Source organism: Malus domestica, chromosome 07 (assembly GCF_042453785.1).
Source record: "Malus domestica chromosome 07, GDT2T_hap1".
Taxonomy (NCBI): Eukaryota; Viridiplantae; Streptophyta; class Magnoliopsida; order Rosales; family Rosaceae; genus Malus; species Malus domestica.
Genome location: NC_091667.1, coordinates 25,348,250 through 25,492,428, shown reverse-complemented (window position 1 = coordinate 25,492,428; position 144,179 = coordinate 25,348,250). Strand labels below are relative to the sequence as shown.

General features: G+C 38.4%; 6 protein-coding genes and 3 long non-coding RNA genes across 11 annotated transcripts; 3 read left to right on the top strand and 6 right to left on the bottom strand.

The window, feature by feature from the left end:
- Positions 1-50,512: 50,512 nt before the first annotated feature.
- On the bottom strand, positions 50,513-57,258 carry LOC103440665 (patatin-like protein 6). The gene is made up of 3 exons (XM_008379356.4): positions 55,621-57,258; positions 53,611-53,890; positions 50,513-51,372 (listed from the first exon to the last, which is right to left on the bottom strand). The coding sequence occupies exons 1-2, from the start codon at positions 56,782-56,784 to the stop codon at positions 53,621-53,623; spliced, it is 1,434 nt and encodes a 477-aa protein (XP_008377578.1). The 5' UTR covers positions 56,785-57,258; the 3' UTR covers positions 50,513-51,372; positions 53,611-53,620.
- Positions 57,259-58,485: 1,227 nt separating this feature from the next.
- Positions 58,486-61,094, top strand: LOC139197438 (uncharacterized). The gene is made up of 5 exons (XR_011582857.1): positions 58,486-58,698; positions 58,782-58,941; positions 59,047-59,115; positions 59,814-59,872; positions 60,865-61,094. It is a non-coding gene; the product is annotated as an uncharacterized lncRNA (long non-coding RNA).
- Positions 61,095-65,313: 4,219 nt separating this feature from the next.
- On the top strand, positions 65,314-67,882 carry LOC139197437 (uncharacterized). The gene is made up of 5 exons (XR_011582856.1): positions 65,314-65,526; positions 65,610-65,769; positions 65,875-65,943; positions 66,642-66,700; positions 67,693-67,882. It is a non-coding gene; the product is annotated as an uncharacterized lncRNA (long non-coding RNA).
- A 7,220-nt stretch (positions 67,883-75,102) lies between these two features.
- On the top strand, positions 75,103-77,957 carry LOC103440827 (uncharacterized). Of its 2 annotated transcripts, none has more exons than XM_017333617.3 (8): positions 75,103-75,380; positions 75,466-75,712; positions 75,901-76,294; positions 76,389-76,526; positions 76,619-76,778; positions 76,859-77,012; positions 77,113-77,253; positions 77,362-77,957. In XM_017333617.3, exons 1-8 carry the CDS (start codon positions 75,280-75,282, stop codon positions 77,554-77,556), a joined length of 1,530 nt encoding a protein of 509 aa, XP_017189106.2. In that variant the 5' UTR covers positions 75,103-75,279; the 3' UTR covers positions 77,557-77,957. The 2 variants fall into 2 exon arrangements, with proteins under 2 accessions (XP_017189106.2, XP_008377757.2); XM_008379535.4 differs by having other exon boundaries at positions 75,183-75,380; positions 75,451-75,712.
- Positions 77,958-79,668: 1,711 nt separating this feature from the next.
- LOC103440664 (WPP domain-associated protein) lies at positions 79,669-83,881 on the bottom strand. Its single transcript, XM_008379355.4, has 4 exons — positions 81,209-83,881; positions 80,983-81,109; positions 80,778-80,879; positions 79,669-80,629 (listed from the first exon to the last, which is right to left on the bottom strand). Exons 1-4 carry the CDS (start codon positions 83,779-83,781, stop codon positions 80,564-80,566), a joined length of 2,868 nt encoding a protein of 955 aa, XP_008377577.4. The 5' UTR covers positions 83,782-83,881; the 3' UTR covers positions 79,669-80,563.
- A 604-nt stretch (positions 83,882-84,485) lies between these two features.
- Positions 84,486-85,912, bottom strand: LOC103410575 (caffeoylshikimate esterase-like). The gene has a single exon (XM_008349259.4). It carries the CDS (start codon positions 85,710-85,712, stop codon positions 84,720-84,722), a length of 993 nt encoding a protein of 330 aa, XP_008347481.1. The 5' UTR covers positions 85,713-85,912; the 3' UTR covers positions 84,486-84,719.
- A 17,900-nt stretch (positions 85,913-103,812) lies between these two features.
- On the bottom strand, positions 103,813-104,560 carry LOC114825794 (uncharacterized). The gene is made up of 2 exons (XR_003774587.2): positions 104,268-104,560; positions 103,813-104,180 (listed from the first exon to the last, which is right to left on the bottom strand). It is a non-coding gene; the product is annotated as an uncharacterized lncRNA (long non-coding RNA).
- Positions 104,561-120,349: 15,789 nt separating this feature from the next.
- Positions 120,350-124,249, bottom strand: LOC103428693 (probable aquaporin PIP2-5). The gene is made up of 4 exons (XM_008366817.4): positions 123,547-124,249; positions 122,914-123,209; positions 120,866-121,006; positions 120,350-120,745 (listed from the first exon to the last, which is right to left on the bottom strand). Exons 1-4 carry the CDS (start codon positions 123,851-123,853, stop codon positions 120,626-120,628), a joined length of 864 nt encoding a protein of 287 aa, XP_008365039.3. The 5' UTR covers positions 123,854-124,249; the 3' UTR covers positions 120,350-120,625.
- A 14,240-nt stretch (positions 124,250-138,489) lies between these two features.
- LOC103440663 (mRNA-decapping enzyme subunit 2-like) lies at positions 138,490-143,321 on the bottom strand. 2 transcript variants are annotated; one of them, XM_008379353.4, is made up of 9 exons: positions 143,172-143,321; positions 142,286-142,395; positions 141,841-141,992; positions 140,954-141,081; positions 140,602-140,697; positions 139,810-139,962; positions 139,412-139,515; positions 139,257-139,324; positions 138,490-138,932 (listed from the first exon to the last, which is right to left on the bottom strand). In XM_008379353.4, the coding sequence occupies exons 2-9, from the start codon at positions 142,363-142,365 to the stop codon at positions 138,739-138,741; spliced, it is 975 nt and encodes a 324-aa protein (XP_008377575.1). In that variant the 5' UTR covers positions 142,366-142,395; positions 143,172-143,321; the 3' UTR covers positions 138,490-138,738. The 2 variants fall into 2 exon arrangements, with proteins under 2 accessions (XP_008377575.1, XP_008377576.3); XM_008379354.4 differs by having other exon boundaries at positions 141,714-141,992; positions 143,172-143,304.
- Positions 143,322-144,179: the final 858 nt, after the last annotated feature.

Here is a 144,179-nt window from a genome sequence, read left to right as displayed (position 1 = left end):
GCCTGAAAGCCAAAAGCAAATTCGTTTACAAAGTTTGGCCATCCAAAAATTGTTGAAGAACAGAGACTTTAGTTTTGTGACACATAAAACAGGCGACCAAACATTGTATATGACAGGAGAAGTGATGACATTAGGCAAGATAATATTTCACATTTGACAAAACAATACATATAGGGGTGTTTTCGGAAGGATTGGATCGGAAACCACGTTTTCAATTTTCGATCCGAAATTTCAGAATCAGATCGGAACACAATTTTTATATTCAGAATTTTTGAAAATTTTTGAATCAGAAGAATATCTGAAATTGTAGAACACAATTTGAAATTTCATATATTTTACTAGTATGGTTATCCATTTTTTTGTTTTTTTTTTAACAAACGATATTAAATATAAAAGTAATAAATACATAATTTGAGTAAATAACTATAAGAAATCAGAATATTTCGGAAAACTTTTTTTGAAATAAGTTTGGAACACTAGAAAATTCGGATTGAAAATTCATAATTATCGGAATTGCTAAATACATTCTGATTTTCTTTCCAAATTTTCAAAAAATATTCGAATATTGAGTTCAGATTCAAAAATATTACTGTCGAAGACCACCGACAGATACTCAGGTGATATCAAATATGCAGATCATTTTGGAAAAGGAGATGCCTTATTTCTTTGAAAAAATAGTTATCTGTATTTTGTTTGACATGACCACCGACAGATAATTCAGGTGATATCAAATATGTAGATCATTCTGGTAAAAAGAGATTGAGCTGCTTTAGCTCTCTTATGGTGGAGTGCGACTGCTACATGTGGTAATATCCCTTTCAACCAAGCATAATGTGGTTAGGGTTTTATGGAGTGACTAGTGCTCCATTTTTTAATAGTCTGATTCGAAAATAGGATTTCGAGTGCAGGATAAAATATATCACTTAAAGTATAGGATTTTTAATTCTAAGTGCCACCTAATACTATAATCTGGTATTCCTCATTACTTGTAAGTGAGAGGTCTTAAATTCGATTTTCGCTAAAAGCGAATTTGAACCACATTATTACTAGTTCATTGTGAAACTAAACCCACATCTCCCTTTAGCGTAGATAATATCGTTTGTTCAAAGAAAACTCTAAATGCAAAGTGTAAATTGGTAATTTCACATAAATATTAGGTAAATTATGGGAAGGAGATTGAAGGGCACAATACTCTTTTCAGTTAAGTGCAGTTTGGTTTCAATTGAGTATGAGATCGTATGGAATTAAATAAGAAAATATTCATTTAGTTTGCCATTATCTTGTTGGCACTTTTGCAGTTTATTCACTTACATGATGTGTTTGGTAAACGGAAACAAATTCATACGCAATAGTTTTTCGTATTTTTCTTAAAGGGCAAAATGTGGCGCAACATAAAGGTTGTTCATTTATGACTGTGCACTAAATGATGGGAAAAGAGGGGAAAAAAGCAAACCCTCCATCCTCCATAAGTTTGGTTTTCCCATTTTTTTTGTCCCAACATCCATTACATTTTTTTTCCCACAACACAAACTCAAAATCTGGATTTACCAAGCATGGGAAAGGAAATAATTTCTCATCCCCAAGTCTCATTTCCACATACCAAACACAACCACACAGGTTTGAGATTAATATTAGGATAATGCTTGTGACCACCTTTATTTACTATAACGAACTTTTACCGTATGAACATCATAATTGGAACTGTTCAATCTCTTTATCATCATCTAAAAATCATATATGCTAACAATTATTCAACTTGGAGATCTTTTAGTTAGTCATATGCATCAAATAAATGGGCGATTCGTCATGAGAATACTACTTGTTACCAAAACCGTTGATTGTTTTAACACAAACAGATGATTAAACGATCTTCAAATTGAATGATTTTTTGCGTATATAATTTTTAGATGATGATAAAGAGAATAAACTATTGTGGTTATGATATTTGGATGGTAAATGTTCTATTAATCATAAGTGATGGACAAGTAGGTCTCCCATGAAGAGACACAAGCACTATCCTTAAATATTATGGGAAAAAGATATGAAATCCAACCACGATGTTATTTATTTCATTTTGCTGCACATGCACGTTTCTATTCATATATATCAAATAACTAATAAACTTAAATGTGTTTGGTGGCGTTTGGTTTGGATGATTACCCCTCTAATTCCTTCAAAAAATACAAATGCATCATGCGTTGCATTTCAAATTCTACACAAATGGTTTTAAAAGGTTGTTGGAGTCCAAAAATGTTGCACACCAATCCAACCAACTCTCAAGGCTCAATTGTCATGCAAAGTCTACATTCAAGCCCAAATACATGCCAAGGCACGGGATCGATGAGGAGTATATTTACAAACATGCCATGCCATGGTAATTAAGCTAGATATTCACGCCATGCTTGAGCCTATTCACCACACCATGCTTCTTTAGCCACAATTCATGCTAAGCTCAAGTCACATATTTGGGGCTTGCCAAGTGGATTGTGGTGTGGATGGTTACGGAAAGTTATCAGGCCTATGTGAAATCGGGGTCATGGAGGACTATGGACTGCTTGGGAGCCCAAAGATCCAAGCCCATACCCTTTGTATTTCATACAGGCATCATTGAGAGAGAATTAGCTTAGTTTATCCTTTTCCCTAGTAGGCAAACTCTCTTAGTTAGGATTAAACTAGATTCTTGCATTAAATGCATGATAAGCCCAGCAAGTCAGGCATTTAATGCTGACTTTCCCTTCCCAGCCTGGACAGACAGCCAACTCGCAAAAGCCGTGAAGCGCGCTACCAAATTTAATACATGTGGAAGGCTGCCTCGGGAAAGCTGTGTCTTGGGAAGAAGCAATCTGCAGGTCTCAACAGTGCATCTAATTTACACCAAAAAAGGAATAATAGGATAGCTAGGGAGAAATTGAGTGAAGACCAAGCCACATAGGGATATTCCCTTGAAATCTAGAGAAGAACCCTTCACCTACATAATGAGGGGGAGAAGCCATTAAAAAGGGGGATTCAGAAAAACACAGAGCTAATAGACAAAATGTGGTGAGAGGGACTTACCTAGGAAAAAGCCCATACATTTCCATTTAGTCCAGAAGTGTACTCCAAGCCTCAAACATCACCTTCCATGCAACCTTAATAATTCCTACAGCCTTCCATCAAACATCTCAACCATTAAAAGCCTTACTATCACCCTAGGAAAACCCAAATCATGTAGCTAAGAATGCCATGCAACCATGGGAACCTTCTCTCTCATAATCTTCTAACTTCCACACCACGCTTCACTTGAGCAAGTCATTATCTTGATCTTTCACACCATTTTCAACCCGTTGATGTTACCGAGATATTTCTTAAGACAAGCTATCTTTTCGAAATATCTTGGGACTTGTTGCAAACTCGGACCAAGGGAGACAAAAAGACTTTCTTAAAGCCCAAGTCCACCTCGACCTAAAAGTCCCCCAACATAAATTAGCGACTCTGCTAGGGACAGGTCGCAATCTTCAATCAATGGCTCCCATGTCCAGAAGAACAGACGCAGGTGAGGCTACTTCCCGACTTGACAAGTCTCAATGTGAAGGCTAACGCCAAGAAAGCCAGGAGAATCTGGACGAATATGACATGTCGGGCATCATCGCATCCATTCATGCCTTGGGTGAAGCCCAAAAAGAAATTGCTGCATCAATGAAAGAGTTGAAAAACTCAATCCCAAAGCTAAGTAAGAAGGCCAGTGACAAGGACTACATGCCCATGAAAAGGGCTTCTCAAGAGAAGTTAGCTGCTGCTGCTAGCAAGGATCCTGAGAAAACACCATCCTTTGTCACTCAGGAAAACGTCATAGCCATGCTAAAAAATGAGCTACATAGTAGCTCGGATGACTGGAAATATGTTCCTGAGCTACCATATCTAACTAGCATTCTACATATGCCATATCCTAAGGGATACAAGACCCTCAACCTTGTTTCTTTGACGGGATGAATGGTAGCCCTAAGGAACATATAAGCCGTTTAATTGACGTTTTGGGTCTTTATGTCGGCGACTGCAACCTACCTCTCAGGGAGTTCTCGAAAAGCCTAACTGATCGTGCCTATACTTTGTACATCACCCTTTCACTAGGTTCCATCTGGACCTAGAAAGAGCTAGCAGACAAGTTCTGTAAGAAGTACTTCTAGCATAAGGAAAGGGTCACAACTAGGCCTGGCATTTTGGACCCAACCCGTTAACCCGACCCGACCCGTTAATATTTGTATTTGGGTGGATGCTTAACGGGCCGGGTCGCTAACGGGTGAACCCATTAACAACCCGTTAAATAACGGGTCACTTTGGGTCAACCCGTTAGACCCGTTAGGACCCGTTAACACCCGTTAGCACCCGTTAGTTGAGGATATTTTAGTAATTTTAGTAAAATCTTAATAACAAAAAATAAACTTTATGCAAAAAAAAAATAATAATAATTGTTAACGGGTGTTAACGGGTGAAACGGGTGATCCGTTAGCTTAACGGGTCGGGTTCGGGTGACCCGTTAGCTTAACGGGTTGGGTTCGGATGACCCGTTAACTTAACGGGTCGGGTTGAACCCGACCCAAACCCAATAAACCCGACCCGTTTACAGGTCTAGTCACAACAACTCAGCTCAACAATACGTGTCAAAGGCATGGGGAAAATATGGTGACTTTTGTCAAACGTTTTTTAGACCTCACCTTTGACTGCTATGATGAGAATGACAAGGAAGCTCTTATGGAGATCTGCATCAGCAACATTATAGCTGACTATAGGGTGTATTTGGAGAACATCGGTTTCAACTAGTTCTCGAGGCTCTTGTAAGCAGTAAGGAATACCAACTTGCTAGTCAAGCCTTCCATAGGGAGATCCTGAAAATTTGACAAAAATGAAGCTCATCATGCCCTAGCCGTGGATGACAGATCTGACTACAACCTATGAAAAAGGAAAGAAAATGGGAGCGATAGGGAAACTTATCCTCCACTAGCATGCAGCGATGAGGAATTCCAAGCCATCATTGATACCATGCTCGCAGATGGGGCCATCAAGCTACCTCGGTACTATCGCTACCATCAGTATGTGGCACATCCCACTATTATATGCCAAACTTTACAAAACATTCTCCATGCAAAAATCCGTGAAGGCACGCCAGAGCTGATATGCAAGACACAAGCCATAAACATTGATCATTTGCCGAAGCGTTGAGGGAAATAGATTGGCAGCTATCATCACATGCTCCAGAGATGATGATGACTACCACATGTGGATCAACGACCCTAAGCCACCGGAAGCCATTTGGGAACCTTATGGGGAACATGGAGAAGCCAAACTAGTGCAAATACTCCAAGCCATAGAGCTATGATACTCCGTTGCCTTAAGCTGAAGGATGGGAAGATGAGGATGCAAATCTCATGGATTTTTCCCCAACCTTAAGTGACGAAGTTTTCACCATCAATATGTTAGAAGAACACAACGAGGAAGCCTTAGAATGACAACTGTTCAACCAAGAAATGATGGCTGTGACTTTGTACAACCTTCCCGACATGGAAGCTAACGTGTTTGAGCATTACCTTTACCAAAGGCAAGGGCATACTGCAGCGCGGGTCTTACAGGAAAACTTTAAGTTCAAATCCCACTTCGACCAGCTTGAATACGGCCCGGAAGCGAGGACTGCTATTGCTGAAGCTCTCATGCATGTTTCCGAAGACTATGGCCCTTAATGCTAGGTTGCCCAACCGTAGAGGGCCTTCATTGAGAACAACAACGCTATCATTTTCACTGACGAAGAAATGGAAATGGCTTTCCTTGACCATCGAATGTACTGTACTCGGAAGGACATATCAATGATGTCTTTATCAAGTAAGCTTTGGTTGACACTGGTTATTCAGTCAACATTTTGCCTTTGGCAGTGCTTACGGCAACAGGCGTCCCAAAGTCAAAGGTGGTAAGGTCTCAAATCTCTATCAATGGGTTTAGGAATAGCAACGAGGAAACTATTGGATATATTGAGATCGACTTGAAGATTGGCCCTATCAAGTCCTTTATTAAGTTTTATGTGATGGGCATCAATGTGGTTTACCACGCTCTACTTGAAAGGTTATATATAAACAAGCATAGACTCGTAGTCTCCACCTACGACTAGTGCATCAAGGGAAGGATTGGTCTAAGGCCTATTCGTGTCCCATGAAACCAGATGTTATTCATCTTAGATGAAATTCACTATTCCGATACTGAGTTCTACAATGATTTCTTAAGTACCGGATGTGAGATATCACAGACCTGAGAGATACCTTTACCCCATTGGGAAGAAGTTTGAAATCTCAGTGACCATGAATTCCTATCAAAAGGAAAACGCATACAGCCATAGGCTAATGTTATTGCCTACACTTCACCTCAATACTCCAAGTCGTGCTTCCCGACGTCCACGTCGTCTACTATTTATGACGGGTTTGGGGGTTTGACCACATTGTGTGGAAAAGCCCTGAGTATAGAGGCGTTGCATGCCAAGCAAGTGAAATTCCACAGGAAACTGAAGACACACATGCACTTGCTGTTGAGGATGAATCTCTACAAAAAATCATGCATGCACCAAAAAGCATGCATGATAGATCCACTGTGTTGATGCACAAAATCAGTGGGGACTTTGGTACAGCAGAAAATGTTAAGTTTGTGACTTTCACTAGATTGCTTCGGTCACTAGTGTGGATAAGTATGTAAATGGATAGGGACAGGGAAGCAAACACAAGATGTAAGTGGTTCACCCAGATTGGCTACGTCCACGGATAGAGGAGTTCTCATTAATTGTGAAGGGTTTACACAAGTAAATAGGTTCAAGCTCTCCTTTAGTAAGTACTAGTGAATGATTTAGTACAAATGACATTCAGAAATATTGTGGGACAATGATCTCCTTTTATAAAAGAGAGTTTCTAGCTTTGTTTTGACATTGACACGTGTCGTGTTGTGATTGACTTCTGATGTTTAAAAAGTGGCCTGTGGTATCTGGAAAGTTGATGTTGCGTGTGAAGATTACAGACAAGCTTTATCCAAGGAAATCTAGCTCTCGAAGTTCGAAAAACAGTGTCTCTTCGATTTTCGAACAAGCAATCCTGTCGGGGATCTGGCTCTTGAGATTTAGAGAATGGTGCCTCTTCGATTTTTGAGAAAGCAATCCTGTTGGGAGTCTGGCTCTTAAGATTCAGATAACGGTGTCTCTTCAATTTTTTGAGCAAGTAATCCTGTTAAGAGTCTGGCTCTCGAGATTTAGAAAGATATGCCTCTTTAATTTTTGAGCAAGTAATCCTATTGGGAGTCTGGCTCTAGAGATTCGGAGGGCGGTGCCTCTTCGATTTTTAAGCAAGTAATCCTGTTGGGAGTCTGGCTCTCGAGATTCGGAAAGTTATGCCTCTTCGATTTTTAAGCAAGCAATCTTATTGGGAGTGTTTTCTCGAATGTGAGTAAAGGTTGGGCATTTTTGCTAGTCTGCCTTGCCACGGAACACGGAGGTTGACACACATAAGGACTTTCCAGTTATCAAGCAGTAGTGCTGTTCCTTTACCCTTGTGGGTAATAATATGGTAGTTGGACCTTCAAAATTTATATGTCTAAACTTTGTCAGAGATCTTTGACAAAGTTATCTGTGGTACCCGAGGAGCTGATGTTGCGTGTGGAAAGTGATGCCTCTTCGGAATCTAGAGAGTGGTGCCTCTTCGATTTTTGAACCAACGACCCTGTTGCCCTTTCTTTTATAAGGGCACCAATTGTGTGCAAGAAGTACATTCAAAGAGTTATTGCTTGTAGGAATTTTCCCCTTACTTCAGAGATTTATTGCACCTCATTTCTCCTTCATCATTTCTGAGAATGTCTGACCCATCCGACCGTCGTTTTGACTTGAACTTTGGTGAAGAGGCAGCCATGCCTTTTCAAGACAATATATGATGCCCATCCTTCTTATCCTCTACTGGTCTTCTTACCATTGGGGACTCTGTGATGAAGAATGATATGACTACTACGGTGGTGGCCATGAACCTTCTCACTCCCAAAGATAACAGGCTACTTTCCAAATGGTCTGATGAGTTGGCTGTTAAGGATTCTCTAGCTCTCAGTGTTCAATGTGCAAGTTTTGTGTCTAATATGGCCCAACGCCTATTTGCTCAAACCCGCCAAGTTGAATCATTGGTGACTGAAGTGATAAGTTTCAAACAGGAGATCATAGGGCTCAAGCATGAGAATAAACAGTTGCACAGGCTCGCACATGACTATGCTACAAACATGAAGAGGAAGCTCGACCAGCTGCAAGAATCTGATGGTCAGATTTTACTTGATCATCAAAGGTTTGTGGGTTTGTTCCAAAGGCATTTATTGCCTTCGTCTTTTGGGGCTGTACCACGTATTGAAGCTCCAAATGATCAACCTTCGGTGCCTCCTCCTTCTGAGGTTCTGCCTAGCATTGAGGCTCCGAATAGTCACCCTCTGGTGCCTCCTCTTTCTAGGGTTCTACCGACTGCTGAGACTTCTCCTGAGCAACCTTTGTGAAGGCTCCCTCTTGTTGGTTTATTTTGATTCATGTATATGTACATATTTGTAACTTATCGGAGATATCAATAAACAAACTTTGCTTCATTTCAACGTATTGTGTTAAATACACTAAGGCCTTCTTCACTAAGTTCTTTGAATTTTTCCTTTTGTTAAAGATTGTATGTTGAAGCTTTGTGAGTGAAGCATATAGGTTGAGGTAGGGCTCCCTTAATTTCCCGAGTGAGGAAAACTTCTATGTTCGAGAGTTGAAAAAATCCAAGTCATTGAGTGGTCGTGAGACTTCCGAGTATCAAGATGCAGTAGCATATGGTAGAAGTCACCCAAATCTCCAATCAAGGGAGTTGACGAAAGAGGTGTCTTGCTAGTAGCCAATTTTCCAAAGTAACAAAACTTCACCATTTTCCTTGCAAAGTGGTAGCCCAAAACTCCTCTTTCATATATATTTGTTATGAAAGTTATTAGGCCTAAAAAAGATGAGGCCTAGGCACTTTTTTTTTTTTAATTTTGGAATTTTGGAATTTTCGAATTTTTGAATTTTCGAATTTCCGAAAAAAAAAAAATATATATATATATATATATATTTTTTTAAGCTTTGTAGGTGAAGCTTTGGTGTTGAAGCTTTGTAGGTGAAGCTTTGTAGGTGAAGTTTTTGTAGGTGAAGCTTTTGTGGTAGGTGAAGCTTTTGTGGGTGAAGCTTTTATGGGTGAAGCTTTTGTGGTGGGTGAAGCTTTTGTGGGTGAAGCTTTTATGGTGGGTGAAGTTTTTGTGGGTGAAACTTTTGTGGGTGAAACTTTTATTGGTGAAGCTTTTATGGATGAAGCTATTGTGAGTGAAACTTTTGTGGGTGAAACTTTTGTTGGTGAAGCTTTTATGGATGAAGCTATTGTGAGTGAAGCTATTGTGTTGATGCTTTGTAGGTGAAGCTTTGGAGTTGAAGCTTTGTAGGTGAAGCTTTTGTGTTTAAGCTTTTGTAGGTGAAGCTTTAGAGTTGAGGCTTTGTAGGTGAAGCTTTGGAGTTTAAGCTTTTGTTGGGTACCATGAATTGATTTTGCTTCACACTATCTTGATCAAGATAGTGTGAAGCTTTTGAGAATTTGTAGTTGTCCTCCATTGATGAAGCTTTTGTTGGTGAAGCTTTGTTGGGTACCATGAATTGATTTTGTTTCACACTATCTTGATCAAGATAATGTGAAGCTTTTGAGAATTTGTAGTTGTCCTCCATTGATGAAGCTTTGTTGAATTTCCCTTTTTTTTTTTTTTTTTTTTGGAAACTAGAAATTTGAAAATGTGGGAGAGACAACATATTCACATTTTACTTCCACACTGTTGAGCAAGAGATTGTGATGCAAGCCACACCTTGTAGTAGTCGAAGGTTTGGATGAACCATATACATTGAATTTGCTTCGAACTGTCTTGATCAAGAGTGTGTGAAGCTTTTGAGAATTGTGGTTGCCCTCCATTGATGAAGCTTTTATTGGCACCATAAATTGGTTTTGCTTCACACTGTCTTGATCAAGAGTGTGTGAAGCTTTTGAGAATTATGGTTAAACTCCATTGATGAAGCTCTTGTTAGCACCATGAATTGGTTTTGCTTCACACTACCTTGATCAAAAGTGTGTGAAGCTTTTAAGAATGTGGTTGCCCTCCATTGATGAAGCTCTTGTTGGCACCATAAATTGGTTTTGCTTCACACTGTCTTGATCAAAAGTGTGTGAAGCTTTTGAGAATTGTGGTTGAACTCCTTTGATGAAGCTCTTGAAGCTCTTATTGGCATCATAAATTGGTTTTGCTTCACACTGTCTTGATCAAGAATGTGTGAAACTTTTAAGAATTGTGGTTGCACTCCATTGATGAAGCTCTTGTTGGCACCATAAATTAGTTTTGCTTCACATTGTCTTGATCAAGAATGTGTGAAGCTTTTGAGAATTGTGGTTGAACTCCTTTGATGAAGCTCTTGTTGGCACCATAAATTGGTTTTACTTCACACTGTCTTAATCAAGAATGTGTGAAGCTTTCTACGAGTTGTAGTGTTTGCATTGTTACAGAGGGGAAATGTCTGAAGCAGATGCAAGAGGGTTGCATAGCTTGATCTTCATATGCCATACATTGAAGTTGTTGTTGGCTTGCAATAAGACTTTGTTGGTGACTATAACTCTTGGTGGGCATAAGTGCTTCCTAGTTGAGTTGTTAAGCTTGAGGGTTTTTGATTATTTGTGAATGCTAGAAGTTCACATGTATAAGTTGTACCACTCGTCTTCTGGTAGGTGGAATGAATGGTAAGTTGCTTTCATCACTTGGTTGGTGGTACGAAGGTGAGTTCCTTCATCACCTTTCATCACATTTCATCACCTAGTTGGTGGCAAGAGGATGAGTTTCTTCTTCACCTGGTTGGTGGCATGAATGGTAAGTTGCCAAATGATATTAGAGTACGGGTTGTACATTTCATCACTTGGTTGATGACATGAAGGAGAGTACGGGTTGTACATTTAATCACCTGGTTGGTGGCATGAAGATGAGTTCATTCTTCACCTAGTTGGTGGCATGAGTGGCAAGTTGCCAAATGATATTAGAGTACGGGTTGTACATTTCATCACCTAGTTAGTGGCATGAAGGAGAGTACGGGTTGTACATTTCATCACCTGGTTGGTGGCATGAAGATGAGTTTCTTCTTCACATTTCATCACCTGGTTGGTGAGAATAAGGACAAGGTGTCAAAACACATTTTAGCAAGTGTCAAATGACACAAAGTATGTTGAACCCTTTCGAAGCACAGTTGGCTTATGTATGAATGTGTTGGAATGTAAGATTGAACGAATATACTATGAAGTTGTTCGTTTATTTGTATAGTCTTGTTGATATATACTTAGACTTTGTTTCATGTTGGAAGCATTCATGTTGAAGCTTTGAACCCGAGTGTTTCATTGCTAGGAATGTAAGAGGATTAGGACCGAGTTGTCTACATCACCTCTTTATTAAATTCATGCCAAATAGTCTTCGTTACATAGGATGCCGAACGACTGAAACGTAACACTTGTACAATGTGAGTTTACTTGTAATAGTACTTCAAGTGATCAGCGTTCCATGGATGGCCAAAGGTCTTGCCATCGGAGCTTCTAAGCTTATAAGAGCCAGGGTGACTGATGCCAATAACTTCAAATGGTCCATCCTAGTTTGGACTAAGTGTTCCTTCACTCGGGACTCTATTGCAGAGTAATCTTTTCTTCAATACCCAGTCCCTCACTTTGAATGAACGAGGTTTGATCCTTGAATCATAGTAGTTGGAGATGCATTGCTTGTAGGCGACATTCCTCAAGTGAGCCTGATTTCTATGTTCCTTGACTAGATCTAAGTTGAGGGTAAGTTGTTTACCATTTTCGCTTTGCACGTAGTTCTGGACTCGGAACGTTGTTTGCTCAAGCTCAACTAGAACAACTGCCTCTGTACCAAAGGCAAGTGAGAATGGGGTTTCTCCTGTTGATGTCCGATATGAAGTGCGGTATAACCAAAGAACTTGGGGTACAAATTCTGGCTAACAACCTTTAACCTTGTCCAAGCTGGTTTTCAAAGTTCGCTTGATTATTTTGTTGATGGCTTCAACTTGTCCATTAGACTGGGGATAAGCTGGGGAGGCAAAACATAAGTTGATGTTGAATCTAGAGCAGAACATCCTGAACTTATTATTGCCGAACTGTCGCCCGTTATCAGTGACTATCGCATTGGGAATGCCTAATCTGCAAATGATGTTCTTCCATACGAAGTCTTCTATATTTACCTCAGTAATGGTTGCTAAGGGTTCTACTTTAGCCCACTTTGTGAAGTAGTCAATTGCAATGATTGCATAGGGGACCTTGCTCTTCCCTGCAGGCATTGGGCCGATCAAATCAAGTCCCTATTGGGCCAAGGGCCAAGGGGTGATCATAGGAGTAAGCGGCTCGGGAGGGAAGTGAGGAATAGTTGCGTAGCGTTGACACTTATCACATGAGCGGGATATTTTGATGGCATCTTGGTGGAGTGTTGGCCAGTAATATCCTTGGCGAAAAGCCTTGTGTGCTAGGGATAGAGATCCAGCATGATTTCCGCAAACTCTTTCATGTATTTCCCGAATAACAGTTTCTGCCTCTGCGGGCATAAGGCATCTTAGGTATGGTAGGTTAAAACCCCGCTTTTAGAGTTGGTCATTAATGATCAAGTAACGTGTAGCCTTGTATCGAATCTGCTTAGCTTGGACTTTGTCATTTGGAAGGGTGCCATGAGTAAGGAATCTATAAATTGGGGTAATCCAACTATCCCCCTGTTGTAAGTAGCACGCTTCCGTAGCCATGGTGTTTGGTGCTGCCAACAATTCGACCTGAATTTTTCTCCCAATCTTGTCTTTCACCGCTGAGGCGAGGTGAGCCAAAGCATCTGCATGATCGTTTGCCGCTTGAGGAATTTAGGTGATCTGGTAATGGAAGTGCTTGAGCAACAATTGTGTTTGTGCCAGATATGCTGCCATGGATCTATCCTTAGCGTCAAAGTTGTTGGTGACCTGGTTAACCACCAATTGGGAGTCACTGAAGATATCAATTCATTTAACCCCAAGATGTTTGGCCAAACGTAAGCCTGCTATGAGGGCTTCATATTCGGCCTCATTGTTCGACGCCTTGAATTTGAAACGAAAAGCATAGTCCATCACCACTTTGTCAGAGGTCGTAAGGACTAGTCTTGCTCTACAACCCTATTGGTTGAACGAGCCATCAACATATAGACTCCATGCTGGGGCTGTTGGTTATATTTTCTAAGCTTCCGAAGGTAATGAAACCATTTCTTTAGGCGTAGAAACAATATCAACAGGATATGTGAAGTCGGCGATGAAGTCTGCCACTGCTTGGCCCTTCTCAGCTGGCTTTGGTTGGTAGGAGATGTCAAACTCACCCAATGCTATCGCCCATTGGATCATTCACCCCGAAATGTCAAGACTTTGGAGTATCTATCGAAGATGATGATTGGTAAGCACGATGATGGAGTGTGCTTGGAAGTAAGAGCGCAGTTTTTTAGCAAAAATGACCAATGCTAGAGCCAATTTCTCAATGTTGGAGTATCGTGTCTCTGCATCTTGTAAGGCCTTGCTAGCGTAGTAGACAGGTCGTTCGACATTACCATCCTTTTGAATAAGAATGGAACTTACTGCTGAGCCGATACTGACAGATAGATAATGAGAGTGTCACCAACCTCAGGTTTGGAGAGCAGATGGGGTTTGCTCATGTTGTCTTTGAGGTTCTTGAATGCCTCAACACATTTATCAGTCCATGTAATGTACTTCTTACTTCCCTTAAGTGCTTTGAAGAAAGAAGCACATATGTCTGTGGCCTTAGAGATGAACCTAGTTAAGGCTGCCACCTTGCCATTAAGGTTCTGGATGTCTTTTGAAGTTACCGGTTCCTTCATGTCGATAATTGCTTTGATTTTCTCGGGATTAGCCTCAATGCCTCGTTGGCTTATCATGAAGCCTAAGAATTTGCCAGAGCCTACGCCGAATGCACATTTGTTGGGGTTCAACCTCATTCGATACCTCTTCAGAATGGTGAAAGTTTCAGATAGGTTGGTGATGTGTTGGTCAGCATGTTTTCTCTTGACTAGCATATCATCAACGTAAACTTCCATGGTCTTCCCAATCTGTTCGGCGAACATTGAATTGACTAGTCTCTGATAAGTCATTCCTGCATTCTTTAGGCCGAAGGGCATGACTTTATAGTAATATAGTCCCCTGTTAGTAGTGAAGGTTATGTGTTCTTGGTCCGGATGGTTCATGAGGATTTGGTTGTATCCTGAGTAAGCATCCATACAGCTCAAGAGTTCACACTCTGCCGTAGAGTCTATAAGTCTGTCTATAAGAGGACGAGGAAAGCTATCATTCGGGCATCCTTTGTTTAGGTTGGTGTAATCGACACACATTCTCCACAAGACCTTTTGGAGTAGGAGACTTTCCTTAGTCGGATTCTTCTTAACAAGGACAACATTTGCTACCCACGTTGGATAATTGACTTCACGGACGAAGCCTATGCCTTTGAGTTTTTCAACTTCTGCCTTCATTGCCTCGTACATTTCAGCGTCATAAGATCTTCGCTTCTGTCTTACTGGCATGGTCTTGGGGTCAATACTTAAGCGATGACATATGATATCAGGAGAGATGCCTGGCATGCCCTCATATGACCAGGTGAAGACCTCAGTGTTCTCTTGCAAAAAAAGAGATCAATGCCAACCGAATGGGTGGTGACAAGGTGGTGCCAATCTTCACCATGCGATTTGGATAATATTTTGAGATAGAAACCTTCTCCAACTCTTCAGCGGGTTATGTTTGTTGGGTGAAAGAGTCATCTCGAGAATCGTCGGGTTGAATGTTGTCACTGTGAAGATCCAAGCTAGCTTTGTTCGGGTTGGTCTTTATGACTTGGTCATGTATAGAAAGGGTTTCCTTGGGCACAGGCAGATGTTGTTTCTTGACTGAAGTATTGTAACATGACCGTGCACTAAGTTGATCTCCTCTAATGTAACCATTGCAATAAGGGGTTGGAAATTTCATCAACAACATATATGTGGATACCATGGCCTTGAGATCATTGATGCATGTGCGGTCCAAAGATGACATTGTATGCCATTGGGCAATCAACCACCAGGAAGTTAGTGGTAATGGAAGCTGTGTAAGGGCCTGAACCAATGGTGAAAGGTAGGTGTATGCTCCCTAAAGGTTGCACGATATCACCGGAGAAGCTTATCAAAGGAGAAATCAAACGATCGAGCAAGTGTTCAACTACATTAAGTGCCCTGAAAGCTTCAGCAAACATGATATTGACCGAAGCCCCCGTGTCTACCAGGATTCATCATACTTCAAAGTTGGCTATGTGAGCTTCCACAATCAGTGGGTCATTGTGAGGGTAGATGATACCTCTTTCTTCCTCAGGGTAGAAACATATTGGATCCCAGTTAGGCTTTTGATACTTGCCTCCCCTGATGTCTTCCACGTGAAACACTTGGTGACCAGGCCTTAAAGCTCGTTCGATGTGTTTCATGGCTCTATTGGAAGATTCAGATATGGGTGTGCCGCCACTTATGGAATAAATCACATTCACTTGGCGTTGGTTATGGTTATCCCTTGAAGGATGAATGACGAATTGATCAATTTTTCCTTCATGCGCCAAAGCTTCAATATGATCACGAAGGGCGATACACTGCTCGCCATCATGGCCGTTATGCTCGTGGTAACAACAAAACGTGCCCGTGTTCTTCATGGGCTTGTAACCCGACTGCCTCGGCATTGGCTTCGGTATCAGGTGTGCTATGCTGGGGTAAATGGCCACGCATGTGGCGTTCAAAGGTGTGTATGTCTCATACCTCGGCGTAGGGCCTATCCTGACACGTGCTTGGCCCACTGTGTTGACTGCCTAGGGGCGGGCATTATCGTGATGATACCCTTGATTATTACGATAGTGTCCCTTACTCCTTTTACTAAAATGAGACTGGTGAGGATGGAAATCTTTCCTTTTGCCCTGAGGTTGATATGTCTGTTGACTTGGCGAAGTATTAAGTAAGGCGAAATGAGGTACCGCTGTTGTTTGGAAGGTCGAGGTCTTCTCATTTGGTTGGATCTGGCTTCCACTCCCTACTTGCTGATAAGGGGTGGCCGTGGGGGGTTTCCCTTGATATGTCTTTGCCTCGGCAGAGGCATGGTTGTAAGCTTGTGCCATCACCTTATAGTAAGTCTTCCAAGTGTTGGCATTGATCATGTACTTAAAGAAAAAGTCACGTAGTCCTGCCGTGAAGGCTTTAAAGGCAGTCTTATCGTCTGCCTCGGCACAATGGGAATACTCATGACTGAAGCGGCCAACATACATACGTAATGACTCGTCTGGCTTCTAGTGAATAGTGTACAAGTCATCCGCAGAGTGCAAGCGATCGGTCTGGAAAATGTGTTGAGAAACAAACAGTTTCCTCAATTCCTCAAATGAGTCTACCGTCTCAAGTGGAAGACGGCAATACCAGTTTAGAGCTCCGCCAGAGAGGGTGGAGGGGAAAAGAATACATCGCTCTTCGTCAGTGTGCATCCGGTATGTCATGGTGGACTCAAAGAGGTTAAGGTGTTCAATCGAGTCATCTTTTCCAGTATAGAGTTGCAAGCCAAGCTTCTGCTTTGTCTTTGCTTTGAGGGGGATGTCGATGATCCTCCTTGTAAGAAGGCCAGGCCTAGGTTGGTTCCAATCAGGTATCGCAGCTTATTGTTCGACCTTCAACTTGTTTACTTCCTTAAGGAGTTGTAGGATAAGAGGATCCTAAGTGGAGTCATGTACCATTGGAACGTTCTTTCGTAAATCTCCATCTCCTCTTGGAAGTAAGAAGGTTTGATCAAGAGCATGTGATTTTTCCCTGGACTCGTCTTACTGACTTCCAAGGTATGTCTGTTGGAACATCTCTGAGTCCCTTATACCTTCGTGTTTCTCTAGGACTTGTTGCCCTTTCCCCAAATTGGTAGCCAGCCTGGGACATGAGAGGGGACCGAGTCTTTCAGAGACCCTTGGGTCATTAATCTTCGAGCTTACATGGATGGGATTGTCTCGACATTACTTTAGGAAATCTCAACAGTCATGAAAGACGGCTTTCGATCCTTTCACTCCTTCTGTAAGGAAGTGTCTTCCTCCACTTCTCCTGCTTCGGGTCGAAGCAGCTAGGTTGAGAAAAGTCTCATGCTAATCAATGTTTTAATGATTAGCTCGCTCCTTATCAAGGATACCAATGTCGAAGGAAGGTGACCCTCTGTGTTGAGGGGCACCCAGATGATGGTTGATGTCCACAGGGGTAACGAGCTCGTGCGTTTGAGTACGCTTAGTTTCGTGGAGCGTCTCAAAGAGCTTCTCATACTGCTCTTGGAGGACCTCATTTTTCATCGCTATCTTGTTATTCTGAGCCTTCAACTCATCAACTTTAGCCTGAAGAGCAAACATCTTTTGTTCCTTCTTTTGTTGTTTCGCACCAGGTGTAAGAGGGGTGTCATTTTGTGTGATGTGGCTTCCTTCGCTCCCCATGTTGGAAAGGGATGCCTGGTCAAAAGAGAGTGTACGAATGGTGGAAACCAGCTTAACAAAGCTGAAGAGAGTGGGAATAAGTGTCGTTCCCACAGACGGCACCAAATGTTAATGCACAAAATCAGTAAGGATTTTGATACAACTATAAAGTTTAAGTTTGTGACCTTCGCTAGATTGCTTCGGTCACTAGTGTGGATAAGTATGTAAATGGATAGGGATCGGGAAGTAAACATGAGATGTACGTGGTTCACCCAGATTGGCTACATTCACATAGTAGAGGAGTTCTCATTAATTGTGAAGGGTTTACACAAGTACATAGGTTCAAGCTCTCCTTTAGTGAGTACTAGTGAATGATTTAGTACAAATGACATTCGAAAATATTATGGGAGAATGATCTCTTTTTATAGAAGAGAGTTTCTAGCTTTGTTTTGACATTGACACATGTCGTGTTGTGATTGGCTTCTGATGTTGACATGTGTCGCGCTATGATTGGCTTCTGATGTCGACACGTGTCGCGTTGTGATTGGCCTCCTGGTTGGAGGGAAACTCTTCTGGGTCCTTGACGGTATAACGTTGACCGGTGCTCAGTAGTTTCGGGATTGGTCAAGTATGGTACAAACACACTGCAGTGGCGAAAAAGCTTGAAGAGGTAAACTTAAGTGATGATCCCTCTGTGCAAAAATTGATTTCTATTAGTGTTTACTTAACTGTTGAGGAAAAGAAAGAACTAGTCAACCTGCTAAAAGAGTTCAAAGACGTTTTTGACTGGAGCTATGAAGAAATGTCAGGCCTTGACCCAAATTTAGTGTGCCACATGCTAAATACACAACCTGGGATCAAACCTATCGTGCAGCAAATGAGGAATTTCCACCTGGAAATAGAAGCTAAAATCAAAGGTGAAGTAGAAAACCTAGCCTTATTTATCAAGCCTATCAAGCACCACATTTGGCTAGCAAACATTGTCCCAGTAAAGAAGAAGAACACTGTCCAAATTTGGATATACATCGACTACTGAGATCTCAATGCAGCATGCCCAAAAGATGAGTTCCTATTACCTAACATGGACATCATGATGGATTTAACCTCAGGGCAAGGCCTGATGTCATTCATGGATGGCTTTAGTGAGTATAATCAAATCAAGATGTCTGCCAAAGATGCTGAGAAGATGGCTTTCTACACGCCATTTGGAAACTTTTGATACACCGTTATGCATTTGGACCCAAAAACACTGGTGCCACCTATCAACGAGCAATGACGGCAGTCTTTCATGACATGATAGAGAAGAAAATGGAAGACTATGTAGACAATCTCGTCGTGAAATCCAAGAACAAGGAAGGGCACTAGGAAGTGTTAAAGAAAGTATTAGAAAGTTACTGAACATATGGGTTGAAGATGAACCCCAAGAAATGCGCCTTCGGTGTTTCCTCAGGCAAGTTCATAGGCTTCCTGGTGCATCAGCATGACATCAATGTAGATCCATACAGGGTATGCACCATTGAAACTTTCATGCCCCCAACAAACGCAAAGGAGCTGAAAAGCTTGATGGGGAAGTTGTCCTACATTTGACACTTCATCCCAGGATTAGTAGCAATAATAAGAGCTCTGCCCCACTAATTAGGAAATTGAAGGAATTCGTATGGACTAAGGAATGTAGAGAAGCTTATTAACAGGTCCAACATTTAGTCACCAACCACTGCCGTAAGAGCCCTGCTTGCCCAAGACAATCCAGCCGAGGAAGAAGCACCAATTTACTATGTCAGCCAACAGCTAAGAGGCATTGAAACCCGCTATGAGAAGATGGAATGCTTCTGCCTAGCTCTAGTCTACGTATCACAGCGGCTGCGCCATTATTTCCTAGCCCACATGCTGCACCTTATGGTAAAGTATGATCTGGCCGTTTGGCTCATTGGTAGCTCAAACTTTTTGAATTTGATATTATATGTATGATGCCTAAGGCTATCAAAGGCCAAGCAATGATAGACATGCTAGCATTATTCCCCGAAGAAAAAAAGGCCACCATCTCTAAGGAAGTCTTTAGTGCACTGCTAGAGATAGATGTTGACGTTGTGGAAGATGAGCTATAAGTCATGCATTTCGATGGTTCTTCTACAACCACAAGAGGAGGAGTTGGTGTTGTACTCGTCAACCCAGAGGGCCAAGCTACTGCCCTAGCCTTCAAGCTAAAGCTTTCCATGCACAAACAATGTAACTGAGTATGAAACTTTCATCATAGGCATTTCCACAGCCAAGGAAATGGGCGCATGGAAGATACAAGTCGTAAGGGACTCGAATTTAGTCTTGAGCCAGGTCTAGGGAAGCTTTGCAGTGAATCAAGTAACCTTGGCACTATACCGCATTATGGCCAAGAAACTCATGACAAGCTTCAAGTAAGTGGTGTTGGAACATATTCCTGGCACAACCAACAAGTATGCAGATACCCTGGCCATATTTGGCTCCAAGCTTACCTTGGTCGAAGAATAACCCAACATTGCTGTAATCAGAAGAGAGGCCTCAGCCATTGACGCACCCTTCCCAGAAGAAGCTCTAGAAGGTGACGACTGAAGGGAAACTGTCAGAATGGAGCTTTCCAAGCCAAGCAGAGAACTCAGCGTCAAATACCTTAAAGAGTACATTGGTGTTATTGGGACACTCTACAATAACCTATCCAGATGAATGCTAACCTAATGCCTCTAACCAAAAGAAACACATAAATGGCTACATGAGATCTATTTGATTACATGCGGAGTCGACCAAGTTGTGAGCCTCTATCGCTGACTACAAAGAAATGGGTACATCTGGCCTGAGAGAAAGCAACAAAACACATGCATCCAAGCTGATTGTTTATAATGCAGCAAAACGCTTTCCCTAGAAGAGGCATTTGCAGTTTCCAACACTAATGATTGGAGGTCCTCATACCTGACCTTCTTTATTGATGGAACACTGCCAAGCAATGTTAGGAACCCACACAAGTTGAAAGGGACATCCAAAAGGTACTTCATGGATATGGCAACTCTATACCAAAAAGGATTCAATGGCGAACCAATGAGATGCCTTGGGCTATCCGAGTCCTTACAAGTCATACAAGAAGTACATGCTGGAGAATACGGCGAGTACCATGAAAGAAAAAAATTACATACACAGTTACTGAGCCTAGGATACTATTGGCCAACCATGAGGGAAGACATGCACAACATGGTCAAGTGATGCCATGCATACCAAGTTCATAGAAACTTAATCCACAAGCCTTCAATTCTACTGCAAGACATGCGCACTCTATGGTCATTTCGTACTTGGGGGCTTGATTTGATAGGAACAAGCAATCTAGCTTTCGAATGCCACATATGGATCCTAGTAGCCATTGAGTACTTCACGAAGTGGGGAGAATCAATCCCTCTCAAGAAAGCAACGGGAGTAGCAGTATCCAATTTCATCAGGGAATGCATCGTTTGCTGATTTGGGATACCTTACAAGATAGTGAGCGACAAGACACTACTACGAATCATAAGCAAGATGGTACACAATTACGCTGGGGAGGCAGGAGCACTCATTTTCCAAACATCCTATGGGTTTATCGCACATCTCTAAGGAACACTACGGGTTTCTCTCCCTACTCCTTGGTGTATGGGTCTGAAGCTATTTCCCTTGTGGAAATGATGATGCCCACGGTAAGAGTTTCAACATTCAACGAGGTGGAATGGAATGTTGCAGCATGCGCAAACAGAAGGTGGAAAGACCTTAAGCTACTAGAGGAAAATAGGGCAGAAGCAGTTGGGAAAGCAGTCATAAACCACCAATAAGTTACCAAAGCCTACAACCGCACAATCAAGCCACACAACTTTAAGGAATGAGATCTCATCCTTAAGATAGCCGAGCACATAAGAAAACAGATCTATGGACCTTCAAAGTTTGCCCCACACTAGGAAGGACGTTTTGTGATCAAGAAAGCCTATCAGAGTGGCTACTACTACTTGACCTCGGTCAAGGAAGGTACGCTAACAGAGCCTGTCAATGCAAAATGGCTAAAGTCGTATTACTGCTAAAACGTTTATGCTTAGTTTAGAAGAACAAGCTCCTTCTATGCAATGATCATTTTGCTTACTCTATAAGGCCTTTGTAAAGCCATGCAATGATTGATGTACCCCAAATTTTAATGAAATGAATAAGCATTTTGTCAAAATATTAGGTACATTCATTTCTTTACATTGGCAAAGGTAACTAGAATGATTTCTTCTAAACAAGCTATAGCAGTAACCATGCCAAGGCTATAATAAAAGCTCATGCGAAGCCTATCAATGCCATGCAAGCTACTTAATGGCTCAATGCTTATACAACATGCCAAGCTAACACGCCATGCAAAACCATTAAGTCAAACATCTTAAGTTTTTCCTAAAGCTATACTTATGCAACATGCCAAGCCTATCAACGCCATGCAAGCTACTTAATGGTTTAATGCTCAAGCAACATGCCAAGCCAACACGCCATGCAAAACCATTGAGTCAAGTAACTAAAGCTTTTTCAAAAGTTATACTTATACAATGTGCCAAAGCCTATCAATGCAACGTAAGTTACTCAATGGTTCAATGCTTATACAATATGCCAAGCCAACACGCCATGCAAAACCATTGAGTCAAGCAACTAAAGCTTTTCCAAAAACTATACTTATGCAATATGCCAACGCCCATTAATGAAATCGATTCCAAGTCTGTCGATGCAAATCAATGTTAAGCCTATCGATGCAAATCAATGTTAAGCCTAAGCCTACCAATGCAAATCAATGCTTAGCAAGTCAAGCTTTCATGACATACTCTGCTTCCCTACGGAAGCTGCGACATCTTTTCCATCTTTCCTCAGGGAAACTCACTAGCAAAGTGCCAAGCAACAGGATCAACTGTTTCCCCAAGGAAAACAAGGAGAAGCTCAAGCCTGTGTTTTAAAGCCTAAACAGAATTTCATCCAGCAAATTTTCATGCACTCAAAGTAAGAAAAAGCCAATATCATTGCAAGATTAAAGACATCGTAAACATTATGCTAAGTTCAATATTAGCATCCAAAGTCAAAGGCAAATAAGCAAAATGGCCCCATGGCCATTAACACACCCCGTCCCGAAGGAGGGCATGCTGGCCGTCACGTGAGAGTGACGTAACCATTTGCACAGTACGGAAGCTTTAAGATACAATTTATAAGTTGATGCACCCGAAGGTGAGTCCTAATTTTGTCCAATCTGTCAGAACACCGTCGAATTCCTCGTAGTCACCACACCTTTGTGATTCCTGAACCTGGAGGGGCGCAAAACCAAAATTGAGTGGGTCAGTAAAACAATTCTTTTCCAAATCCAAACATTTCTCAAAACGTTGTAACCCCTCTCCGTAAAACCTGTATACTTTCCCAGAAATGTAAAATATAAATATACATATATATTCTCAAACTTCATTTTTTACTATCTCAACATTTTTCTTTATCAATCATGCCATGCCATGTCTAATTCAACAGTTAAGTATGGATGCATCAACAATAATCATATCAGGTGCAAGAAAGTAATCAACCGAAGGCCCTCTAATAGCCCTGCACGGTTGAACCTAGAGCTCAAAATCTATCACTCTCACACTCTACCGGAGTCACTCCGCGTGACCTGTCCGGCCTTCTGCACACAAGTTACGCTCTAGTGCTTTCTCATCAATCATCTGTGCACATAATCTAAGGTCACCCACCAGTCGAAATCTCACTAACACTCTTCGACTGGCCCATCGCACCCACTCCGCGTGTACTGTGCGACCAGCATCTACTTGGATCCAAGGCGAGCGTGCGATGCGGTGAATACTATAAGCACTAAACCATGGTGCAGGATTTGAGCTCAATATACATCAACATCATCATAACAGAAATAAATACTCACATGTGCGTCCACCGCACCATTTCATACATATGCATCATAAATCAATTCTTACCCGTGCGTCCACCGCACCATTTCATACATATGCATCATAAATCAATTCTTACCCGTGCGTCCACCGCACCAATTCATGCATATGCATCATAAATCAATTCTTACCTGTGCGTCCACCGCACTAATTCATACATATGCATCATATATTAATTCATGCATGGCATTTCAACTCACATTTCTATATACTTTTCATATCAATTCTATGCATGGTATTTCATTTCCCGTTTTTCCACATAACTCATATGCATTTCATTTTAAACATATTTTCATTTCAATTCAATTTCTGGGAAACGTCAAGTATATATATATATACGGAAAACAAAACTGCCCACTCACAGAATACATCGACGTCTCGTAAGTCCCTGAGCATCCCTTGGCCATGCCCGATGCCCGCATAAACCTCACCTATACAAAAGTAACCAATTTGACGTTATTTAACGCCTAACCCAAAACTTAGTTAATAAATCCTCATATATTGCTCAAATTGGGTATATGAATATACCATCGTGACCTACACAACCTCAGGATCATCCCCATTTTTTTAAAATAATTTTTGGAGTCCTCACGCGCCCCCACGCGCCTGACGTGGCACGGACCTACGCGCCCCCCACGCGCGGCCACGTGCCAAGCACACTGACGGTGTCAATTGACGCCGTCAGGAATATTCCGTTAAAACCCCGGAATATTCCGTTAACTTAACCTTTTTCCGTTACTGCCGTTAGGAATATTCCGTTAAATATAACGGATTATTCCTTCTTCTTCTCCGGTCGTCCCTCGCCGGACTCCGGTCACCGGAAACTGGGGAATATTTCAAATCCACTATTCTCCTTCGTTTTTCATCCAAATTTCTCGAATTTTACACCAATTTGAAGCCCTAAACATCTACTTTCACGTTGGACTAGTTTTAGGGCCTAAAAACTACGAGATCAAACTTTTCAAAAATTCAAGAAATCGGCCAAACTTACAACTCGTGATCCCGACGTCCAATCCATGCCAACGAAGCACTCCGAGCTTCCTTGTGACTTCCTAAAGCTCACTGTGAGTTTGGTTTCACCTAAAACAAAGCCAATTCGAAGTTCATGAACAGTGCAATATCACGGGGTCCTTGAAAACTAGGGTTTTCCGAAGTAGAACTTACCTGAAATGGATACCATCGTGCTCGTGAAGTCTTCAGGGTTCCAATGGTGGTCTTAGATTCGTCGTTGGTATAGATTTAGGGTGGTTTTGTGGTTGGTCCGTGAGTTCAAAGGAGAGGGAGAGAGAACTGAGAGTTTCGTGAGGGAGGAGAGAGAGAGACAGTATGCAGAAAATAGGGAGAGGATTGAGGGATGTGGGGATCCCTCGTGGTCCTTTTCCAATCCCCAACTCCAAACCACAAAATTTTAACCTAAAAATCTAAGTTCCATCCTTAATAAATTCCATTTTATTTTCAAAACTTAGGAACCTAGATAATTAACAACTTGAGCTTCACATACTTAGTATTTCTTAAGGGTAATTTCGTCCATTCACAGCCACGAATGTAATATTTTGGAACGGGCTGTGACAATCTCCCCTCCTTATAGAATTTCGTCCCCGAAATTCCAGCAACCAACTAAAACAACCATACTCCAACAATCGCTTCGGGTAAATCTCTCTCATCCGATTCTCTTTCTCCAACATAATTTTCTACTGAATGATTTCCTTCACAAAGCTTTTACCACTTACTCTGTCTTACTTTTCAGGACCTTCTTTTTCCAATCCAAAGTCGTCCTTGGTTCCTTATCAAGTCGAATCCAATTTAATTCTCAATAGTTGCACCAGAATCTCATGTGACGAATCTGCCATCTAGTGACAACGTATCGAACCCAAAATACATTATGTGCCTTAGCCAATTCTGAAGGCATCACAAACTTGTATGCAACTTCGTCGATTCCCTTAGTGATCAAAATGGACCGTTGTGTTTAAGTCTTATCTTATCTTCCTTTCTGAATCTTACTATTTCTTTTCAGGGTGAAATTTCCAAAAGTATAAAATCATCTACGTTATACACTCGATTAGTGGTATATCCATCTGTTAATCTCTTTTGCCATTCCTGGCTACTTTCAGGTTAACTTACTCACCTGAATATTCTTAGAAGAGACTCATCCAAAATTTCGGGCCCACTAAAATTCTTTTGTGATCGAATCTTTCTCTACCCAGAAGCATTCCATCCACAATTCAGCAAAAATCGACACACTTCATGGACATTATGGCGTTACTTTGAAAACTGGCGAAACCAACATACTTAAGAAACTCAGCAGTTCCGTAAACCAATTCTCCTATCCATAAAACAATTAAGTGCTGTTGCACTGTCTGGGAAAGGTTGTTACTCAACACTGGAGTAAATGTACTAACTTGTTACGTTAACCAACTATTACTTTAAATTCGACCATAACCATCTGGTGTACAAGGAAGCTTGTACACATAATCCAAAGTAATATCTTTCCATTTCCACTGCGAAACAGAAAATAGTTATCTCAATCCAAAGGTTTATCTCTTTCTGCCTCGATCTGCTGACCAAATAAAACTGTCGAATGGTATGATAAACCTTATTACTTTCGGAATATTGCAGAAGCTGAACAGTGTACTTCGTCCAAAATTACTTACTTTAAATCCTTAGCATTAGGCACATACTTTTTGTTTTCTTGTATCCACATACCATTTGATTCACGAATCATGTACTCATTCTTTTTCCTTTCTTTCTCTGCCTTGGTTAATTCTTAAATTTCTTCGTTAACCATTTGAGTCTCGAGTACGGCCTTACCAAACAGGCCTAACTTGAAAATTAACAAGTATAACTTCTTCTCGATCTTCCATTCTTAATTTTTCTTCCGTTGGTTTTCAATCCACAAGATGATACTCTTGGCAACGTGCCAGACATTAATCTTACTGCAATCTTTTCACCAAGTGTCTCAGCTAGAACAATTTTACGATCACCCTGATCGTACAATCATATACATTAAACAATTCAATTTACCTTCGCTACCTCAGATCAAATCCTTCCGAGTAATAGATATTGAAGACTTTTTGGATTCGTAAAAAATCTTGCATTCTTACCAAATATAATGCCTTCATAACTTCACAGCAAGAATGGTAATCATGACTTCCAAGTCACTCGTAGGGTAATTCATCTCATGAGGTTCCATTTATCGTGAAATGTATGCAATCACCCTAACATTTGCATCAACATGCCTCCAATACCATTCAAGAAACATCACTAAAAATTTATGATTACCACAATTCTTTGGGAATACCAAAATACGTGCATGAGTGAGGAAATACTTCAGTTGTTGAATCCTTTGCTCACAATTTCCTTCCCACTCATACATAACCTCTTTTCTCAACAGTCTCGTCAATGACAAAGCAATGACTAAAAAATCTTTCACAACCATCCAAAATAGCCTGGTAAGTTAAGAAATTCCGAATCTCAATTACAGCTCGTGGTTGTTCCAATTCCTCAATTTCTGCTATCTTTTAAGGATTCACTTGAATACCTTAAGAATATATAACAAATCTCAGAATGCCACCTGATTCATCTAACTTTAGCATTTGCTACTTAGCATACAACCGACGTTCTCTCAATCTTTGCTTCACCAACTTAATATGTTTACATGCTCTGCTCTGGCTCAGAATATGCCAGAATATCTTCAATGAAAATGATATCAATTTATCAAGGCATTATTGGAATACTTCATCCATCAACTCATAAAACAGCATGAGTATCCATATAGCATCACCAAACTTCATAAAGACTATAACGAGTCCAGAAAACCATCTTATGATCAACGTCACTTATAATATTCAATTGGTAGTAACCAGATCTCAATTCAATCTTTGAATCTTCGCAATTACTTCTGAGCTGGTTAAATAAACATCAGTACATCACCATGGATAACGGTTCTCAATCGTTACCCGACTCCATTGTCTATAATCAATGAACAGTCTCAAGATCCATTTTCTTCCTCACCAACAAACTGGGCTCCTCAAAAGTGTTGTACTCGGTTGAATAAAACTTTTATCAACCAATTCTTTAACATAAATTTATACCTGGCAACAATTCAATAGTGAACCTCATATCTCTGCCTGAAGGCAATCCAGGTATACTTTCAAGGAAGACATCAAGAAAAGTCTAACTCTTTCGACATTATTCACACTACTCCAAACAACATCATTTAGCACCACATGAGCTAAGTATTTTTGACAGCCTTTCGAAAACAATCTCTTTGCTTTCACAGCATAAATAATGGCTGAACTCACTTCACTTTGCATGCCCACTCATTAAGGTAACCTCTGATCATCCAGATCGATGGAAAGTGACTGGTTTCCTGTAACAATCCATCTAGTCACAATTATAATCAACCAATCTAATGGAACAGAATTAACTGATACAATATATATTCTATTATTATTAAGTATTCTAAATAAGTACAATACTAACATAAAATAATCTACCGGGTTGCTTGCTTAACGAATCCACGAATGAGTTATTAATATTACGGTCTGCAGCCCGCAATACTGATAAATCATCGTTGTCTCGATAAGTAGGCAACCACTCTCAAAGATATAATAATACTATTTTGCCACTCAATGCAAAATACATACACTCGTCTCACCCGCATTTATTTACTACTTTCTAGGCAATATCAATCATAATAATAAAAATATATATATATCAGCCGGAGTCAACTAAAATGACCAATACGGCTGATTCAACTCTCATCTCAATAATACGTCGGCCGGATCCACTCCGCGTGGTCGGTACGGCCGAGCCTATAACTCACCAATTTCTCATGCGTCAGCCAGATCCACCTCTCATGGTCTGTACGGCTGAACATATAACTCATCAAATCTCTCTGTACCCACGGTCAATCCGACCAAACTACTAAGTTCATAAACTTGCTGAATCGACACTACGATGTCATAGAAAACTGTTGGGTACAACTGATTCTAGGGACGATTCACAATTCTGTGTCCCCTCTGTTCACATAAACACATTCATTTCTTATTCTTCTTTATTCTCGTTGCTCATGTTCTCAGAGTCCTCAAGACTCAACAGCATCTCGTATATTCCTGGTAAAAAGTACAATGGATAGTGGTCACCCAAAATACCACTTCCCTTTTTCCACCCAGCTTAAAACAACATAACACCTCAACCAAATTAACAGTAATATCTGGATGGAAACGAGGCAAGTCTGAAAACTTTCTATAATATTCATTTATCGTCAACTTCCTTGATTCACATTTGCAAACTCTTGTTTACTACCATCGATAAATGCCGGAGGGATAAACTTTTCCTTAAACAAGTCCTTAAACAATTTTAAATCGGCTGATTCCTCTGGTGACAACAATTAACAATCCTGTTTCCACCAGGATACAAATTCATACCCAAAACCAGGTAGTCATCTCGACCCCTTGTCAGAAGGAAGATTCCTTTGACTTGCATAATCCGAAACATCTTTTCCAAATGGTTAAACCGTTACTTCGCTCCCTCAGGTTCATCATTTCTCTTAAGTGATTCAAATTCAACTCATAACCCATCTTAAAATGTCCCTTTAGACAATAGACTGAATCACCATAGTAATAGTTTCCCCCTAAACCGCTAAATCAGGGAGACTAAATTCCTCTAACTACGTGGTTTGCTACGAGGCGGTGTAGTTCTGACAGAATTCACTAGAAACTTCTCAAGATGTCCAAGATTGCAACCATGCTCTGATACCAACTAACACACCCCGTCCCGAAGGAGGGCATGCTGGGCGTCACGTGAGAGTGACGTAACCATTTGCACAGTACGGAAGCTTTAAGATACAATTTATAAGTTGATGCACCCGAAGGTGAGTCCTAATTTTGTCCAATCTGTCAGAACACCGTCGAATTCCTCGTAGTCACCACACCTTTGTGATTCCTGAACCTGGAGGGGCGCAAAACCAAAATCGAGTGGGTCAGTAAAACAATTCTTTTCCAAATCCAAACATTTCTCAAAACGTTGTAACCCCTCTCCGTAAAACCTGTATACTTTCCCAGAAATGTAAAATATAAATATACATATATATTCTCAAACTTCATTTTTTACTATCTCAACATTTTTCTTTATCAATCATGCCATGCCATGTCTAATTCAACAGTTAAGTATGGATGCATCAACAATAATCATATCAGGTGCAAGAAAGTAATCAACCGGAGGCCCTCTAATAGCCCTGCACGGTTGAACCTAGAGCTCAAAATCTATCACTCTCACACTCTGCCGGAGTCACTCCGCGTGACCTGTCCGGCCTTCTGCACACAAGTTACGCTCTAGTGCTTTCTCATCAATCATCTGTGCACATAATCTAAGGTCACCCACCAGTCGAAATCTCACTAACACTCTTCGACTGGCCCGTCGCACCCACTCCGCGTGTACTGTGCGACCAGCATCTACTTGGATCCAAGGCGAGCGTGCGATGCGGTGAATACTATAAGCACTAAACCATGGTGCAGGATTTGAGCTCAATATACATCAACATCATCATAACAGAAATAAATACTCACATGTGCGTCCACCGCACCATTTCATACATATGCATCATAAATCAATTCTTACCCGTGCGTCCACCGCACCATTTCATACATATGCATCATAAATCAATTCTTACCCGTGCGTCCACCGCACCAATTCATGCATATGCATCATAAATCAATTCTTACCTGTGCGTCCACCGCACTAATTCATACATATGCATCATATATTAATTCATGCATGGCATTTCAACTCACATTTCTATATACTTTTCATATCAATTCTATGCATGGTATTTCATTTCCCGTTTTTCCACATAACTCATATGCATTTCATTTTAAACATATTTTCATTTCAATTCAATTTCTGGGAAACGTCAAGTATATATATATATACGGAAAACAAAACTGCCCACTCACAGAATACATCGACGTCTCGTAAGTCCCTAAGCATCCCTTGGCCATGCCCGATGCCCGCATAAACCTCACCTATACAAAAGTAACCAATTTGACGTTATTTAACGCCTAACCCAAAACTTAGTTAATAAATCCTCATATATTGCTCAAATTGGGTATATGAATATACCATCGTGACCTACACAACCTCAGGATCATCCCCATTTTTTTAAAATAATTTTTGGAGTCCTCACGCGCCCCCACGCGCCTGACGTGGCACGGACCTACGCGCCCCCCACGCGCGGCCACGTGCCAAGCACACTGACGGTGTCAATTGACGCCGTCAGGAATATTCCGTTAAAACCCCGGAATATTCCGTTAACTTAACCTTTTTCCGTTACTGCCGTTAGGAATATTCCGTTAAATATAACGGATTATTCCTTCTTCTTCTCCGGTCGTCCCTCGCCGGACTCTGGTCACCGGAAACTGGGGAATATTTCAAATCCACTATTCTCCTTCGTTTTTCATCCAAATTTCTCGAATTTTACACCAATTTGAAGCCCTAAACATCTACTTTCACGTTGGACTAGTTTTAGGGCCTAAAAACTACGAGATCAAACTTTTCAAAAATTCAAGAAATCGGCCAAACTTACAACTCGTGATCCCGACGTCCAATCCATGCCAACGAAGCACTCCGAGCTTCCTTGTGACTTCCTAAAGCTCACTGTGAGTTTGGTTTCACCTAAAACAAAGCCAATTCGAAGTTCATGAACAGTGCAATATCACGGGGTCCTTGAAAACTAGGGTTTTCCGAAGTAGAACTTACCTGAAATGGATACCATCGTGCTCGTGAAGTCTTCAGGGTTCCAATGGTGGTCTTAGATTCGTCGTTGGTATAGATTTAGGGTGGTTTTGTGGTTGGTCCGTGAGTTCAAAGGAGAGGGAGAGAGAACTGAGAGTTTCGTGAGGGAGGAGTGAGAGAGACAGTATGCAGAAAATAGGGGGAGGATTGAGGGATGTGGGGATCCCTCGTGGTCCTTTTCCAATCCCCAACTCCAAACCACAAAATTTTAACCTAAAAATCTAAGTTCCATCCTTAATAAATTCCATTTTATTTTCAAAACTTAGGAACCTAGATAATTAACAACTTGAGCTTCACATACTTAGTATTTCTTAAGGGTAATTTCGTCTATTCACAGCCACGAATGTAATATTTTGGAACGGGCTGTGACAGCCATTGTTCAAAAAGCAATAAACTAGCTGTCCAAATGGAAATTACAAATAAAAGTAAGGGTAGGAAAGCAATCTTCTTCATGGTTCGCTACTTTAATCTCAAGGTTCGCTCTACCAAGAAAAAGAAGTTGATGGTTAGAAAAGTGCAAACAGTCATGCAAAGCACGCAGCTAAGGAAAGGTGAAGAGTTAAGCTCAAAACACCACATCTCGGATGAAATGCTAGAGGTGCCGACATTCAACTGATCCGCTACAAGTTGAAGGCACGCCATTATTTCCTTGGAGCTTTCGCGGACCAACTTCTTCAACTTGAGCTTCTCGACCTCTAATTCTTTACCCTGTAGTTCGTCACACATCAACTTGTTGACTTTGATGAATTGATCCAAGACACCCTTCTCCTTTTCAAGCTGAAGTCCAAACATGGTATCACGCAACACTCCCAGCCTCTTAACTAGAGAACCTACTGGCACACCCAAAGCAGCTACATCGCTGATCATATCTCGCCAACATAACAATCTGTGCTTGGTGAGTTCTAACAGGGAAGTGTGCTCCATACCATAAAACAGAAGCCCAAGTTCTTTGAAAATCATCACACGCATGAAGAGAGATAAGCCTACCAAACTCACATTTGCATCGTCAGCACGCTTAAAGAACTTACCCAACACCTTAGCTAGTCTGGAACGAACCTTCACTCCCCTAAAGTTAACCCGAGAAAAAAAGGCATCGCCGAAAGAATTCAATTCCTTAATTAAACTTAACACCCTGGCTTCATTGGCAATACTATGCTTGAGCTTCTCGGGGGCTTTATGCCACGATGCCCATTCTTCAATCGAAGCCCACTCCTCAGGGGAAAGAACCTCTTTAGGAAAAATTGTAGGCTCAAGAAGAAAGCAACTAGGGGCTTGAACATCTTCTGTAGCCTATGCATCACCATTTTCACCTATAAGGAAAGCAAAGAAAACACGCACAAGTAAGGAAACATATCAATAAGCAGAGACGCAAAGTAGCACATGATGCGAAAATTAACTTAACACACAAATTAAACCCTCTTTTGACAGTTGTAGTATATGTATAAGTAGGGATCGTTCTAGACCAAGGATTAGGAGGGATTTCCAATCTAATTGAAACTGACTTAAAAACACAAAAATAAACTTAAAAACACTTAACAAGACTCACAAGACTCAAAACAAACTTAAAAGACTCAAAACAGCACAAAACAACCAAATAGACTCAAAACTGACTCTAAGGAGTTATTTGGACGAAAATTGGTTTAAACTTGACTTAAGACACTTAAAAACACAAACCAAAACAGATTTTAACTAATCTAACACTTCAAAGTAAAGGGGGATTGGGTTTTGGACGAAAATAAAGTAAAACAAACAAATTAAAGACTAAAACAGATTTTGGACGAAATTGGGAAATTGGATGGGTGATGCTCTAGCTAGAAGGTCCTTCTCCACACATGACACACTTGCGTACAAATCAATCTCCAATTGCTTTTCAATAAACCATGAATCTCAACGCCCCAAATTAACCGTGAATTGCACTAATTAACCCTCAGATTTTCCTAATTTCATTGAATTGGATGATTGCATACAACAATCCAAAGCATTCCCCACAAGTTCCCTACATGAATTGCATAATAGAGATACAAGCAAAGATCATTAAGTTCTATGAAAATCATAAGCATTGACGAGGCACTTGTAACTATGAATTGCATGAAACTTATGCCAAGAATTCACTAAACACGATCGTGACAAGTAACCTTCACTACTTGTGAATATAAGTTCATATCGATTAGGTGAAAATCCCTTATATTCTAGCATCAAATTCATGCATGCAAACTAAGTTGGCCACCTTAATCAACATACAAGAATAAGTTTTGAATAAAACAGTTAAGCAAATTGCATTCAGAATTTATCAAATCACAATTGAAAGTAATCAATTCATATTGCAAGTATAATCATGGTTTCGAATTCCCCTCTAACTATAAAGAAATTAGTTCCTCATGTTCGCAATTAGACAAAGATAACTTGAATTAAACATTGAAAACAAATATAGAATACACCTAGAAACACTCCAGATGGCTCCTTCTTCTCCTTCCTTAGCTGCGGCACAAGAGGATTGTGGTGGATGGTGTGGTGGATGGATGTAGGTGATTTTTGGTAGAGGATGGTGGATTAATTGCTGCACAAAGGTTTGTATTTATAGGGCTAGGGAAACCCACGAATTTCTGAAGGAAAGGAATGTGTATTTGGCATAATTCATGAAGGAAAAGGACTAGGGTTCACCAAAATCTGAAGGGAAAAGGATTGCACAATCCTAAGGGAAAAGGATTGCAGGTTCTAGGGCTTCTAGAAAGGGTCTAGGCGCCAGATTTTTAGGTGCTTCTAGAAAAGATGTTTTAGCACCAATTTAGGGGTTCTAGAAGGATAAAGGTTCTAGAATCTGAAATATATAGTTTAAATGCATAATTATCCCTTAGAAATAGCTGGAATTAAGGCACAAATTGATTTGGATAAGATAGGATAAGATAAGGTTAGGTTAGGCAAGGATAAGATAAGATAAGGTTGGATAAGGTTTTGGATAATGTTCCTTCTTTTGAGCTGATTTCTTATCTTCCTTGACTTGGATTTATTTCTTCACTCTTTTCAGCACATTCCTAGCCTCTTGAACTTCAAATTCGTCCATCCATCTTGCTCCATTCATAAGCTATCCATTTGGTGCCCAAAATTGCCTAAAAATGCTCCAAAATGCACTTTCTTGCCAACTTTGTCATATGGACCTACAAACACACGAAAATAGCTTAAAACACTATAATAAACACAAACAAACTATGAAAATACAAGAAAACAAACTAACTAAGTCGCATAAATCTGCTCCTATCAACACAGCTCACAAAAGCTATCCAAGGCCGAATTCCAATAGATCAACATGATTATACATACACATGCAAAAATACGAAGCAAACATGCTAGAAGAAGTTTAGTTACTTCCTACACGCACATGCAAGCTTAAGCAAAATTTTCAAATGCTTAAAAGGAAATATGACAGTAGCAAATTCATGCAAAGGCAAGCATCAACAAAGAATAAGGAAGCATACCTTTGTATCTTCCGCTTCCACTAAAACATCTTCATTTAAAACCCGTCCACTTCATTGAGATCAACATCCTCTGCTGCCTTGCTGCTTAGTTCTTTGCTGCTGTTTTCGTCATTCCCTAAGGAAGCCTAAGGATGTTCCCCATTCCCAAGGTCAAACTCGGTACTTGTATTGCTATTTTCTTTGGCGGCCAAACCCTCTCTAGCTGCCTCATTGCCTTCAGTTTCCCCAGCGCTCCGCTTTTCCTTATTTACCTCAGTAATATCAAGGAACTTAGGAGGCTTAGGAGTGCCGGAAGAGGCATATTGTAATACCTTGAAATTTTTAAAATATGTGATTATGTGGATTTTTTTTTTTTTTTTTGATAAGTGGAAATGACGAAAATTCCCTAGTTGGGTAATGTAATTATATGAAGATGTATTTATATCCTCACATATTTTATCTGATTTCTTGGTATATTTGGATAGAGCCCAATCCCACGAACGCATAAGCGCAAACCGTTTGTGAAACGGAGTTATAACGAATAAGTTATGAACAAGCAAAGTTTGGGGTAAAATGGTAATTTGACCATAACATAGAAGGCTCCAGAAAATCTAGAGCAAGGAGATGATGCCACGTGTATGGCTGTAAGGGAAGGAAGAGGAAAAAAAGGAGGTGGTTGCAACCAATCGGAAAAGGGAAGAGAAGAGAGGGACCAATTAGAAAGAAAAGCATGAAGGGAAATGAAGGAGGAGAGAGAACCGGATCCTTATGACCCGCTGACCCGACCCGACTGGATTCTCCGATTCTGACCACCGTTGACAACAAGGTAGGTGTCAAATTACTCATCTCTTCGAACCCTATTGATCATTCCATCAATTACACCAAAAAACTTATAGGTTTTGGCCTTTCTTTACTATGAAACCCTCGATGCCGCCGAGGTTCATTGACGGCGATCCACCAATTTGAATGAAATCCCATCGAACTCCACCACCATTAGACTTCCCTTGAGCTCAGGAACAAAGCCCAAGCATTGGTTAGGAAGTCGGAATGGTTTTGGAGTCGGATCGAGAACACCTTTTTCTAGGGTTTCCGGCGGTTCGAGGCTGATTTGAGGTGCTCCCGGCCAAATTGGACTTTAGCCTAGGTATGAAAGTTGTTCCTCTCATTGAACTCTACAACCCTGTAAATTTTGGTAATTTTTGGAGTTTATCGAAAAACTGGGTTTCTATTCGCCGGACACCGCCACGCGCGGCAAAAGAGTGAACGTATATACTATGAATCTCACACTGGAAATTTTTGGAGTTCAAAGATTATGAACGTATATACTATAAATTTTGGTAATTTTTGGAGTTCATTGGAAAGTTGTTCCTATGATTAATGTGGGGCATTAATGAGAAATATACATGTATTATGAATCTCGCACTGGCAAGAAAGTGAACGTATATACTCTGTGTTTTGATGATGTGAAATATGATTGCAGTGATATTGCAATATTTCATCAATTTATGCATCATGAGGCATTTATGTGAATTATGATATGCATTGTGGTTGCATAATTTCATAATCTTTGAAAACAAGTGACATTTATGGGATATATATATATATGTTATACTTATATGATTTGAATTGTGATTGTGGTGTAATTTCCATGGTGATTATGGAATTCCGTTAGTGGAAATTATGATTTGCATTGTGGCTACAATATTTCATAATTTCTATGAATATGTGAGATACATATATGTATTGTGGATTATATATATATATATATATATATATATATATATATATATATATATATGTGAGATACATATATGTATTGTGGATTACTCACATGTGTGGTTGTGAGTACATGTTTCTATGAATTGTGGATCCAGGTTCCATAGATGATTTTGATGACCTAGAGTGAAAGGGACTGTAAGGTTCCCTTAGGTTTCGATACCCTAAACCTTCAGAGGGTGTTAAACGGTCGGGCTACTCCTGCAGGATAGTCTATGATGTATGGCCGTTGGAAACGAACACTCCTAGATTGAGAGTTATTAAGAGTGAGGGGCACCACGCGTTGCCTTGGGTTTCAATCCCCTAAACCTCTGGAGGCCTACATGGCCATACATGTATCATGTTCCGTGAGGAGGGTACTTGGTTCTGGGGTGTAGGATTAAATGGACACTCTTGTTACCCTACTTCGTGCTGTTGTGGTTAGATTGAAGTGAGGGTAATCGGCCATAGGATCGGTCATCAGATTGGATTATGTTGGCACACGAATTCTGGGAGTGAATCGTGGTGATGGCTGTGTATAGCCAATAATTGTAAGTGATTGTGATTTGAAATTCCAATGATTTGGCTGGAATTTCTTATATTTGAATTGCCAATTCAAATGGTTTGGTTTGAAATTGTGATTTTTGCCTAGCCACTAATGATTATGGCTTGGTATTTTGGTATCTATTTGGCCGATGATCGTTATGGTTTGAACTTACGATATTTGTTTTGTCACGGATGAAAATGGCAATAATGGTAAGTGGTTTCACCAATAGTAGATATGGCTTGAAATTTTGATATTTATTTGGTCGATGATATTTATGGCTGGGAATTTATGATAATTGTTTTGCCAATGATGAATAAGGCAATGATGGTAAGTAGTTTACCAATGATTGTGATTATGATACTAGTATTTATCTAACCAACAGTAGATGTGATTGATAATCTAGTATTTATTTAGGCCTGAGGATTATAGCTTGATGATTGGTATTATTTTTGCCAATGTGTATGGCTAGAATTTTCGATATTTATTCTACCAATGAGCGTGGTAGGAAACTTGAGTATAAATGATTACTTCGTGGAAGTATTTATTTCTGGGGGCTTGAATAAAATCGTAGCCTAAGGTTATGATTTTATTCACTATAAATGGAATGGTGGAATTAGCTCTAATTCCTTTTTTGTTATTCGAGGGTAGAAATCTCGTGGACGAGATTTATTTTAATGGGGGTCGAATGTAATACCTTGAAATTTTTAAAATATGTGATTATGTGGATTTTTTTTTTTTTTTGATAAGTGGAAATGACGAAAATGCCCTAGTTGGGAATGTAATTATATGAGGATGTATTTATATCCTAGTATATTTTATCGGATTTCTTGGCATATTTGGATAGAACCCAATCCCACGAACGCATAGGCATAAACCGTTCGTGAAACGGAGTTATAATGAATAAGTTATGAACGAGCAAAGTTTAGGGTAAAATGGTAATTTGACCATAACCTAGAAGGCTTCAGAACATCTGGAGCAAGGAGATGATGCCACATGTGTGGCTGTAAGAGAAGGAAGAGGAAAGAAATAAGGGGTTTGTAGCCAATCAAATGAGGGAGGAGAAGAGAGAGACCAATTAGAAGGAAGAACAAGGAGGGAAATAAGGAATGAGAGAGAACCGGATCCCCACGACCAACCGACCCGACCCGGTCGGATTCTCCGATTCCAGCCATTGTTGATGACAAGCTTAGTGTCAAATTACTCATCTCTTCGAACCCTGTTGATCCCTCCATCAATTACACCCAAAAACTTATAGGTTTTGGCCCCTCTGTACTATGAAACCCTCGATGTCGCCGGGGTTCATTGACGGCGATCCGCCATTTTTGAATGAAATCCTGTTCAACTCCACCACCATTAGACTTCCCTTGAGCCCAGGGACAAATCCTAAGCATTGGTTGGGACGTCGAAACGGTTTTGGAGTCAGATCGAGAACACCTTTTTCTAGGGTTTCCGATGGTTCGAGGCCAATTTAGGGTGTTTCCCGGTCTAATTGGACTTTGGCCCAGGTATGAAAGTTGTTCCTCTCATTGAATTTTACAACACTTTAAATTTTGGTAATTTTTGGAGTTCATCGAAAAACTGGGTTTCCGTTCGTCGGAAACCACCACGCGAGGCTGCATATGGCCAGAGGGCCGATGCTACCTTTTAAAACTAATTTCGATATTTTGAATCCATATTTGAAATGTATTGGGTGTGATTCACTTGTTTGAACCTAGTTAGTGATTGTTACTCACTTGAATGATTTTCGAAAATGAATTAGAAATTGGAATTGTGAACTACGAATTGCTTGATCCCTTCGTAGGGTACGTAGGCAGTCTAATGAGGAGGTTAGATGCAACCATAATATGATCAAATTTAATTTATGGTCGGTAATAGTATATTGATTAACCATGATAAATTTCAGGCTAACCTTAGTAATTAGCTTCCGAATTAGAAATTTCGGGACGTTACACAGATACTCGGGCACTCCTGGTCCTACGTGCAGGGCCAGCGAGGGCTACTCCCTTGGTAGGAGTTTTGACGATAACAAAATTTATAATCAGCACACAACCACAAAGCAATAGAAGCAAGAAACAAGAGAATATGACTCATTACTAAGCTTTGGCTTCCCCAAGGAACTTTCACTCTTTGATTTCTTTGGAGTAGGGGAAGCATTAGGCTTACTGCTGAGAGGGTTGTCCTTTACCACATGAGGCTTGAAGTGTTTCACTACATCATCTGAGGTATAACATATAAAACACTTAGGAAAAACATGCAACGGCAAGATTAGCAAGAGAAGTCAACCTAAGAAATATACCTGAACCTGCTTTCTTCCTTTGACTTGCAGACTTTCCTTCACCAATACCTGACGACCTACTCTTTTTAGTGCTTTGAGAAAAGTCACACAAAGCATTGCTTTCCTCTGCTATAGTAGGGCACCGGCGCTTCGAACCAGAAGCAGCAGTCATAGGCTCTAACACTAGCCAGAGATGGCTGACAACGCTGGAAGACAACCGTGGCTACTTATCACCATGAAACTTGGCGATAACAGAGAAACACTTAAACCAATAAGCAGTATAGCCTTTAGAGATGCCACATACTTGAGTCTGGTTGGTAATATACTCCAAAAGGCCAAAACATTCCGAAGGTGCGTACACAAAACTCCAAAACAGATTGTTGAAAGAGGTATCAGCTTCAGTGGGGAAAGACATTGGTACACCTTGGTCAAAGCCCACTTGCCGTCGCATCCGGAAATGAGAGTAAATTGCACTTTTTTCCTCATTTTCTTCCCCCTGGAAAGGGATGGAATGAGCCAGCATAGTCAACGATTTTGCAGTAAGTGAAGGGAAATCCAGATTCTCGGAGAGAGGAATTAATGTCACACTTGGATCATCATCACAAGCAACATCGGTAAAGAACATTATGGAGGTAAAACCTTTGGGGACTAACACATATAGACGGAAAACAAAGCTGATCACATCATTTAAAAGCTCCAAAAAGTCATGCTTCTTTGCTGGAATCTTTCCAAACCAACGACAAGCCAGAAAGAGCTTCTCAGACAAATAAGATGAAGAGTCAATAACATAACGGCTATTCACCGCGCTAGAAGGGTAAAGAGTTATCTTCAAATCTTTGATGCGCTCTCATAAGAAAATTTGCAGGAAGCTAGCAGAGAGAAAAATTTTCAATGAGCCACTACCCGTGACTTGCTCCTCCAGAGTTTGAAGCTGGTCCAGTTCATGGTAGAAAAGCCCGAGAAACAATGAAGCCAGCGGAACCACTTAGCTGCGTGCAATTGCCATGGCCTAAGGAATCACTTGACGACTGAAGGTATCCTTACTATCATAGAAGACCAAATGGCCTAGCCACAAACATAAAATAGCCTCGAACCTGCAGCTTAGCTCTTGTTTGTTTTGCCAAAAGTGTTTGATCTATTCGTTGAAGTGAAAAAGCCTTACTCAGAGAGGTAGGAACACCCTTCTTCAACACATCAAAAATGTTGGTGTCTGTAGAAGGAATGACGTAACGGAAGGGATCCACTTTACCCCTAATTGGAAGATGCATAATATTGGCAACATTTTCCAAAGTAAGGGTAAATTCTCCCCAAGCACAAACAAAAGTATGGGCCTTTATACTCCACTGCATAACCATGTGGCGAAGAAATTCGAGCTCGAGACATACAACCTGCTTCTTGGTCATAAAGACTGCGTCCAAAATCTTGGCCCGTGTCAAGGTCACTCACTAGTTCGCAAACATAAGCTCGGTATCCACCCAATTTGCCCAACCAATGACTGCACCACAGGAGAACTCGAAGTGGATCAGCATGACGGGAAACAACCCACTCTTGATACAGCAACAAGAAATATGTATGGGACCAATAGGAGGGACCAAATCTAAGCAAGGCTCTTCCCCCTTGAAAGCCTTGCTTTGAGAACCAAGAAAATACGGTGGCTTGCCTCGTCGAAGTCGGTCCTTAGTAGTGAATGACCCATCAACTGCAGTTAGGCACTTTGGTGACTCCACATCCATAATGCACCTATGGAAAGCAAGCTTCAAACCAGAGCAACATGCAAGAAGAAATGTGTAAGTATACAAGGCAAAACACGATAAGGAATCTACCCTGGGAAAGCAAAAGGGTACATGCATAAAATCAAATCCCTTCATGCAAAAGTCTAGGACTTTAATATGAGACTATTTTCCCTACATGCTATCACACAAAGCACATGCATCTTTCCCTACACATGCCATGCTATCAAAGTCCTAAAAGATGTTGCAAAGGAAAGTGTGCCATACGTGCAACCAAGCAAAATACAATTTATATATGCAGTCAAGCTAATCATGCCAAGCAGATCAATGTAATTGATCAATCAATCCTGCTTAAGTGCCCACCAACATGCAAAAAGGAAAGGCTAAATGACAGCTGCACAACATACATGAAAAGCAAGAGAGAAATCGCAGAAGGCAAACACATATAATTTTGAAGCAGCAAGGCTACCCAAGAAGTAGAGTTCGATTTCTCGAAGGAAAGATCTAGACCCCTTACGCGTCCATGGTGAAACCCTAGAATCTTTGAAACACACAATCAAAAGAGGAAAGATGCATGCCTAATTTCATCACATGGCAAACGCATAAGGCAAAAATGAGAAGAAAAATCCGAAATGGGGTCAAGGGAAGAATTTCCTTAACTGGATAAAGCCTTGTTGCATAACTTGAAGGAATATGAACGGGAGGACACAACCCAATGCAGAAAGCAGAGAAGAATTTGGAAAAAAAAATAAGTAGTTATGAAAATTTGAAGAAGGAAGGAGAATTAAAGGAGGAGATGAAGTGAAAGGACAAATTAAATACTTGTCCTAGAGAGAAGAGCAATTTGTAACGGATACCAAGTGGAGGCAGGGGAATACCCAGAGTTTTTCTGTATGATTGGACATACACGGGAAGTAAAGGAGCACAACGACAGAAAGTGATCAACTGCCACGCGGGAAGAGGAAGAGTCTCATCATTAAGCCCACATTCAAAAAGGGAATCCCTTGGGCATGGGGTTAATTACCCATTCAAAGTATCTCATAGCCCAAATAATCAAGGGGGCTAATGTTGGGGCCCAAAAATGTCACACACCAATCCAACCAAGTCTCAAGGTCCAATTGTCATACAAAGTCTACATTCAAGCCCAAACACATGCCAAGGCACTACAAGGAATATATTTACAAACATGCCATGCCACGGTAATTAAGCCAAATATTCACGCCCTGCTCGAGCCTATTCACCACGCCATCCTTCCTTAGCCACAATTCATGCTAAGCCCAAGTCACATATTAGGGCTTGCCAAGTGGATTGTGGTGTGGATGGTTATGGAAGGTTATTGGGCTTATGTGAAATCGGGGTCATGGAAGACTTTAGGCTACTTGGGAGCCCAAATATCTAAGCCCATACCCTTTGTATTTCATACAGGCATCATTGAGAAAGAATTAGCTTAGTTTATCCCTTTCCCTAGCAGGCTAACTCCCTTAGTTAGGATTAAATTAGATTCTTGCATTAAATGCATGATAAGCCCAGCAAGCCAGGCATTTAATGTTGACTTTCCCTTCCCAACCTGCACAGATAGCCAACGCGCAAAAGTTGTGAAGCACGTTACCAAATTTAGCGCCTACAGAAAGTCACCACGGGAAAGTCTCGTCTCGGGAAGAAGCAATATGCAGGTCTCAACAGTGCATCTAGTTTACATGAAAAGGGGAATAATATGATTGCTAAGGAAAAGAGAGGGAAGACCAAGCCACAAAGGGATATTCCCTTGAAATCTAGAGAATAACTCTTCACCTACATAAGGAGAGGGAGAAGCCATTAGAGAGAGGAATTCAAAAAAACATAGAGGGAGAGATAGAGAAAATGTGATGAGAGGGAACCACCCAGGAAGAAGCCCATAGAGTTCCATTTAGTCCAGAAGTATACTCCAAGCCTCAAGCATCACCTTTCATGCAACCTTAGTAATTCCTACAGTCTTCCATCAAACATCTCAACCATTAAAAGCCTTACTATCACCCTAGGAAAGCCCAAATCATGCAGCTAAGAATGCCATGCAACCAAGCGAACCTTCTCTCTCATGTAAATTGATAATCTTTTAGCTTCCACACCGCGCTTCACTTGAGCAAGTCATAATCTTGATCTTTCATGCCATCTTCGAGCTGTTGATGTTACCAGCATATTTCATAAGACAAGCTATCTCTTTCGAGATATCCCATGACTTGTTGCGAACCCGCACCAAGGGAGACAAGTGGACGTTCTCCAAGCCCAAGTCTATCTCAACCTAAAAGTCCCCCAACAAAGGTACTCAATTTTTCTTAGATGCAAAGATGAAGACTCTTATTAACTATTTAAACTGCAAACTTCTTAATTTTATTTTAGTATTTCATTGTTAATTAGAACAACCAAAGAACAGTATGAAATAAATTAATTGTGTAAAGATTGTAGAATTTCGTGTTGGGTGGTGCTATCTACACACTCTTTTTACCTTTGATACAACATTTGTTAATTTTTGTCGTTTGATCATCTTCAAGTCATTCGTTTCGACGACTGAAATTAAAAAAGTGTAAATAAAAGATAAAAAATATGTGAATAGCATCATCCTTCGTGTATATATACTTGAAATGAGAAAAATGCTTAATATATGTGAAAGCATGCATGTATATTTTTAGAAATAATTGTGGTATCTATCGTGTTATCTTCATTTACTTAATTATCTTATCTCCAATAATACATAAGGTCAAGTCTATTATAAGCTTCCTTTTCATAATTAATCCGATCGATATTAGTCCTTTAATTATCAGTGAACTGACGTATATGCTTAACGGATAATTATTTTTAATTAGCGACCCTGACATATGCATGCACCGATAGCTACACTGTACATAAATATACTTATATTAATTTGGATGCATTGGAGTTCTACATGCTTCTTGATTGATCGATCTTGACCCTTATTGATCGTTGCATGAGACGTATACCTAATTAGGAGGAACACATAACCAACTCGATAGTAGACGCATGCAGTCTAAAACCAATTCAATCGAAAATCATTTATTTTATAAGTTTCGATTCATAAATTATCTTTATAAAAATTTAATTCAATACAATCTAAAACTATTTGCCTATTTAATTATCAATATCAAATTTCATTGTTTCTTACATAACAAAGTATTCGTTCATTTCTTTGAACTCAATTAGATGTCTTAAATATTTCCGATTTGGCTAATATTTTGTAAGGATGATCTATGAAGTATAACTTGAAAAATAAACGGTTTGGATCGTTAAAATTCAATGTGGTGTGAACACCACAAATAATCCCTATTTTTATAAAAAAAAAAATGAAAATCTCTTCCTTTAAAGGCTTCATCTACACACACACACATATATTATAATGTGTATTATGTGTGTGTGTGTAAATGTCCCACGATATTATGCTTTTTTATTTTTAATTAATTGATTTTTCGCTGTTCACTAAACAGAAGTAGGTCTAGGATATAAAATGAGGATTTAGGTCTGCTAAGGTATTAATTAAGGATGATAATTATATATAAAGTGAAGGAAATTGAGGTTTCATCATAAAATTAATTAGTAATATGTAGAGTAACTGAACTTAGTTATAAAGCTTATGCAAGGTCTTTTCTCTTATCAATGTGGGATTTGTCTCAACATGCATCTTCATGTGCGGCAAATTTTCAAGCCAAACACACGGACAACACAACCGAGGTGATGTGGAGCACGTTTGGCCGTTAGGCTTTACACATGGGATAACCTGCTCTAATACCATGAAGGAAATTGAGATTCTACTGTAAATTCAATTGGCAATATAAGAAGTAACCCAATTTACTTAATTACAAACTCATGTAAAATCTCTCATCTCATCAATATGTGATTCATCTCAACATACAGCAGGCGTTCATAATCATCGATAATCCTAGACCGCATCACATCATGATCTCATGTTGAATTATGTATGATTTGTGTAGCTAACAAACCCTCTAGTTTAAACTAATTATATATGGTAATGTGTGGATTGGGGATGATAAGATCATACTCCAATAATTGATGTCAACTTTTTTTTATTTTTTTTTGTAAAAAAATAATTGATGTCAATTAGAAAGCTTATATACGATCTTTTTCGTCCACTAACGTTTATATTATACGAGAGAGAAAGAGAGGTCTGTGTCATGTCATGGGATAGTGACGACATAACGTTTATAAACACTACTTGGCAAAAAAGGGAAGAGCCGAGCACCATGCATTGCTCTAGATGGAGCTAGAGATGGGTTACCAACCAACCCGAAAAATAAAAGCCAAAACAATACAAATATAAAAAGATGAGAAGAAGGTGACAAAATGGAAACATATTCTGTACCCTTGCTTTTGTCTTGAATATGGACTTGGCACCAAATTAAGAAACGACTTTCATACAATGACGTGCCATTTTCCCACTCCATCGTAACAAATAATGCATGCTCCATGCTGCTACGTCATCACCAAATAGGGGAATTTCTTCGAGTTTGTAGTTTAGGCTCCTCTTTTACTTCATGATCTATATAAATATAAGGGTTTTTATCACAAATGGTCCCTGAAATTGACTCATCCCATCAAGATGGTCCTTAAAATTGAAGATCAATCAATGTAGTCCCTGAAATTGGGTGTCGCAAATCAATGTAGTCCTTCCGTCTTAACTCCGTTAAAAATTCTGTTATGTGCTGATGTGGTAAGTGGCGTGGCACACTTTATATTAAAAATTAATAAAATATTATTAAAAACTAAAAAAAAATCATTTAATATTTTTTAGATGTTAAAATAATAATTAATTATTAAAAAAAAAAGCCCATCTTTTCTAACCCCCTTCTCCCCCACCCCTTGCAACCCGAAGAAGAAGAAGAAAGGAAAAAAAAAACCCCAATTTCGTCTTCCCCCCCACCCCCTGCAACCCACAAAGAAAGGAAGAAGAAGAAAAAAAAACCACCAAGTTCGCAGCAACCCAGAAAGAAGAAGAAGAAGAAGAAAAAAAAACACCAAGTTCGCAGCAATCCAGAAAGAAGAAGAGAAGAAGAAGAAGAAGAAAGAAAAAAAAAACACCAAGTTCGCAGCAACCTAGAAAGAAGAAGAAGAAGAAGAAGAAGAAGAAAGAAAGAAAGAAGAAGAAGAAAATTTATTAAATGATTTTTTTTTAGGTTTTAATAATATTTTTTTAGTTTTTAATATAAAGTGTGCCACGTCACTTGCCACATCAGCACATAACAGAATTTTTAACGGAGTCAAGACGGAATGACTACATTGATTTGCGACACCCAATTTCAGGGACTACATTGATTGATTTTCAATTTCAGGGACCATCTTGATGGGGTGGGTCAATTTCAGGGACCATTTTTGATAAAAACCCTAAATATAATTTCGGAAAGAATGACGCTAAGATCATACGCTGACACGAAAAATTATATAACTTTAACAAAGTGGTTTACATATTATATACATCAAGGTTGGTTTAGAGATTTTTGAGGTCTGAGGAGACCCCACAAAATGTTCCCTTATTATATATAAGAAAATTATTTGTTTTCACATGTAAGATATCGATAAAATTATACTTAGAAAAATACTTCAAACTTAATAATTTAGAAATACGGAAAAACTAATTTATTTTGTATCATGAGAAGGAAACAAAAAAACTTCGAGTTTACAAGTAGATAGATATGAGTTTTGTTTTCCATCTGAACTTTTAAAGTGTTTTTGTATGAATCGTGAGGTGTTTGTTCTTATTTACTAACCTTGTCAATATGGGACTAAAAAAATAATGATGTTTTTGAGTCTTTAATTGATATGTATAAGTAATAAATGGGTACTAAATTAAACTTTTTGATGACACATCATATGATTTGCAAATTTGATCTAAAAAATTGATCAACGCATTACTCTTTGTTGAAGATTAGACTTGAATTGGAACAAATGTACTAATTAAAAATAAATTAACAACCAAACAAAAATTCGTAAAAATTGTAAAAATTGAAAAGTAAATAAGCACACATGGTGTTTTGAACCCAATACCTCCTCATTAATTTCAAACAACAAAACCACAAGTTCTAGTTAAATTTCTTTGTCATTGAACCAAATTTTATAAATTTATACTCTTATGAAAACATATATAAATATACCACCCTAATAATTTTGGTGCCCCCAATTATTTTGGACCCCAGACGGTTGCCCTGCCTGCACTGGGCCTTGGCCAGCTTTGATATACATCAAGCTACACGTGAAAAGAGTGACAAAGCCAAATTACAATGGTGATTAGGGTTTGATGATTGATCGTTGATGCAGCTGAAGCCTTGGCCCTTCTCAAAGGATGTGAATTTGGTATGGCTTTGGGGCTTTGAATGGTTATTGTTGAATCTGATTCCTACGAATCCATTTCCTCTCTTTCGGATTCGCTGGAAAATGGCAGATGGGAGGCCTACCCTACCTTAGTGAAAGTTAAAAGGCTAGGGTGTCTTTTCAGGACTATCGTTGGTCTTAGACTCCAAGAGATCAACCAACATGGCGGCAGACTCGTTGGCATCGTAGAGAAGTTCGAAGATGTGTGATGTTACCTGGATCAACAGACCCCCCATCTTCATTAGTTCATGTGCTTCACAATGATGGTTTACCTTGTCCTCCTTAATGTTGTGAGGGCAGTGGAGGGGGCGACGTGTTAGCTTGGCTAATGCGTCTTCATTGTAACTCCCTCCACTGCTTGATATATTTCTTTCACTTTGTTGTTTGCTTGCCTTGTTGTAGGCTCTCCATGTTATGTTTGGCATCTTTGCCCGGGTAATGAATCTCCTAGTTTCCAAAAAAAAAAAAAAGGAAGGTTATGGGGAGGGGTTAAAAGGGAGGGATTTGGATCCTCGCCGGATCGCCTCCCTGGGGATCCTAGGGATCAACAAACATGGACCGTTGATCAAAAATCGTGTGGCCACAATTTTTTTTTCTTTTTTATATATTTTTCACACAAAATGATGTTGTTTTACTTTTAAAAATATAAAAAGCATTTAATTGGGACCTCACGATTTTTTATCAACGGTCTGTGTTCGTTGATCCTAGGAATGAATCCGACGAGGATCCAAATCCAAAAGGGACGATTCACTTTTCTTTTCTTTTCATAAATAGGCCGGAAAAGTTGTTAAGCATAGGGTAATAGCTAGGGATTAGACTTTGAATATTTACTTAAAATGCAAAAGGGCAGGCACTGCCAACCTCGCAATATACTTTTGGTTGAACAAGATTTAGGTGCATCCTTGAGTGCAATTTCTTGTGTATGACTAACAAACTCTAGTCATACGTGTAATTAGAACTGTTCATATATTTGATCATCATTTAACAATCATCTTTTTAAAGAAATCAATTGAATTAGAGATCGTTCAGTGACTTATATAAACAAGCAAATCAATGGTTTGTATGTCAATTAAGGTACTCATGGTGAATCGTCCCTTTATTTAATACATATGGATTGCTATACAAATGTCAATTTGAGTTTTTTTTTAAAGATAATCTTAAAAGGTAATCATTAAATGATTCTGGTTATGACATTAGGACAACGAGAATTTGTCAATTGCAAATAGGTAGACAAGGAGGTATACCCGACAACGCACCAATTCGATTTGGTGGGTCAATGATTGGTTAAAATTTCACTAAAGCCAATTTATGCGGAGTAATATCGGTCTAATCAACCCTTTTGGCTTCAACTTCTTGTACTAATTGTGTTTAAAGTTGGGTAAACTGGATGCTTGCTTGATCATAAGTCCTTGGCAAATTGCTTGCCATGCATGTAGTAGTAATCAAGTGGGGAAGTTTGGGAAGCAAAAGTTGCAAAATAATTATGGCCACAGTGATAAGATGCCCACACTGAAGAGGCAATTTCAAAGAGGGCAGAAGGTACCTACAAAAGTTAGATTACCACAAGTAACTAATTACAAACAAGTAGTCATGGTTTGCATGAGGTCCCAAAAGTTGCATTTTTCCTTCTTTTTTTTTTGGGGAATTTTATTGGACATCTTTCTTTGATCTTGAAAGATTTAGAGTAACACGTTTTGGATTCCTTGGTCATGAGATAAAGTGGCATGGATGAAAAACAAGTTACATTTTGCTATATATACACTTTTTCTCAATGTTTGCTTTTGGCCTTTTGTTCGATCAAACAACCGGTTCCTCCCCAAACTTAATGGTTGGTCTGAACACTAAGGATAGGGATCGAAAATATGTGGTGTATGTACTCGGTGACACAACAAAACTTCTTCGTTAAGATAAGATGAATATTGCATATAATATAAACAGTTGTGAAAACTATTTATAAGCTTTATAATTTCCATCATTCACAAATTATTAGACAAATATATATACTGAGGAATGAATGGATGCAATACGCTTGAGGGAACCTTCAAATGATACCTTGAAAGGTGCCACTTGTGAGTCGTAGCAAAGTCAACATGGGATCATTGGTTGTCTATGACCCCAACAACTTAAACAACCCATGTATATTTGTATGTCTTGCATTTGATCCTATAAACAGTTAGGACAAACTAAATTACAACCTCCTAGTCCTACTTCTTATATATATTTTTTTTTCTATCATCCATGTTCCTTTTTTCTCTTCATGTGTGTGACTATATTGTGTGCACTAGATGCTTGATGAAATACCTCAGTTGACAACCCTTTGTAGTCTTCAACATTACTTTATAATTTCATATGACAAGCCTTTACATATCATATAGTAGTTGGCATAAAGCCTTCAACGTATCTTGCAAGGATCAACATGCCTCCTATCAGGTGCTTAAGGAACGGTCCAATGAAGTTCTGTGGGTTGAAATAATAACTCTATTATTTGAAAATTCAGGCTCCGCTACTATTTATAAGTCCTTAATTTAGTGTCTTTGCAGTCCATTTGTAGTGTTTTAATAGTACCTTTGTACTAACTAATTGATTGGTCGAGTTCTTATTGTAAAAATGGAGTCCAAAATTTTTTAGAACTTTAAAGTCTCCAAACTTAGAAAAAGAGAACTCGATGTATGAACCGAAAATATGATACAAATATATAAATGTTCACAGTAGTGGATTCTGATGTGGACTGTAATTGCGAGTGAATATTTGGGTCTGAATAGAATCTTCACTTTCATTCTATTAAAAGTAGCGAAAGAATGTGTTCATAGCAGCCACGCTGACCCTTCTCCATGAAGAATACACAAAAGTAAGTCATGCGCAGATGCATCATGACTAAAACGTTTCAAACCCGCCAACCCTCTCCATCTATTCTTTAAAGTCAATAATGCCACAAAACTTTATATGGTGCGGATATACCGTCAATATAGCGTCCCATGTCAATCAAATAACGTATTCATTCCATATACGTCTTTCCCAAAAAACCGAAAGTCAAAAGCATGAACGCTAACTCAAGAAAAAGTGAAGAACTCCACAGCCACCAGAACAAAACAACCAAACCAAACACTTGTTTAAATTATAAAAATGTACACGGCTAAGAGAAGAACAAAAGTTGAAATTGCTTTCTTTAAACAATTCTGCGACTTCAAATATTATACACTTGAACATGCAGGAAAAACCAAAGAATACTACTTTTCTCCCCTAACCCTAGAAAGCTCCAACAACTAGAAAGCCCCCCACCCCACCCAGGAGAGAAAGATATGGTCAGTTGCTTCAAAATTATAACCCACACCACACCTGAAAAACTACTTTTCCCACCCCACCACTATATCTATATATTCAATGAGAAAATAAAAACAAAAAGCCAAAGGCAGACAAATAGCTTTGACTATGTATTCAATTCTGGGTTTTCATCGTAGGGTAGCTAGCCCACCACCACCGGCCACCACCAACCACCACCCCTCAAGTTTCTTGAGACAAGGATGAAAAGACAGGAAATGGAAAAACATCTGGGGGGGGAAAGTGAAAAACATAAGAAAGAAAAGGGTATGGGAAGAAATAACAAACATGGAAGCAGATTTTCCCACCCATGATGAGTACTCAATTTTTGAAACTGAATATATGATACCTGATTCTTTTTTGTCTGCTTAACCTCTCAAAAGCTTTTGAAGCTCTCTCACTTTGGTCCCTTGACAATTGACATTGAAAAAGGTTGAGAGTGGGAAGCCACAAATGCATGTCCTCTGGCAGGCAAAGAAATCCCCCTCAGATCTCTCCCCTCCCCCCACCCCTTTTTACAAACTGGCTACTTGTCCTATTCACCTTACAAAAAAGTAAAAGCTGTTTGTGACAATTTACTTTTCTCCTCCTGTTTTTTCTTCCTTCCCTTGATGATGTCTCTCTATCTCCTGCAATATTTGGGACAAAATATTTACTGTCATGATTCACTTCTACAGGTAAAAACATACATTTGAATTGCATAAAGATAGATGATTTGCAATTGCCAAAGGGCTTCAATTTTTCGAAGTCGGGGTTAATATCAAAAGTATACTGTTCAAACTAAATGAAATTAAGGTTCCGTGGTAAAATCAATTGGTAATAGCAAGAATGATTCAACATCTTATAAACCGCTACCAGATTTCTTAACTTTCTTATGCGTGACATTTCTTCTACATACTTGTACAAACTTCCAAGTATGACTTGGAAAAGTATAGGAAACAGATAGAACAGTTCGAACAAAAAAGAGGATTGATGAAGCAACAGTGTAAAACTTTAGAAATTTGACCAATTTGGCTTTTTTTTCCCCCACAAGTCTGTTAAAAGTTAGTTGGGAAGTGTACCAACCCCAACACTTATACCCCACAGGTTTATCAAATGTAATTAGTCCATGTGATTTTCCGTACAACTATTTATTACATAAGACTACTCGGACACAACAATTTAAGACCGTTAAAGCATTCTAGACAATTGCTGGTCCTAATCCTCTAGGCTCTACCTAACATATAGGTCTTAAAAATTATTGATGAAAAATTCTAAAGAGACTCAAAATTCAAACTCTTTTTAGCACAATGTTATATAATACTGATACAGAAATTAACGTTACAGTATGAAATGGCAGAGCTTCTATATAGAATCTCACTTTGAGATAGTTTTCTTGGCATTTCTCATGATTGATTAAACAATGCCTCAAGCATATGGCCCCAGTGATTTGTACACGAAATAAACATTTCTGTCCGTCAATGTTGGAATACGGCTCCCATCGAGCATTATAAAAGGTCATGGACCGCAAAGCACTACGTGTACACAATCTACAGACATTGATGCATCGGTGAAACAATAAACCAGACTCGGTAACTATTTCGTGGAAAATATTTGCTTATTTAGTGCGCGGCATTTAAGTAATTTTAAGAAGTTGAATGTTTGAGTTCTAAATTGGCTAGTAGGATGAGGCCTTCGCCCAAATAGGCATGGTGTGATTGGGTAGGGCAACGACATTTGCAACACAGCAACCAAAACATTCACACTAAACATTTGCATGGCAGCATGGCTCACAAGGAGGAGGGAAAAGAACCAACCTTTTTTCCGGACTACGGAAATTGCCTTTAGAAATTAGGACCACAAAGATTTGATTCCCTATCAAATGACCACAGCACCCTCCCCTCCCATGCCTTTCCCAATTTGTGGATGAAATTATCCAAAATGTCCCTTAAAATTTTAGTCAAAAACTCAAGTGTCGGTAGGCCGACAGCAGATGGGGCTCTAAGCATTCATTTTTTTTTTTTTACCCTTGTTTTTTGTTTTGGTGTCTTGTCTATACATAAACATATATCACAACAACATACAGATTGTCGTAAAGGAGGAAGACCATGACAAGTCCAGGCCACAGAAATACAGAAGAAATTTTTCATTGTGTCCGGAACATGGGTGGTACAACACGTGTTATAATATAAGATGTGGGAATTTTTATTTTTTTAAGTTGTTAATTTTTTAACACAAGTATCTCACCGCTTATATAGTGACACGTGATGCACCACCCGTATACCGAACACAACAAAAAATCTAGAAGTTTGAGAATTTTCAATGCATACTCATGACAAAGTTTCATTGCACCTAACATGCACCAGATAAATGATAAGATGGCATGTATGTAAACATTATTAGTGGAACCCATAATCTTTTTATTAATTAAGTTTACTAATAATAATTATAATATGAATCCCACCAACATTTTTTTTTAAATTTGTACATACAATGCACGCCTATCATGATAAGATACAAGCAATTAGTGCCTAAGACTTTCTCCCACTCCAACAGTGTCACAACTACAGAAGGTACTTGTTCTAATAATATTCTGACAACCAATCCTATATATAGCAGATCTACCTAGATTTGATGATTTTACAAGCTTCAAAAATGACATAAAATGCACGAGTTGTTTAGTCAGCATGCGTCAAACTCAAATGCTGAACATGAGTCCTACTCAATTCAAAACGTAAAATTAGTATACTTTTTAACCGTTAGATCCTTGATCCGAGAATAAAATAATCTTGAGCACCATAGAGTTTTCGTTTATCACGAGATAAGTTCCTATTTGTGCACAACATAAAGATTAATGAAAATTTGTAAACAGAACAAAAAGCACATACCTTTTGAGTTCTAAGTAGTTTTGGCAGCAGCTTGCTTGAAGGCAACAGTGGGAGCTATTCTGCAACTCCTCCTCTGATGCTCGAGCACCAGTTCTCCGGCAAACCAATCAAGCTTCTCGAAATTGCTCTGTTCGCCGATCCTCTTACCGCCAAAGAGCACCGATTCAACATTCTTTTGTTTCAGCATTTCCTCTGCCACTCCTACCAGCTTCTTAACGTTGTTAGGACTTGGGTCTGTATCTACATTTGGCCCGCAACGTCCCAAACTTGTCCCATTTGCCTAACATATTACAATTTAAACATCCAATTATTAGCCATGTTTTAAGAAACTAATTTCTAGATTGATCCAGACTCAGAAATTTAAGAAACTAATTCCAAACAAAATAAACAAGAATTTTGTAAAAACATGCATTGTCACTTGTAACATTAAAAACCAAGCAATGCACAACTTTGGAAAGATCCAAATTGATGGGATGTATTGCTAATACAAAATGTACCTAACAGTGGAAAACAATTTGGATTTGGGTGGCAGCTCCAAATTCTAATATAGGACCACCTCATAGATAAAATATGCCATGATGGAAAAACAGAATATTAGGAAAAAGTTGTGGGTCAATGATAATAGCTTTTTGGCCTTTTAGTCAAAATAATCTTTAAGATTTTCATAACATCTCGCTTTGGTCCCATAAATTTAAAATGGATAGAAGTAGTACCTTAGATTGTCCACTGTCAATCATTTTGGTTCTTTTGTTAAAAATCTTAGTTAAATTGAAGAAACCACTTGTTCAAGTAAAGGGGTTGAATTGACAAAAAAATGTCCTCAATTAAATAGAAATTATTCACGGAATGACTAAAATGATTGACGGTAGACAATTTACGGACCACTTATATCGATTTTAAATCTCAAGGATCAAAGTGAAAGTTATGCCAAACTTAGAAACCGTTTAGCTAAAAAGTCTTTAAAAAAAAAAATTACGATTAAGGCCATTTCATTTTCTAAATGGAGGGAAGTGACCGGAAGGGAAGCCCCACATATCTCTTTCTACAGTAATAAGATTAATATGTAGTGCAACTTAAATAGTCTGAGTATATATGGTTTAGAGATAATTACAGACTGGATGTCAATTAAGATTTAAGTAAATTGTGATCCCATCTCTCCACCCATTTCTATCTACTTACTAGTTACTACTTACTGAAATAATACAGGTTCAGAAATCCACAGTAACCCAGGTCAAGATTTTTCCAACTTTCCACAGCAGGGCAAAACAAAGGTAAAAGAAAAGGAAAAATAAAGTAAAAACATTATGGAGACTGCCCTAAGAGGCAAGCTTCAGAGGTAATAAAATTTATCTCTTTAATTTTCTCAGGGAAATTCAATAGGATGCAATTGCAGTGGGACCAAAGTTGAAAAAAGCAAAAAGTTTTAAGAACCAAGTCAATTTCATTTACTGAGACAACGATTTCTAGGACAACCCGTCAACTCTAGGCTTCAAGCCTAGTTGTAATTGGTCTACCAACACAGAAAGTCCTAGTCACCAAACCGACGCCGGACCAACCAAAACCCCTTCCCTCTCGGTCCTAAAATTTGATTGAAAAAACAAAACCAGACCCCTCTCAAGCTCGCAAGGGCATTCAACCAAGCAAACAAAAACAAAAGGTCCTCTAATTTTGCTCCAATCTGTGCACTTCCAGCATAGCAAAACTTTGGAATTGCAGCGCCCCCCCACACGAGGCCAAAGGTTTTACGTACAAAACACCCGCATTTATTTGCATGAAAGCGAAACACATACCCCCGGCGCAAGTTAGCACTCTCTACACGCAAGTTAACATTACCCAGCCTGGCTAAGAGTGTCGTCTCGTAGTCAGTGGCAACAGAAACAGCAAAAGAAACAACCCACCCACCCCCCCCCCCCCCCCCCGAAAATTTAATTCCGTGACAAAAAAATAGAATTAAGATTGGAATTAAATGCGCGCAGTGCTCACGTTAGCAAAGGTGTGGCGGTTTCGTACCTGAATGCGCACGTAGTTACTGCTCCCGGACTGACCAAACGCCATGGCGACGGACTGGTCCACCAGGTCGGCTGACCCGTCGCCGGCGATTCGGGCCATGGGCCGAGCCCATTCCTTTGCACGCCACTTCTTCACTTGCTCGTACTCGTACCTCGCTTCTTCCAGAAATTGACCGCTCCCTATTGAAAGGACCATTATGTCCTCGACCCCTCGCACGAACGGGAACTCCTGCTTGTTGTGCAGCACGTGCGTGATCGCCGCCGCCGTCGGGTTACTCATGGCCAAGCCGCCGTCCACGGCCAGGCACTTTGTCTGGTTGTTGACGGACTGCATTTGGACCGGTTCGAAGATTACCGGCTCGGCTGACGTGGCGCGGCAGACCTCCCAGAGGCGGAAGTCGTAACTGTCGGTCTCGAGCGCGTCGGCCCTGGAAAACAGAAACGGCGCCCTACTGGAAAGGTCGTAGCACGGAATTAAAACCGGCTTGAGCGTGTCTTTCAACGTCAGCGTCCTGTCGTCGTCGGCGAACGCCTCTTTCATTACTTTTTCCAAACCGGCCGTGGCGGACCCCGTTGAACCCGAGCCCGAACCGGAACTTCGAAAGAGGCGACGCAGAAAACCGGGGGAGGAGGCGGAGGAGGAGGACCGGTTGTTGTTGAACAAGCTCTTGCCGTGATCGGAGAGGAAGCGCCACGTGTCGTCAGCCTTAAAAATCGGGCGGGCGTGGTCTCTGGTGGCGAAGAGCATGGCCGCGAATATACCTCCGACGCCGGCTCCGGTGGCGACGTCGAAGTAATCGGCGATTCTGGCGTCCGGATTCCCCGATTTCTGCTTCAACGCTTGCTCGAGATACGCCAGGGCCTTTCCGGAGAGAATCCCTCTCATTCCTCCGCCGCCGTCGATGCTGAGAATGCAGATTTTGCCCCTCTGGTTTTTGATCGCCCCGACGCCGTTTTCAGATTGGGGCTGAACGCCCACAAGCTGGACCGGGTCAGGTTTGGAGTCGGAAACCGGCGTGGGGGACGGAGATACCTGTTTGGGAACCCAGAGCTTCTGATCGTCGTAGCCAAACAGGAACTTGCTCTCCAGTATCGAGAATATCTCGTAGCTCAGCTTATCGGTGTCGATGCTCGGCTCCTGCATTTCGGTCTGAGTTGAATTCATAATCGCCGCCGTCCTCCCCCAAAAAATCTCGGATGATTAAAATTCGGGCAACCAAAAATCTCGGATGATTAAAATTTTGAGGCAGAAGGAATAAATTGCCTTCCCATTTTATCGAAGTCTCCGAGAAGGAAAATAAAAGAGGGAAAGAAGGGACGAAACGAGGTCGTTCTGGGGTAAGTTCGGGTGCTTTTACAGAGCACGCCAACAAAGCAGCATGAAAAACCAGAACCCGAGAAAAAAGCCAATGAATTGCAGAGCAAGAAGAAGAGAAGAGGAGCAAAGCACAGAGAGAGCTCTGCAGAGCATGTCTGTTTTTTATATACCCCTTCAATTTTTTTATTAAATTAAATATGTATCAACTGACAAACGACGTCGTGGTAGGCTTTTACCCTGGCGGGTGGTTATTTTAATATTTATTTAGACTGTTACCATTGGGACGGGGACGGTTGAGCCCGTTGGTTTGACTCGTCTCGTTTGATCCGACGGTATAGAATCAAAGGACTTCTGTTCGTCCGTGATCAACGGTCTGTTGGGGGCTAAAAAGAAAATTTCCATCTTTCGCGCCCTTGTCGTTACCGCGTGGGGCCCGGCGCGCCACGTCCGTCTCGGTGAGAGAATGGACGCGCACTACTGCTGCCACTGCTGATTCTCGCCTCCCGTTTCTATTTTCCATTTGGGTCTAAATTTATTTTTCTATGACAAATTTGACCCTGATTGGACTAGATACGGCTGGGGTTGTGGGGGCCAGTCGTGTCTTACGTGCTGACGTGTAGGGCGGGTTCCGTTTGTCGGGTCAATGGAGATTCTTTTTTACCTTAATACGACGGTAAATAGTAAATACCGCTAGTCGATATTGAATATTAATTTATGAATTTAAAAGATATTGCCGGAAAAAAGATATATGAACTTTTTTTTTTAGTATAATTATATATTTTATAGGGTAAATCTCAGTTTACTACCCTCAAGTTTCATGGTTTTCAATATTTAGTAGATGAAGTTTTTTTTTCGTCCCAAAGTCATACCTAAAGTCTTTTTAGTATAACTGTTAATATCTCTTTAAATCCAAATTTATTACCTAAATCATCCTCACAAGCCCAGTTCAATATGTTTACATTTATCATTACACCCAATAGATTAAAAGACCAAAACCAGAAAGTATGTTAGATTTCTTGTCAAGAGTGAACCATTTCATTAAAAAAAATTGATAATTTGGATGCGATCCTTAATCCTTAACATTTTTTTGACTAAAGCCTTAATGATATTCAAAGTTTGATCAAAATTCCTTAACTTTGTACACCTCATTATATGACAATTAATATATATATTTTTTATACTTTTGATATTAATTGTTTGATATTTTATGAGATTTATAATCCTATAAATTTAAAATCCATCATTATAATACTATTAGAAATGGTTACAATAAAAAATTCAAACATTTTGATTGAATAAATGGATAAAAACTATGTAAAAATAAGAAATAATAAATGGCATAAGTGTCACAGCCCGTTCCAAAATATTACATTCGTGGCTGTGAATGGACGAAATTGCCCTTAAGAAATACTAAGTATGTGAAGCTCAAGTTGATAATTATCTAAGTTCCTAAGTTTTGAAAATAAAATGGAATTTAATAAGGATGGAACTTAGATTTTTAGGTTAAAATTTTGTGGTTTAGAGTTGGGGATTGGAAAAGGACCACGTGGGATCCCCATTCCTTATTTCCCTCCCCATTTCCCGTATACTGTCCTTCACACTCTCTCTCTCTCCTCCCTCACGATTACTCTCAGTTCTCTCTCCCTCTCCTTCGAACTCACACGGACCACCACAAAACCACCTAAAACCTATACCAACGACGAATCTAACACCACCATTGGAACCCTGAAGACTTCACGATCACGATGGTATCCATTTCAAGTAAGTTTTGCTTCGGAAAACCCTAGTTTCAAAGTTCCCGTGAAATGGTACTGTTCATGATCTTTTAAATGGTTACGATTTAGGCTAAAACAAGATCACAGCGAGCTTGGTGAGGTCCCAAGGAAGCTCGGAGTGCTTCGTTGGAAGTTTTTGGACGTAAGAATACGGAGATCGACAAGTTCAAAGTTTGGCCGGAGCTTTCGAGGCTTTTTCCGGCGAATCCCCGGCTAGTTAGGAGTCGAGGTAGGTATCAATCTCTTCGTCTCGTCAAGTACTACAACTTTCCTTTTTGTTTCACTCAATTTAGTTGAGTATTGAAGAAGTTATACTCATTTGAAAAATACCCAGTTTCCGGCGACCTCCGAGGCTTTCGAGGCAGTTTCCGGCCAAACCACGGCGAACTAGGTGTTTTGAAAGGTACCATTCTCTTTGTATATTCAAGGGCTACAACTTTCGTTTTTGAATCACTTGATTTCGTTGAGAAATGACAAAGTTATGGCAATTTGAAAAACTGCCCAGAAAACGGCCGCCGGAAAAACCAGTCCGGCGACCCAAGGAAGAAGAAGGTGCTACAGTAAAAATAAAAAATAAAAATAAAATTATTTTAAAAATATTTCGACGTCCGTGACGTCGAGTAGATCACTGTGGTATATTCATATACCTAAATTGAACACCGTATGAGAAAGTTATTGAGGATTGTTGGTTAGGTGTTCAAATAACGTTTTATAGTTTTCACATTTAGGTGAAAATGTGAATTGATGATCCGACCGTTGGATCGTTACCAAACTTTGATACGTTGTAATTCGTAATATTTGAGGATTATTGGAACTTACGGATTGGGAATCCGAGTTACGGATCTTCCGGAATTGGAATTGTAAGTCCATAATATAAAATGTTAACCGTCACTTAGTTTTGGAAATTGACGGAGATCCGACCGTTGGATGGTAATGAAATTTTAGGATGTTGTCCTAGAGGTATAATGTGGACCTCTGGAAGTTATGGATTTAAAATCTGAGTGGCAGATCTTCCGGATCGATCAACGTAGTGACATATTTTATATAAGTTATGTATTCTATCGATATGAATTCTGAGGTTGGATTTGATTACTATTCTAGGCGGCGATCGTCATGACGCCTTGATGTGTGGTGCTAGGGAGTTGTTGGACGAACTCCAGGTGAGTGGGCAGTTTTGTTTTCCGTATATATATATATACTTAACGTTTTCCCAGAAATTGAAAATGCATGAAATTATGTTTAAAATGAAATGCATATGAGTTATGTGGAAAAACGGGAAGTGAAATACCATGCATAGAATTGATATGAAAAGTATATAGAAATGTGAGTTGAAATGCCATGCATGAATTAATATATGATGCATATGTATGAATTGGTGCGGTGGACGCACATGTAAGAATTGATTTATGATGCATATGTATGAATTGGTGCGGTGGACGCACAGGTAAGAATTGATTTATGATGCATATGTATGAAATGGTGCGGTGGACGCACAGATGAGTATTTAATTACTGTTATGATGATGATGATATATATTGAGCTCAAATCCTGCACCATGGTTTAGTGCTTATAGTATTCACCGCATCGCACGCTCGCCTTGGATCCAAGTAGATGCTAGTCGTACAGTCCACGCGGAGTGGGTACGACAGACCAGTCGCGAGAGTGTTAGTGAGATTCCGACTGGTGGGTGACCTTAGATTATGTGCACAGATGATTTATGAGAAGCACTAGAGCGTAACTTGTGTGCAGAAGGCCGGACGGGTCACAGAGGTGACTCCGGTAGAGTGATAATGATAGATTTTGAGCTCTAGGTTCAACCGTATAGGGCTATTAGAGGGCCTACGGTTGATTACTTTCTTGCACCTGATATGATTATGTTGATGCATTCATACCTTATTACTGTTGAGATGATGTGGCATGGCATAATTAATATGAGAAATGTTGAGATGACATGGCATGGCATGATTGATAAAGAGATAATGTTGAGATAGTAAAAATGAAGTTTTGAGAATATATATGTATATTTATATTTTACATTTCTGGGAAAGTATACAGGTTTTACGGAGAGGGGTTACAACGTTTTGAGAAATGTTTGGATTTGGAAAAGAATTGTTTTACTGACCCACTCAATTTTGGTTTTGCGCCCCTCCAGGTTCAGGAATCACAAAGGTGTGGTGACTACGAGGAATTCGACGGTGTTCTGACAGATTGGACAAAATTAGGACTCACCTTCGGGTGTATCAACTTATAAATTGTATCTTAAAGCTTCCGTACTGTGCAAATGGTTACGTCACTCTCACGTGACGGCCAGCATGCCCTCCTTCGGGACGGGGTGTGTCAGTTGGTATCAGAGCATGGTTGCAATCTTGGACATTTTGAGAAGTTCTAGTGAATTCTGTCAGAACTACACCGCCTCGTAGCAAACCACGTAGTTAGAGGAACTTAGTCTCCCTGATTTAGCGGGTTGGGGGAAACTATTCTTATGGTGATTCAGTATATTAGAAAAATGGACATTTTAAGACGGGTTATGAGTTGAATTTGAATCACTTAAGAGAAATGATGAACCTGAGGGAACAAAGTGACGGATTAACCAATTGGAAAAGATGTTTCGGAATATGCAAGTCAAAGGAATCTTCCTTCTGACAAGGGGTCGAGACGACTACCTGGTTTTGGTTATGAATTTGTATCCTGGTGGAAACAGGAGTATGAATTGTTGTCACCAGAGGAATCAGTCGATTGAGAATAGTTTAAGGACTTGTTTAAAGGAAAAGTTTATCCCTCCGGCATTTATCGATGGTAGTAAACAAGAGTTTACAAATATGAGACAAGGAAGGTGATGATCGAGGGATATTATAGAAAGTTTTCAGACTTGCCTCGTTCCATCCAGATATTGTTGTTAATTTGGTGAAGGTGTTATGTTGTTTTAAGCTGGGTGGCAAAAAGGGAAGTGGTATTTGGGGTGACCACTATCCATTGTAGTTCTTATCAGGAGTATGCTAGATGTTGTTGAATCTTGAGGACTCTGAGAACATGAGCAACGAGAATAAAGAAGAATAAGAAATGAATGGGAATTAAAAGAAGACGATAAAGTTAATGATTCGTCATATCAAGGATATAGAAAGATTCAGAGCTTCGAAAGAAGTGAAGCTAGAGTTAATTCTTCCAGCTGAGGTTTTAATGTCGCTGGTCAGAATAAAAGTGATGGATATACTGGTAATCCCAGATATTTGAGACAAGGTGTCTCGAGTAAAGGAAATGTACCTTGTGCTGCAGGTACAAAAAAATTAACACTTTGGAAAGTGTGAAATTAATGAATGTGTTTATGTGAACAGAGGGGACACAGAATTGTGAATCGTCCCTAGAATCAGTTGTACCCAACAGTTTTCTATGACATCGTAGTGTCGATTCAGAAGAGTTATAAACTTAGTAGTTTGGTCGGATTGACTGTGAGTACAGAGAGATTTGATGAGTTATATGTTCAGCCGTACAGGCCACGAGAAGTGGATTCGATTGACACATGCGAAATTGGTGAGTTATAGGCTCGGCCGTACCGACCACGCGGAGTGGATCCGGCCGACGTATTATTGAGATAAGAGTTGAATCAGCCGTATTGGTCATTCTAGTTGACTTCGGCTGATATATTTCTTATGATGTATGTTATTACCTAGAGAGTAGTAAATAAATGTAGTTGAGACGAGTGTATGTATTTTGCATTGAGTGACAAAATAGTAATGTTATATCTTTGTGAGTGGTTGCCTACTTATCGAGACAACGATGATTTATCAGTATTGCGGGCTGCAGACCGTAATATTAATAACTCATTCGTGGATTCGTTAAGTAAGTAAACCGGTAGATTATTTTGTACTTATTCAGAATGCTTAGTAGTAATAGAATATATATTGTATCAGTTAATTCTGTTCCATTAGATTGGTTGGTTATAATTGTGACAAGACGAAATGTTATGGGAAACCAGTACTTTCCATCGATCTGGATGAACAGAGATTACTTTTGTAAGTATGCAAAATGGATTGAGTCAGGCTGTTATTTATGCTGTGAGAGCAAAGAGATTGTTTTCGAAAGGCTGTAAAAAATACTTAGCTCATGTGGTGCTAAATGATGTTGTTTGGAGTAGTGTGAATAATGTCGAAAGAGTTAGACTTTTCTTGATGTCTTCCTTGAAAGTATACCTGGATTGCCTTCAGGCAGAGATATGAGGTTCATTATTGATTTGTTGCCAGGTATAAATTTATATTGGAGATTGGTTCATGATGAGTTAAGGGAATTGGAAATTCAGTTGAGGGAATTGGTTGATAAAAGTTTTATTCAACCTAGTACAACATTTTTGAGGAGCCCCAGTTTGTTGGTGAGGAAGAAAATGGATCTTGAGACTGTTCATTGATTATAGACAATGGAGTCGGGTAACGATTGAGAACCGTTATCCATGGTGATGTACTGATGTTTATTTAACCAGCTCAGAAGTAATTGCGAAGATTCAAAGATTGAATTGAGATCTGGTTACTACCAATTGAATATTATAAGTGACATTGATCATAAGATGGTTTTCTGGACTCGTTATAGTCTTTATGAAGTTTGGTGATGCTATATGGATACTCATGCTGTTTTATGAGTTATTGGATGAAGTATTCCAATAATGCCTTGATAAATAGATATCATTTTCATTGAAGATATTCTGGTATACTCTAAGCCTAGAGCAGAGCATGTAAACGTATTAAGTCGGTGAAGCAAAGATTAAGAGAACGTTGGTTGTATGCTAAGTTTAGCAAATGCGAATGTTGGATGAATCAAGCAGCATTTCTGGGATATGTTATATATTCTTAAGGTATTCAAGTGAATCCTTAAAAGGTAACAGAAATTAAAATTTGGAACAACCACGAGTCGTAATTGAGATTTGGAATTTCTTAGCTTACCAGGCTATCTTGGATGGTTGTGAAAGATTTTTCAGTCATTGCTTTGTCATTGACGAGACTGTTGAGAAAAGAGGTTAGGTATGAGTGGGAAGTAATTGTAAGCAAAGGATTCAACAACTGAAGTATTTCCTCACTCATGCACGTATTTTGGTATTCCCAGAGAATAGTGGTAATCATAAATTTTTAGTGATGTTTCTTGAATGGTATTGGAGGCATGTTGATGCAAATGTTAGGGTGATTGCATACGTTTCACGATAAATGGAATCTCATAAGATGAATTACCCTACTGGTGATTTGGAAGTCACGATTACCATTCTTGCTGTGAAGTTATGGAGACATTATATTTTAGTGGGAATGCAAGATTTTTTTTTACGAATCCAAAAAGTCTTCAATATCCATTACTTGGAAGGATTTTGATATGAGGCAGCGAAAGTGAATTGTATTGCTTAATGAACATGATTGTACGATCAGGGTGATCGTAAAGTTTGTTCTAGCTGAAGCACTTGGTGAGAAGACTACAGTAAGATTAATATCTGGCACGTTTGCCAAGAGTATCATTTTGTGGATTGAAAACCAACGGAAGAAAAATTAAGAATGGAAGATCGAGAAGAAGTTATACTTGTTAAGTAACAAGTTAGTACATTTACTCCAGTGTTGAGTAACAACCTTTCCCAGACAGTGCAACACTACTTATTTGTTTTATGGAAAAGAGAATTGGATTACGGAACTGCTAAGTTTCTTAAGTATGTTGGTTGTGCAGTTTCCGAAGTAACGCCATAAGGACCATGAAATGTGTCACGTGAGTCGGTTTTTGATGACTTGTGAATGGAATGTTTCTGGGTAGAGAAAGATTCGATCAAGAAAGAGTTTTAGTAGACCCTGAGACTATGGATGAGTCTCCTCAAAGTATTCAGGTGATTAAGTTAACCTGAAGTAACCAGGAATGGCAAAAGAGATCAACAGATGGATATGCCACTAATCGAGTGTGTAAGGTAAATGGTTTGATATTTTTGGAAAATTCACCACGAACAGAAATGACGAGAATTGGAAAAGAGACAAGATAAGATTTAGACACATCAGACCATTTTTTTTATCACTAAAGGAATCAATAAAGTTGCATACAAGTTTGTGATGCCTTCAGAATTGGCTAAGGCACATAATGTATTTTGTGTTTGATGCGTTGTCACTAGGTGGCAGATTTGTCACATGGGATTATGGTGTAACTATTGAGAATTAAATTGGATTCGACTTGATAAGGAACCAAGGACGACTTTGGATTGGAAAAAGAAGGTCCTGAGAATTAAGACAGAGTAAGTAGTAAAAGCTTTGTGAAGGAAATCATTCAGTAGAAAAGTATGTGGGAGAAAGAGAATCGGATGAGAGAGATTTACCCGAAGCTATTGTTGGAGTATGGTTGATTTAGTTGGTTGCTGGAATTTCGGGGACGAAATTCTATAAGGAGGGGAGATTGTCACAGCCCGTTCCAAAATATTACATTCGTGGCTGTGAATGGACGAAATTGCCCTTAAGAAATACTAAGTATGTGAAGCTCAAGTTGATAATTATCTAAGTTCCTAAGTTTTGAAAATAAAATGGAATTTAATAAGGATGGAACTTAGATTTTTAGGTTAAAATTTTGTGGTTTAGAGTTGGGGATTGGAAAAGGACCACGTGGGATCCCCATTCCTTATTTCCCTCCCCATTTCCCGTATACTGTCCTTCACACTCTCTCTCTCTCCTCCCTCACGATTACTCTCAGTTCTCTCTCCCTCTCCTTCGAACTCACACGGACCACCACAAAACCACCTAAAACCTATACCAACGACGAATCTAACACCACCATTGGAACCCTGAAGACTTCACGATCACGATGGTATCCATTTCAAGTAAGTTTTGCTTCGGAAAACCCTAGTTTCAAAGTTCCCGTGAAATGGTACTGTTCATGATCTTTTAAATGGTTACGATTTAGGCTAAAACAAGATCACAGCGAGCTTGGTGAGGTCCCAAGGAAGCTCGGAGTGCTTCGTTGGAAGTTTTTGGACGTAAGAATACGGAGATCGACAAGTTCAAAGTTTGGCCGGAGCTTTCGAGGCTTTTTCCGGCGAATCCCCGGCTAGTTAGGAGTCGAGGTAGGTATCAATCTCTTCGTCTCGTCAAGTACTACAACTTTCCTTTTTGTTTCACTCAATTTAGTTGAGTATTGAAGAAGTTATACTCATTTGAAAAATACCCAGTTTCCGGCGACCTCCGAGGCTTTCGAGGCAGTTTCCGGCCAAACCACGGCGAACTAGGTGTTTTGAAAGGTACCATTCTCTTTGTATATTCAAGGGCTACAACTTTCGTTTTTGAATCACTTGATTTCGTTGAGAAATGACAAAGTTATGGCAATTTGAAAAACTGCCCAGAAAACGGCCGCCGGAAAAACCAGTCCGGCGACCCAAGGAAGAAGAAGGTGCTACAGTAAAAATAAAAAATAAAAATAAAATTATTTTAAAAATATTTCGACGTCCGTGACGTCGAGTAGATCACTGTGGTATATTCATATACCTAAATTGAACACCGTATGAGAAAGTTATTGAGGATTGTTGGTTAGGTGTTCAAATAACGTTTTATAGTTTTCACATTTAGGTGAAAATGTGAATTGATGATCCGACCGTTGGATCGTTACCAAACTTTGATACGTTGTAATTCGTAATATTTGAGGATTATTGGAACTTACGGATTGGGAATCCGAGTTACGGATCTTCCGGAATTGGAATTGTAAGTCCATAATATAAAATGTTAACCGTCACTTAGTTTTGGAAATTGACGGAGATCCGACCGTTGGATGGTAATGAAATTTTAGGATGTTGTCCTAGAGGTATAATGTGGACCTCTGGAAGTTATGGATTTAAAATCTGAGTGGCAGATCTTCCGGATCGATCAACGTAGTGACATATTTTATATAAGTTATGTATTCTATCGATATGAATTCTGAGGTTGGATTTGATTACTATTCTAGGCGGCGATCGTCATGACGCCTTGATGTGTGGTGCTAGGGAGTTGTTGGACGAACTCCAGGTGAGTGGGCAGTTTTGTTTTCCGTATATATATATATACTTAACGTTTTCCCAGAAATTGAAAATGCATGAAATTATGTTTAAAATGAAATGCATATGAGTTATGTGGAAAAACGGGAAGTGAAATACCATGCATAGAATTGATATGAAAAGTATATAGAAATGTGAGTTGAAATGCCATGCATGAATTAATATATGATGCATATGTATGAATTGGTGCGGTGGACGCACATGTAAGAATTGATTTATGATGCATATGTATGAATTGGTGCGGTGGACGCACAGGTAAGAATTGATTTATGATGCATATGTATGAAATGGTGCGGTGGACGCACAGATGAGTATTTAATTACTGTTATGATGATGATGATATATATTGAGCTCAAATCCTGCACCATGGTTTAGTGCTTATAGTATTCACCGCATCGCACGCTCGCCTTGGATCCAAGTAGATGCTAGTCGTACAGTCCACGCGGAGTGGGTACGACAGACCAGTCGCGAGAGTGTTAGTGAGATTCCGACTGGTGGGTGACCTTAGATTATGTGCACAGATGATTTATGAGAAGCACTAGAGCGTAACTTGTGTGCAGAAGGCCGGACGGGTCACAGAGGTGACTCCGGTAGAGTGATAATGATAGATTTTGAGCTCTAGGTTCAACCGTATAGGGCTATTAGAGGGCCTACGGTTGATTACTTTCTTGCACCTGATATGATTATGTTGATGCATTCATACCTTATTACTGTTGAGATGATGTGGCATGGCATAATTAATATGAGAAATGTTGAGATGACATGGCATGGCATGATTGATAAAGAGATAATGTTGAGATAGTAAAAATGAAGTTTTGAGAATATATATGTATATTTATATTTTACATTTCTGGGAAAGTATACAGGTTTTACGGAGAGGGGTTACAACGTTTTGAGAAATGTTTGGATTTGGAAAAGAATTGTTTTACTGACCCACTCAATTTTGGTTTTGCGCCCCTCCAGGTTCAGGAATCACAAAGGTGTGGTGACTACGAGGAATTCGACGGTGTTCTGACAGATTGGACAAAATTAGGACTCACCTTCGGGTGTATCAACTTATAAATTGTATCTTAAAGCTTCCGTACTGTGCAAATGGTTACGTCACTCTCACGTGACGGCCAGCATGCCCTCCTTCGGGACGGGGTGTGTCAATAAGAATGTATCCATAGTGTTAAAAAAACTGGTAGATTTTACAAAAAAAAATTGGTACATTTCACATAAGAATGAGTACATTATAAATAAATTAGGGTACAGATAAAAGATTAAAAAATTATGAGTACAAATGAATTTTTAAAAAATATAGGCGCTAAAAGAAATTAATACATGGGTACAAAATAAAACTAAAAAGAAAATACTACAAATTTAAAAAAAATGTTGCAAATTAAAAGTGGGTACAAACTCAAAATATAAATATATGATACAAAGTTTAGGCATAAAACATAAATATACCATATGTAATTTTTCTATCATTGATTAAATATACAATGTCACATGACGGTATACATATGGGTACAAACACAAATAAAACTTTAAAAAATATGGGCACAAAAAGAAACTAATATATGGGTATAAATTAAAAATGAAAAAAAAATTGGTACAAATTAAAAAGAGGTACAAACCAAAAATAAAAATATATGATAAAAAATTTAGCCATAAATATAAATATGTTAATTGTAACATTTTTAACACTAAAGGAATATATTTAAAAATAAAAATATTTTATTATTCAAATAATTAATGATGTTATTAATATCCAAGGACCTTGATCAAAAATTGAAAATGAATAGGATTTTAATTAATGGAGTAGTAAAAAGAAGAATGTGAACCTAATTTTTCCTTCAAATAAAGACAAAACTTTAAAACCAAAAACAAAGATTTTGATTCTGTCACCCACAAACTTTGAATAATGCTTTGTCCATCACTCTTGGAATGGTCAATATGATTCTTGAGTACACATCAAGAACTTTGTGCAATCGTAAGATTGATCGAGAAGATCATTGTCGTGGTGCCACCACAGCTGCCATGAGGGCTTTAAATCTTGCATCATGCGTTGCGGCTCTCCGATTGAAAAAACAGCGCTTGCAGATAAACTAGCACTGACTGGACTGGCCAAACGTATCACAAGTTTGTCCAACCCTCCTATGAATCTGAGCTTGGGAAGAGAGATATTGGTTTAAGTCAATTCTTAACTGCATTGAATTTGTTATCGTTTCACCACAAAAAAAAAAAAAAAAAAAAAAGGTGTTATGGGTAATGAGGGTAGAGTTCGTAACAGCTAGGCTGTTGAGATCGAACTAAGTCATCTGCATGTTGCTGGTAACCAGCTCGCGTCGAATGACATAAGAAAAGTCTCCCTTCAGTTCTTCAGATGTTCTTTTGGTCTTGATACATGGGCTACCAATGCAATTTCAGGTTTGATGGGTGTGTTGGTGGTGGAGAGCAGTGCAGACAATACCCTTATCTATGATAGCATCTTAGGCTTTAGCCGTCATGAATACCTTTAGCGCCTTAAAGTTCTAAATATTTCTTAGAACATAGAGTGTAAATCAAACCCATGTGCCTAGGTGATGGGTGTGGGTTTATTGATAAATTTTAGTTTTATTGTTAATTTCATCATGTACTTGATAGTAATCATGCAATAAGGTAAAAAAGACAATTCACATTTAAAATTTAAGTTAGGTATAAAGAGAGGTTATATGGTTTCAAATAAATGTTCCCATATTAATTTATGAATTTAAAAGATATTGCCGGAAAAAAGATATATGAACTTTCTTTTTAGTATAATTGTATATTTTATATTAAGAGGAAGGGAAGTTCGGCTAAGTCACGGCATAGACAACTTAATTTGGCATCGAGTTCTCTATCTAAGATATTCGAACCTAAGACCTCTCACTTACAAGTAAAGATGAATACTACTAAACTGTAGTACTAAATGACAAAAGATATATGAATTTGAAACATAATGTTAATGCAAGTCGTGGATTGGTGTCATTCAGTACTACAGTTTAGTACTATTCATATATCTTGGATAGAGTCAGTTGACCTACGAGTAATCACAGTTTAGTACTGAATGACAAAAGATAGAGTCAGTTTAGTACTCGGTCAACTGACTCAACTCCCTTAACTCCCTCCGAGTAATCAGCCGGACCATGTTTGGGTTGCCACTCCAGTTACGCCAGATTTCACAAACCCCTTGGGTTTTTTATTTCACAATAATGACTCGTTAAAATTTACAAATTAATCAAATTTATTACCAATAATAAAGGTCAATTTTGAAATTTTAAAAATAAGTGAGCGCATAATGAGGAGAAAAATGTCCATTTCAATTCCCAACAATCTGGAATTCAAATACCATCAAATTGCAGAGAATCCAATTCTTCCAAATTTTGGAGTTGGATTCTAAAATTTGTGTAGGGCCCACTAGATATTTCTTTTTCTTTTTTATTCCGATTACCCTTGCTTTAACGTGTCATAAATCTGTATAAACGCTATAATTAAAATCCTTGCATAGCCAGCCTTCCACCCAAAAAAACATGCAGAGGATCCTGGTTTATTTATCTCTAACTTGAATAAATTAATGACTTTTTTTCATTGGAGAGGAACAAAAATTAATATTTACTTACGGATAATGATAGGTATACTAATTTTTTAGAGCAAATTTACAATCAATAATTAAAAAAAACACATTAATAAAACCTTAAGTAATAATTCAATAATCAATACCCATATTATTTAATTTACAAAATATAATTTAAATAGATGGTCTTCTTCGCACTGTCTTTACTTATTTAAGATAGTCATTGCTTGTAAACCTTAAAGCTGGTGAATCAAATTCAACGCAGAAAACTGTGGGGGTAATTGATTATAATTACGTGTAATGGAATTTTTACCCCAAAAGCCTGAATTAGAGATTGACTAGCTTAGTTAGGCAGAGCTCCTTTATGTCTCGGGAGTTGACAATTTTTTATCTAATTAGGTTTATTCATTATTTAGTTGCTGATTAGGTTCCATTGTGTATTATCCACAAAAATATCTGTGATTAATTTTTGTTCCTACTAGGTGACCAAATAGGATGAAACTAATCCAAACACGTTAATGTAATACTTTGAAATACAAAGCAAACGTCGCGTGTACGCAGAAAGCCAAGTTTTACTTTATTTTATAAAACTACAAAGTTCTGTCAACTTGAATAAATCAATGGAATTGGATCCGTTCCGGACCTTAGTGTTCGGAGTTTAGAAATCAAATCATCTAGACTGTTGATTGATGTGTAAAAGAAATAAGAGCCGTTGGTTTTGTGTGTAGGTCAGGAAAATGAGTTAATGGTGACCGTTGGATTGAATTTGTGAGGCCCAGATGAATTGATCCCTAGGCTCCCGACACTAAGGTCCGGAGCGGATCTAATTCCTAAATCAATGACTTTCTAATAGGATAGGAACAAAAATTAATATTTACTTATAGATAATGCTAGGTACACTAGTTTTTTAGAGAATTAACTTGGCTGCTGAACAATTCAGCAGTCACTCCTGCTTACATTCAATCTTAAGTGGACACGTGTCCAAGTTTTAATTAAAAAAAATCAAAACTTGGACACGTGTCTATCAAGAATTGGGTGTAAGCAGAAGTGGCTGCTGAATTTTCAGCAGCCAAGTCTTGTTCCATTTTTAAAAGCAAATTTACAATCAATAATATGATTATAAATACGTTAATTAATATTTAAATAATAATTCAATTATTAAAACCACGTTATTTGATATACAAAATATAATTTAAATAGTGATTGCTTGGAAACGTTGAAGCTGCTGCTGACTGTTGAAGGACGGCCAATCAAATTCAACGGAAAAAAATTGTGGGGGCTAATTGATTATAATTTTGCGTAATGGGGGTGGAAAAGTCTTCGAAAACAGTCATTTGTTTATGGAATTTTAAATAACAGACAGAATTTGATCATCCGTAATATCAAATCCCCACCGTTGAATAGGATTTAGGGTTTTGCTGTTTCAGTCCCTAACTCCCCACCATTGATTATAATTGTGTAATGGGGAAAAAAGTCTTTGAAAACAGTAATTTGTTTATGGAATTCTTGCCCCAAAAACCCGAATTAAAGATTGATTAGCTGCAAGTGGTCATTTACTACAGTGGTGAAAAAATGTTATGTCCTTACATAACTGTGTAGACTCGAATTTCGTCGGTGACTAATCTAACATTTAACTTATTAACACTATTACTTGACTAAAAAAAAGATTGATTTGCTTAGTTAGGCAGAGTTCCCTTATGTCTCGGGGAGTTTATAATTTTTTTTATCTAATTAGGTTAATTGATTTGTTAGTTGTTGATTAGACAGTTCCATTACGTATTATCCACAAAAATATTAGTGATTTGTTTAGGATAAGTAAGGGAAGGACATAGTTGCAGTGTTCCACTAATATTCACAAACATCGTTTTAGTGTTCCACTTGGGCTTTATTGCTTTTGCTTAGTGCTTGTAAACTACTACCACCATGTCTTTCACGAAGCATGACATACAAGTCCTGATCAAAGTATTCTATCGAATTTCAAGCCCCTATGAGCAAGATGGGTAGATGATTGTCAGTGTGATGGAATGAACATCATTATCGGTCATTCATGTTGATCAATAGTCGATGATAATCGTCAACAAAAGCAAGCCATGGTTGCTTTAAATCATTCCCCTCCATTTACAACTGACAATCCGACATGAAGTGAAATTGAATGATGATCATATGAGTTGAGCAGATACATTAAACGTTGATAATTGCGTAACTTGAAGTAATTGACGGTTATCAATTTTCACTATATCTTTTAAGCCCTAATTGTGTCTTCACTTAAGGATTATATTATATTTGCCTAGGCAAGACATGCAATGTGTATTTTTTCCTCGATAACAATATCAGAAACATGTTAAAACAGACTTAAATTTTCCCCACATTGAACCCTTTCCTCTTGTTGTTTATATTTTTTTTTAACAAACAATAATATCTATACTAAGATGGTGGAGGAGTAGGTTACCATAATAATGTGGTTCAACTTCACATTTGGTGAGAAACGAACCTAAAACCTCTCATTTACAAGAGGAATACTTAGACCGTAGTACTAAGTGACTTCTCTTGTTGACTGTGACAACCCCTCTCATATTGCTACCCATAACCCATAACGCCCAGGTCCTTTTCACATTTATCTCTAACACATCCCTCCCTATTAGTTATAAATAGGGATGTAGTTTTCGCCTATACTTTTAACTTCTCGCACACTTCTCACTATTTCTTACTATCCGATTGAATAAATCAAACGAAAACAAAGAGGGGGGAGCGTTCAAACATAATTTAGGATGGGGGAAGTTTTGAACCTGAGACCCATGGGTGGAAACCCAACACATTATCCACTAGGATATTAGACCATATTAAGTTAATAAAGCCAGAGAACTGTTAATGAGACTCTCTCAAAAGTGAGACTTTACATAAACTTTCTGCTACTTTATGTTTTTTGCATAATATTTGATGATGTTAACACAAGAATTAACATAAAACTATGAGATAATCGAAAATCTATATTTTTAAAGGAGTCCCCTTAACATTCATCTGCGAGCCATGCAATGTGATACATTTAAATGATATTTTGCCCCCATAAGTTTCACGAAGTACTAGTAGCTAGACAACAGTTAGGACGACCTCTTGCTTCTAAGCAGATAGGGATTCATGTGATTTGGGTTTTGTTTTCCCTTTTGGGCCATTGTCCTAGTTTATTGGACTTGTCATGCTACTTTACGAAACTTCACTTAACTAGAAATAAAAGCAAGGAACTTAAAGCTCCAAATATTGTTCAGTTTAACGAAAAATTACATTTTTACACTAAAAAGTCAATCCTGGTACTATTTACTTTACCCATTATTTTGTCCTTATCGTTAAAACTCAAAGTTTTCAAGCTCTTTTCATTAGTTTTCCTTAAAAGAGTAATGAGTTGTGCAAGTAAAAAACATGGGAGAAAAAGAATGGGTGTGGAAACTACATTCATTAGTCAATCTATTTTCAGGTATTGAATTATGAAATTAAATTGTGAACCACAATTTTTTTTTTCCGTATAACTTTAAACACATATAAAATCATAGTCAAAATAATTTCGATGCCCATTTCAAATACACATGGGGTGATGCTTTACAATATTATTAAGTGCAATCGTCATATCAGGACGAAATGACGACCCAAAACTAAAAGATTGGAAGAAATTATTTATCCCAATGAGTTGGGTTATACATGTCTAATAGGCCCAATGTAAATTTTTGTAATTTGCATGAACCTAAAGCTCATGCCATTTACACAACTTTTAAAACAAAAGTGAGAGATGTATCCAACACAACTAAGAGATGCATCCAATCATTGGTCGGTACTGGGGACAAGTCCTCTTCAAACAGAAGTGACATATATTTGACGAAGTACGGGACTCGTTGCTTTGGTTGGCACCTTCTCTGGCCGAGATTGTGAAACTGAAAAACGATGAAGCTACCCTATATATGTAGCTAGTTAACTATAATTTAACAGCTGATTGTGGTTTATAGTGACCGAAAACATTGTTGGAAAAAACTTTCTGAAACATGTGGGTATGATTATGTAGAGGACGAAAGATTGCTTTAAGACACATATAAATACGTTATCTTTCAGACTTCATTTGCCCACACATCTAGTGTGCAAAACGAGATATGCAGATAAGCTGTGTAGATACAATGAAGCCTGACCTTACGGCTATAGTTTGTCAAAGTTTTGCCAAACCTCAAATACACTAAGATAACAAGGGACACTGAAGTTTAGACCAAGAACATAATCTGCAGAAAATTGCCATTAGTAGCCTCCTAATGTTTGTATGAAATTTTGTAGTGTTGTTTTCCATCACACTTTGTTCCAGAATTCGTCCTCTGTATATGCAGATATTCTTGTCCCTTTCTGCCATGGTTTAGCAACCATTCAAATCCATACATCACTTGGATTGTGATTGTGTTAGTATACAACTATTGAATGCTAACCAATATTAGGGTTGTATCCGTGGGCATGTATGATATTTAGTATGTTACTACTATGTTGATGGAGGTATTAAGATAAAGGAATTGTTTTTAGCACAAGAAAAAATTTCATCATCCGCTCCGTATTTATTTACTCAACAGGGAGGAGTACAAGATGATTTTTTAGCGTCGATAGAATTTCCTTAAAATGAAGCTTTTAAGCATCGAGTTTTTAGAAAAGTTTCGAAAACTAGTATTGACACTTAAAAAATGTCATCATTGATTCCAACGTTATAAAATACGAAAAATTCGTATGAGTATAACAGTATTGAAATGCCAATAGTAGCAGCCACACATGATGTATTTGCGACCCTCGTAGAATCTAGAGCAAAATATCTTCACCTGGACCCCTCCCTTTGTTTTTCCTTATGATATATGGAGTGACGCCAACCGTTTTTCTACTAGGGTCCACCTCCAAGATTACTGGGAAATTGCTTAAACCTCAATCTACAGTCCATCTATCATCCCTAACAACGCACACATATGGAATCAAAACTCTTGTTTTCATCGACATCAACTACCTCCTTCCATCACAAAAGAAGAGTTCACCAAAACAGCCCAAGTATTTGCATAAAACTCAACATGTATGAAATTATGCATCTGAATTAATTTTCTGCTTTCTCTTCGCTTCAAATTTGACATACATATATATAGTACTGTTCCTCTCAGAAGTAGCAGCTTCAGCTACAATGCTTGTTCCTGCCACCAGCTGCTGCTCCAGCAGCAGCAGAATAAGTACTCATCATTTACTCCGAAGGCTTCTGCAAAGAAGGCACAGACAGGTTCTACACAGTTGGCACTAAACCCTACCAAGGAGCCCAAGAAGAAAGGAACTATCGCTGGCGCAGTTGCTTTGATCATCGGTACTAGTATAGGCTCGGGGATCCTTGCACTCCCGGAGAAAGCATCTCCAGCAGTAATTCTTAAACTCCCTCTCATCTTGTTTTAATTCTTAAACTCCTTAAAGTGTTTCTGACCAAATTAGTGCAATCCTTTTTTTTTTTACTGACATAGAGGATTAGGCGAGATTAGCTCCTTGCAAGATGCAAACCCTTTTTGGTTGTTTGGTGATTTGTAATTACAAATTTTTTACAAATATGGTAGGGATTGCTTCCAAGTTCAATATCCATGGTGGTATGTTGGGGGTTTCTCCTGATTGAGGCGCTTTTGCTTGTCGAGATCAATGTAAGTATGAGGAGGAAGAAGCGAATCGAAGACAATGCTGAAAATGAACTGGAGGTGATTTCTATTAGGACTATGGCCCAGGAGACTCTAGGAGACTTCGGTGGAACTCTAGTCACTCTGATTTATATTTTCTTAGGCTACACTTCAGTCATTGCTTACAGTTCCAAGTCTGGAGATATCCTCTTCCATTTGATCAATCTTCCGGCTCCAGTTTCCGGCTTCTTTTTTACCATGTTTTTTACACTGCTCATCGCCATAGGTGGGACTCGAGCCACTGATCAAGTTAACCAACTCCTCACTGCTTCCATGATAGGTGGTGCCATCTAAACTAATTTCTAGATTTTGTTGTCGTTCTGCAGAACATGTTTGATATTCAGACATCACATTTGTTCACATTTGATTTCCAGGTTTATTACTAGCAATAGAGGTGCTAGCCATTGTGTTTGGAGGGTGGTCAGGAGCAGAGGGAAATGGAGATTGGGGGAAAGTCCCCGCTACAGTACCTGTGATTATCTTTTCTCTGGTGTATCATGACCTAGCACCCGGTAAAGGAGTCCATCCTCTGATGAATAGAACTTGTTCTTGTTGTGAAAAGTTGACCCTTTCTATGCCATATAATATTTGAATCTGTTTGCAGTTCTTTGTGCTTATTTGGGAAGTGATCTCGCACGCCTAAGGATTTCGGTATTTCTTGGTAGTCTTGTTCCATTGTCAGTATTGCTCGTTTGGGATGCAATTGCGCTTGGCCTCTCTGCGCAGGCTGATCAAGTTGTTGACCCTGTTGAGTTGCTTATGAGGTAAATCCAATATCATACACTATGTTAATTGCATTAAGTTGACATAATTTGATAATCCCATATTTTTTAACTTGGTGTAGGGTGCAATGGAGTGGGGTTTCATATATGGTGGAAGCTTTCTCACTCCTTGCAATTGGAACATCACTAATTGGTACTCTTCTTGGCTTCTCTGAGTTTTTCAAAGAACAACTTAACAACCTCTCGTCGATATCTTCCCCCACGCAAACACTCGAGGTAGCTTTGAAGTTGCTCTCCCTAATAAAATGTTGCAAAGAATTCTCTAATTCACAGATCAAAGCATGTAGAGCACTAACATACTGCTTAACTAGAGCAGCAACCGGACATCACATTCGAGCTGAGAAAATGGTGGGGAAGAAATCAAATTAGCCTTGCAGCAGTGGCAATGGTTGTTGGTCCATCTCTTATCGTGTCGACTAGTATTCCAGATGCATTCTCTACTGCCACAGACATTGCTGTAAGTATAAGAAAGAGCGGAATAACTGTATCAACTACAAAGATATTAACATTAAAAATATAGGAAAACAAGCAAAACTTAAAGACTTTTGACTGACTCTTTGTGCAGGGAGGGTATGGTATGACAATGCTATATGGAGTTCTACCGCCGGCAATGGCGTGGGCGATGCACAACAAAGAATGTGGAAATGAGGAGCGAAAAACTTTATCAAGAGCAAGGCCTGTACTAGTTGGGGCAGGACTCTTTGCTTGTGCAATAGTGGGAGAGCAAATCGTGCAGGATATCCTCGCATTTCATTCCTAGCAGGGACAAAAACGAGGTACCAGACTCGGAAATTAAACTAAACAACATGATTCTTTAGATCAACGAGGCCTTATGGATTCTCTGCTTTAGGTAATTTAGTGTTACAGATAGCTTTGCAGCAATCAGTATTAGAACACCTTGTTCTCATTTCTCAGCCATTTGAGCATCGATAAAATGGTCGAGAGAATACAAGCATGACTGTTACCAAGCAGAAATTCTCTTCCGATTGGGAAAACAGGGAAAGAAACATAAGAAGGCAAAAGGGTATTTAAGTGTGGCCGTCAAGCTTTTGCATGATTATAGTTGTAAGTTGTTCACGTTCGTCGAGTAGTTCATAAGCATACGCACAATGTCATGCGATACTCTTGCAGCCTCACTTTCAACTGATGAATCTTTGCCTCCGTTTCTTGTTCAAGGCGCTTCACATTAGCACCCGAGTTTCCACTTCCCTGTATGATGATGCACAAAAATTCTGATTACCTTGTAAAACACGTATAAATCGTGGCACTCGTAATGACCAAAAGACAGACTTCAAAGTTCAAACTCCAAAACTAATTCCATCCATTCATAGTTAACAAACCAGCATACCACCTATCTTCCTAAAATTCAGAATTTGTGTCGATTTCCATAGACAGCTCAGAGTAAATGAAAGCGGTAGCTTCTGGTGACTCGTATTAATTCCATCCATTCATAGTAACATAATGTGTTGGTGAATTAGACCAACTTGGAGAAGTCCTGCCCTAAAAAGATTCTGAGAACTAATCGTTTCTTGATGAAGAAAAACGTGATATTTGTGGTTTAGTAGAAGAAAGCTAATACCTTAATCATTTAACCGAATCGGTCAAGTGATGGAAGTTGAGGTTCCACCCAAAACCAATTGATAATATAGGGAGAGAGACACCGAAGATCATTTAAATTATTAAACGAGACTTCAATTTCCCGACGGGGATTCACACTCTCAACATCAAGATATAAATTCTGATCCTAGATTCTTCACCTGACTCTCCAACTATATCAAACCAATTTCAGAACAAAACTATGCACAATTTCGTGACAATTGTGAAAACTGTGACAAATTTTAATTGGTTTAAAAAAAACAAGATAGATGACTACATGTACATATTCATGAAACATTAGATCCGATCAAGCAATTTCATCATCAAATCTTGGTCCATGAAAATTAGATCATACCTGAGTAACCACAGATTGGCAAGTGTTCGGCAGCACTTCTACGCTGGAACTTGGTAAATCTTTTACAACAAACAAAAAGAACACCGCCATTTAATCAGAGAAATTTCGTTTTTTTTTTTTTTTTTTTTTTAACAAACGATATTATCTATATTAAGAGGAAGGGGTAGGCTTAGTCTCACAATGTGCTAGTAAAAATGTGGTTCAAATTCGCCATTGGCAAGAATTGAACTAGAAATGTGGTTCAAATTCGCCATTAGCAAGAATCGAATATAAAACCTCTCATTTACAAGTGAAAAAGAATACCACTAGATCATAATACTAAGTGGCAATTTCCTTTGAAATAGTAAAAATAACATAAAATCTCGGGGAGTTAGTTGTACTTATAAAAAAAAAATATGATTAGGCAACGTTTTGCAAGTACCACTTGGATTTTAGGCATTGATTCATTATATGTTGAGGTCATATTAAGTACGCTAGCCCTCAAGTTAGTAATGCAAGTACCTTTGATAGGGTGTGTAACAAATCATAACTTTTCGTTTCTCACTTAATTAGGAAAAACATAAAATTGAATCAATACGTCACCTTAATTAAGATGTTGTTGTAATGCGTCACCCATGATTAACTACATCCATTTACAGACCAAAAACACCCTTCTAACAAAGTTGTACTGATATTTCAAAACACCAAAATACTCTTGAAAAAGGAGAAGTAATGTGGAAATCACACACAACTTTTGGATGAAAAAGTAGACGGAATTATTAATTATTACTTTCTATCATTGCAGTAAAACATCATTTACTCAAACTTTTCTTGGTTTGTAAATAACAAATTGCAACACGTCCATATTTCATGCTACATTAGTCCAATTTTCTCACATAATTACAAATAAACTTTCAAGAAAACAAAAAAAAGATTATGATATGAAGAAGTCGTACGACATTTTCAAATTTTATTGGAAATGCAAGTTTTTCAATATTAAGGAAGAACAATAAAATCAATTAACAAGTATTCGTTGATGTTGGTCTCTTCTACTCCCTCCTCTCTCCCTCTAATTAACAAGACGTGTAAAAATAACTAAAACTCAAAGATAGCTTCTCCTGGCTGCAACTCCATAGCGCCCTCGTCTAATGTTAGCTCGACGTATCTTGTACACGTAGCCACCAAACCAGATCAGTCCTACCCCAATCAGCACTCCAAACACTACCCCTGCCTTCTGTCCACCACTCACTCCTCCTGAAGACCCTTTGCTATTTGTAGGCGGTGGAGGTAGTCCAGATTCTGGTGATGGCGGTGTTGGTGATGGCGGTGATGGTGATGGCGATGGCGATGGCGCTGGCGATGGCGATGTCGTTGGCCCTCCACTGGGCGCAGGCCCTGGTGCGCCCACTCCAAATTGGTTGAAGGAAGTCACAAGGTTAACATAGAGAACCAAAACTAGGACACAATAGGAGCATAAATGTAGCAGCTTGGCCATGGGAGAGCTTTTGGTTTGGACTGATGTATAGAAAACAATCGAGAACTTGAAATGCAGGTTCATATATTCACAAACTGGAGCTGATTATCCTTCACTGAACCAGAAAAGGACAAGAAATAGATGGCGAAAAAATCTGTTATGGAAGTATCAAGGTAAAACGAAGGATGAGAGCTAATTGCCAGCTTGGTTTTGTCTTGCTGTTTGGTCTTCTCATAACATAACATAGTGTAGTTCGCCGGCCTATTCAGAAATGTTGTATTTTGTTTTCCTTGTTGGTTTCTTACTGTATTTTCCGGCAGCATAGTGTTTCTGTTTGTATTATTTTCCATGGACATGGACATGTCAATTTTTCGATGCGTTGACAACTCTATTTAGTTCCTTCTTGATCAATCTTAAGATGTCCGAGACCTGCAGGAAATTTAAGTGAGAATAAACCAAGATAAACGATTCACGTTTCCAGTGTAAAACAGAAGTTTATGTATTATAGAAAGGATTAATTAAGCATCAACGCAGAACCTTGCGGCACAAGAAATGGGGAAACGAAAACGTGGATTACCTCGAAAAACTGCTGCAGGACTGGTGAATGATGATGCAGTGTTGTGTATGTTTTCTCAAGAAGGCCTACAAGAACATCCACTTGATCACCAAGAAGATCAACCTATATATGACACACATCAAAATTTCCAACCAATATTAAACTTAAAATGATTTATTCACAAACAAATCAAAACCAAAAATATTAATTTACTGCAGCTGAGAACCTCAGTTTCAGCCTTCCAGAGATTATGACATCTCCTAGTAAAAGCGTCCTGATAAACTGATTCCTTTTTTCTCAAGGAGGAAACAAGCTTGACAAGTGTATCTAAACGATCCTTCATCTTGTCCAATCTGTAAAGGAGTAGGATTGCAATCTGCTTAGTCTACCAGAAGAACACTAGAAGTACAATGAAAGCTTTACTGAGGAATGACTTGTACATAGAACAATACCTCAAACAGTTCATTTCTAACTTTTCGTTTGTCCTGTGCTCAAAATCTGCCAACTCTAGTGAAATTCTGAGGGCAGGTGCAGACATAGAACCAGATGAGTTTAATCGAATCTCTTCATTTGCTTCCGATTGGCAATGAAAAGGCTCTCGGTAATCTGCAGAAACTACTGCAGGACTCACTCGATTATATATCTTTTCTGAACCGTCAACTGAGGTGCCTAAACTAGACCCCAACTGACTTCCTCGAGCCTTAATAGCTAGTTTGCTGCTGACTAAGCCGAAAGTATGCCCTTTCGTTATTAACTCTTCGGAACTAGCACTCAGCACCAGATTGTCCTCCACATCTATCTTTTCATTCAAATTCTCCTCTGCATTGACATTTGTACCTTTCCGTAGCTTGTTAGCGGAGAGCATACGATTTGAGATTTTTTCTTGATTCCCAGGCTCAGCTTCACTGAAGAGGACACATGCATCTTTAAATGCCTCAACAGTGACAAATTGATATATTTCCTCCCTAACGAGACTCTCCATCTTCAAAGCATTTATATCCATCTTCCATTGCTTCATAGTTTCTCTGATGAAAACCGTATAGACATCCTCCCTGATAAAACTTTCGGCACTCTGAAGAAACTTCGTGGTTACGGAATCTCGACACTGATCCAATTGATCACTGGCAGTTTTAACTACATCTTTTACAGTCTCAGAAATAGTAAGCCAGTCTATCTCTTGTCTGAAAACGCTTTCGGTTTCATGACCATCTATGCATTCATTCCACTCCTTGAACATTTCCTGCAAAAGGGTCCAGCATACATCCTCTCTTATTGTGCCTTCTAGGAAAGTACTATTTTCGGCCCTCAAATCCTGACACTTAACTAATCCAATCTTACCATTTGAGCCATAATCCTTGATTGCCTCCCGAATGACGGTGCAATATATCTCTTCTCTATATCGAGATTCAATGTTGTTACCATCACTGTTTTCCTTCCATTGATTAACCATTTCCGCAAGAAGAACCTTGCATATGTCATTCGAAATCGTGTTCTCTAACTCATAATCATGTAACTCGGTGCAATTTTCTTCTAGCATACCTTCAAGAAGAGTAACATAGGTCTTGTCCATTATCATGGCTCTCAAAACTTCTTCTTCTTGTTCTTGCTTTGCTCTCGTCCCCTCATTTTGTAGTTCATTTACTGCATAAGGTAATTTTTCCATCTTCTCCCATACATCTTCCAAAGTATCAAGTTCCAAGTTCTCTTCGCGACTTGCATCAGATTTCAGGAACCTATTCTCCGAGAGAGTTTCTTCCTCGTGATGGAACTTGCAGTTATTGAAAGTTTCACCCAGTTTAGCATCCCAATCTCTCAATTTGTCCAGTGTCAAAATAATTTCTTGGACCTTTCTTTTCAAGCTATTTTCTTGCATCCCCATCTCTTCTCTCCTGCTGGACAAATTCAATTTTTGTCGAAGAATCTCTCGCTTGAGCAAATTCAGCTCTTCTGCCTCTGCACTCTTCATCCGGATGATGGACTCGTGATTCTTTATCATCTTTGAAACATAGTGCCCTTCCTCCTCTTCCGTTTTCTCTTCACGGAGTCCCTGCATTAAATCTTCAGCCTTTAAAGACCGCTGCTTTTTTAAAGACCACTGCTTTTCCGGCTTTCCATGACTAAAATCTTCTGGTGAATGCTTTTTCCCTCCAATACTCATCCAATCAACACATTTTGCTTCCACCTCATTCTGACCTACGAATGACTCTAAGTCGCAGCGCAAGTTTGCAACCTCGTTCATCAAATCAGACCAATACTCCTTCAAGCCTAGAGAAACCTGATTCTCTTTTTCTTGAAAATCCGTCATACATCCTTTGAGCAAAATTGACATTGTATCTTTCTCAACAGTGCATCTCCATTGCTGCTCGATTGGCCCAACATCAAACTTGAAAATGGCATTCTGCATTTTCCCGAAAGCAAGATCCAAAGTCTTCTTCAAGATCCACATGTCCGAACCCATCTGCTCAATCCTCTTGTTGTTCACACCTTCTACCACTTCCGGATTTCCTTCCTTGTCCTTGTAATCCGGCTCGAGCTTCTGCCTGATATTCGAAACCTGTTGATCCACTGAATTCTTCAACTCACTGAAAAATTCGTTATCTCTATCATCACCACCATCACCATCATCTTCGTCATCATCCCCACTTAATCTATTATTAAGAATGCACTCCTCAATCGGCTCACTTCTTGTTCGTCTTTCGATCTTGACATTGGTGCTACTGGAACGCAGCAGCGAAGCCAACTCCAAATCCTTAGCCTTGATTGCCATCTCAGACTCCTTGAGACGCCTCTGAAGGCGCGTTCGAATCTCGGACAAGTCTTCCAACAGCTGCTCATAGCTGCTCTCGAGAGTGTAGCTGTCCGTTTCTTGTCGAACAAACTTCAGGCATCCTTCCAGCTGCATTGCAGCCAATTCATAAAATCTCGATATCCCATTCAAGCGCTCGAGAACACCTTCTTTCGACTGCATTTTTTCGTGCGCGTTGTTCATTGCTTGGTGCACAATCCACATCATGGTCGAATCCATTCTTCTTGATTGTTGTTATACTAAAAATCAACATAAGAAAATTAAAAAATTATAAGGAAAACTCATCGTCTATGGTAGAACACAAAGAATGTGGTAAATTGTTTGCAGTAAAATAAAATGGATCTGGAATTTCTCATATTTGCCCAAGAAACGTGGGTTTGTATGACCTATTCTAAGGTATCATCTCTCATTAATTCAAATCAATTATATTCTCATAATACCTCGGATGCAGGGATACATGCATGTAACATGCCCGCATTACAAGCCCGTATTTTTTTTTCTCGAGGCTTCGCCAAAACAGTTCACCTTTTTGGAGCCAGAAAGACTCATGACACTTTAGCCTCCCTTCGTCACTATCGTGTGATTCATCAGCAAGAATCAAACCCACCAACATTGATTCACCAGTAGGAATCGAACCCCATCAACACCAGAAATTGAACCCAAAACGTGTCATGTGAAATACAGACCAGAAATTCATCATTTATCACTAGATCATTCCGCGTATTTACAAGCCCATATTTGGATACCTAAGGTTGGATTTTATTTTATTTTATATTTTTGTTACAAAAGATTAACAAGCACATACTTGGTTTGGGAATTTGGGCATACCCTATATTTTAATTAGAGTAATATCATGTAGACTAAATTTGTTAAAAAACATAATATGTCATCAATTATAAATAAGCATATTAATCAACACTTAATTAATAATTCAATCATTAACTTTCATATCATTTAATTTATTAAATTTAACCTACAGTTTTAATTTCCCTATCATTTCTCTTTTAATTAATTAATATATTTTATTTAAATTATAAGTGACATGGCATGCTTCCATTGGCAGCTTATGTTTCTTCTTCCTGACTCCAAGCTTAACCTTACACAGTGATTATCAGCAAAACCCCACTAAACTCAGGACAAAGCCCTGGAGTTCTAGACTAAGCACCATCGCTGCCACCATTCGAGACGGCGGCGCGTTCAGCTCGAGTGCGAAGCCACTCCACCATTTCTCCGAACACCAAGTCCACATTCTCCTGGGACTCGCCAATCAGCTGGTGCCACAATCCCTCGTGGATCCTGATCGTCTTGTCCTTGCTCGACGCGCGCCTGTACAGCTCTTCCACGCACGCCGGGTCGCAAAGGACGTCGTCGCCGCCGTGAACTATCAGCACCGGCACCTCCATCTCCTCGAATCTCCCCTGCAGCTCCTTACACACTCTCAGCAGCTCAAGAGCCGTCGATGCGCGAGGCCTCGCCACCGGCCTCCTCGGGTTCGCCAGCGCCAGCTTCCGCTTCCACTCCTCCTTGAACGACACGTCCGTAATCGATCCGCGGGTGGGGACAACCCGCCACGTCGGTATCACCGCGGCGACGAGAAATAGCAGGTGCTCGAGCGGCCACGGCGGCTTAAACTTGGGGCTGATCCCGCACATGGCACCATTGAGGATGAGGCCATCCCACGCGCCGCTTCCCTGCCGGAAAGTCATGAGGAGTGCGATGGCGCCACCGAGGGACTCGGCGTAGAGGAACGAGGGGCGGTTCTTCGGCGCGTGATTGGCTCGGAATGAGTCGAAGAAGGAGATGCAGTCGTCCACGACGGGGTTGATGTCGGGGATGTGGGCGGCGAGGCCATCGGAGAAGCCGTGACCCTGATGATCAATGGCGCAGACGACGAAGCCAGACTTGGCGAAGTGGACGGCGGTAAGCTGGACGAACCAGCTGGTCTCGCCGGTGAAGCCGTGGACGATGGCGAGGGTTCCTACAATCTCGGTCGGAGGGAGCGGGGTCCACCACTGGGTGAAGCGCTTGAGGCCTCTAGGGTTTGTGAAGTACTCGGAGGCGTGAGAGACGTTGTGGCGGGAATAGAATGCCTCTGGGGTCAACGCGCCGAAGGGGCTTTGTTCGTTCGCCTCCGCAATCGGGTGCGCCATTTAGGCCTTGGGGTTGCTAAAATGCGCTGGGGGTGGGTTACTTATTGTTGGTGCTAGGTTTGGTGGTTGGGCAGTGTTTGGTTGAAGTTGGGTTTTGATGGGAGGTGTGCGGTGCGACAATATTAATGGTGAATGGGATGCCTTGCAATGCATTTGGACTCTAATGGTGTTTGTTGGTTAATATCAATGTACAATTGAGTTGTGTTAGTGTCCCTTGCTTGTGGCACCGTCAAAGTCGCTAGCTAGCAGCTGCGAAATTTAAAGAGTTATGCTGGCGATTAGGCGTGGGTTCGGTTCGTTCGGTTCGGTTTTTTGCCAAAACCGGAAACTGAACCGAAATTACTATTCGGTTCAGTTCGGTTCGGTTTTCTATCGGTTTGTGTTTGGTTCGGTTTCGGCCCGGTTCGGTTTTTCTCCTCTTTTTTTTTTTTTTTTTTTTTTTTTGGGAATTTTGATTTTTCTTTCAATTGAGCCTTGCTGCAAAGAGCAGTGCAACAATGGTCCAAACAATCACAGAGAGCAAACATTCAAACAACCACAGAGAGCAAACATTCAAACCAAACCTCTAAAACTGTAAGTATAACAGAAAATTAAACGAGAGTATAGGTTCGTCGCTGGGCATAAACACCTTGTTCCTCACCTGCTATTTGCACCAATTTTCAGTTCAATTTTAACCCCAAAAATAACTGACAATCAACAGAATGTCATGGCTGGAAAAGGTAGGAAATTTTCTAGTTAGTATTCAAACTTAATTCCATAGCTAAACAACAACAAAAAGTAAATGAAATTATCATCAGTTTCATGGCGGGAAAAGATTGGATTCGTCTCTAATTAATCAAATCTTGAGAGTTTCATTTGATACATGAATTCTAATCCAACAATTCTGATTCTGAACAAAATTACTTGGTGGTGTAAATGTACCTTTTTCAAATCATTCCCAACATTGGGAAATTCGATGAACAATTCTCGTAAAACGGGTTGCAGATCGAGCCGACTCCGACCTGGCTCTGAATCATCAACACTCCTCCCAGAACCGGACTCATCGCCGTCATCAACACCATAAGCCCTCTTCTTCTTTGATTTCCTTCTCTTCGTCTCTCTCTTGCTTCTCTGTTTCTCTCTCCGTTCCTTTTCTCTTCTCGAACCATCGTCATCTTTTCTGCGATGGTGCCTTTTCGAAGAGCACTCGGATTCCTTGGAGCTGAGGAAGGCGATGAATATGAATTGTCGTCGGTTGAGTCCTCCAATTGCTTTTGCTTCTGATTTGGATTAGGGATTAGGGATTTAGGGTTTGGGGTTTGCGATCAAAAATGCAGAAGCAACAATCGATTGAATTTCAGGGAATCTCGAGGGCTGGGGCCCACTCGTCCTTGAACCAAGAGCCGGACGACTTGAGCACCTTCCAGTACGACTCGAGAAGCTTCTCAAAGAGTCGGAGCCGAAGGCGTCGCGCTTAGAGCCAGAAAAGAAGAGGATTTGGAGGGGGCGGTGCCGTCGAGGAAGTGGAAGACGCAGATGCGGATGAAGGAGGGGCGGGCGGAGATGACGATGCTGAAGAGGTTGGAGTGGGAGTGGGCGAATTTGGGGGAGAAGTGGAGTTTGTGGGCTGCTGCGCGAACTGGGAAGTGGGAAAACAGGCGAGACCGAGAGATGAGGGTTAGGGACCTAGGTTTAGGTTACATTTCGGGGTGAAAACGGTGCCGTTTTAGAATTAGGATTATTAATTAATAAATTAACTTCGGTTTGGTTTGGTTTGGTTTGGTTCGGTTCAACAGATTCGGTTCGGTTTTTTTTTTCGGCCTCGATTCGGTTTTCGGTCCGGTTTTTTTTCGGTTTTTCCAACGCACCCCTACTGGCGATAGTCGCGTGTGATGCTATCATAATTGGTAAGAGTGAAATCTAGGTGTTATGCTAGCTTCACCTGCACATGACACCATCATACCAAGGAGTTGTGCTACTCACCTATAATGTTATCACAAACGTTGGCGGGTGTGAATTGTGAAACCAAAAAATTTATGCTGATGTGATACGTGAGTTGTGCTAACATTGGTCACGCATAAATTTAATGATTCGATTCGATCCCATTTCATTGGTAAGGGGTGTAACCATATATATGCCAAACCAACCCTACTACCACTCTAGTGTTTATCGCCCATTTAGAATCCAGTGTGGGCGATAATACCTTATGTATGATGGCTGAGCTTCATAGAGCAATTTAGTGTACATTTTGCTTGTCATAAACTTGAAACTATACTTTTATACATAGAATGTGAATTACAGATTATAATGTGAGATTGACGTATTAGCATCCAACATTGTAGCGTCGTATTAGCTCAAGCAATATATAAGTCCGCTAATCAACACTTAATTAATAATTCAATCATCAACATTACAGATTGTAATGTGAATTATAGATATCCTGCTCCATAATTGAAACAAGAATTAAAATTTACCTTGTATCATCTTCTCTCGTCGACAAATACCCCGAGTGAAGACTCTACATATTAGACCAAACCTAAAAAAGACTGTACATTATTCTTATCGTCAAAAGACAGGACCAGCCTCTTCGTCTGCGCAAGCTGAAAGAAGAAAACTCTCATACCAGATGACCAAATCTTCTAGATCAAGTCATTACTCGATATAGAGAACCAAGAACATATAACTTAGGAGTGTTTGTTGTCAGATAAAGAAACATACATGGGCAAACTGAATATCATTAGCGTATGGTATGACAAACGACTGGCAACTCCTCGCAACAAAAATGGACATCACCAATCTGAAGAGACCATCTCAGCTAGGTAAATGAGAACAAATTTCCTAAATATAGAAATAGCATCCTTAATCAGCATCAAATCGGTTACTCTAATCACTGGCTCGTAGTCAAAATTCAGCCTATAGTACTATGTTATCTTCACAGAACACACAACTTACAAGGCAGCATTTCCATGACATGCAAACTTAGAGAAGCAAGCATATTATCCTCTTACCACTTCATGTAATTAGGCAGAGGAAGATGCCATTCTTACTGCTTTCCAACTGCACCAAAAACATAGCACCACATAGCCCGTTCAAATTAGAGACGACTTTGGAATCGGGAGTGAATTCCAAAGTCGTCTCTAAGCACAATAATAAGTTCATAAGCAAAAAAAGCCCGTTCAAACATAGCACCACATAGCCCGTTCAAATTAGAGACGACTTTGGAATATCGGGATAAGTCCATAAGCACACTAATAAGTTTGAGAACATATTATTAAAAAGAAAGAATATTAAAATAGTATATTGCAAGGCTATGGAAATAGATAGGCTGAATTCTTTTCGTATATCTCATTGCCCAAGTAAGAGTACAATATATATACACAATTAAGTCAACTAATCTACAATACTGCCTAGGAAATTGCATCCCTCTTTTAATGGGATTTCACATCAACTACTTTGGGTAAACATATACATTACACAATCCTTTCTTAATACTTCCCTTCAAGTTGGAGAGTGAATATCATGAAGTTCCAACTTGTCTCACAATTTCACAAATTGATCTTTCCCTTAAGCCTTTGTGAATAAATTTGCTAACTGGAAACGTGTAGGTATATGTGAAGGACTAATCATTCCAGCTTGCAATTTTTCTCGAACGATGTGACAATCAATTTCAATATGTTTTGTTCGCTCATGAAAAATCGGATTAGCTGCAATATATAGAGCGGCTTGATTGTCACAAAATAATGGTGCGGGACCCTTTTGCGGAACCTTTAAATCTTGCAATATATAGCGCAACCATGTTAACTCTAGGCATGTGTTGGCCATAGCTCGATATTCAACTTCTGCAGATGATCGAGAAACATTGTCTTGTTTCTTGGATTTCCATGAGATGAGGAAATTTCCAAGAAAGACATAATACCCAGTAACTGACCTTCTTGTGGCACGACAACCTCCCCAATTGGAATCACAAAAAAGCCTTTAATTCAATATTGTCGGAGACAGGAAATAACAAACCTTGACCAAAAGTACCTTTGAAGTACTTGAGAATTCGTAAAGCTGCATCCCAGTGAGGTTTGCAAGGCTCGTACATGAATTGACTTAATGTGCGAACTGAAAAGACTATGTCAAGCCTGGTGATAGTAAGATAAATCAATCGTCCGACTAGTCTTATGTACTTGGTGGGATCATCTAACAATGCTCCATCGGTGGGAGTGATTTTCAAATTTTGTTCCATTGGAAACTTGTCTGGGCATGCCCCTGTAAAACCAGAATCCTGCAAAACATCTAGTGCAAATTTCCGCTGAGACATGAAAATGCCTTTCTTGGAATGAGAAAATTCAATGCCCAAAAAATATTTTAAATCACCAAGATCTTTGATGTGGAAGCATGTGAGAAGAAGTGTTTTGAGACGTTCCATCTCTTTAAGATCATTTCCTGTAAAAAGTAAGTCGTCTACATAGATAAGGACTGCAGTGAATGAGGTACCTTAGGCCTTTGTAAAAAGGGAATAATCAGCTTTTGACTGTTGATAACCAGCTTTTTGAATGGTGATTGAAAAAGTGGAAAACCAGTTTCTGGAGGCCTGTTTAAGTCCATATAGAGATTTGTTAAGCTGACATACAATGTTCTCCCCTTGTCGGTGAAAACCAGGAAGAGGTTCCATGAAAACAACCTCATGTAGATCATCATGAAGAAAAACGTTCTGAATATCCAATTGATGAGTGAACCAATGACGGGCACTAGCAACGGCAATAAGGCAACGAAGAGTGGTGAGTTTAGCACTAGGAGAAAAAGTTTCCTAATAATCGATGCCCTCAATTTGAGTGTAGCCTATAGCAATGAGACGAGCCTTGTATCGCTCAATTGTGCCATCAGAGTTGTACTTAATTTTATAGACCCATTTGCAACCAATGGGTTTGTGACCAACAGGCAAGGGAACTATGGTCCATGAATTGTTGTGCTGCAAAGCCGTTAATTCTGCATGCATGGCAGTTCGCCATTTTGGATCAAGGATAGCTTGAACATAGGATGTGGGTTCGGCAGGACCTGTAATGTTAGCTAGAAAAACACAATGGGCAGAAGAAAGGCGTGAATATGAAATAAAATCAGAAAGGGGATACCGAGTACCTGAGGAAGGACGAGGCGCCGGGGTATATTGACTAACTTGGTTGGTCACATGGTAGTCTTTATGCCATATCGGAGGTTGCTTTGGACTTGACGTGGGAATGAGGGGGGGAGGGCGTGGGGTCGGGTTGATGGTAGAGATCAGGTTAATGGGCTGGCGTGTCAATGGATGGTGTAAGATGAGAAATGATATGTGGTGGGGGGTCTAATGGGGGAAGGGAAATTAATATGGGGTGATATGATGGTAATAGGATTAGGGTGAGGTGGTAGGGACCGCGGGCTAGTGGGTTGGGTTGGGGAAATGGGGTCACGACTGATGGATGGTATGTCAAGACTGAGTGATAGGATATCACGACTAATTGATGAGAGTGGTGGTAAGGAGTTGTTGTAAGGGTCGGTTATAGAAGGGTGGGTTGGTGAATGGAATGGAAAAATTGTTTCGTTAAATTTAACATCCCGACTAACAAAAAATTTGTTTGTTTCTAGATCATATAGGGTGTAGCCTTTTTGATCAGTGGGGTATCCAACAAATACACAACGTCTAGCACGAGTGTCAAATTTGTGTGTAGAGTGAACAACAGTGGCAAAACACAAACAGCCAAGAACTTTTAAATGATCAAATGATGGTGAACGTTGGTATAATAACTCAAAAGGAGATTTGTTGGACAACAAAAGAGATGGTAAATGATTAATTAGTGATGTGAAAAATAAGTTAACACACAAATTAAACCCTCTTTTTGACAATTGTAGTATAGATGTAAGTAGGGTATCGTTCTAAGCCGGGGATTAGGAGGGATTGCTAATCTATTCTAAATTAATTTAAAAATATTAAACAAGACTCAAGGACACAAAACTAGGCTAAAAACTCTAATAACTCGAAACACACTTAGAATGACTCAAAATAATGAAAACAATCAAATTAGACACTAGGAACTGAAATGGACGGAAATTGAATTAAAAGACTAACAACAATGAAAACTAACTAAATAATATAATTTAATAATGGGGGGTTTGGTTTTGACGAGAAGTAAATTAAACTTAAATAAATTACAGAATTGACAAAAGCATGAAATTAAGGTGAAAGGATAGGTGACGGACTAGCTAGAGGGTTCTTCTCCACACATGACACATATGCAACCTAAATTGATTTTCAGTTGTTCTTTCAATAAATTGTGAATGACAATGTTCCAAGTTAATTAGGTCCGCTTAAATTAACTCTTAGATTTCCCTAGATTCATTGGATTGAATGGAATACGCATTACAACCAAATTATTCCTCATCAAAGTCCCTAACTATGGAATACGCATGATAGAGACATTCAACAAAGATCATTAAGTTCAACGGAAATCATAAACATTGACTAGGCATTCATAACTATGGAATACGCATGTTAATCCAGCCTAGAATTCACTTAACACGATTGTGGATAACAACCTTCACTACTTGTGAATATAAGTTCATAACGATTAGGTGAAATTCACTTATATTCTAGCATCAAATTCATGCATGTAAATTAAGTATGCATTCTTAATCGACATACAAAAATAAGTTATCAATCAAGCAGTTAAGCAAATTAAATCACAACTGAAGGTAATCAATTCATATTACAAATATATTCATGGCTTTGAATTAACCTCTAGCCAAAATAAAATTAGTTACACATTATTATCAAATTAAACCAAAAGTAAAACGTGGGGTTGAGAAGATAAAACCAAGAAAATAGATTGAAGTCTTGCTCTCTGCCGCGCTCCTCTCTTTCCGCTCGTTTTCTGCTCTGCGCAGTCCTCCTTTCTTATTCTGCCCGTCCGTTTCCACCTCTCTGACCTACTCTATATTTTTATTTCTTTTTCTTCCGCCCCCCCAAGGCTCATGCTGCAAGCCAGCTTTTATTCTCTCTGCAAAACACTTCTTTCTCCCCACTGTCTCCTTCAGTGTTTCTCCCACTTGTCCCCTTTATTTCTATTTTTTTATTTTCTTTTCAAACCACCCTCCACTGCTTCTTATCCCGCACTCTTCTCTTTTTCTTTATTTTCTTATTCTATTTCCTCCTTCCACCAGTCTGCCCGTGTCCTCCTCTTATTCTTCTTTTAATTTTTTTATTCCTTCTTTTCTTTTTTTTATTGCCGTCCAACACTCTCCTATATTTCCCTTTTGTTATTCTTCTCCATCATTCCATGTCTCCCACTTCTTTGTCATCTTTTTCTTTTTTTTTTTCAATTCCAATCTGCAAGTTGTCGTCAGCTAGACCTTCCCTTACTCAAATGCCTATAACTTCTTCTAGAAAAATGATATTAATAATCCGAGAAATGTTCTAGAAAATAGACATCTGTAGCTTTCCAAGCATATAAGGCTCATTCTCTAATTCATTCTGAGCTGTTTGCAACTTGCTCCCAAAGTCAGCTGATCTACACAGGCAGTTTTGACGAATTTATTACTTAAAATTTCACTTGTTCTATTTTTATTTTCTTTGCTAGACAAATCCTATAATATGCAAAAACAAAGTAAATAACTCAAAAATATAATGAACTAACTAAGAAAAGACGAGTGAATTCGAAGTAAAAATATATATAAATATGATCCGATCAATTAGGTAGACAGCGGTTGACATATTCGCCCCAAAATGAAAAGGGTACCTGAGATTGGAAACGTAAACTACGTGCCACGGTGAGAATGTGACGATGTTTACGTTCGACAACACCATTTTGTTGTGGAGTGTAGACACATGTACGTTGGTATTCAATGCCATTGGTTTGGAAAAAATCTTTCATGGACAAAAACTTAGACCCATTATCAACCCTGATTGCTTTAATTTGTGCATGAAATTGTGTATGGGTAAAAGTAACAAAAGATTTTAAAAGGTGTTGAGTTTCAGATTTATGTTGCATCAAGAAAACCCATGTGCACCTAGTAAAATCATCGACAATAGTGAGAAAAAAATCAAGCACCTAAATGCATGGGAACTTTGTGAGGACCCCAAATATCACAATGTAATCAATCAAATGGCGCATGAGTTTATATAGAGCTTAAAGGAAATGGAAGTCTGGTTTGTTTGGCTATAGGACAAATGGTACAAATATTATTGGTAGACAATGAGGGAAATACTAATTTAAGGCGGGTTGGAGAAGGACGTCCAAGTCGCATATGCCATAAATTGGAGGAATGAGAAACTTGACAAGAGACAGGCGTCCGCTGCAATGGTGACATGTAATAAAGACCACCACGTTGCGTACCTGATCCAATCATCCTCCTAGTATCCAAGTCCTGCAAGACACAGGAAGTGGGAAACAAAATGGCGCAACAATTTAGGGAGTCAGTGACTTGACTAGCAGACATGAGATTTAAGTGAAAAGAAGAAACGCATAAAACATTGTCTAATGTAATGTCTGAATTGAATGGTATGGTGCCAGTGGAAGTAACTGTGGCTGAAGAACCGGTGGGTAATTTAACAGTGGATATTGGTGAAGATTTAGTTTTGGTAAAAAGTAAAGAATCTGATGTGATGTGATTGATAGCCCCACTATCCAAAATCCAAGGTTGAGTAAATACAGAATTAACGGAGGCAACAGTAAAAGATGATAGACCTGCAACATTCGCATAAACATTGTTATTACCAGAAGGATGATTTAAATTCATCAGGGACACAACATGGGCTAATTGTTGAAGCTGTTTCGTTGAAAGGCCTTGCAATGGGTTCGATGGAGGTTGCTGGGCACCTTGTCTGTACGCCAGATTGCATGGGACAACGGATGCAGCTATTGCATTTACAGCAGAATAAAAACCACTAGTTGCTACGTGGGCAGCATGGAAACCATGGAAATTTTGAGATGCATCACGTGGATTGTTGTTGCCTTGGGACCCATGTGGAATTGATTTGTTGTTGCCTTGATTTCCTTCGCTTGTTCCATTTTAAATCTACATCTATCTTCAGTGTGGCCTCGCTTATCACAGAACTTGCAATGGTACCTTTAAGTCCTACAATTGTCAATTGTATGACCGTCTTTATCACAGTATTCACAGTGAGGATTTTTAGAATTGTTGGAAAAATGGTTTGGTCGATTTTGAACAGCAGCAGCAATTGAGAAATTTTCGGTCGACCCCGATAACATTTGTCGTTGTGTTTCATCCTGAATAATAAGTGAGTAGGCTTGACGAACTTTGGGCAGTGGTGTCATCATTAGAATATTACTGCGAAATCCACAGTAGACATCGTTTAGACCCATAAGAAATTGCATCATCTTATCTTCTTCTATTTGTTCATTATGTGCCTTTGTTTGGTCGCAGATGAGAAGATGCCGATATGTCTCTAATTCGTCCTAAAGGCTTTTAAGCTTTGTAAAATAGGCTGAGACTGTCATGGAGCCCTGTGTGAGATATGCGATGGACTTTTGGATTTGATAAATTGTTGGTGCATTCTTTTGTGAGAACTGATATCTGAAATCTTCCCATACTTGTTGGGCGCTTTTGGCATGAACAACTTTTTTGGAAAGATCACCTCTACAGATTGAGCGAACCATGATAAAATCATACTATTGCATTGATTCCAGAGAGCATATTCTTTTGGTTGATCTGTTGGTGACGAAGGCTGAATGGAGCCATCAACAAAACCAATTTTTTTTTTGGCGATGAGAGCATGAATCATGGAATTACTCCAAGATGGATAGTTGGATCCATTTAATTTTTCTGAAACTAGCATATGACTAAGATTGTCTGAATGATGAACATAGTATGGGTTTGATGAGACCTCTTGGTTTAAAGGATTCACAACCCCGAGATAGGAAAACAGTATAAACTAGTGACCCTAGTCTGACTTCGACCATCTCTCGCTCATCTGCTCCAATGCATGAGGTTATTCTAGATTACGGTGATGTCTTAGATGAGACAACCCAACCTCCCAAGAATCGTGAGATTTCGGTCCACTAAGTAGTATTGGATGAGGTTTGGAGTTAGAATGAGATGATCGTCGATGATGCATTTGGGTACACAGTAGCTACTGACATCATACTTAGTGATGACATTGAACCACTTTCCGTTGATGAATGCCGACGTAGAACCGATTGGTCAAACTGAAAATAAGCAATCCAGGTTGAACTCACTTCGCTTGCGAAATGTAAGGTGTTTGGACCTATAGCTCATACCCCACCACATGTGAAGCCCGTGGGCTACAAATGGGTTTTCTTAAGGAAGCGTAATTAGAAGAATGAAATAGTGTGATACAAAGCACGCCTTGTAGTGCAAGGCTTCTCTCAGTGCTCTGGGATTGATTACAAGGAGATGTATTCCCCCGTAATGGCAGTCATAATGTTCCGCTACCTTATCAGTTTGGTAGTTTCTGAAAAACTGAATATGCAGCTTATGGACGTTGTAACCACGTATCTCTATGAGGATCTAGATATGGAAATCTACATGAAATTTCTAGAAGAACTTCCATTGACTGGTTCAAATAGTTCTAGACCATGGAACACTATCTTTATTAGATTGAGGAGATCATTTTACGAATTGAAATAATCCGGACGAATGTGGTATAACCGTCTGAGTGAATATTTGACAAGTCAGGGTTATGTGAACAACGAATTATGCCCATGCGTGTTCATAAAGAAGTCACATTCCAGATTTGTGATCGTTGCAATTTATATCGACAACATGAACCTCATCGGAACTTCCGCAGAGCTTAAGGAAATTACCATTTACTTGAAATCGAAATTTGAGATGAAAGATCTTGGGAAAACTTGATATTGTCTCGGCCTGGAGATTGAGCACTCCTCGGATAGAATTCTAATACATCAATTGAACTACACCCAAAAGGTGTTGCGATGTTTTAATGAGGATAAAGCGAAGCCTTCGAGTACTTCTATGGTTGTTTAAATTGTACTTGCTAAACGAGATCCTTTCCGTCCAAATGAGGATGAGGAAGAGCTTTAGAGCCTGAAATTCCATACCTAATTACAATTGGGGCTTTATTGTACTTGGCTCAATGCACTAGACTCGATATCTCATTCGTTGTTAATCTTTTGGCTAGATACAGCAATGCGCCCACATGTAGACACTGGAATGGTGTTAAAGACATTTTTCACGACCTCAAGGGTAGGACAGAAAACCGCCAACCCTTTTGGTTCTCGGGTTGATTCATGCCTTGTTGGTTACGCAGATGCTGGATATCTGTCTGACCCACATAGGGCACATTCTCAAACGCGCTATATCTTTAACGTTGGAGACACCGCTATATCTTAGAGGTCTACCAAGCAAACGCTAGTTGCGACTTCTTTAAACCATGCTGAGATTATCACCTTGCATGAAGCATCGCATGAGTGCTTTTGGTTGAGAGTAGTCATGGAACATATTCGAAGCACTAATAGTTTTACTACCAACATTGACCTTCTTACGACAATCTTTGAAGACAATGCTAAATGTATTGAGCAGTTAAAGAAGGGATACATCAAGGGAGACAACACTAAGCACAGTGCACTGAAGTTTTTTTATTTTCACCAACAACAACAGTATCAGAACATTGAAGTCAAAAATCCGTTCCCAAGACAACCTGGCCGATCTCTTTACCAAGTCATTGCCCAAGTCTACTTTTCAGAAGCTCATCCAAGGAATCGGTATGCGTAAATTATCTGAGTTGAATTACTTATAGTTCTCTTATTTGGAAATTATGTCTAACTCAGGGGGAGTATCCTGAAGCATACTCACTTGATCTTAATGTACTCTTTTTCCCACGATTATGAGCATTTTTCCCACTGATTTTTTTCTACCTAACGAGGTTTTGATGAGACACCCATCTTGGGATGATCATACTCATTGAGTTCACTACTTTCGTCCTGTTTGATGTTTGTTTTTGACATTATGCATATTTCTCACTTTTCTTTTTAGGTTATGGGTTTTCACTTGCCTTAGGTTTTACCATAGGGAGGTTTTGTGAGTTTTACTACCAATGCATACTTTCTTTAAATTTGAGACTTGCATTCGCCCATTGTGCCGCCGACTTCATCAACTGTTCTACCTTATCTGTTGAAGATCTAATGCAATGTTTTGTTTGAGTATTTACACACTCAAGGGGAGTGTTGCAGTCATATTTAGATTATGAATGTGATTGTGTAAATCCTAGTGTAACTAGGGATATATTTGAATATTTCTTTTAGTAGTTAATATCCTATTAGAGTTGTAATCCTAAAAGGGTAAAGATTTAACCTATCATACTACTATAAATAAAGGCACAATGGGGTGATACAACACACACCTCATAATTAAATCTCTCTCTTCTCTCTCTATTGCCGTTGGTCTCCCCCCTCTCTATTCCCTTAGAATAGTTTAGTTAAATAGGCCTACAACATATGTAAAGTTTTACGAGCTCATAATCACTTAAATTTTAACTCATATTATAATTGACAAAAATATTAAGGAAATCTATCAATTTTAATATATTATATGTTATATAATTAATATTTTATATAATTTATGTTATATAATAAATAGCAATTATTTATACGATAAATTACTTAAATCCGCCTAGTTTGCCTAAGCTCTGCTTACGCTCTAGGCATTAGAGCACATCACGCCACCTGACTAGTGCATAATGTCTTTTAAAACCCTGCTCATTATACAATTGCATAATGGAACTATATATAAGAAACGGTGCTTAAATCCTCCTTCAAATATTCCGGTTAGCCCAAATCCTCTTTTGAATATTTTCGGGTAGACTAAATCCTCATTCGAATATTTCGGTTAGTACAAATCCTCATTCGAATATTTAGGAAAGTTCTCAATAAAGTGAAGTCACTTAGTTGAATGAAGTATTGTCCCATGGACTTAGGCCTCGAATAAATGTCTACATCTTTCTAGGACTTTTTACCCTTTTAAATTTCACCATTTTTCTCAATAATTCTTGACTTCGCCACTGATGGGAGGGCTATGGTGGCTGGTGAAAGGGAGAGGGTGAGGTTAATTGGGGAAAAAAGTGCTTCCTTTGTGTTCGTTGTTATGAGTTTTTTTATTTATTTTTGTTTTTATGTAAAAAAACATTCTTCCTCTATTTTATGGCGACAAATTGGATTAATGTATGTTAAATAAATTAAAATTTTACTAACGAGGATGATAAAAAAAATTATGTAGAACAAGAGCAGTTTAGTAATCAAACAAAATTCAATTCCGATTCACAAAGCAGAGGACCTTGTTTGCTTAAAGTTGCCCTTTGTTTTCTAGATGCAAACTAGTATTCACCTTCTGGTTTTTACAGTGCCCAACCCACTCAGCAAGCAAAAGTGAAGGGTAAGTTCTTGCAGAAATAGTAAAAAAAGTGAAGGGTATTGCTGTGCTTTGAAAAAAAAACTGCTTCTGTTGTGCTGTAAGAATAATTAGCTGTAAAATAAAGCAGTAAAGTGTTTGGTAACGATAATTGTAAAAGTGCTTTTAATAAAAAAAAAAGCAGTGTTATAGTGTTTGGTAAATATTTATGTAAAACAGCTGTGATTGTGTAAAATGAAAAAAAAAACGTATGGGTTTTTCTTCCTTTCTTTTTCTTTCTGCCAAAAAGTTCATGATTGTTTCCTTTTTCCTTTCTTCTTTGTTTCCCTTTCTTTCTAGCTTTTTCATTCTTCTTTCTTTCTATTTCGTTCTGCCAAAATGTTTCTGGCTTTTCTTCCATTTTTAATCAATGATCCCTCTTGAAATTTCAAAGTCCTCACCCACCTTCATCCCTTCGCATTTCTCTTTCAATTCCGGCGACCTGGAACCTTCGTCCTCACTCCAATTTCTATTTCCTACATTTCAATTTCCAGGGCATTACATGTTTTGGAAGGTGCGGTGGAGAAAGGGGTGGTGAATCTAGGTAGTACAACATCGGAGAGCGACTGGAGAAAGGGGGTGGAGTCCAGAACTGGGATGAAGGAGAAAGATAGGGTAAGGTTACCATTTTGAAAATTTCATTTAATGGCACTATTCACCCGTGTATTGTGATAAAAAACTGGTTTTCCAAAGCTGGATTTTGCTGCTTTGCCTTTTTAGCTTTTTTCACCCAAAACTATGAAAAAAAAAAACTGATTTTGAAAGTTTACCAAACACAAAAAAAATTGGGTGCTTTTTTTCATACATGCTTTTTTTTTAAAGTTAAGCAGTACCAAACTAGTACTTAAACCTAACAATACCCACGATTTCATGGCCTCTCCCAGCCCTTTTTTTTTCTGATGGAATTTTAGTTAAGAGGGGTGCAAAAGAAGCCTCCATACACAAACACAAGCTAAAGCAACAATTAAATATAAATACTACTTCCCCTTAATATTTAACTTATTGTTTTTCCAAATCCCATCATATTCTCTGAAAATATTCTCTGGCCCAGGACAACCTAGTTGACCTCTTCACCAAATCTTTACCGAAGACGATGTTTCAGAAGCTTGTTCAGGGAATCGGTATACGTAAACTTTCTGAGTTGTAATATTGTTAGTTCTCTTTGGAATTATGTCAAATTCAGGGGAAGTATCCCAAAGTATACTCGCTTGATTTTAATGTACTCTTTTTTTCTACGATTGGGAGAATTTTTCCCTTTGGGTTTTTGCTACCTGATGAGGTTTTGACGAGGCACCCATCTTGGATTGGTCATATTCTTGAAATACGTCTCGTAGACGTTTAATTTGACTTTACACTTTCTCACGCACCTTCCTTAGACTACGGGTTTTTGACCCACCTTGGGTTTTTGTGAGACCTAGTTCTATATGCAAGTTCCTTTGTCTGAGACTAGTATGTTGCCAAATCAGTGTCAACGAGTCGACTTCCTCAACTTTACTTGATGATGAATCTACTTGACTATTTACACACTCAAGGGGGAGTGTTATAGATATTATATCAAAGGTCTTGTGTAAATCTTAAACAGATTTGGTTACTAGTTATTCTTTCCCTACTAGGATTGTATTTACTTGGAGGACAGGTAATTCATCTCTTCTTTACTATTATAAATAAAGGCACTCTGTAGGGAAATAACACATCTCATACACACAGAAATCCCAACACTTTCTCCATTCTCTATCTTGTTGCGCCCCTCTCTCCCTTGTCAGATAAATTGGCCACAACACTTATGAGTAAAAAAAATCTATTTTGATTATGACTAAGTTGAAATGAAAACAACAAAATATATACAAATTTGTGTGTTATGAAATAGGTAGACGACGAAATTATGCTTTAGAGTTGATTTTTATACCAATTTATCTTTTAACAACGTCCCAGTACCATACAATAATTTCTTGTTAAAACGAGAGAATTTCCCTTAGAACTAAAAGTAGGTGTCTAGATACCTTAAGTATGATATGAAATATGCTATATTGCAACGTTGTATCTCATTTAATGCAATTGCAACCAATGGTGGAGCCACATAGAGACTAGGGTAGTCCAGTGCCCATCCTGGAATTTAAACTTATATTTGTCTACTGGTTTTAGCAATAATGAGTATGTGGTGTATTGGTAGATCAAATTTTGGAGGTATCATCAGGTCCTAGGATTGACACTTGCTAACAAAAAACTACCTTTTGGTTTTTTAAACCCCCACATGTTCTATTTACTATGACTCTACTCAATAATAATTTTTTCATACAAATTTTAAAGCTCCATCACTCTTGTTTGATTAAAATTTTCCATGACATTACTAAAAAAAATTTCTAATTTTTTTCATTAGCTTAAAGGTCCCTCCTAGCATTCCACCACTGTTGCAAAACCTACACAATTGAAAAACTTTGAGTGGCGAGGTCACCCAATTAATATGGGATTGGACTTTTGGATCATTGAGTGAATGAGACTTTGGAGTAAGATGATGAAGTAGAATTGAGAGTGTTGTGGAATATTTGGTATGTCAGATCAGATAAAGTGTCAAATAGAGAATGGTAAAGTGTAGAAATTAGCTCTACTTGCTTCTCTTCAAGGTAACCCCTTATGCTTAAACCTTAAAGGTCATCTAAACTCATTCAAATTTTTTACATTTCGTCTTCACTTTTTTTTTTTTTTTTAAATTGAAAACTGAAATCTTAATTGGTAACTACTTCCACATTTTGGAGGTATCATCACGTCCTGGGATTGACACTTGCTAACAGAAAACTACCTTTTGGTTTTTTAAACCCCCCACAAGTAAAAACCATATATAACTACCCTTCTGCCAATTCTATGATTTCTATTAAACCTTTTTTTTTGTTCATATAAAGCAAGGTATATATACATTTGAGAAGAAGATTCAATAATATTAAAAGAAAAATCACATAATAATAGTTTGAGCTAGTTATAACGTTATTATCAATGTTGTGTAAGATGTTCACACAAGTTCTATTTACTATGACTCTACTAAATAATAATTTTTTCATACAAATGTTAAAGCTCCATCACTCTTGTTTGATTAAAATTTTCCATGATATTACTAAAAGAAAATTCTAATTTTTTTCATTAGCTTAAAGGTCCCTCTTAGCATTCCGCCATTGTTGCAAACCTTACACAATTGAAAAACTTTGAGTGGCGAGGTCACCCAATTAATATGGGATTGGACTTTTGGATCATTGAGTGAATGAGACTTTGGAGTAAGATGATGAAGTAGAATTGAGAGTGATGTGGAAGATTTGGTATGTCAGATCAGATAAAGTGTCGAAATAGAGAATGGTAAAGTGTAGAAATTAGCTCTAATTGCTTCTCTTCAAGGTGCCTTATGCTTAAACCTTAAAGGTCATCTAAACTCATTCAAATTTCTTACATTTCTTCTTCACTTTTTTTTTTTAATTGAAAACTGAAATCTTAATCGGTAACTACTTCCACATTTTGGAGGTATCATCACGTCCTGGGATTGACACTTGCTAACAGAAAACTACCTTTTGGTTTTTTAAACCCCCCACAAGTAAAAACCATATATAACCACCCTTCTGCCAACCCTATGATTTCTATTAAAACCTTTTTTTTTAGTTCATATAAAACAAGGTATATATACATTTGAGAAGAAGATTCAATAATATTAAAAGAAAAATCACATAATAATAGTTTGAGCTAGTTATAACATTATTATCAATGTTGTGTAAGATGTTAACACAAGTTCTATTTACTATGACTATACTCAATACTAATTTTTTCATACAAATTTTAAAGCTCCATCACTCTTGTTTGATTAAAATTTTCCATGATATTACTAATTTTTTTTCTAATTTATTTCATTAGCTTAAGGGCCTCTCCTAGCATGGATTTTTGACTCTGCACACCACTGTTGCAAACCCTACACAATTGAAATACTCTGAGTGGCAAGGTCACCCAATTAAAATGGAATTGGACTTTTGGATCATTGAGTGAATGAGACTTTGGAGTAAGAGGATGAAGTAGAATTGATAGTGATGTGGAAGATTTGGTCCGTCAAATTAGATTAGTTTTGTATTGCTGTGTTTTGAAAAAAAAAACTGCTTCTGTTGTGATGTGAGAATAAGCTCATTTTTGCTACTTCATGTTTTCAACTTTTTTTCATACAAAACTGTGAAAATAAGTTGTTTTTAAGTGTTTACCAAACACCTTTTTGAGCTCAGCTTTTTTTTATACCCACTTTTTATAAAAGCACATCAGTACCAAACCAGTACAAAGTGTAGAAATAAAGGATGGTAAAGTGTAGAAATTAGCTCTAATTGCTTCTCTTCAAGGCAACCCCTTATGCTTAAACCTTAAAGGTCATCTAAACTCGTTCAAACTTCTTACATTTCGTCTTCACTTTTTTATTTTTTAAATTGAAAACTGAAATCTTAATTGGTAACTGCTTCCAGATTTCAAAAAGAATAATACCTAAAAATTATTTTCTTGAGTTTTCTAAATTTAGTCGTGAGTTTTCACTTTTTGGTTTTTTTTTTTTTTTTTTTGAAAGCAACACTTTTTGGTTTCAAATGAAAACTGAATGTAGTTACAAAACCATATTTCATTTTTCAAATTCAAAAAATGAAAACTGAAAATCAAAAACCAAAATATAAAAACTAAAAATTAAAAGCTGAAAATGAAATGGTTACAAAAAGACTCACTGGAGAATCAATCCCAAATTAATCGACACCCGCAAAATATGTACAAGATAAAATGATAAGAGAACTTACTAACAAGATAGGCGAATGTCAATGCTTCGTATCCAATACAACAGACTAATTTCTCCTGATCATACACGATGCATAACAAAACACATGTACAATACATTCATCTGCAGCTCCAATAGGTTATACAATGTTTTCCATGATCAGAATTCCATGATCAGAACACCATCTGCAGCTCCAAAATCAAACAACGGCCCTTCATGTCGAACTTTGATTGTTTCAACATACATACATATGATCGCACATATATATCTATATATATGGTGTTGATTAAGTTTGAACAACAATTAAATGCAGGTAGCTGCAATGATGAGATTACATAAGGGTTACAAGTACAGGGTGTGCAAAACCAAAACCCAAGGGAGAGAGACCGAGGGGATTTTCGTACCTGTAACCGCTGAATGTACCTCGCTCGAGCTCAATGGGGATTTCATGCCTGAAATTTTGAAAAAATGTGGGTGTCCAGAGAAAACCAAAGTGAGTGAGAACGAAGCAGACGAGGCTGGTGATGGGTGCCATAATTAAGTAAATTTGATTAATTTGTTGGTAATTTTTGCAGTTGAAGTATGAAGAAGATGTGGCAGTAGAGGGAGGTCCCTTTGGTGGTGGAGACTGAGGGTGAGGAAGAAGAAGCGACGGTGGTTGCTTGACTTTGAAGTATTGCACTTGTTTGCCGTGCCAGAAGAAGCAATCATAGAAGCTTGCACACATTTTCTTTACTTATATATTCCATGTTTCAGTTTCATATCCTTTCTTTTTATCTCTCTCATCACATCATAGGACTAATCTAGATATATAGACAGAAAAACGGGTATGAAATATGGTGCATGAGAGTTTTAATCGTAGGAGAGAGTATTCACTATTGCAGCTTGATAATCAAGTCACTCTCACAAAGCGTGAGACTGTGTGATTGTAAATTGTACCTGCATCGGGTCACAGGTACCAAAAGCAATGCTCATTCCTCTATGAGAGTGTGTGACCATTCAGCTAGTCAAATTACCTTACCCAAGTTTTTTTTATGTGATCGTGACAATGTCACGTAATGTTACTAATCACCTATTATATAACAGTACGTGACAGTGTTACGTTCACGTTGAAAATTTTCTATACATGCTGATGGTGTGAAGTAATATGCTTATAATACGTTTAGAAATAGTAAGAATAAGGATATACATTATGTTTATGTCACTCTTTTGGCCCTCTGAGGTAGAGGTATTGGAATCTTGCTAGTCTCAAGAGACCGGCAACTCAAACTCAATGTGGGTGAGGTAAGATGGAATTTTGCTTGGCTACGTAGCTAACCTCACTTGATCTGTTAAACTGTCTGCTAGCCATTAGGCCCATCTTCAACTTGTTAGGTTCCACCACAAAAAGCAAATTACAGCCCACTTCTGCTTTAGGCTTTTTGAGTAATGAAACCCACAAGGCCCACCCAACATTAAATAAAAAAGACCATCATCCATATTTTCGTGTTTTGGGCTTTTGGAGGCTGAAAATAAAAGTGTAAATGGTGTTTTAATCGTATAAATTCGAGTACTCATCCCATCTTATATTCATTGAAGTTTCAATATAATGTGTCAATGTTTGAAACTTTCATTAATTGTATACAAGTGGACGTGCTAAATTTACCCATCTTTCAATAAAAATGGCCGCATAAATTCTTTTACTTTTGGCTGTACCCATCTTTTAACAAAAAGAAGATGATGTACAGCACTCACACGTTAGTGAGTTTGTTTTTCACTCAAAATTAACAGTGAGGTCCACCTTTTGAGTCCTATTCCTGTATGAGATTTTTTTTTTTTTTAAGGTCTCCCTAAGCAACGATTAACCCAATTTTTGTACCTAAGTTAAAACACTAACGATAAAAAATTAGCAAATTTCCCCCACGTACAAAACCAAATAATGACGATGAATAACAGCAGAAGCAGCAAGAGAGAAGCATCAGAATCTCGCTGCAGAGTCCAACGACCACTCCATCACCTCCACGAGCCTTAGAATTGGTAGCGCTTTCCCGTTGATTTCGCATTGTGGGCTATTCGGCTGTCTGGCGGCTCCGGCTTCTTGGCCGTCGAGCAGCTTTTGATCGACTGAATTATGTGATTCCTTCTCGCTTTTCATCCTCTGGAGGTTCCATTCGAGCTTTCTGAGCTAGGCGAGCTTGAAGGAGTCTCTGATTGTCGCCGACGACCATAGATGCATGGCTCTCTCTCTTCCTGCACTGTTTGAACTTCAACAACGCAGGAAATGGAGGGAACTGTCCCTTTCAACAAGAAGAGGGACGCATAGTAATTGGCTCGCAAACCAAAGTTAGCATAAGACTAGTTCTTCCTTAAATGACGTTGTCAGGTTTTTTCTTTTCTATTTTGTTGACTTAGACGATACGTTATACAATAATGTTTTCCATGATCAGACCAAAAGGCAGAGGAGAGGGACGGTGGAAACCTAAATAACAAAAGGCAGTAAAAACTGACGAAAAACGGCGGACAAGCGGCGATGGACGCTGAGGAAGGGGCATGAAGCCCAAATCCGAGACAAGTTCAGAAGAAAAATTGAGACCAATTTCAAAGAAAGCTGAAACAAAACTTAGTAGAAAATTGAAATAATAGAAAAAGGGAACAAAGAAAGAGGGAAGGAGGATAAAAAAGAGGGGCTGCCACCGGCACCCAAGCCAAAGGCTATGGCCGGCCGGTACAATTTTTTTACCTCTATTTGTCTTTCAGCGAGAGAGATCTTTGAGAGAGAAAAGCTGAACTCTCCTCTCGTTGATGCAAAGAAAATGTCTTATGTTCGACTTATTGGATGACGATTTTAACGTCTAATTAAATTTATGAGAACAAGAATTTGAACTTGATGCAGAAGACTGTATTTAACCCATCTATACAACGAGAGCTTTTTCACTGTCCAGAACATTAAGGGAAACACATGTCCTAATACAATTGTATAATCGCATATGGTGTTCTACTCTCTATCCCCACACTAAAAATCTATCGTCTACAACATTCTTTCATTTTATGTGTTTATTTTTCCTTGGTTACATTACTAAGTTATAATTTTGGGTTATTTTATACACAACCCACAATGTTATGAATCCACCCCACCTCCAAAAAATTCCTCAAAAATTCCAACTTTGTCCCTCATATTTCTGAAGCCACCCCACCCCAAAACCAAAAAGAAACACTAAACATCTCCATTCCACGAGTTCACATCCCTAAACCCCATTAGCATCACATCACCAACCTCTCTCGTTCTCTCCCTACACCCTGAGTTCCAACATCCAAACTCACCAACCCCGTTTCCAAAGAAAATAAAAAAGAATGTAATAGTCCTTCACTTCAATTAAGCAATGAAAATACCCAAAGTCGCAAAGAATTGTAGAAACATGCAGCTACAAAATGAAATTACAAGTGCAAAAGCATAGATCAAATCAACCCGAGTTGTCTTGACAATTGATGCCAGATATCAATTATAGAGAATTCATATGAACAAGAAGATGAACTTTAGAGAATGTGGTGCCATGGTAAGTGGATGGCTGTGAGGTGGCTGGTTGCCGGCAAATAATTGGATGGTTGGATTTTCTTTTTCTCCCCTTAATTCAAATAGGGGTAAAAGAAGAAGTTCGCATGACAAATTTTAAGTGTGGGATGTCTTCATAAGATTGTGGAGTGTTAATAGAATTACCCTCTAATTTTTTATTAATTATTTGAACAACCATGACAATCATTTTCTTGTTATACTGGAGGAAATCAAACTATAGACTTGTTATGTAAAAAAAAAAAAAGAAAAAAAAAAAAAATATTAAAATACTAAGAGTTATGGCACACAATTTATGCGAAAATCCCAATTTTGGTTGAAAATTTGAAAATTCAAGAACAGTACTAGTAAGGCCCAAAACAGAGTTTCCAAAACCATAATGGATTTCGGCGGCTAGAACATTTATGGAATGTCCAACTTGAATGTTATGAAGCATGTGATGCTGGGAAAATGCCAAGAAAATATGAATTTTCAAAAAATTAACGGAATCAGTTAAAAACTTAGAGCTATAGTTTACAAAAAATTAACGGAATCGATTAAAAACTTAGAGCTATAGTTTACAATTTTCGTGAAAATGAAGTTATTGTTGTGGCCTATTTTTACCAAAGGGTGCGGCATAGAGAGAAAGAAAGAGTGGAGAATAGGCTTGAAGAATTGTGTACTAATTCCACAATCCTTGTGCCTTTATTTATAGTAATAAGGAGGAGAGAAACTTGTTTTCCAAGTAATACAAAGTATATTAGGAAAGATCTTCTAGATCTCAAATGATTCCTATTTTATCTCTACTTAGGATTTACACAATCACATATTGATAATAACATATGTCACAACACTCCCCATTGAGTATGCAAATACTCAAGTAGATGGCGCATCAGATCTTCAGGCAAATATAGAAGCAGTTGATGAAGTCGTCTCACCTAGTTGGCAGAAGTAGCAAATGCGAGTCTCAAAACGAACGGAAGAATGCATGGGTGGTAAAACTCACAAAACCTCGCTATGGAAAAACCCAAAGTGGGACAAAAAGCCCATATTCAAAGTAAAAAAGTGAGAAGTTGCATTAAGTCAAAACTATACATCTTCTGGACGCAAGTAGATGAGTTCACAAGGGTATAATCAACCCAGGATAGGTGTCTCGTTAAAACCTAGTTAGGTAGCAAAAACCTAGTGGGAAAAATGCTCCTAATTGTAGGGAAAAGAGTACATTAATATCAAGTGAGTATACTTCTAGATACTCTCCCTGAGTTTGACAAAACTTCCAAATAAAACTACAAGCCTCACAAATGAGAAAGTTACGCATACCAATTTCTTGGACAAGCTTCTGGAAAGGTAGACTTCGGCAGTGACGTTGTATAGGTCAGCAAGGTTGTCTAGGATCGGACTAATTGATTTCAATATTCTGATGCTCATGCTGATGTAAACATAATATGCTTAGTGTTGACTTGTTGGATGTATCATGATCTGGTCGATACATACGGCATTGTCTTCATGGATCGTTGTTGGGACTTAACGATGGATGAAAATCGCAGGGATTTTGAATATGCTCAACAAGAGTTCTCGACCATGTCTCTCACGTGATGAGACATAGTGAGTCTGGGAATGATTCAAAAGTTTTTCAACAAAAAAAGGTCTATCTAGTTGACTTCCAAGATATTGCAGTGTTCCTTAATGGTAAAGACTTAACCATTCGGGAACGTACCATGTGTGATCAGAAAAATGGTCTGATTCAGCGAATCCCACAAGGTAGGCATCATTCCGAAGATCAAGGGGGTATGATCTATTCTGAGATGCATAGGGATAGAAAAGCCCATCTCCGTAGTAACGAAAAAACGTCTTTAACACCAAGTTTAATGGGGGCGTGTTACGCATAGTGCTACTTTATGTCAAAAGATTATCAACACATAAGATGTCTGATCTAGTGCATTTGAGCTAAGTACAACAAACGTCAATGGCAATTAGATATGGCTGCCTCACGTTCCAATATGGAACCTTATGCTCTATACCATCCATAAAGATCTCATTTGCATCTAGCATACAGACGATCAGGGTATACTTAGACGTAATACCTTTTGGGTCTAGTTCCAGTGGTGGACCAGAATACCATAAGAACTAGCTCGAAACTTTAGGTCAAGTTAATGTCGGGTTTTCTCAAAATCATTCATCTTAAAGTCCGATTTAGGTGCAAGTCAATTTTCTTAACTCTAGCAATTTCAGATTTTGTACACTCAGGGGCATATATCCCTAATTGATTAAATATTCACTTAGACGGGTATACCACATCCGCTCGAATAGTTCTACATCCGTAAACTAAATGCCTCTTGAGAACTGAGAGGGTGTTCTTGTGGTCTAGAACTATTTGAATCAGTACATGTAAGTTCTTTGGAAACTCTATATAGGTTCATATCACGATCCTAGAGATACTACAACCATGTTTGCAATGCTGCAATCAATCATATAGCGTATAAAAGAAACCTTGCGCCACAAGGCATCATATCGCACTATTTCATTCATCTCATTCATCATAGATTGATTCTTTTAGTTGAACAATCAGTTTTACGTTGATGCTAATCAACGGAATACGGTTCGTTGTCATCGTTTTTCATTTATGTCGGTAGTAACCATATAAATGAAACATCATCTATGATAATCTGATTCCAATTCCATATCTCATCCAAACTAGTATAATGGACCAAGAACTTCAAGTCTCGGGAGTAATCCGGATTTAATCTCATGAGATGAAAATGATTGAGACAATGATCGAGGGGTGGATTTGTTTATGCCATGTTCCTCCAATTTTAGGGAATGAAATCCTCGAACCGAATGATCTGCCACGCTTCTGGCACATGACAGATTGATTGGCTAGCCGTTAATGTACGAGGGTAGGCCACAGTAGTAGTGTTCCTACTTTCGAGACAAAGGTTCATCGTACATTTGGTACACATCTTTGCATGCACATTTGCAACTGGTATATGTGATCTCGTCCCTTTTCCTAGATCAGAGGAAATGTCTGGTTATACTCTGACAATCTAGATTGGGATCGAGATGAGACACAGTGGGGACGTCCACAATAATTCGCGTTGTTCTTTTGGAACGTTGACGTTCTTATCTCCCCCTAACAACGGGAAAATTGTCTCATAAAAATGATAATCTGCAAAACAAGCAGTAAAAAGATCGCCTGTCATGGGTTCTAAGTAATGAATATTAGAAGGAGAATCATAACCGACATAGATTTCTATCCTTCCCTTAGGACCCCTTTTTCTTTTGTACGTAAAGGCGGGGCAAAATGGCACATAGACCACACAACCAAAGACGCGCAAATGCGATAGGTCAGGTTCATATCTGGTAACCAACTGACACGCACTTCATAAGGTTGGGTTGTGAGGGGCCTCAAGCAGACCAACATGGTTGCTTGCAATATTACATGGCCCCAAGCAGAGATCGTGGAACTTGGTAAGTATAACCAATCGATCGCACAATCATTTGAAGGCGTTTAATGAATGCTTTTGCTGGGTCATTCTGGGTATAAACATAGGATACTTGATGTTCAACTTCAAAACCCAACCGACATGCAATATCCATCGAAAGTCAAAGTTTTCGATGTAAATTCTCCAACTTATCAAATCAAATAAATTTGATCAGATAATCAGGGTGGTGAGCCCTGAGCTTGTTAATCTAAGCCACCAGTGTGGAGAATACAGCTTGTGGACAACAGCCACACTTGTGACTACCGTGTAGAATCATCAACCAATACCATAAAGTATATAAATGGTCCGCATGGTGGTTGAGTCGGTCCACAAATGTCCCCTTTGAATCCTTTGTAGAAAAGATGGAGGGTACTAATGTATAATACGAGTCCAGGTTTGATGTCTTTACTTTTGGTAAAAGGATGCCCAAAATGGCACATCACGGATCATTCTAGATATCCCAAACGTTCATCCATAGAGAAAATTCCTTTGGAATCGTAGGCTTCTGGCCAACCACATAGAGGACCTGAATGGGTGTAATCCACTTGTTAAGCGTTCAATCTTCTCTAGAATATGCATTTGGCTATATTCGTAGGAAGTGCAATATGGTAATATGCTAAGGAATTTTACTCAATTTTCTACATTGGTTTCAATATGGTAATAGTGCTCTCGAATATCCTTAAAACTCCAAAGGGCGTTCTTCCAAAATAAGTGAGTATAAGGCTTCCCTTTATGGTAAAATTAGTACCATTGGAAAATATAGGGTAGTGCCATGCCCCACAATCAGGTTGGATAAGCCTGAAAGGTTGTCAAGGGTTAGGTATGAAGTTAGCATAGAACGAGACTGCTAACTTCCCCACAAAACATACCTAAGCATGAGTTAATTGTAGTCACATGTGGTAATTTTCACTAGTTAACTCTTATTCGAGAACAATAGTGACATCCAAACACCAATTTTAAATCCAAGAATAAAATAAATAAATTCACAAAGTAAACAAAAAAGATAAGTGGATTGGGCCAATAAGCCTGCCATGTCAAATTTCGCTCTTCCAAATGTGTTAGATGGAGCAAAATTAGTCTCACAGATTGACTACGGGAATGGTACTCCTCAACAACATTGGTAGAGGCATATACAAGTGCATAACAAATGATCTATTTCGTTAAAACGGAGTTAGATTCTGCAAGGTAGAGGTTCGGGAATACTATCATTTATTCTTGAAGTTTTAGGTGCCAAGGATCATGCTTCATGCGTGATACCACCTCTTGGCAAGCTTGATTCTACCATATGTTGTAAAACAAACTTAAATTTTTATTGTATGAGAGAGAAAAAGAGAGAAAGAGACTGATTGACTAACCCAAACTTGGGTTCAATAGGCTCTAGCTGAAGCTGGAGGGGTCTGTTCGGTAGGCCTCTGTCGAAGCAAGGCATTACCGTTCAGTGCACCTTTGTTGAAGCAGAGCATGCCTATTCAGTGCATCTCTGCCGAAGCAAGACACCACTATTCGGTTGACTCTAGCCGAAACTGGGTCTATACCGTTCAGTGCCTCCCAGCCGAATTGTTGGGGTACCTTTCTCTCACAAGTGTGGTAGTAATCAAATCTGAGAATTTGGTGGCTTCTGCTATCTGTACTGCTACTTCAGGAGCAATTTAGATATAGAACAACGAGGAAGATTTTCTTCCTGTCAAAATTTGATCAGATATAAACTTTAGAATTATACCTATTCATGGACGTAAAGGTTTCAATCATGTTTTGGTTTAGGCAAGAATTCATCATTGCATGTTCCATAATGAGTCAAAGAGCCATGGAGTCCTCGACATAATTCAATTTGATATGCTTCAGGCATAAGTTTTCGAATGAAGATTATGGCGGAGGCTTATTCAGCTCTTCCACACCATAACTGGTTACAATGATTTCGTAACTAGTCGTAGTCAAGTGGGATGTCACTTGTTGTGTCCACATAAAGTAGTTTCTTGTTCGAAACTTCCAAATCAGTGAAATCAAACTTGTTACAGTTCAACAATATGTTGAATGGCGGAAACAAGAATGTGATTGGTGTTTTATAAAATTTCCATAAACATTAAAATTAGAACATTCAGGTTCTAAGACATGGGTTGGTTTAAACGAATTTAAGCATGGAGAACTTCGGGTCTCAACATGAGTGTTGCGCATTAAGAAACTTTAGGTTTCTATGGCACTTTTCCTAAACTTCAAGTTCATAATACCTGCAAACAAACGCAATATATACAAAAATATGCAACAAGAAAATATGCAAATATGTATAGACTTTATAATTTAATTATTTGGACTTCGGGCCAAAATTAAAAATTGGGTGAAAAAATCTAAAACCCATAAGGCCTAAAAAAAATAGGCAATATAATTAGTGGCCCAAGGCATTGGACCAAAGTTAAAAAAAATAAAAAAAAGACTGAAAGGTAATGGGATCCAAGCCCAAAAATATGGGTTGGAATAGTCATGGGTCGAGAAGGGGCAAGAAGCATGCCAGGCCCTAACACACAAAAAATAAATGGAATTGAAGGCCTAAGTTAGCAAGAGCCCATGCAGGGGTGCTGATCAAGTGTGGTGTGGTGCAGAGGAGGACCATAGCCTAACGAGCTGATGTCACGTAGACCAAGGTTATTTCGGGCTTGAAGCCTAAAGGCTCCACACTTGTCTCAGCCCATCACACAGGGCAATAAACTTCAGGCCTACGAGAGGTTACCTGTTTCCAGGCCTACATCTGTGCAGCTAGTGGGCCCAGGAACTTTCCTAAGCCTAATTCTTTTTACAAAAATATGGCCCAATCGCTTCGGCCAGTGGTGACGCGTTCTGGGTTCAACGGAAGGCTGCAGGCCCTCTTAGCTCATGGCTTGGCATAGGGGAACTCAGCAGCTTGGTGCCACGGCTCGGTGGATTTCCACCAAACCCTAGCATTTTTTTTATTTTTTTATTTTTTTTAATTCAATGAATTTCAATTGCATATAATAATTCATAGTAATATCACAATATCAATTCACATAATTCAATAGGATTATGATTATAATGCATACACAATTTATGTAGAATCTAAAATTCAAAAAACGTAAAGTTGGGTCATGCATTATGGTGAATGTTCATGCTATTAGGGTTGCAAAAATATCGAGATAAAAACTGTTGTTTTGGAGGAACCCGATTGCATGATTATATTGATGAACTGGTTTGATGCAAAAAATTATTTCTTCAATTTTGGCTTTCCATCTTCAAAGCTTGTATCACGTTAAACATAAGAAAAATAAATAAATTGAATCAATAGAAGTATATGAATTCAATAAATTCAAATTTTAATCAATTAAAAATAATTGAAACGTAATACTCCCCTGATTAAAGACGAATAAATTCTCTTTAACGCAGTGTGAAGAGTGTGATGATAACGTGTTGTGGCCTATATTTACTGAGGGGTGCGGCATAGAGAGAAAGAAAGAGTGGAGAATAGGCTTGAGGAATTGTGTATTAATTCCCTAGTCCTTGTGCCTTTATTTATAGTAATAAGGATGAGAAAAACTTGTTATCCAAGTAATACAAAATATATTAGGAAAGATCTTCTAGATCCCAAAGGATTCCTATTTGATCTCTACCTAGGATTTACACAATCACATATTGATAAGAACATATGTCACAACAGTTATTGAGTTTTCTCATGATTTTAGTTAATTTATCACCTAATTAACTTTGTACTCGAGTTCAAATTTCTTTCTTTGTAAATAAGAAGAATACTTTAGATTATGCCCATGAATAAAAAGAAATCTATTTTGATTATGACTAAAAAATTATATACAATTATGTAATAGCTAATCTACCTGTTATGATATGGGTAGAAATAATTTCAATACCAATAAACACATTAAAAAATTGAAATAATTACATCTTTTAATGGCGTTCCAGTACGATGCAATAATTTATTATTGAAACGAGAGAATTTCCCTTAGAATTAAACGTAAGTGTCTAGATACTTTATGTATGATATGAAATGTGCTCTATTGCAGCATTGTATCTTATTTAATGCAATGGCAAACCCTACACAATTGAAATACTCCGAGTTTGGGTTATTGGTAAGTTATGGGTTTTGAGTAATTTGCAATTGGGCCCTTTTCTTTTTTGAAAAATTGAAAATTTTCATTACCAAAACAAAAGCCAAGAGAACGCTGAAAGCTACAAAGGGCAAACAAAGAGACATAAATAAAGCATACAGATAGAGGAAGGTAGAGTGTAGAAATTAGCTCTAATTGCTTCTCTTCAAGGCAACCTTAAACCATAAAGGTCATCTAAATTCATTCAAACTTGTTACATTTAGACATTTCATTTAAACATTTCGGCCGTTTAATAACCTTTTTCTTTTTCTTTTTTTTCGGTTTGTAGTTTTAGTTTTCACTTTTTCTTTTTAAACTGAAAACAAATTTGACCTTGAGTTTTCCCTTTTTGGTTTCAAATGAAAATTGAAAGTAGTTACCAAACAAAATTCTAATTTTTTATTTAAAAAAAATGAAAAACTGAATACCAAAACACCAAAAAAAAAAAAAAAGAAAGAAAGAAATTGTTGTCAAACGACCTATTAGAGAATCAATCCCAAATATCTACACCCGCAAAAAACTTACAAGTTAAAATGATTGGAGAATTTACTAACAATATAAGCGAATGTCCTGCTGCGTATCCAATACAATAGACTAATTCTCCTGATCATAGACGATGCATAACAAAACATATGTACAATACATTCATATGTTATACAATAATGTTTGGCATGACCAGAACACCATCTGCAGCTCCAGAACCAAACAATGCCCTCCATGATCACTTCATCGAACGAGATCAAAAGTAGCCGGTCATGTCGAACTTTGATTCCTTCAACATACATACATATGATCGCATATATATGTGTGTATGTATGTATGTACCCATATATGGTCTTGATTAAGTTTGGACAACAATTAAATGCAGGTAGATGCAGATGATGAGATTACATAAGGGTTGCAAGTACAGGGTGTGCAAAACCAAAACCCAAGGGAGAGAGACCGAGGGGATTTTCGTACCTGTAACTTCGGAATGTACCTCGCTCAAGCTCAATGGGGTTTTCATACCTGAAATTTTGAAAAAATGTGGGTGTCCAGAGAAAACCAAAGTGAGTGAGAACGAAGCAGACGAGGCTGGTGATGGGTGCCATAAGTAAATTTGATTAACTTGTTGTAACTTTTGCAGTTGAAGTTTGAAGAAGAAGTTGCGGTGGCCGTGGTTGCTATATGGAATTGCAGAGGGAAGTTCCTTTGGTGGTGTAGGGTGAGGGTGAGGGTGAGAGTGAGCTCTTAAGAAGGAGGGACGGTGGTTGCTTAACTTTGAAGTATTGGACTTGTTTGCCGTGCTAGCAGAAGCAATCATAGAAGCGTGCACACTTTTTCTTTACTTATATTCCATGTTTCAGTTTTATATCCTTTCTTTTATCTATCTCATCACATGACTAATGTGGTTAAAAGACAGAGAGAAAAGGGTATGAAACATGTTGCATGAAAGTTTTAAAGAAAAACTAATGAAAAAAATTTGAAACTTTGAGTTTTAATGATAAAGACAAAATAAAGGGTAAAGTGAATAGTAGCAGGTTTGACTTTTTAGTGTAAAAATGTGGCTTTTCGTTAAAGTGAACAGTACCGTAGATTTTTCGTTAAAACTCCCAAGTTTTAATCCCGGGACAATATTTAGTATGGTAGCTTGATGATCAAGTCAATGTCACAAAGGGTGAGATTGTGTGATTGTAAATTGTACCAACATCGGGTCACAGGTACGAAAAAGCAATGAGGCTTGTTCTTCTGTGAGAGTGTCTGACCATCCAGCTAGTCAAGTTGTCTTACTCAAATTTTTTTATATAACAGTAACAGTATCGCGTGATATTACTAATTCACTTATTATCTAAGAGTACGTGACGATATTACAATGACATTGAAAATTTCTCTACATGCCAACAGTGTGAAGTAATATGCTTATAATACGTTTAAAAATGGCAAGAATAAGAGTGTATATGTTTACGTCACTCTTTTGGCCCTTTGAGGTAGAGGTATTGGAATCTAGCTAGTCTCAAGAGACCCAGTGGCAACTCAAACTCAATGTGGGTTAGGTAAGATAGGATGTTGTTTAGCTACATAGCTAACCTCACTTGATCTGGTAAACTGTCAGCAAGCTATTAGGCCCATCTTCAACTTGTTAGGCTCCGCCACAAGAAGCAAAATACAGCCCACTTCTATTTAGGCTTTTTGGGGAATGGAAGGGCAGCCACAAGGCCCATCCAATATTTAAAAGAAAAGAGCCATGGTCCATATAAGTCGTGTTTTGGGCTTTTGGAGGCATAAAAATGAAAGTGTTAATGGTGTTTTCATCGTAGAAATCGAGTACTCATTGAATCTTACATTCGTTTAAGTTTCAAAGTAACGTGTCGTATTTGAAATTTTCACAATTGGAGTAAACAATTTTATCGTGAACATTAATCCCCAGCTTTTAGACTTCTTTTCTTAGGATGCATTTCACTATTACTCCTTTTTATTTTTGATATAGAACACGTTAATGGTATACTAATTCCCTCCCTCTGTTCCCCATGCAGCCTCAGTACCACATCATGGTTCATTTAGAAGTGTTTTTAAAATGACTGAAAAATACCATTATAGAAATAATTGTAGATTCCAAAAACACTTGAAGTGTTTTCTACAAGAAGCACCAGTTATCAGTGGCAAAGTCACTAAGGGACAAGGGTAGTCATGGGCCTATCTTGCAATTTTTTTCCTTTTCTATATGTATAAGCTCTAACATAACCTCCCTTTACTTCTGGTAAGTTTAGTTGTAATCTTGAAGTTTTTGGATTTGTAATTCTCTTATTCTAGTTACAACAATGTAGCTTCTTCTACTTGTTAATTACTTCCAAGTTCATCTTTGTGTTGAAGTTTTCAAGCAGGTAACTGAATCTAACGATTAGGATTTACCACTAACTGCTATTAAGCTAAAGATGTTAGCTGATATTTTTTTTTGTTGGCTTGAACTTCTGGTCCATCGTTTGTCTCTTTCCTTAAGCCATGCTCTTAAATATTTGTTGGATTAAGTGACTATATGGTCGATGCGGTTTGAAAATTGTAATCTTCCTCTATCTTAATCTGCATATTAACCTAGGATGTATAATTTCTCTCCATCTATGAGTTGAGGTAAATATATAGAAATGCAATCAATCTATACAGTATTTTAGACGTTAAAAAGATAAAGTTTCATATTTGTGAAGGCCCCTCACGATGTAATATCCTGTCTCTGCCATTGCCAATTATGTGCTTCTTCTAAGCACTTTTAAGTGTTTTCCAAGATTTACTTGCACTTTCACTAAAGATTGGTTTCAAAAATATTTTTACCAAAAGTGTTTTCAATCATTTTTAAAAACACTTTCAAAGTAGCTCTAAGGCTGCAACGTAAATATTACAGCATATAGATATTGGAAGATAAGATGTCCACATTCATGGATTTGAGGTTTCATAAGCTACTGTAAAAGTCTCAAATATCACAGTGCATTTCATAATTTAAAAACTTATAACAAACAGCCACAATTTGCTGCGAGATTTATACACACACGTGTATATAAAATGTTGGGATTGATTTTGTTGTTGGGAATCTTCGGATAAGGGTGAGATAGTCGATAGTGGTAGTAGAGTGTAGAAGGAAAGTGAAGGCAACGATGCGTATAGTATGTTGCGCCAACGGACAAAATGGAGCAGATCACTTTATCAACCAGTTTCATATAATATTTCCACTGATTAGGGTTAAGCCTCCCCATAATTTGCAAGATTATGTGCAAAGATTATCGTCACCTCCAGAAAGTTGTGAGGATTTAGAAAATTGTCTTTTATCGATAAATTAAAAAAAAAATTTAAATAAATAAATAATTTATAAGGAGCTGGATCATTTTTTGAAATTTTTAAATATCTTTTTACTGTTGAAAATCTAACAGTCTATCTCAAAAGGACAGTTGGAAATTCAACGGTTGTGACTGCTACAAATTGGAGTCGTTCTGCTTGTTGTGGGGGGGGGGCGGGGGGGGGGGCTATCTGCAGGTGACGTCATTGATGGCCACCGTAGTTGCCAGCTGGCTCAAGCTCAGCGTCAATTGGTAGGCCAAGTTAAGACCATCTCCAACCGAAGGGTCTAGAGGGCTAGAGGACCGAAAATAGTCTGAAAATCGTCTTCAACCGAGGGCTAGGCCAAAGGGCTCGTGGGCCCCACTAGACAAAAAAGGGCCAACCAACTGGCCCAATTCATCTAGCCAGCCCTGGGCTGGCCAGAATTTTTATTATTCATGTCAGTTATATCCAATAGCATTGTACTTATTAAATTACTGTCGGTTATATCCAACAGGAATGGTAGGCCTTTTTTTTTTTTTTTTTTTTTTTTTTGACAATTCTATTTTTTTCCTATAACTTCCTAAGTCATTATACAACATTAAATTAAATTAAGTAACATTAAACAACATTAAAAAATATGAAATAACATTAAATTTAAATAATAAATTATGTTTGGTCCTATGGCCCTTTGACCCTCGGTTGGAGACAGTTTTTTGTGACAAGGCTAAAACGAGCCATATGGCCCTTTGGCCCTCGGTTGGAGATGGAGTCAAATATGATATTATACTGTTCATTAAAATATTAATATCTTTGAGGACAAGAGGGCTCAGTTGGTTGGAGATGGTCCAACGAGCTCCTACCCTATACCTCCTATTGCCTCCCCTTTTTAAGCCCACTGGAGCGCCTTCTTGAGGACAGGGGGCAATTTAACCCAATTGTCCTGCTACTTGGCCTTCCGCTAGAATTGCTCTCATTGGCAATTGTGTCAAGATTATAACCTCAACTTCTTTAAAGATAACATAGCAAAAATGCCCACATCTAAACCCAACGCTCACACGTGTTTCACACTACATGTTTCCTCATGGAGGAAATAAGTCAATTGGGAGGTATACTCTAGGCGCATGAATAATAGATACTCCTAGCCACCTATGCATTTGGATGATCTTACAATTAAATTATTCATTTGTTAAGTTTCACATTTCGCCACACGTAAACATGTGTATGAGTTATTTCAAAAAGAAAAATTAAGAAACCTTACAACCGCTTATAGAGTTAGGACTACAACCGCTTAGAGAGTTATGTCAAACTCCTCATGTTTCCTCCCTTAATATATTGCGAGGGCCGAAGGCACTACTCCATCAATCCCTCCCTGATCCTCGCAAAGCGAAGAGTCTTGTTGATTTGGAGTCGCCTTTTGGTTACTAAATGCAAACCAGTATTCACCTTCTGGTTTTCAGTGCCCAACCCACTGAGCTTCAAGTGGAGCTCATTGAGCAACCATTATATAGCAAGCAAAAGTGACCCCAAAAATATAAAAGTATTTATCTTCAAGCATGATATGACTAGAAAGAAGAAAACAAGGAGAATCCTGAGAAAATGACAGTGACATTGAAGTAAATTCAAAGGCAAGTTCTTGTAGAAACAGTAAAAAGAAAAGAAGGGGTAAAATCCGACTATATCTACAATTTCATGGCCTCTGAGCCCCTTTTTCTGATGGAAATTTAATTGAGAGAGGAGCAAAAAGAAGCCTTCACACACATAGCATAAGTTCAAGCAACAGTTTAATATAAATACTACTTCCCCCTTAATAATTAACTTATTGTTCCTCCAAATCCCTTCATATTCTCTAAAAACATTCAAATTTAAACATGGGGGTTGCTCCTGAATGATCCAAGGGCCTTGACAGCTCCTGCTCTCAAGATAAATTGGTGGTAGAAGGCTGCAATTGCTGCTCCAATGAAGGGTCCTACCCAGAAAATCCACTGCAAACAACAAAAAAGTAAACAAGAATATATATTAGTGAAAGTTCTACAGTGTTCCGGAGTATCTTACGTTATAATGATAACATAAAAGTGAAGAAGAATTAATATTGGAGTACATACTTGGTCATCCCATGCCTTGTCTTTGTTGTAGATAACAGCGGCTCCAAGACTTCTAGCAGGGTTGATGCCAGTGCCAGTGATTGGGATGGTGGCCAAGTGGACAATGAACACAGCAAACCCAATTGGCAGTGGAGCCAAAACCTTCAAAATTCCACAACATTCCACAATTTAGCCTCTTAGAATATGAGAGAGAGAGAATCTACCATGTAACCGATTGTATATTCTCCTGTTTATCTCTCTTGTCACATAACTTAAGAGATAGACACGAAAAGATATACAACCCAAGATAACTAAGAATCTCGATGGGAATACATACAATTGGAAAACATTTATAAAATCAGACAACAGGACAGTTTGGAACAGGATAGAAGAGTTGAAAATGGATTAAAACAGTTCTCAAAAAAGACATGCCCGTGATTGTGAGGCTAAATAAAAACAAAATTAGACAACTTTCATTCATTTCTGACTCAGCATATCAAATGTTTGGGACTGTTAACACAAGAAACAAATCACTCCTTAATCCAACTTTTAACTATTAAACAATAATACTTAGGGATGTTCTGATTAGAAGATGCAACTACGAGAAGGAAATTCAAGAAAAAGAGGTAAAGGAAGCCCTAAGGAGGTTTTGCAAGAGATTATAAAAAAAGATATGGAGTACCTGGAGCCAACGGAAGATTTTGTATAAAACCGAGCGCAATAACGTTTTAGAAATCATACAGTCGACCTCATTTAGTAGAATAAAACTTTGTTATTATTGTTTTTGTTGCAAGTATTAAACAATAACTAAACAAGTGGCTGTTGAGGTGGTTAAAAGAGGATTTCCTCAAGAGGAATGTGAAGGGCCCACAGATTGACGTCGAGACCTCGAGCGAGTCATGGGTCATGAGTCATGACAATACTTGAAGAAGGCAGAGCACGTTAGGAATGATGGAAAGGAGAAAAGTTGAGAGAGAAAATAATTTGAAAAAGTTGAATCAACTTGTTGAAAGAAAACAAAATTAGGTGACCGCATCTATTGCACTGCATGATGCCCTATTGCCCTGAAATGCTAACTAGAAAAAAACATTTGGCCCAGCTAGCTCATTGTTTTCACCCTACTCAATAGGAAATGTTATTCTAAACAATATCATCATGAGACTTAAAAGGGTTTTTTGTTTCTAAAAATTTGAAGGGCAACATCTAATAGCTAGAGGGGAGATGGTTTGAACTCGAAACGCAGTTTGCTGAAGAGGAAGATCCTACTCCACTAGGGCAGTGTACCACTTGTAGGAAATTTTATTCTAAACAATATCATCATGAGACTTAAAAGAGTTTTTTGGTTCTTATAATTTGAAGGGCCACATCTAATATTTGACGAAATTCTGCTTGTTGCACTATCCCCAGGAGTACAGTGAAAGGGTTGAACTCAAGCTTTTGTCCTAATACTTGGTTCCGATATGTCATTTTGGGTTTAAGCACGATACAAACACCCAAAAACAAGTATAGGATCCTATTGTGTTAACATCAGTTAGGTATTTGAGGGTGATTAGTTTACATTAATGAATGGTTTAAGAACATCTAAACCTGTGGTTGTGGACTTGTGTGTGGGACACCTTAACTAGTCCAAAGACTAAATGATGGTTAAATGAGGGTATATATTTCCACAAGAAGTTAGAGAAAAATAGAGGCTAATTTGTCCCATTTCTTAAGTTAAGCTTAAAGTCCTTGTATGGTATCAATCCAATAATGCACTTGTTCATAACCAAAAAAATAAAGTCAATAGTTTGTTAAACAGGAAAAAGAATATAATTAATGCATTTTCTAGCACACGCAAAAAATAAATTTTACAATATAAAGAAAGCAAAATTAAATCCAAAAGAGACATGCTTGTGGATCCTTCAAATTTTCTGAAGAAACTAGCTTTTTTTCTCTAATTTTATCAGCCCCCCTGTTTTCTTTATTTATTTTTTCAATTACCATTCTGTAATAAATCTATAAATATACCGCAAATATCGATAGAGGAGGAAATGGTAATTGCAAATTATAGATGAAAGGTGTGTATGTACCGGAACATGGGAGTCTCTAGCACTCCTCTTGGGGTCAGTGGCAGAGAAGACGGTGTAAACCAGCACAAAGGTGCCAATAATCTCAGCAGCCAATCCAACTCCAGTGCTGTACCCATCGCTAAGCGAGTTTGCTCCGCCGCCGTACTTGATGTAGTAGCTCTTCTGGAAAGCCTTCACCAGCGCAACACCGGCTATGGCCCCCAACGACTGAGCCACCATGTACAGCACAGCTCTCACCAGCGACACCTTCCGAGCCAGGAACAGCCCAAATGTCACCGCCGGGTTGATGTGACCCCCTGTTCAGCAAAAGTTACAAAACCCATTGTAAAAAAACAGCTTTTTCAACAATTTATGCATGTATGAGAAAAATTCCATAAAACCCACATTAGAAAAGCAGCTTTTTAATAGTTTCTATATGCAGCAGCAAAATCACACCAAACCCACATCAAAGACTTCATCTTTTTAACTAAATTCTATACATACAAGAAAAATAACGAAAACCCACTTACAAGATAAAAAACTTTTTGGCTAACTTCTGTGTTTTACAAGCAAAACCAACGTCAAAGACTTCAACTTTTTACTTATGTATATGCGTAGAGATAAAACCAGAGAGACCCAGAAGAGAAAACAGACCTGAAATCCCAGCAGTGCAGTAAACAAGCACAAAGATCATGCCTCCAAAGGCCCAAGCAATGCCCAGAATCCCAACCCCACCGCAAGCGTCAGCATTGGTGGCTGGGTCGGTCTGGCTCTTGTAGCCAATCACTGTGAGCACAGTGACGTAGAGGAAGAGAAGAGTGGCTACGAACTCAGCTATGAGAGCTCTGTAAAACGACCATTTGGTGAGCTCGGCCGAGTCGATGAGCGGCGCAGGCGGTGGGTCGTGGTAGTCCTTGGCTGAGAAGGAGCCCCTCTCTGCAACCTCCATGTCCTTGGCCATTAAAAAGGCTTAAGGTTCACACAGTCTGGAGAAGCAGAGAAAAACAGAGTCTTGGGTTTTGGGAAGAGAGAGAGGAAGAGGTGGTGGTGTGGGAGAGGGAGCGAGGAGAAAAGGGGTATATATGGTGTGAGATTAGGATTAAATTTTACTTGAAAATTTTGAATTATGTGGGACCGAACCCACCTACTATTTTGTATGCTGTTTTCTCTTTCACCGACTCTGTGTGCCATGGCTTTTTAGTATGTAGGTGGTCACCCTGACCTGCTTCTACTCTCCCACCCCCCCAACACCACTTACCTACAACAGTCTAGATTGCTGTTCGTAAAATGTAAGAAATGTTTTGCTTTGGGAAAACTCCCACATCGTTTTTAAGATGATGAAATATTGAGCTCCACTAAAGAACGGAACTTGGCATGATATTTTTTGATACAAGCAAAATCAATAATTGAGGATAAGGAATCAAACTTGTAACTTGTAAGTACAGTGATAATGTTCGTAATTATTTGAGTTATAAGTTTTTAAAATATTGCAAGATATTTTCAAAAATTATCTTTAATTAGAGTCGGAATTTCACGCATAGTACTGAAAATTTTGCTCGTGGTAAAATGTTGGCAACATAAAATATTTATGGCATCAAACAGTGAATCATAAATTATTTGTTAAATCGATTTATCTGTAAACATGTGAATTAGATTTATAATATGTATTGTTCTTTTAATAGCCAAATACTTGTCTAACTTTGACGAAAAGAAAGTTGTAAACCAGTCAATATTATCTATTTCAGTGTGATGCTTATTTGAATTAGAAGATGTTTTAGTACGTTTATGTATATCGTCTACTCTTACCGAAGAAAAAAAATGTACGTTTATGTACACCAATATTTTTGACGTTTGAATTTTTTTGGTTGGCTGCACATTAAACGTTTCATTTGTCGAACGCATGAATATTCGGAATGCATGAAGAAAAAACAAAAGAAGAGAAATGTGCAGCACGTGCAAAATGACTCGGTGAGTCGTAACTCGCGACGAGTCAAAAGCAGAATCATGCAGAGTGCTGATGTCCCTTCGACTCAGTGAGTCAGTGACTCTGCTCGGCGCAGACGACTCAGAGCTGGTTTGGTATTGCTGTGCTTTGAAAAAAAACTGCTGTGAGAATAAGCGGTTGTGCTGTGAGAATAAGCGGCTGTGAAATAAATCAACAGAGTGTTTGGTAAACTTTTTTGTAAAAGTGCTTTTGGAAAAAAAAACGTAATCTGATAGTGGGTCTTTTCATTAAAATAGCACTGTAGCTATGTGTGCTTTGACAAAAAACCAGTTTTCCAAAGCTGCAAATAGCAACTTCAACTTTTTCCTTTGATTTCAACTTATTTTCACATCAGCTTTCAAAATAAATCTTTTTTTTCAATTTACCAAACATTTAAAACTCTCACAACTTTTTTCATAAGTACTTTTTTTTTAAGCATCTCGCTTCCAAACAATCTCTGACTCACAAAGAAACGCACGTAAACGAAAGCCTGCTTGCTGACTGCTTTGAACTTTAATGCATACGTGACGCGATCTGATTGGGGAACAGAAAACGGTAATAAGTGCATGTTTTGGATGGACACGTGGAGGGATGTGAGCCGTGCATCGGTCCACAGGCTGAATCAACGAAGTTAGGCAAAAACGGGTGGTTTAAGATGGCTTGGCGGTTCTTGAACGTTAATCAAACAGCCGCAGGCAGTGGGACCCATTCTTGCTTTGGCTTTACTGGATAATAGAGGTACATAGATAGCTAAGATAGGGGTGGAAACTGGAAAATATTGTCATAAACCGATGTACCTACTGAATCGTATCGACCGGATTATATTGGTATGGTCGAGTTTTGGTATGATTTCATAATCGATTAGTATTTTATCAAATTAATTATTAATGGTATGGTTTTTTATATTGGAATCATTCGATATATCGTACCAAACCAATATACTATTTAAGTATTTTTTTACATGCACGACTCTTCAATTTTAGGGCTTGAAAAATAAAAACCCACTCACTCAGCAGTTTTTTTTTTCCGACTCTTGCACGACCTCTCGCAGATTGCAATGAGGGGATCCTATAATCAGAATCAGACTTTTGACTTTTGAGTTTTTTATATTTGCTTTTGCATTGGTTGCTACATTGGCTTTGGACAATTATATATGAGTTACATTTTGAGTTAGTGAATTATTAACCATTTGGATTATGGTTGCTAATTTTGTTGTTGGCTATTAAGTTATGATTTGATTTTCATTTTAATTTTTAAGTTATAATTATGTTAGCTTATCCATCAATTGAAAGATTACATCAACTTTTTCACCAAAAAAAAAAAAAAGATTACATCAACTTCTTTTTTCAATTTTATGGTTCGTTCTTCTTCACAATCATTGTGTGGTTCTGGGTTGGTGTTTTTGCAGCTTATTTTTTACATTAATGATATGGCAGACCATCGTTTGTGTCATTTAGCAACCAAATCAGCCAATAATTTCGACTAAACCGATTTTTTACATAGGTGATTTGCAATGCTTAAATCTTGTCTAACCCCTGGTTTAATATATTTTATCATTTAGATTCCGCTAGACGTTTACAATGTTGAAAACTTTGCAAACCCGGAAAGGAGAATTGTTAATTGTACCGTTTCATACAAAAACAAAATAAATATGGTACCGACCGAATTTCCAAGAGAAAGCGACATCCTATTACCGTTGGAGAGAATTTCCAAGAAAAATATGTTATTGTCATACAAAAAACAAATTGATTAAGAAAACACCTTTTTTCTTGGACATTTGTTTATAATTTCTCCCACAATTTATTTATTTAAATTATAGTGTGATTTGAGAAGTGGAAGGGAAGTCAGTTTCCTACCGTTAAAGAAATAATCCCATGTAGGGGTGGGCACTTAGAAACGAAAATCGAAATCGAACACGGACCAGATTAAACCGCACCAAATGGTTTGGTTTTACGGTTTTGAAATAGTTTCGGTTTTGAAACCGAACCGCAACATAGAAAATGGTTTGGTTTCGGTTTTGGCTTTTGAAAACCGCACCGAAACCAAACCAAACTGCAAATATTAATAAATATTTAATTAAATGTCCATTTTAGATTTCACGTTTTAATTGGTTGTTTGTTAGAATTTATACATTTAGTATGGACTCAACCACACTAGAATACATCATTCATCACTTTCTTTCATTCATTAACTCGAAGGACCTTTGTTATTTTATACCATCACACACACATATGTACAAGGGTGGACTAATCTTGTTATCAAGAGTCGAACAATGATCTAATGAAGTTGATAGGATCCTGTGTGATAACTGAATTGGTTGATAAGTGAGCATTGTATTAGTGCTGACTACGACAGATATGTGTGGTTAAAAGGATAAGGTTGTTAGTAGTAAGCTTATGGAGGAAGCTAACTAGCTACTATATTAGGAAGGGTTGTAAATGGAAAATGGTTGTTGTTGTATTTGTTGTTAATTGCAATAGAAAATTACTCATTACTGCTACACAGAAGTCAAGATGCAAAGTTAGGGTTCTATCATTGGTATCACAGCCAGTGCATTCGATCCTGCTTGATCCTTCTTCATGTATGACTCGACTCGGTTCCAGACGCACCATGGAAACAAGAGTATCCAAGCTTGAGTCCTTGTTTGCTGATATCCAGAAAGAGTTCAAAGATTCCAGGCATGAATTTCAAGAATCAAGAACTGAATTTCGAACTACCCATGAGCTGATTTTGCTGCAATTGTAGGCATTATCGACAAGGGGTAGTGGGTTGGTGGGTGAATCGTTGGAGGGAACACAATCCGATCACAATTTGTCGTCGGGAGTGAATCCTCCGTGTGGCCCTCAGTTTTTCCGTCAAGAATCGATTCCGCCGCCTCGATAACCATTTATCAAGATCGATTTTCCCAGATTTGGTGATGGCGATGAACCCTTGGGGTGGATCTACAAAGCAGAACACTATTTTGATTTCTTCGGTGTCGACGATTTCAAGAAAGTGAAAATGGCATCATTCCATCTGGATGGCGAACCTCTATAAGGGTTCCAATGGGCTAATTGTATCCAGACATACCCTAGGTGGGAAGATTTCACACAAGCTCTTTGTTAAGAATTTGGTCCGTTAGAGTTCGACGATTCAGCAGAAAGCTTGGTTAAACTTCGCCAAACGGGATCTCTGCGTGATTACATCTTGAAGTTTCGAAGACTAGCGAATCGTACAAGGGAAGTTACCCTATCTCTTTTGCGATCTTGTTTCATTGGTGGTCTTAAATCGGAGCTGCATCATGACGTCAAAATTCTGAAGCCCAAAGACATTATTGAGGCCACTGCTTATGCTCAACAGATCGATGCCAAGTTGTCTGAATTAAAGGTCAAATCTTTTCCTCGTTCATCTGTTAATTATTCATTTCATCCTCTATTACAGAATGTTGTTGATATTGTTGTGGGAAATAACAAATTAAAACATGAGAATGTGAGGAGATTGACACCAGACGAGGTCGAATATTGTCGAAAACATGGTCTTTGCTTCCATTGTAAGGAAAAATTTGTTCGCGGCCACACTTGTGAGAAGAAACAACTTTTATTGATTGATGTTCAGTATGGTAGAGATAATGAAGCCTCTGACACTAAGAATTTAGAACCTGAGATTACAACATGTGCCCTTTTTAGAACCCCAACTCCTAAGTCAATTAAAACCATGAAGGTTCTTAGCGGTATTAGGAATTGTCCAGTGGTAATACTTATCGATTCTGGTAGTTCCCACAACTTCGTGGATTCTATTTTGGTCAAGAAAATCAATGAACAATTGAATACAACTTATTCTTTTAGTGTCAAGATTGCGGATGGGAGAAAAGTTAATATTACAGGTTCTTTAGGGGCTGTCTCACTCAAGATTCAAGACTATCAGTGTACTACTGATTTGTATACTATGGCCTTGGGAGGTTGTGATGTGGTGTTAAGGGTTCAATGGCTAAAGACATTGGGTCCAATCCTTTAAGATTTTGATAAACTGTACATGAAGTTTAGGAAGGGCAATACCACTTTCTGTCTTTCAAGTCCAGAAGCACTGAGTGAACATATTCAGGATGTTTCTATCTTTCACATGGAAAAGTTGCTTCACCAAGAATCTTCTGTGGGTGCTTTTCTCTTTCAAATTCAACAAGAAGACATGGTGGAACATAAGACTGTACTGTCCGTAATTCAATCTCATCAGTTGGAACAACTTCTACAAGATAATGAGGTAGTTTTTCTTGCTCCTACTTGTTTGCCTCCTCACAGATCACATGACCACAAAATTTCCTTGATAGAAGGTAGTAAACCACCTAGTATGAGACCTTACAGATATGGTCCTTTACAGAAAACAGAAATTGAAAAGTGTGTCCGAGAATTATTAGATGCTGGTTTTATCAGGGTTAGTAATAGTCCTTATTCTACTCCAGTTATTTTAGTAAGGAAAAAGGATGACACTTGGAGAATGTGTATGGATTATAGAGGCCTTAATCTCATCACTATTAAGGACAAATTTCCCATTCCGCTAATTGATGAGTTGCTAGATGAGTTGTATAGAGCCCAGTTTTTCTTTAAGCTAAACCTACGATCTGGCTACCATCAAATTCGAATGCATCCAAGTGATATTGAGAAGACTGCATTCCGAACTCATGATGGGCATTATGAGTTTTTGGTTATGCCCTTTGGGTTTAACCAATGCTCCGGCCACATTGCAATGTCTTATGAACGAAATTTTCAGACTTTATCTGCGAAAATTTATCCTAGTATTTTTTGATGACATATTAATGTATAGCAAGTCTTGGGAGTCTCATTTGGAGCATTTGAGAGTGGTCTTTTAACTTTTGCAAGGCCATACCTTGTTTGTCAAGAAAACAAAGTGTGCATTTAGTCAAACCCAAGTGGAGTATCTGGGCTATATAGTGTCTATAGAAGGGGTTGCAGCTAATCCTTCTAAATTGGAAGCTATTGCTAAGTGGCCTATTCCCACTTCCATTAAAGCATTGCGAGGATTTCTTAGATTGACGGGCTACTACAGGAAATTTATTCCTGGTTTTGGCAAGATTGTTAGTCCTCTCACAGTACTCACCAAGAAAGACAATTTCAAGTGGTCTAATTCAGCAACTGCAGAATTCAAGGAATTGAAACAGGCTATGTTGTCTCCACAAGTCCTAGCCCTACCAGATTTTTCCCAACCTTTCGTTATCGAAAGTGATGCATCAGGCTTTGGAATTGGAGCTGTCCTCCAACAAGGTGGCAAACCTATTGCCTTTACTGGTAAGGCACTTACTGTAAGGAACCAAAACTTGTCTTCTTATGAAAGGGAGATGATGGCTATCATACACGCCATTAAAAATGGCAGTCATACTTGGTAGGGAGACACTTCATCATCAAAACAGATCATCATATTCTGAAATACTTTATGAAAAATAGGGCCAATACTCTATTTCAGCAAAAATGGGTGTCTAAATTGCTTGGTTTTGATTACGAGATTCAATATAAGAAAAGTTGTGATAATCAGGTGGCAGATGCACTTTCTAGAATTCCTATTAACGACATTTCTCAACATTCTAGTATGGAATTGGCTGCAATTTCATACCCATATCTTAGTTGGTTAGATGATTTGAGACGTCACACTGAACAAGATGCTTGCATACTAGACAAGATTCAGGAAGTCCTACATCCTTCTGACTCTACATCATTGAATTCCTTGAAGTTTAATGTTGAGAATGGGTTTCTAAGATACAAAGGGAGAATTGTTTTGAGTCCTATGAGTTCATGGCGATAGAAAGTCTTCGAAGAACATCACAGCAGTCATGTTGCTGGTCATGCTGGATTTTTGAAGACATATAAGAGGCTTTCTCGGTCTTTTTATTGGATTGGCATGAAAAACGACATTAAGGACAGGGTTGCCAACTATCAGATATGCCAACAACACAAGTACGAGACCTTAGCTCCTGCATGATTGCTGCAGCCCTTGCCTATTCCTTCACGTGTCTGGATTGACATATCCATGGATTTCATTATTGGTTTACCTCCATGTCGAGGAAAAACTTTCATTCGGGTAGTTGTGGATCGCTTATCCAAATATGCCCATTTTTTACCCCTATCTCATTCCTTATACTGCAACTTCAGTGGCAACTTTATTTGTGGAGCATATTTTTAAACTTCATGACATGCCTGCATCTATTATCTGTGATAGAGACCTGGTTTTTATGAGCAAGTTCTGGAAAGAATTTTTTTCATTGCACAAATCCTCACTACGTTTCAGTTCCGGTTATCACCCACAAACTGATGGCCAAACGATGGTGGTAAACCGGTGTTTGGAAACTTACTTGCAGTGTTTTTGTAGTCTTCAACCCAAAAAATGGACCCTTTGGTTACCGTGGGCAAAGTGGAGCTTTAATACAGCCTACCACTCTGCTACTAAACTCTGCCCTTATGAAGTGGTGTATGGTCAGCCACCATCTGAGATTCCCGTGTATGAAGCTGGTACTACTAAATTGGAAATGGTGGATCGATGTTTGTTGGAAAGAAATCGCGTTTTATCTCTCTTGAAGGCCAATTTAGCAGCAACACAAAATCGAATGACAGTACAAGCTAATAAGCATTGAACTGAAATGGTTTATGAGGTGGGTGACTTAGTCTATCTGAGGCTGGTACCTTATTAGCATATGTCATTGGCCTCTCACCCATTTCACAAGTTGCAGCCTTGGTTTTTATGGTCATTTTGAAATGTTAGCACGGGTGGGTTCTGTTGCTTATAGGTTGAAACTCCCAGACAACTCTAAGCTTCATCCAGTGTTCCATGTTTCTTGTCTTAAGAAACATTTAAGGGTTGCTATTCAACCTACGATTCAACTACATGTGCTAACTGATGATGGTATTTTACAAGATGTTCTTGTGGCTATTTTGGACAGACGAATGGTGAAGAAGGGTACAACTGCAATTACAGAAATGTTGGTACATTGGCAAAATCATACTTCAGAAGAAGCTACATGGGAGACTTACTCAGACTTGAAGCTGCGTTTTCTAGGAGTTGCTCAACTTTAATACATTGTATTTTGCAAATTTTTCTGTTTTTCAAGTCTTGTATACAAGCCTTGTTTTGAAGGGGGGTATTGATAGGATCCTATGTGATAACTGAATTGGTTGATAAGTGAGCATTGTATTAGTGCTGACTAGGACAGATATGTGTGGTTAAAAGGATAAGGTTGCTAGTAGTAAGCTTACGGAGGAAGCTAACTAGCTACTATATTAGGAAGGGTTATAAACGGAAAAAGGGTTGGTGTTGTATTTGTTGTTAATTGCAATAGAAAATTACTCGTTACTGCTACACAGAAGTCAAGATGCAAAGTTAGGGTTCTATCAGAAGTCCACTCATTTGAAGCATGATATCACATATTCTAGTATGAAAGTTTCGCTCACGTTTAATGAATTCAAAGTTATTCAACTTGTTTTATGTTATACCTTGTATGGGACACCCTTTTGTTGCACAAACATATTTTAACATCACAACTGCATACAACATGCTAATTGTTTACATAACAAATGTCTTTTTTCCTATTGCTATTTGCTACTGGGAAATGCTTATTAATATGTTAAATTGCAAATTGTACATTTTTTTCTTAAAAACCAAACAGAAACCATTTGAAACCGCACCAAACCGAACCAAACGGTTTGATTTCATTTCGGTTTAGCTTCAAAACTGCACTGAACCGAACCGCAAAAAATTTCAGTTTCGATTTTGGTTTCACTCAAAACCGTACCGAACCAAACTATGTTCACCTCTAATCCCATGTTACCACAAATCGCAAACCCTAACGAAATATAAAATGGCTAGAAAAAAAACGAATTATAAAATGGTGATGATGTTTTTTTTCTTCTTCTGAACAAACGATATTATCTTACATAAGGGAGATGAGATATGTTTAGCCTTACAATATGCTAGCAATAATGTGGTTTAAATTTGCTTTTGGCGATAACCGAATCTAAGACCTCTCACTTATAAGTGAAAAGAAATATCACTATACCGTAATACTAAGTAAAAGTGATGACGTTTTTACATGTATTAATTAAATAAAAATGTGCAAAATGATGAGAGCCAGACTTTTTTTGCCTCACAAATTATTAGTTATTAGTCCACCCATGATCCCTGATGTCCGTGACATGTCCTGATTAATTAGTGGACAGTTTGAAGTGGATTTGCAAAACGAACCAGAAGACAGATAAGCATACAGAGTGGGTCGGCCAGCGAAGCAAATATTGATTCCTCAACCTCCAAGCACATGACATTCCCCTAAGGTTTATGTCACAACTGCTGATTTTAACAACCGATTCATGATCATATGACCTTTCATTTTATAGATGCGAATCTCAACCCTATCATGTTTTAACACTAATTAGTACATTATTTCATAGAGGCTAAGGTCCAATGTATGGTAGAAAAATGTGTTTTCACAACTCTACGATGTCTGACGTCTGTTCATTCAAGGTTGTTATGTAGAATTTTTCACGCGATACGTCTCATGTCCTTTAAGGAATCGCCGGAACTCAGTATTGATCTTCATCTTGAAGAATGTACTTGGATGTTGTCTTTTGTTGCATTGTTTTTGCGCGTGCGCGCACACACACACACTTATATATATATATATATATATATATATATATATATATATATATATATATATATGTAAAAGACAATATTATCTATATTAAAAAGCAAATGAATGGACTTAGCCTCATAATGAACTAACAATAATTTGGCTTAAATTCGCATTTGACGATAATTGAACTTAAGACCTCTTACTTACAAGTGAATAGTAGATCGTAATGCTAAATGGCACATTACTTTTGTATATTGACTTGTTCTTTAAAACAATAAAATTCTCAAATTCCATAACCAAATATCTTTCCGATCAAAGAATGGAAAACAACTTAACATACATTAATGTGACCATCACAAACATAAATTATTATTATTTTTTAAATCGAACTTCGAAACTCCTTGTCATAACAGAAAATCAAACAACTGCATAATTGTAAAAGAAAATTACTGATATGACTATTTCAACATTTATGTGAAGCTACGTACGTATCGTTTTTCTAATAAATGGAATGTACAGGGCACAAAAATCACGTTTATGATGTGACCTTGATTGAATATGATCAACCGACCATTACCGTCGACGACCGCCCCTGTTTACTGGGCAACGATCAGCCGCATGCCACGTATGAGGACCCACTGGTACTCCAATCATCCTGTGCATTGATTAACCTCACCAGATGGTGAGACTGTGAGAGAACCCGTTACCACGTGTCCAGACATATCCCATCAGCCGTCGATTGTTTACTTTAAATTGTTACCTCTCGGAATTGGACGGTTGATTTTGTTAATAAAAGAGTTCGAATTGATTTCTGGGCCGTTCGATTTTCATTTCACTTCGCACTGGAATGCACGAAAAGAAATAATATTATCAGTTGATTTTTGTTCGGCATGGAGGAAAGTACTTTTTAAACTGTTATTTTCTTAAATAATTAAACAGAAAAACCAACGATAAGGGTAAAATAAAAAGTAAAGTAAATAGTATCAGGATTGACTTTTTAATGTAAAAATATAGTTTTTCGTTAAAATAAACAGTGCCGGAAATTTTCGTTAAAGTTTTCTAATTAAAAAAAGTGCCCTTAAATGCATGCACCTTCAAGTGTTAGGGTAAATGAATTACTGGTCAAGTGTAGCAGGTAGCGACTAGTGGTTTTAACAAATGAACAACTATTGACGCTTTAAAAATATAATTGTGCATTCTTCGAGTATTTGTTTACAAGAATGTGTTATTCACACATATTTTTTTACTTCTCACACACCTTTTTAATTTTGATCGTCGGATCGGATGAATTGAAGAAGATCAAATCACAATAATTAACAAGAGGTATGGAAAAAGTAAAAAAATGTGTGTGAATAGCACACCCCTTGTTTAAAATAAAATAAAAATTAGAGTACACAATCAGTTTTTTAAAATGTCAATAACAATTTTCTTTTGTAATGCATTATTATCTAGGGAACTTTCATGAAAATGGCTTAATAAAAAAAAACTATGCTATAACTTTATTTAATAAAAAGACTTAAATTTTAATGAAAAACTCTTAAATTTTAATAAAAATAACAAAAAATAAATAAATTTTAATGAAAAAGACATCATTTTAATATTAAAATAAAATAAAAACTAATGTGCGGATCTGCACGCCTCTTACACACATTGTTTATGAAACTTACTACACTATTTATAAAACTTACTACACTGTTTATGAAACTTAATGGTACTACACTGTTTTATGAAACTTACTATACTATTTATGAAACTTATTACACTATTTATGAAACTTAACTGTACGACATTGTTTATGAAACTTTCTACATTGTTTATAAAACTTAACAATACTACACTGTTTATGAAATTTAACGGTAGATACTTGTCCCAGATTTTCAAGTTCTTTCACCGTAATGAAATAAAAAGATTTAAAAAAAATAGAGATCAACGTCCACGCCGTTAAAGTCATGCATGACTAATAGCTCAATACCATTACTAGAAAAATGGATGATGAGTCCAACGATGTTGCCTCACCACTACCCCTAACCATCCCAACCCACACCTTTCCTCCTAACCATACCGCCCCATATGTGGTTCTGAATCGAACGGAACCCACTTCAATTTGAAATTTTAATTTTAGAGGAATAAAATATGCTTGGATTATGACAAATGGTTATGCAACTGAAAGATTGGTTGGGTGCTCTTTGCACTTGCCTTTAGTTAGGCTTTTTTTGTTTTTTGTTTTTTTTTTCTTTCTCTTGTCCTTATCATTAAATAAAGTTATATGATGATTTTTGGTTAAAACTCAAAATTTTGAAGTTCTTTTCATTAGTTTACCAAAGGTGACTAGGTGGGCTAATCCTCACAATGGCTTACCCATAATAATTTGGTTCTACTTCACCTTTGGTGAAAATCGAACCTAAAACCTGTCACTTATAAATAAAATAAAATAAAATACTAGAGGCAGCAAGTGGCAACTAGTTCACCGATATTGTAAGTAAGAGGTTTTAGGTTCGATTCTCGCCAAAGGCGAATTTGAACCACATTATGCTATAGCCCATTGTGATGCTAAACTCACCCCTCTTATTATAGATAATATTGTTTGTTAAAAAAAAAAAATCCTTACAAGCAACAAGGAATAAAGTATGCATTTACACCATGATTAGGAGATATTGAAGCCAACATGTTGGAGATATTGAGTGATCATGGAACAACAACAACATTTAAGTCTTATTTCACTAAGTAGGGTCGGTTGTATGAATCTTAGAAAGAGAAGGAAGAGAGTGTCACACAGTCGACAACTGGCACTCTGTTTTTCATGTCGAATCCCTGTAATAATTGAATGATAGATGGAGAATTGGAAAAAATTGCAACACAAAAACAAAGTGCCTTCTCTTTTTTTTTTTTTTTTTTTTTTTGAAAGAACAAAGTGCCTTCTTAAGAAAGCAAAGCAAAGCGGGCATTTTTTTTTCAAGATCATCAATGGATCCACTAATTGTACATCCCCCTATACAACACAAAGTCCAAAAAGACTGCACACTTGATGCATGGTAGTGGGGCATCATGACTACGTTTTGATATGCATGATGTAAAGGGTAATACTAACACTATGTTTTGTTCCACTAAGTAGTGAAGCAACAATTCTGACCACTTACAAGAAATTCTAGGTCTTTTATCTTGTGATGACCAAAGAAATAGTAAGAGCTTTCTTGGCAGTGTCATCATTAGACACTCGTATTAGAGAGATTACATATCAAATTTCATATTTTTTAATTTCCGGACACAACTTCATAAATAATATGTGCTTATCTGTAATCATGTGATAAAATTGAGAGATAAACCCATTGGAGTTATGGGGTCAATCTATGGAAGTCTAGTTTTGTCTCTCTCATTACGTCATTGCAACGAGAGACATAAATTCACAAGTGCTACACCTTACAAGTCTCACCCTATGGAAGTTTCTAAGCAATAATCACTTTTGAAGGGGGTGACCCATGTGCCATTTGTGTCCATCTCTCATTGTGTGACCGTGGTGAGAGATGCAAACATAATGTTTTAAGGCCGTCCTATAGAAGTTTCTCTCCTTAATTTCGATAATCAAATCATATAACGGCATGTTTGAGGATGTGCCGGGTCCATTATGTAGATGATGACATTGGTATAGACTCTGCAGTCAATTCAACATAACAAGCCGATCAAACCAAACAAAAGTGAAAGAGAAAAAAATGAAATCTTCCACAAATCGAGTGTGATGGAAATGTCAAGAACTTGGTCCTAAACTGAAAGGCAAAAACCAAAGCCGAAAATGAAATGCAGCGAACAGGAAGAGCACGAGCCACATGCCCAGCACCGCCACAATTATAAAAGCAGATAGACAGAAAAGAAAAGAATCCACATTCAAAAAGTAGTCCAGGGAGAATGTATGCCACAAGTAACCGTGGCCAGAGTCCTTTTAGCACCTCACGGGTCGCAATCACAAACAACACACAAAAGAAAGCTCATATTTCAAACATATACCGACATGCATGCAAAATCTACAGCCTATATAAGAATCCTCACAATTGTCGGCACCTTCCTTATCGAAAATTTTAGGATGCTTCGGAGTATTAGAAATTGCGTGTGTATTATTTTTTTTGGACAAGGAGGAATTTTATAACAAAGTCCAAACGGACACGTACAAAGACAACAGCCTCTTAAATGAGGTGGGTACAAAATAGATGCCACTTATGCATTCATCGCATGAGTAAAGATTCTCAATTATACCTAAAGCAAAAAAAATATGTGGCTCGGCCCAAAAGCCAGAGTCCACCCGAATAGGCCCAACCGTGACCCCTCTGAAAAATCTAATAACCCTAAAACGAAGATCACCCGCAGCAACATTTTGTCCCATGCTCTTAAGGTACCGTAGAAAATCCATCTTCATCGGAGTATAAATTTCCATATGTAAGAATTTCAGAACAATGTTTTTAGTGGTGTGAGTTTAATAGCTACGAGAGTCGTTCTAAAAACAATCAAACTCATGCGGCTCATATATTACACAAAAACAAACCCACCCTACTGAACACAAATTTTCCGGCATAGTGTGAGTTTGGTTTCAATTTATAGAAATCCAACTCAAAATTTCCGACCTACCATGAAAGGCCTAACAAAAACGCTAACATGGGCATTTTTTTCTTTCCATCTAATAAAAGGTCGTACCCAGTGCACAAGGCTCCCGCTTTACGCAGGGTCTGGAAGAGATGAATGTCGGCTAGCCTTACCCCCATTTATGGAGAGGCTGCTCCCAAGTCTCGAACCCGAAACCTACCGCTCATGGACGAAGGCACTTGCCATCGCACCAAGTGCGACCTCTAATAGCTATTGTAATTCAGGTCATTATCAAATGTCAAAACAAGCATCCTCCGTGCACAGAATCGCAAACGATGACATGAAAAACATATTGAAGGGACCGGAATTCACAAATGAATATTTCTAGAGAACAAGCCACAAGACCAATCTATCATAACGAAGAACACAAATCATGTTGCTGTAGAATCTAACGTTCTCATTCACCATATCCGCCTCCAAGTTTCCAAACCAACATGAACTCAAAATATATCCTTTGCCATAGGTGGGTTTCTATACAGAATATACACAAACCCACAACTGAGAATCTAACACCAACAACGATGTACACCTGACACGAGGGCAACTCTGTACTATTCGGGAATACAAGTGAAATGGGGATATTAACCGGGCTATGCAAACTCGAACCACTTTACAAGAAGGCAAGTTACATTGAAGAACGGAAACCAGCATCAATTGCTTGCAAGATTGGAGCAACATCAAACCTGAAGTTTCTGAAACTCTCACCTGGTCCTGTCTCAGAAGGACGAACCTCGGGCTCAGGTTTAGTTGATTGGCTCTCCACTATCATGGGGCTACTACTCCCTATCGAGCTGCTTTTCGCATTCCACACGCTGATTCCTAAGAAGAATGAAAAGCAGAGCTCATTAGAGAAGCAGAAAAGAAATTTACACACAAATGGGTCTTTTATAAAGATCAAATACAACTCGACATCCATATGGGTGCTAAACTATGATTAAATTTGTATACCACAATATACCGGCAGTTTTGTATTTTCATGGGTAAAAGAACCAACATCTGTTGGCCAACTATTCGCATTCATAATGCCTGATTTCTCCAAGTTTGTAAGATTCATCTTTCTTTTTCCTTTTCCTTTATCTCATAACTACAACATAAACCTGAAGCTTATAGGCTACCGAAAAATTTCAAAGGAAGGGGAAGAACCTTTGAGAGGCATATCAGGTCTTGGAGCAACCGGGGACTGATGTGATAAAATCCATGATCTCAATGTTCTGTTAGAAGACATTGATCCTATCAGACATTATAAAAAGTTGGAAGAATTGAGAAAGTAATTAAAGTTATAAACCAAAATAACTTACGCCAGAAAAGGGGACACCATGTAAAGCTTGAGGCCGGTGACACCACGAGATATCACATTATCACTGGCAGGCTGAAGATCATCCAGCCGGTGCCATGCGATTTCCTGCCAACAAATACAAAAGCTGTGCACTTAACCAATGATATTGTGCTGGAAAAAAGGGACATATATTCTATCAAGTGATAATGAAGACATTAAATAAAAATATAGAGGTCACCTAGCAAAGAAAAAACCACAAATTAAGTACGTCATTAAGAGATAACTCTGAAACTTTACCAAAGTATCCTACATTGAAAACTACAAGTGGTTTTCCTTCAGAATAAATTTCACTAAAGAAACGTAAAACAGTGTAAAAACAAAAAATGAAGAAAAAACGTGGATGCATTAAGATTCACATACACTGATCTCCTTTTTGGTGAGTGGTGCAAAGGCAGTATCCTCTCTCACACCAGCAATAATGTAGAGCCGCACCCTTTGTTGTCCAAATATAACTTCAATATACTCATCCTTGTCGAGAAGCTTTGTAACATCAAAACCTGTTTCTTCCTGGACCTGCATTCACCACAAAGAACCAGGTCATTTATAACAGAAGGGGGACCACAAGAACTGTCTAGGTTGTGTGTGCCTTCAGAGGGAAAATATGACACCTACTGGTGTTAAGCATTGTACTGTAAACCTAGTAAAATGCAATTTCCCACAGGATGATGCCATAAAACCAGACTAATTTCTCAACCCTTTTCCTAACTCTATCACATTGACCGGGTCCAAAAGCATCAAAAGTCCTGCTACATGTCGGAGAGTAGGGAAAAAGTTGAGTTCTGAAACATTTCCTTCCATACACGCTCCTAACGTGTCACAAAAATATAGGGCAAGAACACTGTTATGGAATGGATATGAATTCTAAAATCATAGCGCATGTAGTTGATCTTGTCAGCTCTGCCTAACAGCAGCAAATTTTATTACCTCAAAAAGATGAACATACATACATCATGGAAATAAAATGTCAGATTGAAAATACACACCACCCACCCTCTGCCCTCACAACACATTCACAGCTGCAAAGAGACAGCGATATAGTTTTAACAGTATTGTCAATTTCACTGGTCCAAGGCTGTGAAACCTCGCTGTAAATACCCGGGGAAAATATTGATCTGGATAAAAAAAGAAAACACCATATGATAAAAATCTTACTTCTCTGATGGCACATGCATGGTCTTCTTCATCTTTGTTCTTTTTGCCACGAGGGAAACTCCAACTTGATCCTTTCCATCCCTTCACGAGCAAGCACTGCAGTTGGACGAATGTAAATTAGTACAAGAAAAACAATCGAACTGCTAAGTTAAAGCTCTAATAGTTGACCAATAACTTCACCTAATACAGAAGGTTGTGCACGGACATAACAAAAACTTATGATATCGACCAGTCATCAAGTTTAAAAAATACCAAATGGTTTACAACATAAGAAAAATAGCTTTTAAAAAGTCGTTCATGTTAAGAAAAGGTTGAACTTGGGAGTTCTAGAATCATTCACAGAAATCCTCACCCTTTCAAAGGTTTCATCCAAAATGATCGCGCCAGTTACAGGAACCTTGACCTTATAAGAAGTGAAGTCCTTGAATATGTCATCTATATGGGCAACATAAGGTTTAAGAACATCACAGCTGTTAAACACTGCAACACATTAAGGAAAACAAGGATGTAAGGAAATTAAACAAAGGACAAACATGGAGCAGGGGAATGAGAAATTGGATCGGATAGACCATATGAGGTCAACATGACATAGTCAAGAACTTCAAGCTTTGCCAACCATACTGTCAGCAATGCTTTCAGATGGAAATTGGCAAACTCTCCATACATGCAGGAGCTGCAATAACCAATTTGGGCTATGCCATGCATGTGGAAACAATACAAATGATGTTAAAGGAAAGCAACCTGCTTTCCTACTAAGCTAGATATTGACGGTACACAGAGAGAGATAGAAAGAGAGAGAGAGAGAGAGAGAGAGAGAGAGAGAGAGAGAGAGAGAGAGCTCTCCATACATGCAGGAGCTGCAATAACCAATTTGGGCTATGCTATGCATGTGGAAACAATACAAATGATGTTAAGGGAAGGCAACCTGCTTTCCTACTAAGCTAGATATTGCTGGTACAGGAGGGAGAGAGAGAGAGAGAGAGAGAGAGAGAGAGAGAGAGAGAGAGAGAGAGAGAGAGAGAGATGGGGGACAGATATGTGTATACTGATTTCACCATGATGTATAAGAAACACGAAGATAATAAATTCAAGTCATTGTCTGCAAAGGATACATAAAGAAGTGAACTCCTTCAAAGAGAGAGAGAGAGAGATGGGGGACAGATATGCGTATACTGATTTCACCATGATGTATAAGAAACACGAAGATAATAAATTCAAGTCATTGTCTGCAAAGGATACATAAAGAAGTGAACTCCTTCAAATTGAAAGACTTCAGCGATGGATTTTTCTCCACTGAGTTGTCCTCATAAAACCAATGAGCATATTCCACGAGAAATAAAATCCTCTCAAATGATTGCAGGTCTTCTTTTGGCACATTTAGAACAAACCGGCTGCCAGTAAATGGTAAAAGAATAGATTCAGATGCACATCAAAGCAAGTTAACATAACATAGACAAACTGTTAGCAGGTGGAGGGAGAGAGGAAGACCAAACCAATTGGCAATTTGAATCTTGTTTTAATGAAATGATATTGAGATGCATAAAAGGAAAAGCTTTGTTGCAAGAAAATTGCACATTTCATCAGCCTTCTAAAATCAGTATAAATCATTTACTGCACCTAGGACTCATCACTAAGAAGAGAGAGGAGAACAATATTAATATGAAAAGAGCGAGTATTTACGGACCTGCACAGATCATCAAGGAGTTCTTGGGGAGGAAGGCCATTCTTCAGTGGAGCACTCGAAGACCGAGGGAGGCCAGACATGGCTTCCCTCTTTGCTTCTTGTTTTGATTCCTGACATATTTAAAAGCAAAACAAATGTAAATGTGAGTAGTTTAGGAAATGCTCCAACGTTCAAAATTCGCAACCTAGCTAAGCAAAGTAAAATGAAACTAAAAAGGAAAAGCCTTTAGTTCCATTACACATCGAACTGCATCTTCTAATTATAAGCATATAAGATTACGGATGTTGCAGCTACGATGATGGGCATTCTTCACCTTTAATATTTTTTGAAAAACAATGCTCTAACACACAAAAGTACACTTACAAGCTCTACAAATTATTCCCTTGAAATTTATCAAAATACCCATATTTAATTAACTTGTTTACTTGGGTTTAATCAATTTCTGCTTGGTTTTATAAAAGTACAATCATTTTCCCCGTAAATTACATTCATTTCATGCATTCACCAATACAATTACAGCCCAAATTGCAGAATTATAACACGTGTGACAAATTTTCTAGTGAAATAACAAACATACGTATTGTAGAAATATACAAATGAGACAAATAATACCCAGAGAGCCCTAGATTTCAGTACAATCAATCACCTCTGACTGTGACTAAGCCAAGCTGATAGAATTCAACAACAACCATGATTCAACGGATTATCTTTACCACCAAATCTAATAACCTCAAATCCAATCAACCTATAGGCAAAATTCTAAGAAATTTCTACAGCAGCCATCCCAGTGCTTTCCAACGTCATCGTTTGCAGTGGCCGAGATCTCGCGCCAGTAAATGATCAAAATTGCAGAGAAGAGAGAGAATTGAAGGGAGAGAGAAGATACCTTGTTGGTGAGTTTGGCAGAGGGAGTTGTGGATACAGTTGCAGAGTTTATTGGAGGGACTTTGCGAAGAAGAAGGAGGTGGATTTTGCAGAGCGGGACTCAGCCTCACTGCCTGTGCGAGTGCCGAGTGCCTAGTGGTGAAAAAACTACACTTTATATATAGGAGGTGGATTGTCCCATTTTCATATTATTCTCATCTCCTTCCAGTTACGTGGTTACGTTAAACTACGTCAATATTTTATATTAATTTTTTAAAAAATAATAAAATAAAAAGTAATAAAAATATAAAATATTAACATAGTTTAACCGTGATTACACAAAATAGGAGGGGATAAGAAAAGTATGGAAATGGAATGGTAGACAATCCACCTCCTTTTATATATCTGTCCATGTTATAAATAGACAAAAGTTAGAGAGAGTGGGTGCAAAATATCATAGTTTTTAGTTTCATGGCTCTAACACAAAAGGATTGTAGATAAAAGGGAAGGATACTAATATTATTGCTTTCAATTCTTTTATCTTTCAATTGATGTATCTTAATCACCTATGGAGTGCTCTATTTATAGAGCCTTCATGAAGGTTTACAGAAAATGAAAAGTCACACCAGTGACGAATTAAACAACACCCGTGACTTTACACTTTTGAAAAAGCATAACACAACAAACTATTCCCTACTATTCACTACTATTCCATACTATTCTCAAGTCTCCTTCACTTTGTGGGCATTCATTCATCCACCAATTTTACAACACTCTCCATTGGATGCCCACATATCACATCAGTTGCTCTCGTTAAAACCTTGCTTGGAAAAACCTAGTGGGAAAAAACCATAACGAAGGAAAAAGAATACAACTTTACCTAGATTGTTGATATAGTGTTGAGTATGCTTATGTTGCCTCGTTAAAACCTTGATAGGAAAAACCTAGTGGGAAAAATCCTAGTCGAAGGAAAAAGAGTATAACAGGCATGTATCATGCATGCTCCCCCTGAATTGTATCTCTTCCTGAT

Excerpts from the sequence above, each read along its gene's own strand:
- LOC103440665 (XM_008379356.4), bottom strand. The coding sequence starts at position 56,784 with ATGAATTCAACTCAGACCGAAATGCAGGAGCCGAGCATCGACACCGAT. Across the intron at positions 53,891-55,620 it reads GTAACTACGTGCGCATTCAG|GCAAATGGGACAAGTTTGGG; the intron begins GTACGAAACCGC and ends GTAATATGTTAG.
- LOC103440663 (XM_008379353.4), bottom strand. The coding sequence starts at position 142,365 with ATGTCTGGCCTCCCTCGGTCTTCGAGTGCTCCACTGAAGAATGGCCTT. Across the intron at positions 140,698-140,953 it reads TGGATGAAACCTTTGAAAGG|TGCTTGCTCGTGAAGGGATG; the intron begins GTGAGGATTTCT and ends GTCCAACTGCAG. Across the intron at positions 139,963-140,601 it reads ATGCATGTGCCATCAGAGAA|GTCCAGGAAGAAACAGGTTT; the intron begins GTAAGATTTTTA and ends TGGTGAATGCAG.
- LOC103428693 (XM_008366817.4), bottom strand. The coding sequence starts at position 123,853 with ATGGCCAAGGACATGGAGGTTGCAGAGAGGGGCTCCTTCTCAGCCAAG. Across the intron at positions 123,210-123,546 it reads CTGCACTGCTGGGATTTCAG|GGGGTCACATCAACCCGGCG; the intron begins GTCTGTTTTCTC and ends TTTGCTGAACAG. Across the intron at positions 120,746-120,865 it reads ACAAGGCATGGGATGACCAA|TGGATTTTCTGGGTAGGACC; the intron begins GTATGTACTCCA and ends TGTTGTTTGCAG.
- LOC103410575 (XM_008349259.4), bottom strand. The coding sequence starts at position 85,712 with ATGGCGCACCCGATTGCGGAGGCGAACGAACAAAGCCCCTTCGGCGCG.
- LOC103440827 (XM_008379535.4), top strand. The coding sequence starts at position 75,280 with ATGGAATCAAAACTCTTGTTTTCATCGACATCAACTACCTCCTTCCAT. Across the intron at positions 75,713-75,900 it reads CGGAGAAAGCATCTCCAGCA|GGATTGCTTCCAAGTTCAAT; the intron begins GTAATTCTTAAA and ends CAAATATGGTAG. Across the intron at positions 76,295-76,388 it reads CCTCACTGCTTCCATGATAG|GTTTATTACTAGCAATAGAG; the intron begins GTGGTGCCATCT and ends TTTGATTTCCAG.
- LOC103440664 (XM_008379355.4), bottom strand. The coding sequence starts at position 83,781 with ATGGATTCGACCATGATGTGGATTGTGCACCAAGCAATGAACAACGCG. Across the intron at positions 81,110-81,208 it reads TTAGAAATGAACTGTTTGAG|ATTGGACAAGATGAAGGATC; the intron begins GTATTGTTCTAT and ends ACTCCTTTACAG. Across the intron at positions 80,630-80,777 it reads TCCTGCAGCAGTTTTTCGAG|GTCTCGGACATCTTAAGATT; the intron begins GTAATCCACGTT and ends AATTTCCTGCAG.